At 37.4% G+C, this 144,179-nt stretch overlaps 1 protein-coding gene across 2 annotated transcripts; it reads left to right on the forward strand.

Moving 5' to 3' along the window:
- The first annotated feature begins 27,723 nt into the window (after positions 1–27,723).
- Positions 27,724–84,810, forward strand: GNAT3 (G protein subunit alpha transducin 3). Of its 2 annotated transcripts, XM_004007811.6 has the most exons (8): positions 27,724–28,039; positions 49,672–49,714; positions 53,448–53,589; positions 60,641–60,798; positions 66,751–66,879; positions 77,985–78,114; positions 78,306–78,459; positions 80,705–84,810. In XM_004007811.6, exons 1-8 carry the CDS (start codon positions 27,922–27,924, stop codon positions 80,893–80,895), a joined length of 1,065 nt encoding a protein of 354 aa, XP_004007860.1. In that variant the 5' UTR covers positions 27,724–27,921; the 3' UTR covers positions 80,896–84,810. The 2 variants fall into 2 exon arrangements, with proteins under 2 accessions (XP_004007860.1, XP_060270623.1); XM_060414640.1 differs by lacking the exons at positions 27,724–28,039; positions 49,672–49,714 and adding an exon at positions 52,859–52,921.
- The last annotated feature ends 59,369 nt before the right edge of the window (positions 84,811–144,179 follow it).

Genomic DNA, 144,179 nt, shown 5'->3' on the forward strand with positions numbered 1-144,179 from the left:
TTTCTGCTTTATTGACTATGCCAAAGCCTTTGACTGTGTGGATCACAATAAACTGTGGAAAATTCTTCAAGAGATGGGCATACCAGACCACCTGACCTGCCTCTTGAAAAACCTGAATGCAGGTCAGGAAGCAACAGTTAGAACTGTACATGGAACAACAGACTGGTTCCAAATAGGAAAAGGAGTACGTCAAGACTGGATATTGTCACCCTGCTTATTTAACTTCTATGCAGAGTCCATCATGAGAAACGCTGGGCTGGAGGAATCACAAGCTGTAATCAAGATTGCCAGAAAAAATATCAATCACCTCAGATATGCAGATGACACCACCCTTATGGCAGAAAGTGAAGAAGAATTAAGAGCCTCTTGATGAAAGTGAAAGAGGAGAGTGAAAAAGTTGGCTTAAAGCTCCTCATTCAGAACACTAAGATCATGGCATCCAGTCCCATCACTTCATGGCAAATAGATGGAGAAACAGTGGAGACAGTGACTTACTTTATTTTTATGGGCTCCAAAATCACTGCAGGTGGTGAATGCAGCCATGAAATTAAAGGACACTTACTCCTTGGAAGGAAAGTTATGACCAACCTAGAGAGCATATTAAAAAGCAGAGACATTACTTTGTCAACAAAGGTCCATCTAGTTAAGGCTATGGTTTTCCAGTAGTCATGTATAGATGTTGGACTATAAAGAAAGCTGAGTGCCAAAGAATTGATGCTTTTGAAATGTGGTGTTGGAGAAGACTCTTGAGAGTCCCTTGGATTTTCAGGAGATCCAACCAGTCCATCCTAAATGAGATCAGTCCTGGGTGTTCATTGGTAGGACTGATGTTGAAGCTGAAACTCCAATACTTTGGCTACCTGATGCAAAGAGCTGACTTATTTGAAAAGACTCTGATGCTGGGAAAGATTGAGGGCAGGAGGAGAAGGGAACGACAGAGGATGAGATGGTTGGATGGCATCACCAACTCAATGGACATGGGTTTGGCTGGACTCCGGGAGTTGGTGATAGACAGGGAGGCCTGGCATGCTGCGGTTCATGGGGTCACAAACAGTCGGACACAACTGAGTGATTGAACCGAATTCCACAGTACTCTGTCCTTAGAATTCTGGTTTCCTCATTCCATGAATAGCATCCCCATATAATTTTTCTCACTGTAGTATAAACACTATATGAAATTATTGTTATTCCAAGTTTCTGAGATCTTGGCATTGTTTGTTCATGCAACATATCTTGTTTTAGTTTGATTAATGCTGAGACAATACTATATCAATATCTTTAAGAGAAAAAAATTTCCCACCAAATATCCATAGCTTAGAACTATGCCTAACCACATTCAGAACAATTCGATTCTATCAAGTTAGACAAAAGAATGGTCATTCTAAGACAGAAATCACTCATTCTGTCAACAAAATTTGAATGCCTACCACCAATCAGGTAGTATGTCAAGATCTGAGACTAGAACAGTTAAGTAATACTTATCATCTCCCCTAGTTATTCTGGAACTGCATTTGAGGAATTAAAAATGGAATGATTAAGTTTCATGTGTTGTTGAATACTTTGAGCTAGATAAGCCAAGAGTGGCAGGAAGAATACTTGGCCTCGTGCACTAGAATAGAAAGTATTTGGTTTTCACTTTTAAGAGGATAAGATATTAAATTTAACACTTGAAGGATTAGAGGAGCTATCCAAATTGGAGAAGTTTAAAGCAGTAAGAAAATTCAAGATAGAGGAAGAAATTTGTGCAAAATCTCTGAAGTCCAGAGAAAGAAGGTCACATCTGTGGAGGTTAAGATGCTTAGTATGACTAGGGGTGTGGTGTGATAACAAGAAAAGTGCCTGGGAGGTCAAGGAGAGTCCTGTATACTGCGGAAGACTGGCTGCTGCATGTGTAGCTGAGTAGCCAAGTCAAGCAGGCTGTTTATCTGGCAGCCTAAGTGAAAGAGCAAGTGAATGAGTGAGTGAGTGTGTTCCTCTTCCCTACAGTAATATATGTTATACCTGTTACAGTTAATTTATTTCCCACCTATGATTTTCTTAGAATAATTGTTATTCCAGGCAAAATCATGTATTTATTGTTCTCAAAAAATACTCAGAATGTTACAGGTGAAGGAAGATGATAAAAAGAGTGATAATAAGGTCAATTATGTTTAGGAACAGATGAACTTAGGAAGTCCACTTCTCACTAAACTGGAAATTGACTGTTGTCATTTGGGCTTCGAGTTTATTTATTCTGTCCAATTTCTCCCTTTTGCTGTCATCATTTCCAGACCCATCCTATACATCCAAGTCCTCATGACCTTCTACCCTAATTTGTAGCAAGATCTGGTTTAAGAAACAATCTTCAGCTCATTTCCCTGCAAAGCAGAAAGAGTAATACCAACTTAAATAACTTTGGTTTTATGGTAATATAATCATCCTTCAAAAAATCTAGCTAAAGTCATTTAAAATTTTTATATTTCTGGATAATTTTATTTTGTGAAAGACCCTTTGAACAACAATCTAAGAATCTTCTGTCTTCAAAATTATTATAAGTCACAAGTGTGTCCTTGTGGGACCTAGGAAAATTTATGGAATATTAAATTCATGGAATATTAAAACTCTGTACATGGATCTATACTAATACATTTAAAATGCACTGAAGAAGAATCATGAGAAAAATATGGCACCAATTACTGTGCTATTACAGTAAGTCACAGAATAGATAAGAAACAAAAGCAGAGGAAATATGAATGAAAAGGAGTCACAAGTTTGTGAGATATTTCAGTTAAAAATGCAAATTCAACTTTCAATTTCTTGTTCGAATGTAGGGAGCTTGGAAGTCACCACTGAATCCTAACAAGTAAAAAGCTGAACAAACTGTAAAATCAACAACTCTTTTTAGAACCCTAAGAGAAGGAAGGTCACAGAGAACATTGCTATCTCATCACCAAATTGTAGAGACGTAAAGATAAATACAAAGAATCACAACTTACCAGAGCAAAAACCTCTGTGGGAACCAGAGCCAGGGTAGAAATCCTGAACTGTAAGTGACAAATTGCCAGAGGCTCAATGTGGACAAGTCTGAGTGTTTAAAATTCCAAGGGGACTTGATCAGAGGTGGGCTCCATACTTCAACAACATTTATCTCCTGGAGTTCAAGCAGGTTATCACAGTGAAGATCAGCAAAAAATTTGCTTAGAGGAATTATTTTGAAACATGCCAGAGTTCTCTATCCTTCATAACAGGGTCTGCCCTCAGCAGAAAACTCTTTTTTTTTTTTTTTTTGCTAGGCTGCACAACTTATGGGGGTCCCCTGACCAGTGATGGAGCCCTTGGCCCTGCAGTGAAAGCCCAGAATCTTAACCAGAGGACTGCCAGGAAAGTCCTTACCAGAAACCATTTAGCCACAGCCTAATCTGCTGGGAATATATCAGAGCCTAACTAAAGCGGGAGAAGAGAAAATACCCAACTCCAGCCCGCTAGAGACATCCTGCTCCAACCTGGTGGAGGAGAGAGGACTGAGAAGCACTTGTGAAGTCCAGTCCAGAAGCACAGACTCACTAAACTGGGACCTACCTGCAAGAATGCAGAATGCTTCTCTTTCCCCACAACACCTTATCATCACATTAGTAAAAGCCCATTACAGCAGTTCCTTTTATTTGGTAAAATTACAAGGCATACTTAGAGGCAAAAAGCCCAGTTTGAAGAGATAGAGCAAGCACCGGAAACCAGACTCAAGTATAGCTAGAATGTTATCATACTGGGAACTGAAAGCAGCCGTGATTAAGATCCTGAGGTAATGAAGTAGAAAGCATGCAAAAACAGATGGGTAACACATACAGAGATATATAAATTCCAAGAAAGAATCAAAAAGAAGTGCCAGAGGACAAAAATACTGTAACAGAAATGAGGAGTGTCTTTGATGACTTAGTAGACTATACAGAGCTGAGGAAAACATTTCTGAGCTTGAAGATATCGAAACAGAAATTTTAAAAAACTGAAAAAGGAGAAAAACAATGAATAAAAGCAGAACAGAATATTCCAGAACTGTGGGACAAGTGCAAAAGGCATAATATGTGTGTGGTGGAGTGCCAGAAGGAGAAGAAAAGAACAGAAGCAATATTTGAGAAAATAATGACTGAGAATTTCCCCCAGTCAATGTCTGATGCCAAGCCATAGATCCAGAAAGCTTGGAGAGTACCACGCAGGATAAATACAAATAGAACAAAACAAATCAAACCAAAACAAACCCTAAAAATACTGTATTCAAAGTCCAGAAAATCAGAGATAAAGGGTAGATCCTGAAAAAAAGCCAGAAGCGAATAAAACTCTTTACCTACTAAGAGAGAGAGAAAAAAAAAAAAAATCCACCAACCTAGAATTCTGTTCTCAGAGGAATTATCATGCAAAATTGAAAGGAAAATAATAATAAAGAGACATTACATGATAATAAAGACATCAGCTCTCCCAAAAGACAATAATCCCTAAGTGGTATTTACCCAACAGTGAAATGGCGGGGATAGGGCACTGATAAAACTGTAAGAACAAATAGATGAATCCACTATCATAGTTGCAGATTTCAACACCCCTCTATAAAAAATAGATCGAGCAGGCAGAAAATCAATAAGGACATAGCTGAACCAATGATACCACCCATCAACTGGCTATAATAGTATCTATAGGCTACTTTATCCAACAATTGCAGAATGCACAATCTTCTCATGTTGACATGGAATATTTGCCAAAATAGGCCACATTCTGTAACTCTATTTCTGTTTTGTAAATAAGTTCATTTGTACCATTTAAAAAAATTCCACTTATAAGCAATGTCTTACAGTATTTGTCCTTCTCTATCTGACTTACCTCACTCATTATTACAATCTCTAGGTCCATCCATTTTGCTGTAATGGCACTATTTTGTTCTTTTTTGCATCTTAGTAATATCCCATTGTATATGTATGCATCTTCTTTATCCATTCCTCTGTTGATGGGTATTTAGGTTGCTTCCTAAATATTGGAATGTTTGCCAAAATAGGCCATAAAACATACCTTCATGAATATAAAAGAGTAGAAATCACACAGTATCTTCTCTCAGACCCCAGTGGAATTAAAAGACATCAATAACAAAATGATAGTGGAAATTAGGCCAAATATTTGTATATTAAACAGCATACTTGTAAATAACTTGTAAAAGAAGAAATCTCAAGAGAAATTTAAAAAAATATTTTAACTAAATAAATATGAAGCTTATCAAAATGTGTGGAGTGCAGTAAAAGTAGTGCTCAGAGGATAATTTGTAGCATTGAATGCATGTGTTAGAAAAAAAGATCAAAAATCAGTCATCTAAACTTCCACCCTGGGAAACCAGAAAAAGAAGGGAAAAATAAATACAAATGAGCAGTAGGAAATAAATTATAAAAATCATAGCAGAAATCAATACTATTGAAAATAAGAACTCAAATAGAGAAAAATCAAAAGAACTGTAAGCTGGTTCTTTCTTTTAAAAGATCAGTAAAATCAATAGGCCTCTAGATAGGCTAACTAAGAAAAAAGTATACACAAATTACTAATATTAGAAATAAAAAAAGAACATCATTACAGTTCCCCCACTGATATTAGAAGGAACAGCTCTGTGACCACAAATGTGATAACTTAGATAAAACTGAGAATCTAGACCTAATTCAAAATGATACATGCATCCTAATGTTCCTTGGAGCACTATTTATAATGCCAAGACATGGAAGCAACCTAAACGCCCATTAACAGAGGAATGGATAAAGAAGATGCATACATATACAATGGGATATTACTAAGACATAAAAAAGAACAAAATAGTGCCATTTACAGCAAAATGGATGGACCTAGAGATTGTAACAATGATTGAGGTAAGTCAGATAGAGAAGGACAAATGCTGTAAGACATTGCTTATAAGCAGAATTTTTTAAAGTGCTACAAATGAACTTATTTACAAAACAGAAATAGAGTTATAAATACAGACTTCAATCCTATGATTACTGGGGCAGGGAGAAGGGGTAAACTAGGAGACTGATATTGACGTATGCACACTACCATATATAAAACAGACAACTAATAAGAACCTACTATATAACACAGGGATCTCTACTCAATACTACGTAATGACCTATATGGGAAAAAAATCTAAAGAAGAGTGGATATACTTATAGACATGTAACTGATTTACTGTGCTATACAGAAGAAAGTAACACAACATTGTAAATCAACTATATTCCAGTTTACGAAAGGATATACAGATGGCTTCCCTTGTGGCTCAGATGGTAAAGAATCTGCCCTCAATGCAGGGGACCTGGGTTCGATCCCTGGGTTGGGAAGATCCCCTGGAGAAGGGTAAGGCTACCTACTCCAGTATTCTGACCTGGAGAATTTCCTGTATAGTACCATGTATAGTCCATGGGATCACAAAGAGTTGTACACAACTGAGCAACTTTCACTTTCTTTCTCTACAGATGGCAAACAAGTCTATGAAAAGATGCTCCGCATAATATGTCATCTGGCAAAAGCAAATTAAAACAATGAGATTCCATTACACACTTATGAGAACAGTCACAAAATCTGGAACTGACAAAACGAGATGCTAGCAAGGATATGGAGCAACAGGAACTCTCATCCATTGGTGGTGGGAATGAAAAATGGTACAGCCATTTTGGAAGATATTTTGCCGATTTCTACAAAACTAAACATACTCATACCATATAAACCAGCAATCATGCTCCTTGGTATTTATTCAAAGGAGTTCCCAATATATATCCACATAAAAACCAGGCATGTTTATTGCAGCTTTATTTATAATTGCCACAATTTGAAAGCAACCAAGATGTCCTTCAGTGAGTGTCAGAAAAGGAAACTGTGGTATATCCAGACAATGAAATATTTCTCAGTGCTAAAAAGCAATGGCAACCCACTCCAGTACTCTTGCCTGGAGAATCCCATGGAAGGAGGAGCCTGGTAGGCTACAGTCCATGGGGTCACAAAGAGTTGGACACGACTGAGCGACTTCACACTCACACACATCAGGCCATAAAAGACATGGAAGAAGCTTAAATATATACTGCTAAGTAAAACAAGCCAGTCTGCAAAGGCTACATACTGTATGATTTCAACTATATGATATTCTGGAAAAAGCAAAACCGTGGAGATAGTAAAAACTCAGTGGTTGCCAAGGGTTAGTGGGGAGGAAGGGATGTATAGGTGGAACACAGGATTTTCAGGGCAGTGAAACTACTCTAATATCATACAAAGTATGATGGGATACATGTCCTTATACAGTTGTCCAACACCAACAATGAACCCTAATGTGAACAATGGACTTTGGGTAACAGTGGTGTGTCAATCTAGGTTCACCAAATTATAACAAATGCTCTACTCTGGTGGGGAATGCTGATGATAATGAGTTTGGGGAGGAGGGGATAGGGAAAACATCTGTACCTTCTGTTCAATTTTGCAGTAAGCCTGAAACTTCTCTATAAAAATAAAGTATATTTTAAAAAATGAAGTGTCTGTGTTTCCTTGGATGTAGGAATAAAGTGAAATGAGTGATAGCAATGCCTTCCTTGATGAAACTGAAATGGTGCTATTCTGCACACGAACTGCAGTGTGAATGACAGACCTGCTGGAAGGTGGGGTGGTGGTGGTAGCCTGTTTTGTCTTGGAAAATACTACTTGGTGCGCTTCCCTGGGAGCTAACTCTGAAACAGACTGTGGTAAAGGAAGCTCATTAGGGAGTGCTCCCAAGATCCACATTGGTGAGGGAAGTGAAAATAGCAGAATAGGCAGAGAGAGAAGTAAGACTGCAGTGAAGTGATAATGTCTCAGATAACCCTATAGGGATCCCTGGAAAGGACAAGGTCCTTTGGATTTGTGCTGATTTGAGGCACCAGTCACTGAATTCAGATCAGTTCTCTTGGAGGCATGTGAACTTACCTATTGTTGTTATTCAGTCGCTCAGTTGTGTCCAGCTCCTTGTGGCCTCATGGACTGAAGCACCCTGGGCTTCCCTGTCCATCACCATCTCCAAGAGCTTGGTCACACTCGTGTCCATTGAGTCAGTGATGCCTTCCCACCATTTCGTGCTCTGTCGTCCTCTTCTCCTCTTGCCCATCAGGGTCTTTTCCAATGAGTCAGCTCTTTGCATCAGGTGGCCAAAATATTGGAGCTTCAGCTTTTTCAGTATCAATCCTTCCAGTGAATATTCAGGACTGATTTCCTTTAGGATTGACTGGTTTGATCTAGCAGTCTCGAGTCTTCTCCAATACCGCAGTTCAAAAGCATCAATTCTTCAGCACTCAGTCTTCTTTATGGTCCTACTCTCATATCCATATACGACTACTGCAAAAGCCATAGCTTTGACTATATGAACCTTTGTCAGCAAAATGATGCCTCTGTTTTTTAATACACTGTCTAGGTTTGTTATAACTTTACATCCAAGGAGCAAGTGTTTTTTAATTTCATGGCTGCAGTCACCATCTGCAGTGATTTTTAGAGCCCAAGAAAATAAAGTCTGTCACTGTTTGCATTGTTTCCCCATCTATTTGTCATGAAGTGATGAGACCAGATGCCATGATCTTAGTTTTGTGAATGGTAAGTTTTAAGCCAGCTTTTTCACTCACCTCTTTCTCTTTTATCAAGAGACTCTTTAGTTCCTCTTCACTTTCTGCCATCAAGGTGGTGTCATCTGCATATCTGAGGTTATCGATATTTCTCCCTGCAATCCTGATTCCAGCTTGTGCTTCATCTAGCCAAGCATTTCTCATGGTGTACTCTGCATATAAGTTAAATAAGAAGGGTGACAATATATAGCCTTGATGTATTCCTTTCCCAATTTGGAACCAGTCCGCTGTTCCATGTCCTGTTCTAACTGTTGCTTCTTGACCTGAATATAGGTTTCGCAGGAGGCAGGTAATGTGGTGTGTTGCTCCCATCTCTTGAAGACTCTTCCACAGTTTGTTGTGAGCCACACAGTCAAAGGCTTTCATGTAGTCAATATAGCAGAAGTAGATATTTTTCTGGAATCCTCTTGCTTTTTCTATGATCCAGTGGATGTTGGCAATTTGATCTCTGATTCCTCTGCCTTTTCTAAATCCAGTTTGAACATCTGGAAGTTCTCGGTTCATATACTGTTGAAGCCTAGCTTGGAGAATTTCAAGCATTACTTTGTTAGTGTGTGAAATGAATGCAATTGTGTGGTATCTTGAACATTGTTTGGCATTGCCTTTCTTACCTGAGGTAGGTATATTCAGCTAAGGGAAATTTTTGGAGAACTGAGAGCACTCAGTTATCAGGCATCAATGTTCTAGTAAGTGGGGATCAGTCCTGAAGGAGGGTGTAGGTGGCACCCGCAGAGAATCCATAGGAGTATCTGTTTACAGTCCTAACAGGATCAAAAATTATGCTAGAGGTATTATCATTACTGGTTACTTAGGTGAATGCTGTGGGCTTATCAGAACACCTCTTTTTGGCTCAGGGCCAAGAAAAATATAATACTTTAACTGTCATATGCAAGGCACTGTTGTAATATTCTCTCATGTGTTAGTTCATTCACTTGTGACAACAGATTTTAATGTCTTCCTTTTTAGATAAGAAGATTTAAGCTCATTGAGTTGCTCAACTCTCTGTTTCCCTGCACTGCTTACTAAGATAGCTTTCACAACTTGCTCTTCAGAGGGTAGAATAGGCCTGAATTATGACACTTTGTTTAGTGGGTGGCTTTGAAGGAAATGTGACATTCAAAAAATGGGAAGTGCTAGGCAGCCTCTGAGCTTTAAAGGAAGAATGTACCAAAAGACCGAAGAGAGAACTCTCAGAGGGGAGGTAGTTAGTGTTAGTCGCTCAGTCGTACCCGACTCTTTGCGACCCCATGGACTGCAGCCCTCTGTGCATGAGATTTTCCAGACAAGGATACTGGAGTGGGTTGCCATTTCCTTCTTCAGGGGATCTTCCCAACCCAGGAATCGAACCCAGGTCTCCTGCACTGCAGGCAGATTCTTTACCAACTGAGGTGGGAGGTAGGAAGGTGCAAATAATGTTTTCACTCACTTCAAACTAAGGCAACGCTCTTTAAAAGGACTGGCCTCAGATCAAATAAAAATAAGTTAATGACTATTCAGTAATGTCCATTATTCAGCTGCCCATTCTAGACTAATACTATAATGAGTTTAAAAAGCCTTTTTTATAATATGTCGATTATCCGTTTCTGCCCTTAATGGGAAATGTTTGGATTTGCACTATTTTTAAAGCTAAGAAAGAGGAAGGACAGCCTGATTCTCACTTGGTTTTCATCTGACCCAAACTGTTTGAGTCAGCACATGCAATATAAGTCCAATACCCTAACAACTAGATCTACACGTACCTTCAAGACATTTTCTGATTTACGTAGACCGTATTTTCCATTTTTAAATGAGGACAACTTTGATTTTCTGGACATGTATGGGATTCACGATAACATTTCACATAGAGAAATCTTTAGTGCACAGAGAGATAGAGCAAACAGTTTGTTGAGAGGAAGGCTGAAAAGTCCTGGGACATTTTACCTTGAAGAACAAAGCCCTTCTGGCAATGTGGTAAGAGCTGAGACTAACTGGTTACAATGGACCCACACAGCAGAGAGTAAAAACGTCAAGTCCCCCAAATCAGGGGAGATTTTCAAAGTGGGTTTAAGAGAATATATTTAACTAAATATATTGAATATATTTAACTAAATATATTTAATATATTTAGGAGAGGCAAGAACACAAGCTAGGAAAACTATTCATGCTCATGCTCAATCACTAAGTCATGTCCAAGTCTTTTATGACCCCATGGACTTTTAGCCCACCAGGCTCCTCTGTCCATGGGATTTCCCAAGCAAAAATATAAGAGTGGGTAGCCATTTCCCTCCTCAGAGGATCTTCCTGACCCAGGGACTGAATCCCTGTCTCCTGCATTGGCAGGCAGATTCTTTACCAGTGAGCCACTGGAGAAGCCTATTCAGCTCAGTTCAGGCGCTCAGTCATGTCTGACTCTTTGTCGATCCCATGAATGGCAGCACACCAGGCCTCCCTGTCCATCACCAACTCCTGGAGTTCACTCAGACTCACGTCCATCGAGTCCGTGATGCCAACCAGCCATCTCATCCTCAGTCGTCCCCTTCTCCCCCTGCCCTCAATCCCTCCCAGCATCGGAGTCTTTTCCAATGAGTCAACTCTTCTCATGAAGTGGCCAAAGTACTGGAGTTTCAGCTTTAGCATCATTCCTTCCAAAGAAATCCCAGGGCTGATCTTCAGAATGGAATTGTTGGATCACCTTGCAGTCCAAGGGACTCTCAAGAGTCTTCTCCAACACCACAGTTCAAAAGCATCAATTCTTTGGCGCTCAGCCTTCTTCACAGTCCAGCTCTCATATCCATACATGACCACAGGAAAAATGATAGCCTTAACTAGACGGACCTTAGTCGGCAAAGTAATGTCTCTGCTTTTGAATATGCTATCTAGGTTGGCCATAACTTTTCTTCGAAGAGTAAGCGTCTTTTAATTTCATGGCTGCAATCACCATCTGCAGTGATTTTGGAGCCCCCAAAAATAAAGTCTGACACTGTTTCCACTGTTTCCTCATCTATTTTCCATGAAGTGATGGGACCGGATGCCATGATCTTCATTTTCTGAATGTTGAGCTTTTAGCCAACTTTTTCACTTTCCTCTTTCACTTTCATCAAGAGGCTTTTGAGTTCCTCTTCACTTTCTGCCATAAGGGTGGTGTCATCTGCATTTCTGAGGTGATTGATATTTCTCCCAGCAATCTTGATTCCAGCTTGTGTTTCTTCCAGTCCAGCATTTGTCATGATGTGCTCTGCATAGAAGTTAAATAAGCAGGTTGATAATATACAGCCTTGACGTACTCCTTTTCCTATTTGGAACCAGTCTGTTGTTCCATGTCCAGTTCTAACTGTTGCTTCCTGACCTGCATACAGATTTCTCAAGAGGCAGGTCAGGTGGTCTGGTATTCCCTTCTCTTTCAGAATTTTCCACAGTTTATTATGATCCACACAGTCAAAGGCTTTGGCATAGTCAATAAAGCAGAAATAGATGTTTTTTCTGGAACTCTCTTGCTTTTTCCATGATCCAGCAGATGTTGGCAATTTGATCTCTGGTTCCTCTGCCTTTTCTAAAACCAGCTTGAACATCAGGAAGTTCAAGGTTCACATATTGCTGAAGCCTGTTACCGCAGTCTAAACAAGATTTCATCATGATCTGAACTCAGGAATGGAGAACTGTATGTTCAAAAACCTCACAAGATGGTGTCATACCAGGCCTAGGTTTCTTTTCCATATTTCTAAAATACCCTCCATTTTCAAAATAAAGTAAGACTCTCTCTTGAGTACTAATCATGAACTTTCAAATGCCTATTATATGTTCTCTAAAGGAAACCTGATTTTGGAGCAAATTAGACAAATACAACGTTAGTCTTCTTATTTTCTACTGAAAATATGTTGTCCTTTTTTGTAAATATGTTGTTCTTATTTTCTATGTCAAATCCTGTTTATACATTCTATCATAATCGCAATTCATAGTTTAAAATGCTTTAGTCTCCCATCACACTAAAACTGCACAGCAAAATCACTGGTATCATTATTCTTATTTTACAGATGGACTAACTGAGGCTCAGGAATATTGGGTATGATTAAATTGACAAAAAGAGTGAAGGCAGGATTTTGAGCCTGACTCTGACTCCAAAATGCTGTTCCTTTCACTGCATCAAATTTTCGTTTTTTGTTCCTCGTTTCATCAAGCACCTATTACTTTTTTCTAGGTCCTAGTTCTTGTGTTTGTACATTACTTTAAAATGACTTTTCTACATTTAATACCCTAATTCTCATCCTTATTTTCTAATATTTTAAGTATTATAATAGAATGTTTTGATAATTTATTTCTATTCCTTTTCTTCCAAGCCAGCTGACATCATCCTAGTGGGTTTCTGTCCTTAAGATGTCACCTCTACTTGGCTACTCCCTTACTCAAAAATATTGGCCCCTTCCTATTTATATAGTAAGCTCTCTACCTTGAAATACAATGCCCTTCACAATCTTGTTTCAATCTATTTTTCCAAATATATCTCCCATTGTTCCTAAATATACACAATCCTTGAGCCAAACTGATCTGTTGGTGTTAACTCACCACACTGTATCTTAAACTTTCCTATGTCTACAGAGATTCCTGCTTTTGGCTCTCAGGATATGCAGTTTCTTTCATCTGGAAAAGCCATAAACCTAGTTTGTATTGAATTTCTGTGATCTTCCAGGAACGATGCTAGGAGTTTTACAGGTAGTATTTCTAAACTTAAAAAAAAAAAAATTGAAAATAAACAAAAGAGAGAGAGAGAGAGAGAGAGAGAGAGAAACAACCCAAATGAAAAATAGGCCAAAGATCTAAACAGACATATCTCCAAAGAAGAAATATAGATGGCCAATAGGCATATGAAAAATGCTCAACATTGCTAATAACTAGAGAAAGGCAAATAAAAATCTCCATGAGGTACAGAATGGCCATCATCAAAGAATCTACAAATAACTAATGCTAGAGAGGGTGTGGAGAAAGGGGAACCTTCCTACAACTCTTGGTGGGAAGGTAAGTTGATGCAGCCATTGCGGGAGACAGTGTTGCTCATAAAACTGTGGGAGTTTCCTCATAAAACTAAAAGACCAATTGCTATACGATCCAGAAATCCTACTCCAGAGCATATGTCCAGACAAAACTACAATTTGAAAAGATGAGTGCACCTGCAATCCTATGTTCACAGCAGCACTAGTCACAATAGCCAAAACATGAAAATGACTTAAGTGTCCATCAACAGATGAATGGATAAAGAAGCAGTACATATGCACAACGGGATACTAGCGAAAGTCACTCAGTCATGTCCGACTCTTTGTGATCCCATGGACTGTGACCTGCCAGGCTCCTCTGTCATGGAATTCACCAGGCAATAACACTGGAGTGGGTTGCCATGCCCTCCTCCAGGAGATCTTCTCAGCCCAGGGATGGAACCCAGGTCTCCCACATTGCAGGCAGATTCTTTACTGTCTGAGCCACTAGGGAAGCCCAAGAATACTGGAGTGGATAGCATAGCCCTTCTCCAGGGGATCTCCCTGACCCAGGAATTGAACCAGGGTATCCTACATTGCAGGTGGATTCTTTACCAGCTGAGCTACCAGGGGTACCAATCAAACACTACTCCATCATAAAAAAAAGAATGAAATAATGCCATTTACAGCAATGTGAATGCAACTAGGTGTTATCATACTAAGTTACGTCAGAAAGAAAGACAAATACCACGTGGAATCTAAAATATGACACAAATGAACCTGCCTATGAAACAGTCTCACGAACACCAGGGGGAGGGAGTTGGAAGAGGGATATGAGTGGGAGGTTGGGGTTAGCAGATCTAAGCTTTTACATAGGAAATGAATTAACAAGGCCCTACTGTATAGCACAGGGAACTCTATTCAATATCCTATGATAGACCATAATAGGAAGAATATTAAAGAATGTATATATATGTATAACTGAATCTTTTACAGAAGAAATTAATACGACATTGTAAATCAACTATATGTCAATTAAAAATATTAAAACTGAAAAAAGAAAGTTGTAAATCCCTCAGTCCTTAAATATTAAGAAGTTTGTACAAGATGACACAGCTCCCAAGAGAATGGCATGACTGCCTACAAATGACATGTTCTTTCATTTCTCTATACTGTGTTCTGAATGCGTTTTATTTAAAATCCTATCTATAATTGAATGGACAACTAAAATGATAACTTTTTCATATCACATTTCTTATATATAAAAGCATGTAAAAGCCATAGCTCTCTCCGCTGAGCTCCTTAAATCCTGTGTGTGGCTGTGTGTGTGTGTGCGCACGTGCAATTCTTTTGACATTAACCATAAACCTTGTGTACCACAGTGCTTTATTTGTATACTTGTAGTATTTCTCTAACTATATTTTACATTCTTCAAGAGTATCATTTTCCAGTTCAGAACTTTGCTAGAAATTTAAGTAGGGTTAAATAGGCAGAGAAATCATTTAACAACTTGGCAGGGAAAGGATAATTCAGGGAAGATGTGAAATGATTCTTTAGCTAGCACAATGAAAGGTGAGAAGAATGCACAGTTATCGAAACGGATTCATTTCTCTTCCTGTTCCCCTCAAGCAGTCAGTCATGTCCCTCTAACCCATATGTATGTAGAAACCAGAAACTACAACAAACAAGAGTGACAATAAAGGAACAGGGGTTAATGTTGGGAAAGTAATGACTCTGTGACTGTTTTCAGCTTTCACGTGCTTTGGGTGGTACAGGGGAAGGAAGAAATAGTCAGATTAAGATTCATGTTGCATGAGTCATAGAAAGGGGGCCAAAGTTGATACACACAGTGAAGTTCTACAATGGTTCGGTGAGGACTGAATCTTGAAGCAGCATTTATGCAAGGGTTTGTGTGGGTTGAGATGAATGGATTTGGAAGAAGGAGGTGACCCAGGAAATCTTAGTGTTCATAAATGGACCAAATGTGTAATATCAAAAAGCCACTTGTGGTAATTTAGATAAAAGTGATTAAAATTTAAAGTGTAGTTCTTCAGTTGTATTAATACTAGCCACATTTCAAGTGCTCGCTGGCCATATGCAGCTAGGAGATGCTGAATAGGGCTGTGCAGATCCGGAACATTTCCATTCACTACAGAAGAGTTCTGACTAAAATACCAAAAACATATAGTATTCTTCCAGCTTTGTTTCCAAAGCCTATAGAGTGTCAGTTAATAGCTATAGTAAGCTGGATATATAATTTAAATTAATTATAATAAGTTCAATTAGTATTTTAAATGTGGCCAGAGTAAAATTTTCTATTTTTCAGAGAATATTACTTTCAAGTTAGGATGGAGTTGAAAGTACTCAATATAGTGATATTTGAATTGGGCATTAATAAGATTTCTAAGTTGAAAAGGACACTGTGGCAAGAAGAGCCCAAGGTTAGAGATGAAAGACATGAAGTCTCACAAAATATGTGGGAAATAGTAAATCATTTTGATTAGGATTTAGAATAAATATAGGAGAGAAATGCAAAATTTAGGAGAAATGTAAAATTTAGAAATTGAGATAAACTAATGTAGGCTTAAAAGTTTGTCTTAAACAATGGATCTTACAAGAGATGTTGCCATTTGCTCCTTGGGAAGATAAATCTTCAGCTCCATGATGCCATATTGAATAAAAATGTAATTAAAGAAAAAAGGAAGTAAGATTCTTTAAGAGATTGCCCTAATAATCAGGAAGAGAGAGGGAACTATGTGCTTGGATAAGGGAGCTGGCAAAGGAAGCCGAAAGGGAGGAAAGGGTTTGAAAACACTTTTGCATGCTATCAAATATATAAATACAGGGAGAAAGGAAGAGTCAGAAAAGGCTCAGACTTCAAGTGAGGGATAAATACAATTATGCTGTTGCTCAAAGATAGTCGAGGGTTCATGAGGAGCTATCTTGAGTTCAGTTTCAAACACTTTCACTTTGAAGTGCTGTGGGGCTTGCCACAGGCTCAGTGGTAAAGAATCCACCTGCCAGTGTAGGAGATGCGGGTTCGATCCCTGGGTAATCCCCTGGAGAAGGAAATGGCAACCCACTCCAGTATTCTTGCCTGGGAAATCCCACTACAGAGGCGCTGGTGGGGCTACAGTCCATAGAGTTGCAAAGAGTTTGACGCAAGTTAGTGACTGAACAACAACAAGACTCGCCACAAATTGAAGAGGATGGGGTGGTTCAGGTGGATGTAAACGTTTGGGTTTGCAGGGTTCATCTCCTGATCACTGAACCCTAGAAAGAAAACGAGATTGCCTGGAGCAGGAGCAGGGAATTTAAAAGACAGAAACATGAAACAATCTGGCTTCAAAAAAGAGTAACAGAGAAAGAATTTAGTGAAAACAAGATGTGAAGTCAGAAAAGGATAATAGTCAGTGTGAAAGTCACAGTGAGAGAGGCTTCAGAGGAATGAGTGGTTAGCAATCTCCAAATCTGCAAAGAATTTAAGGACAACTCCTAAAAGCTTTCTGGTGATCTGGAGTACATGAATGGCTATTGAGGCATCTTTAATAGAGGTGGAGGGTGGCATTGCATGACTGATATAAGGGGTTATTTAGATAAGAGCTGTTAAGTAGGTCACTATTTTATTCTTTTTCTTTTTTTCTTGTATCTCCAACACATGTTCCACTCTTGATTGCTACTTCTCTGAGAAATAGAAGCAACCAGAAGACACATTTAAACTCTATCACCATCACACCTATCCTCGATCTGCTTCTGTATTTACTTGCTTTTCCTTCTCTCTTGTTCCTGTAAATGAACTGTCTGTTTAATAGAAAGCAGCCATCCACTTATGCACTACATCCCATTTCTCTCTACCTACTCAAGGACATCATTTCAACAGTACTGTCCCTTCTCTGCTATGCACTATCAAATTTTACCACTGTTCTCCACTGTATCTTTCTCATCAGTACATACAAAAGCATCCTCTTTTGATCAACTTCCCCTACCAATTATGATGCTAGTCCTCTCCTCTCCTTTATGAATAAGCACCAGACAGATTATACGGCGGCATTAAAGGATTTCCTAAAAACACTGCTTATTTATACTAAACAAAATGTTGAAGGCAGTGCTTTCACTCACTGTTAAATATATATTAAACAATATAGTTTAGTATATATTTTTGAGCAGCAGGAGGACATCAGAGCAGAAACTGAGCTTCTGGTGAAAAGATTTTCAAAAAGTCAGTAGAATATTATTTCAAAGTCTTGTATTTATAGTTGAACTACACCAATACAAGCTATTAATTGTATATTATACCAAATAAATGGAGAAGGAAATGGCAACCCACTCCAGTATTCTTGCCTGGAAAATCCCACGGTTGGAGGAGCCTGATGGGTTACAGTCCATGGGGTCACAAAGAGTCGTACATGACTAAGTGACTTCACTTTCACCTTCATACCAAATAAAAGTTGTTTTTAGGGGGGGGAAAAAAGAAAGTAATGTCTAGTACAGTTTCTAATTTCTCTTCCCAACCCCACATTCCCCCCACCCCCGCCACTCTTAACACTGCCTTGAAATCAATATTATCAAGATCAATATTTCTAAATCTTGTACCACCTTCAGTTTCAGCAAACAGGGGACTCTTCCCTGGACCCCATGACTTAGAAATTCTTGCCCTGGCCCTTCATACGCTGAGCTTCTCCCCAGTGGAACAAGGAGTTGAGAGGCCCAGGGGAAATATCCACTCGGCGTCTATGCTCTTCATCCAGCCCATACTCCAGGGAACCAGAACTGTGCAACTTCCTTTTAGTATCACTTAAACCCACTTCAAGATCTGCACGGGCCTCTTCTGTGAGTCTGATGACTCAAGAGTAGATCACACCACTGAATTTACTTATCCCTAGGTCAGAGAGATTGCCAAAAGTCAGCTGTTTGTCAGGTGTTAACAGAGCTTGCTTGTGCAAGAGTTCTCACAGAGCAAAGCACTGAGTGGATAGTGGGAAGAGAAGGGGGCTAGGATTCTTACACTTCCTCATTTCCATACTGAAAAGAAAGCAAATTGTGCTAAATTTGGACATGTCTTTTTGTATCACTATGAAGTTACTTTTTTTTTTTTTTTTACATAAGAGGGAAGAATTTTTCTTTTAAGTTCCAAGCTTGATTTATAACATAAATATTTAGATGTGTAGCATGTATGCTTGGAATGATACTCTGGCCATGGAAATGTTAGATGTAGGTCTGACTGGATTCAGTGGTTAATTCTCAGTACATTTTTTTAACTTCACCAGTCAGTAGTATGTGACAGAGTGAATCATTCCATTCTCTTAAGACCCTTTCTTTTCTTGGCTTCTAGGAAGATGGTGTATTCTCCAGATTCTCCTCCTTCCGTGTTAGCAGCAACTTCTCAGATTTCTTTAAATGAGCTTAGACAGTCCCTGAACCTCTTTTCTCTCTTTCCATATTCCCCTCATTATTTCATCTACTTTTATAACTTTAAATGTCATTATCTGCTGACAACTCTCAAATTATATTCTAGCCCTCGTGTGATATGTGGAATCTGAAAAAAAAAAAAAGATACAAATGAACTCATTTACAAAACAGAAAAACATTCACAGATAGAAAACAAAACTTCTGGTTAATAAAGGGAATAGCAGTGGAGGGGCAGGGAGGGAGATAAATTAGGAGTTTGGGACTAACATAAGCACACTGTATATGTAAAATAAGAAAACAGCAGGGACCTATTGTATAGCACAGGAAACTAAACTCAGCATCTTGTAATCACCTATAATGGGAAAGAATCTGAACAAGAGTATCTATGTATGTATAACTGAATCACATTGCTATATACTTGAAACTAATACATTATATATTAACTATACTTCAGTTTAAAGAAAAGAAAGAAACAACATTCTAGCCAGAATTCTGACATTGAAACTCATATTGGTAGCCTGCTTGAACACTTGATTTGACTAATAATTTTTTGAGTATATGATATTCAATTGAGCTCCTGATCTTTCTCCCCTAAGTCTCCTTATTCCACAGTATTTCTCAACATGTAGAAACTCCATTTCTACAACTAACCAATTTCTTTCTCTTAAGTACTGCATCTCAATCCCTGTCAGTTCTAACTGTAAGATGTATCCAAAAATCTGTCCACATGTTACCATGGCAACAATCCAGCCTAAATCATGTTGCCTTTCACCTGGATTATTGCAAAATTTTCCTAATTTCTTGAAAATGTTATCCAGAATTCTCATGTTAACATGTTGGTTCCATCTATTTATTCCACTGCTTAAATCCCTGTATTGTTTTCCAGTCTCTCACAGGGCTGAGTCCCGAGCTGATTTAGGAGTCCCTCATTCATCTGAAGGAGCACCCCCATGCTCACCCATCTGAGCTCCTCCACTCCTTTCCCTGTACTTACTCTACTCCAGCCACCCTGGTTCCCTGTGATTCTTCAGTCACGCTAGGCGAGTGCCTGCCTCAAAGCCTTCGCAATTACTATTCCTTTTGCTCAGATTTATCCTTCTCTAGATGTCTGTGTTTTTCTTTCCTCATTTCTTTGATGTCTTTGCTCAAATGTTAGTGAACATTCTGCTGTACCATTAAGAGCTCCTTTCATGCCTGATTCACTCATTCTTTCAGCTCCTGGCAGTGTTGGCAGATGAGTGCCTCTGCAGGGCAGGGTCCTTGACCAAAAGGACCTGCCTTGTCCAAGGTTCTAACTCCCACCTGAAGGCAGCCCTCATGCAATGACTGGGCAACTTGGGAATATAAAGGCTAATCTCCCTTCTCAAGAACAACTTTGAAGAATCAGTCCAGTTATAGACCTCCAAAGGATCATCTGTGACCCCTATTACAACAGCATTGTGGTTCACCCTTTCCTATGGCCAAATTCTGCCTCCCTCCTTCCATCTAGATTTATCTGCCAAAGGTGTTCCTCACTCCTTTTTAAGCAGATCTGCCTCAGATTCTGTTTCCAGGGAAACTTAATCTGAGAGAATTGATATCAAGAGTGGTCCCAAGAAGCAGACTCTAAATGGGGTATTGGAACTAGATTACCAATCCCCAACCTTCAACCTTCAGCCAGCTAAGCAATTAGGGCCCAATTATTGCTGTTAGTTTTATGACCTGTTGCATTTGGCTTGCAAAAGCAGGTAAGTTTTTAAAATTTTCACTGGTAGTAATCTGAAATTGGATATCAGTGAAAAATAATATGCATGTAAGAAAAATCTTAGTGTTCAGAAGAGTTAAAGCAAGAAAAAATTATAAGGACTACAGCAATATGGCTGTTGCTGGGAGCTATCAATTCACTGAAGAAAAGACAATGGAAGGCCAAGGGTGATTAATCACAAATTTAATGCAAAGCACAAAAGTAGAGGATAGCCTATATAGATGAAGGTGGGAAAAGTGATGATCAGGAAGAGGACTTAATTATAAGGCAGAAGAGTTCAACAGAAGATTGAATATTCAACCATGGCAAGACTGTTACACCAAAGTCAAGGTCTTCATGGAAAGAAATGGGACCTAGAGAATTAAAACAGTAATGCCAGGGTTGATGCATCAAAAAATCTTGAATCCTTAGACTCTACTTGGATCCTCTGGGCTGGCAAAAGTGTTACATTCTTTTTTAAAAAGTAGCACCCTCTCTTGCAAGAAGACAATGCAGAATCCTTTGTCTTGTAAGATAGCTTTCAGTCTAATGCGAATCTATACCTACTGCTTCAGGAAACAGTAATTATAAGCTACTTATGACATAACCTGACCAAGGATGTTCTGGACCTGTGAGCAGAAGAAAGAGCCCACATAACAAAAGAGCTCCAGAAGCTAACCAACATGTACTTGCAGGAGCTATAAGTGTGTGCGTGTACACACACACATGTATTTAGATTTTAAGGGTGCTAGATCAAAGGAAAGTGGAACATAAAATTGGATAAAGGAGAGGTATCATACAAAAGCCCTCTCCTATGATATAGGATGCCAATACCCTAGGAGACAGTATCAATATGTTTCATAGGATGGCTCTTGGAAGCCTGGATAAAGTTCTGTCCCATGGCAAATGGTAGAGGAAGGCAACAAAAGGCTCAGAGAATTTGGCAACCTATAAAGGAAAACTAATCAGACTTTAGGAAATGATCAAATAGATTTCCATGTATTGAAATAGTAAGGAATGCACTAGTGGAGGGAACGATTTCAGCATTATTGAGACAGTTCTTTACAGGCAGGAGTTGATGACAGAAAATACAATTATAGACCTGGGCTTCCTCAAATCAATGGGTATTATAAGACCCCAAAATAAAAGAGACCAGGTGCGAGCATTTAATTATGAAAGTCAACACAGCTGTAATATTATAAAGGGAGTAAAGGTCAGAGTAGCAGCTGGGGGAGCCAGATACGTGTAGACCTATGGAAATAGTTAATAGATCAGCGCATCCTTAAAGCCAAAGTAAATGAACAGGCCTTCTGAGTATTGCTGAATTTAAACAACCCAAGAATCAAGGATAATCATTAGAAGGATCATGTCATGATTCCTTATCCTATTTCTAGAACTGAGCTGTTTCTCAGAGCCTGATTCCAATTACTGAGAGACCCTCATGGAGGAGTCTGCAACATGATGACAAGCATGTAGAATGAAGAGTCACTAAACAGATTCTAGTTGTGTGGGCTGTTCTCTAGTTGTGGAGAGCAGAGGCTACTTTTTAGTTGTAGTGTGCCGGAGTCTCATTGAGGGAGCTTTTCTTATTGTCGAGCATGGGCTCTAGGGAGCACGGGCTCAGCAGTTGTGGCTCCTTGTGGGTTGTAAAACACAGGCTCACAAGTTGTGGCATACAGTCTCAGTTGCTTTGCAGCATGTGCAACCGGGCTAGAATGCATGTCCTCTGTATCGCTAGGTGGATCCCTACCCACTATACCACCAGCAAAGTCCTTTTTTCTTTTTTTAACACTTGTCACCATCTATAATTCTGTATACTCAAAATATTTAGTGTGTTTATTGTCTGTGTGAATCCCTCTGCAGCCTCAGACACTAGAATTTAAGCTCTGTGAGAAAGGCATCTAATTTGATTTACTGCTGAATCGCTCATGCCTGGTACACACATAACAATTGTTAAATATATCAATTGCTGAATAAATGAATTCCTGCAATCCTAGAGGTAATATTTCACATTTGCAGTCATTTGGGAAAAGGAGAATCATGCATGTCCAAGATGGAACAGGACCCTTCAAACACTGTGTATCTACTGGTCACTCACTATTCTCTAGTGTTTTCAATAAACAAGGTTTTTTTCCTATGTATTCTGTTGAGAGCCTGCAAACAGAAGAGAAGAACCAGAGGGCATGGTCACTGCAAAATATCCCCACCTAGTTAAAGAGGATGTACAAACTGATTGGCTGCAGACTCCTCATAGGAATTTCAAAAGTAATGAAGCATCTAACAGGAGGTAGTAGATGTGAATCATAACAGAGAGTGTACAGAAGAGGTTCACTCTTAAAGGATGAAAATTATGAGGAAAAGTTAGGTATGGAAGAGCAAGATATTCCTAGTGAGGGAAAAAAGCCTGAGTGAAAGCTAAGTTGCGATACTAGCAAAAAATTTTGTGAAATTTGAACAAAATCTGTACTTTAATAATCCTGAGATACATTTGTTTTTTAAAGACAGACTTTGGGACAGGGAGAGGCCCCTTAGAAAATAATTATCTCCGTTGTCATTTAGGCTTGTAATATTTTTGTTTCCAATAATCATCGCTTATAATTATATCCTAATCCATAGAAAAATAAAAGAAATTAGAAAAATAAAGATAGAAATTAACTTCAATGAATAAAAATACATATTTGCATTACCTCTAAAGACATAAGAGCTGCTTAATGCTGGTACTGTAAACTTATTGCACCATCTGAATGTGCTAACTTGAAACAGCAACTTTTGCCCTACTCCCTCAAGATGGAAAGACTGCTCTCAAGGAGTCCCCAAAGACATGAACTCTCAAAAGGCAATACCATGCACAGGGCTCCCAGAAGTACATATTTGAGTACCATTAGTAAAGAAGGGATAGTTTGTCTCAAATTTCATGGGAATATACAGAGAAAGGTCATTGCTAAGGGAGCTAAGACTCAAAACACTTAGGGATCCAAAGCCTAAAGTCAACACCTCCTATAAGATATGGAAACAAATTAAAGAATAATACAGATGGCAGCCTGTTTTGACAATTTCCAGAAGGGGCTGAGCCACTGAAGTCACTTATGGAAGTCAGCCACAGGTCACAGTGTCAGCGGATATCCAGTGTGCTGCAAGCTAAGCTGCTTCAGTCGTATCCGACTCTTTATGACCCCATGCACTGTAGCCCACCAGGCTCCTTTGTCCATGGGATTCTCCAGGCAAGAATACTGGAGTGGACTGCCATTTCCCCTTCCAGGGGATCGTCCCGACCCAGGGACTGAACACCCATCTTTTATGTCCCCTGCATTGGCAGGAAAGTTCTTTACCTCTAGCACCACCTGTCAAGACCCCACTGTATAAGACTCAGTAATACTGGCAAAAGAGACCTCTCCAGAAATGTAGGTTGGACTCTCAATATTAAAAGCAAATGGGAAACAATCTCAGGATATCTCAAGCTAGGTGTTAAAACATAAATGTAAAACAGCAATTATTCAAATGTTTTAAAGACTAATATGCCAGTCTGAAGATTCAACAGAGAACCTGACCAAAAACAGCAAGAAGAAAAATCACCACATCACTCAAACTTGTGGTTTGTCAGTGACTTTTATTTATTTTATTTTTTTTAATTTTTTTATTTTTTTTTTAGTTTTTTATTTTCTTAATTTTAAAATCTTTAATTCTTACATGTGTTCCCAAACATGAACCCCCCTCCCACCTCCCTCCCCATAACATCTCTGTGGGTCATCCCCATGCACCAGCCCCAAGCATGCTGTATCCTGCGTCAGACATAGACTGGCGATTCAATTCTTACATGATAGTATACATGTTAGAATGCCATTCTCCCAAATCATCCCACCCTCTCCCTCTCCCTCTGAGTCCAGAAGTCCGTTATACACAGCTGTGTCAGTGACTTTTAAAGCTGAGGACTCATTCTCTGTATTTTACCTCCTCAGTTTTCTTTATTGCACAGCCTGTTCCCACAGAAGATATTCCTGATCAGGTTGATACTGTGATTTTTTTAAAAAGGCAACAATGTTCTTAGAAGCTATTTTGCAATGATTATTTGAAAAGACCATGATTCTCCAATACAATGTCTCTTTCTTTCTCTGTGTGTGTGGGTTGTGCACACAATGTACGTATATCTCTCTGTGTGTGTATGTATATGTACAGCAATCTACCTTTTTTAGTTGGTCACTATATAAAACTCTAATATGATAGGATACTTTGGCCACCTGATGCGAAGAGCTGACTCATTTGAAAAGACCCTGATGCTGGCATGCTGTGGTTCATGGGGTTGCAAAGAGTCAGACACGACTGAGCGACTGAACTGAACTGAACTGGACAGCTTTATGTTTCTTATTTTAAAGAAGGAACAAAATGTATAGCCACATAGCTCCTTAAACAAAAACATCTAATTTAGTTACCTTTTCCTGTTGTCATTTTTATCAATTTTCCCTCACTACAGAGCAAGGTTTAATAATAGAAAGGGAGTATGCTGGTGTTATTTTTAAGGCTGATAAAAAAAAAAAAAGATGTACTTATTGGGCTAACAGTTGTAATCATAGATATGAACACTATTTCAGACTAAAATTGGGCTTCACAGGTGGCACTAGTGGTAAAGGACCCACCTGCCAATGCAGGTAGACATAAGAGACGTGGGTTCGATCCTGGGGTTGGGATGATCCCCTGGAGGAGGACATGGTGACCCATTCCAATGTTCTTGCCTGGAGAATCCCACAGACAGAGGAGCCTGACAGGCTGGGGTCCATAGGGGTTGCACAGAGTCGGACATGGCTGACGCGACATAGTGCACATACACAGACTAAAATTGGTCTTTTTGTTGATTTTTTGAGTCACTTTAAAATTTCAAGGGTGTTGAGACAGACCCATCATGACCCTGAACCTTGGAAATATTCAACTGTGTTATCACCTCAACAGAGCACACACACAAAAGGTCCCAGGTCTCTATCAATGTACTAACAAAAAATAATTTTTGAATATTTCCAATAGTTAGCACTATGCCAAATACAATGGAGGATACCTAAGCTAATAACATACTGTATTCATTCTAACAGAATTTACTATTTTATTTCCATAATTTTCTTAGGTCCAGAAAAGCATAGTGAGTGATAAGTAAAGCAACATGGATTAATAGCTATATTAACAACCACAGCTCATTAGTGAAGCTGAGTTCCAGGCACCCAAGGGAGAGGAATGAGAAGCCTTTCTCTTCTCTCTGGCTCTCCCCAGCTTCCCTCCCCTAAATATAGATACACCTTGAATTTAATGTCAAGATTATTTTAGCAGCTAATGAAAAAAAAATCACATAACAATCTCATAAATTTGAAGATAAAACATTCTGAGTCACACAGCAAAGTAGAATTTTGTAACTGTATACAGTACAGAAAATATACAATTATACTCCTGGAAGAGTTGGTCGGTTTTCATCAGAAGCCCACGTAGAAGTCTTAGTAAATTGCATACCCTTACAAAGCCACAGTATGTCCCCAGCAAAAAAATAGGGAGTATATCTACTTGAATGCAGGTATAGAAAGTACCTTATCTATTCATAATTGCTATGGAATACACAAGAGTCTTCTATATTCAAGGTACTTTATAGTCAATTTTGACGTAAAAACAAAAAGGAAAAGATTTTAATGTTTGTGTTCTTTTGCATTGCTGTTAGTGTGGATGGACTCGGTGTCCATGAGCAAGTATAAATAAACCAGTCAGTGCAAATCTTGTTCCTTTGGGGCAAGCCTTTTGCATTTTAAAAGCAACATCACATGCTTTGCATACCTACCTTTCCACATCTTTATACTATCATAACATGGCTTGGGCAGATGAAATCCAGAAAGTTTTGACTATGCTTATGTATTGACAGTCTAATATTTTATGTGAAAAGTAAACAAAGCAGGACTATGTATTAAATTTGGCAGCCTATTTCCTTGTTCTATGAATATGCAAAAATACACCTGTTCAGAGTTTGTCCACGATCCCACAAGAACAGCACTAACATGCTGATCGACTGCCTGTATTCTAATATTTCTCTGTTAGGCATGTCCACAAATCCCAAAATGTGCACTGAGAGATTTGCCTGCTGCCACAGGTAGCCAACTCTGCTTAAGAGGAAAACATCACTTGACTATCTAAGTGCTTTATGCTTCATATAAACAAACAAGCAAAAAAATTGTATAACAGAATCTGTCTCCAGACTTGCAGATTGTCGAGAAGGACATGATGTCTGTTGGGGTAGTCGAAAGGCATGGAACGTATTTAGGTATATTTACTGTTCTTACCTTTCAGGAAAAACCAAATCACCTACTGTTACAAAGAATATTGCTTTTTATTCCCTCAGTACCAAATCAATAAAAGTCCTTCCAGCACAACAGCTGTTCCTTAATGGCCCCAGTTAATGCACTGCCTGAATCAAACACATTCCAGTGTCTATACCAAGCAGACCCTCAATTAATGGTGATGGATTGACTTTCTCACAAGCAGTAGAAGCTCAATTTATAGAAATTGATCCTATGAGACAAAAATAAATAATTTAAGAGCACTGTGTGTTAAATTCTATGTTTGGCAACACAGCAATGTGTATAGATCTAAGAACTATGTGTTTTTTTTTAATGAAAAGGTTTTCTAGTTAGCTGACAGATACTGAATGTCTCAATCATTTTGAGTTATAATCCAAGCATAGCAAAACTATAAATCTGGGTGATTCATATGAATATTCTGATAGTGATATCATAATGATTATGAAGAATCTGAAGACTCGTATACCTAAAGATAAGACACGTTTGTTCGTTAGTAATTATAACTTTAAATCTTGCAATAAAGATTGCCTATTAGTGATAAACACTATTTGAATTGTCCATTTCAGATCTTTAGTGTACAGATTTTCATAACTTTCTACATTATTGTATACTATTCTTTAAGGAAGATGAGTAGGTTTGAAGGAGGGCCAGAAGTAACCACTTAATTTGAAAGTATAATGAATTTTCTCTTTCGCTGCCATAGAACTGTGTGGTTTTACCCTTTGTCAGGTGATAGCATCTCCTTAGTCAAAGCAGAGTCTTAGAAAATGAGGGAATGGGCTGTTGGGTACTTCAGCAGAGCATTGCTCTTACATCCTATGTCTAAACCAGAGCACTAGCTGCGCTCTACATTCCAAAAAGTTTGAGCAAATAAACTGACAAGCATCTACCACTACAAGATGGGAATTGGAATTAGTTCAGAGAGCAAGGAGTCAGCCAAAAGATCAAAAGAATTGGAGAAAAAGCTTCAGGAAGATGCTGAGCGAGATGCAAGAACTGTAAAGTTGCTGTTGTTAGGTAATATCCTTTTTTCCTTTTGCCTTTAAAACCCTGCTATTTTTCCAACAGTGATGTATTTACTTTTCTCAAACTTTAATTTCAAGGGTATTACCATATGGGAGATTTATTACGAAAATGTGTTTCGAAATTGATTTTATGTGTACTCTGTAAATATTTACTTTTTTGCTTAGGATTTTATTGCATGTCTTTTATTAAGCAGAGAGACAACTATTTATTAGATGACTCAATTTCTCTATGTCAGTAATCTTTTATTATTAAAAAAACTCATGGACATTTATTATTTTATTATATTCTAGTTATTTTCTGAATATCAACTTTTTAATATGGAAGAAATCATTTAATTACATCTTACAAAGACTTATGTCATTTTGTTTGGAAATATTTTGTTTGGTATCAGCACTAATATGTTATTTAATTACTTATACTGTTAAAACCAATTAGTCAAGTTATTTAGAGAGTAATGATAAAGTACTTTAAAGATACTAATAATATTATTCAGGTTTCTGAATACTATCTGTATAATTGAAAAATACTCCATTTAAATCCTTTTAGGATATTTAAATATTTATTTAGGTCAGGAATTATGTCTCTTCTATTTTTTATTCCCTCAAAATTCAGTACACTATTTAACCACAGCTATGAATTTAATAAATGTTCAATGAACTGAAAGAATGAATATAATTTATATATCATGCATTTTCTAAACATGTCACAGTGCCTAGAAAATAAATGATTTTGAGATAAAATAAAGACCTATGAAAGAATATAAAACAAGAACTTCAATTTAATCATAGTTATATGTTCCTCCTGCTCTTCATTATACACAAAAGCACTCCATTTTATTTCAGAATTGTGAATCTTTCACACAACAAAATATTCTTATTTGTATCTATGTGTTCTTTTACCATGTCTGATTTGCTCCCAGTGGCAAGAGTATCTCAGAAACCAACTATAAGATTCCCACTATTTGCTCTTCCAAGGAAAGGAAATGTTTTCTCTCTTTATGCCCAATTCCTGGGGCTTCACACCCACAGCACTTACAAGTAACTACCAAGAGAGGCTGGTAAGTTAGAAAGATGTAGGGGTCAGCTCTTATGAAACCACCAAATGCAACTTCCCTAACGCTCTGGAGTATCTGAGACTTTGTCAAGAGTGAAAGTAATAAGTGGACATAGAGAAAACAAATAAAAGATGAGAGGGAACACCAAACATTCCGGCAAGTATGTTCTATGTCCCTGTTGTACTGAGAACCATGGCACAGGACTAGTAACACAATACACAGAGAACCCCTATGTTTGAATAAAATTTCAAAAGAAGAGATATTTTCAATATACGAATTATTTTTAAATTAAAGTGATGGGCTACATAAAGAGGAAAGGGTAACATTATAGAAGAAGATATATAAAGTACTTTAGTGATATTATTACATCTTTTAATATCCTAAGACAATCACAATTGCATAAATTCATCTCCAGTGTTACCCATACATCTGGATTCATTTGGTTCCAACAATATGTCACTGAACTTCTCTATCACATCTTATTTACACAGATGAATCAAATTCTCTGTAGCTTTCCCTATTCAGTGATAGTTCAAACCCTTGACTAAGTTTTCCCTTCTGGACTCTAAAGTTCTATGTGGTAATTAAGTCACTAAGTCATGTCCGACTCTTGTGACCCCATGGACTGTAGCCCACCAAGTTCCCCTGTCCATCGGATTTTCTAGGCAATAATACTGGAGTGGAATCTTGCTGAAACAGGGATTGAACCCGGGTCTCCTGTACTGCAGGCAGATTCTTTACCAGCTGAGCCACCAAGAAAGTCATATGGGTTCTATATCTAATGATTAAGTTGTCAAAGTTCAAAACAATAAAATCTTGTAATAACTCTGCTTCAATTCTCATGTTTTGAACTGAAAGCAAATTATCTAACCTATTATCTTTATATTCAATTTGGCCTCATTAATATATAAAAGCATTCAGTAGAACCAAAGTAAACCTTCCCACCCTCAAATCCCCTCACTAATGAAATCTAATTTCTCCCATCATTGAAACAATGACAATACTGGCGCTCTACTCCTTAATTCTAAAACCATTTATTCCTGATTTTTCTATGTGCTATCTTGTAAACATCACAGTATCATTTTTAATGTATATGTATATATACATTAATTTTACATAATTATCAAGTAATACAATGTACATATACATATGTATATCCTTTTATGTATATCAAGAGGAAAGAGGACATAAGACTCCTACTATATCAAAGTTCTTACTTGTATTCTGTTTAAATAAGTCTTTTTATTTTAAAAAGCACTTCTATATATGCGTGGGAAAGGACGCAGAAACCTGGAGGTGTTCCTCAGTCACCGGCTGGAGTATAAATTCATCAAGCATAGAAGCTCTATTTTATGTTTCTATTACACCAGAAGAGTCAATGCTTGTCTGTGGATGTGATCACTTTTACAGGTCCCCTGGAATAATTATGTTACAATTAAAACTTGCAAAGCATAATTAGAAAAAAAAACTTATTTCAGATAATCAGTGGTACGAATCTTGTGAACGCCATGCAGAAGCGATTCCTGAGTACTGTTTCCAAATTTTTTTAATTAAAATCATTCTTTGTTATATTATTTTGTTTAAAAATATTTTACAATATTTTATTTTTATAAAGATATCAATCATTGGGGTGTACAAATATTTTTACTATTTATACAAATGTTTAAAATTGTTTTTCAGTAAAGTGGAAAGAAACAGTCTACTTGGAGAGTCAAATTGTCTCCAAAGCAACTATTTGCACCATAGCAATCTGAAACCTTCAGAGGAAAAGTCAAATATTTACAGTTATATTTTTTATAACTAATGGCATCTGGCAGCATCAAATAGCTCTCTACAGTGTCCCTTTTCTCTAATGGGCAAAAAGCACTTAGACAAACATTTTGCATTTATTTGTTTGTTTTAGATTAATATATCTAATAATCAAGACACATTAACAGACTCATAAGTCCCTCACATGAAAGATGTAAACCATTCATTAAGGCATTCCATATTTAGCCAACTTATGGTATTTGTTAATGAGATTAAATACCCTGTCTTGCTGAGAATAACTCTCATTAACTGTAATGTAACAGAACATCTCATGTTATATCACAGAGCGTTTTTACATTCATTTGCTATATTCAAACCTTAATTATTGATTTAGGAGCAATACTGTACTTTTAAAAATATTCAGATAAGCAACATGAGTTAACACAATTTATTTATCCTTCCATTAATTAAAAAGGAAAGAGGGTAGTGAAACATTTGATGGTATAAAGTCTCTGTGATAAATTTTACATAAAATATACTTCCAGTTAAGATTTATACTCAAATTCAGAATCCATCTCCTTATTTAACTTTCCTACAAATGTATCAGTGTAGAATTCGCCTCTAAGGAAGTGGGATTCAAGCTGAAACTGAAGGTAAAACTCATCAAGATATAAAAATATTGATTTTGTGTATTAGACTCTGCTCCTAATAAACTAAAGTCAGTTCAGTCGCTTAGTCATGTCTGACTGTTTGCGACCCCATGGACTACTGCACACCAGGCTTCCCTGACCATTACTGAATTGTGGAGCTTATTCAAACTCATGTCCACCAAGTCAGAGATGCCATCCAACCACCTCATCCTCTGTTGTCCCCTTCTCCTCCTGCATTCAATCTTTCCCAGCATCAGGGTCTTTTCCAGTAAGTCATTTCTTCACATCAGGTGGCCAAAGTATTGGAGTTTCAGCTTCAGCATCAGTCCTTCCAATGAATATTCAGGACTGATTTCCTTTAGGATGGACTGGTTGGATCTCCTGGCAATCCAAGGGACTCTAAGAGTCTTCTCCAACACCACAGTTCAAAAAATCAATTCTTCAGCACTCAGATATTTTTACAGTCAACTCTCACATCCATACATGACTACTGGAAAAACCACAGCCTTGACTAGACAGACCTTTGTTTGCAAAGTAATATCTCTGCTTTTTAGTATGCTATCTAGGTTGGTCATAGCTTTTCTTCCAAGGAGCAAGCGTCTTTTAATTCCATGGCTGCACTCACCATCTGCGGTGATTTTGGAGCTCAAGAAAAGAAAGTCTATCACTATGTCCATTGTTTTCCCCTCTATTTGCCATGAAGTGATGGGACCAGATGCCATGATCTTATTTTTTTGAATGTTGAATTCTAAGCCAGATTTTTCACTCTCTTCTTTCACTTTCATTAAGAGGTTCTTTAGTTCTTTGCTTTCTGCCATAAAGGTGGTGTCATCTTGCATATCTGATGTTATTGATATTTTTCCCGGAAATCTTATTCCAGCTTGTGCTTCATCCAGCCTGGCATTTTGCATGACATACTCTGCACATAAGTTAATTAAGCAGGGTGACAATATACAGCCTTGATGTACTCATTTTCCTATTTGGATCCAGTCTGTTGTTCCATGTCCAGTTCTTACTGTTGCTTTCTGACCTGCATACAGATTTCTCAGGAGGCAGGTCAGATGCTCTGTGGACAGAATTGTCCACAGTTTGATGTGATCCACTCAGTCAAAGACTTTGACATAGACAATAGAGCAAAAGTAGATGTTTTTCTGGAACTCTCTTGCTTTTTTGATGATGTTGGCAACTTGATCTCTGGTTCCTCTACCTTTTCTACATCCAGCTTGAACATTTGGAATATTTCACAGTTCACATACTATAGAAGCCTGGTATGGGGAATTTTGAGCCTTGCTTTGCTAAGTGTGTGAGGAGAGTGCAATTGTGCAGTAGTTTGAACATTCTTTGACATTGCCTTTCTTTGGGATTGGAATGAAAACTGACCTTTCCCAGTCCTGTGGCCACTGCTGAGTTTTCCCAATTTGCTGGCATACTGAGTGCGGCACTTTCACAGCATCATCTTTTAGGATTTGAAATATTTCAACTGGAATTCCATCACCTCAACTAGCTTTCCTCATAGTGATGCTTCTTAAGGCTCACTTGATTTCGCATTCTGGGATGTCAGGCTCTAGGTGAGTGATCACACCTTCATGGTCATCTGGGTCATGAAGATCTTTTTTGTATAGTTCTTCTGTGTGTTCTTGCCAACGCTTCTTAATATCTTCTGCTTCTGTTAGATCCACATGATTTCTGTTCTTTATTGTGCCCATCTTTGCATAAAATGTTCCCTTGGTATAGAGATTTTCTTGAGGAGATCTCTTATCTTTCCCATTCTATTGTTTTCCTCTATTTCTTTGCACTGATCACTGAGGAAGGCTTTCTTATCTCTCCTTGCTATTCTTTTGGAACTCTGCATTCAAATGGGTATATCTTTCCTTTTCTCCTTTGCCTTTAGCTTCTCTTCTTTTCACAGCTATTTGAAAGGGCTCCTCAGACAACCATTTTGCCTTTTTGCATTTCTTTCTTGGGAATGGTCTTGATCACTGCCTCCTGTACAATGTCACTAACCTTTGTCAGTAGTTCTTTATGCACTGTGCCTATCAGATCTAATCTTTTGAATATATTTGTCATTTCCTCAGTATAATCATAAGGGATTTGATTTAGGTCACACCTGAATGGTCTAGTGGTTTTCCCTTTCTTTCTTCAAGTTAAGTCTGAATTTGGCAATAAGGAGTTCATGATCTGAGCCACAGTCAGCTCCTGGTCTTGTGTTTGCTGACTGTATAGAGCTTCTCCATCTTTGGCTGCAAAGAATATAATCTATGAGCCATTCCATGTAGTACCACCCAAGACGGATGGGTCATGGTGGAGAGTTCTAACAAAACGTATTACACTGAAGAAGGAAATTTCAAACCACTTCAGGATTCTTGCCTTAAAAACCCCATGAACAACAACAACAACAAAACCCCATGAACAGTATAAAAAGGCAAAATTATATGACACTGAAAGATGAACTCCCCAGGTTAGTAGGTGCCCAATATGCTACTAGAGAACAGCGGAGAGATAACTCCAGAAAGAATGAAGAGATGGAGCCAAAGCAAAAACACCACCCAGTTGTGGATGTGACTGCTGATAGAAATAAAGTCTGATGGTGTAAAGAGCCACGTTGCATAGGAACCTGGACTGTTAGGCTCATGAATCAAGGTAAATTGGAAGTGGTCAAACAGGAGACAGCAAGAGTGAACATCGGCATTTTAGGTATCAGTGAACTAAAATGGACTGGAATGGGTGAATTTAACACAGATGACCATGATATCTACTACTGTGGGCAAGAAGCCCTTAGGAGAAATGGAGTAGCCCTCATAGTCAACAAAAAGTCCAAAGTTCAGTACTTGGATGCAATCTCAAAAACAACAGAATGATCTCTGTTAGTTTCCAAGGCAAACCATTCAATATCACAGTAATCCAAGTCTTTGCCCCAACCAGTAATGCTGAAGAAGCTGAAGTTGTACGGTTTTATGAAGACCCACAAGACTTTCTAGAACAACACCCCAAAGATATGTTCTTGTCTTTATAGAGGACTGGAATGCAAAAGTAGAAAGTCAAGAGATACCTGGAGTAACAGGCTAATTTGGCCTTGGAATTCAAAATGAAGCAGGCAAAGGTTAACAGAGTTTTGCCAAAAGAACACACTGGTCATAGAAAACACACTCTTCCAACAACAAAAGAGAAGACTCTACACATGGACATCACCAGATGGTCAATAAATTAGAACTCAAAGGTTTAATTCCTGCCTCAATATTATATATTCAAATATAATTTGCTACTTAAAATTGTTTTTAAGATATCTAGAAATTTCACTTCCTGACCAGCATATGATTCTTTACCATTTCATACTTGTTCACACCTACTGAATTCTATCTTTGATTTCATATTGCTTCCTTTCAAAGTTGACCATTTCACCTGTGTCCCTTCTAAAAGTCTAAAATATTATTTACCCTAATCCTCTGTCTTAATTGACATTCACAACCTCAAACCTGGATAACTCCTCAAAGTTCCCACTTATTATTGTTCTAATAACACTACTCCCAACTGATTTCTTCCAAAGTAACATTATTTAGTATCTTTTCAGCCTTTAGTGCTGATCCTGGTCCCAGATAAACACCTAATTTCCTCCGTTCCCAGGTACTGTAGAATAAAATGATGTATCATTCTCAGTTTCCTGGTTGACAATTTCCTGTTTTTAACTTTCAGTTCAGTTCGGTCACTTAGTCGTGTCTGACTCTTTGTGACCCCATGGACTGCAGCACACCAGGCCTCCCTGTCCATCAACAACTCCTGGAGTTTACTCAAACTTATGTCTATTGAGTTGGTGATGCCATCCAACCACCTCATCCTCTGTTGTCCCCTTCTCCTCCTGCTTTCAATCTTTGCCAGCATCAGGGTCTTTTCAAATGAGTCAGGTTTCTCATCAGCTGGCCAAAGTATTGGAGTTTCAGCTTCAGCATCAGTCCTTCCAATGAATATTCAGGACTGATTTCCTTTAGGATGGACTGGATGGATCTCCTTGCAGTCCAAGTGACTCTCCAACACCACAGTTCAAAAGCATAAATTCTTCAGGGCTCAGTTTTCTTTATAGTCCAAATTTTTCACCCATACATGATTACTGGAAAAACCATAGCTTTGACTAGATGGACCGTTGTTGGCAAAGTAATGTCTCTGCTTTTTAATATGCTGTCTAGGTTGGTCTTAACTTTTCTTCCAAGGAGCAAGTGTCTTTTAACTTCATGGCTGAACTCACCATCTGCAGTGACTTTGGAGCCCCCCAAAATAAAGTCTGTCACTGTTTCCACTGTTTCCCCATCTATTTGCCATGAAGTGATGGGACCAGATGCCATGATCTTATTTTTTTGCATGTTGAACTTTAAGCCAACTTTTTCACTCTCCTCTTTCACTTTCATCAAGAGGCTCTTTAGTTCTTCATTTTCTGCCATAAGGGTATTGTCATCTGCATATCTGATGTTATTGATATTTCTTCCAGAAATCTTGATTCCAGCTTGTGCTTCATCCTGCCTGGCAGTTTTGCATGATGTACTCTGCATAGAAGTTAAATAAGCAGGGTGACAATATACCGCCTTGATATACTCCTTTCCCGATTTGGAACCAGTCTGTTGTTCCAGGTCCAGTTCTGACTGTTGTTTCTTGACCTGCCTACAGAGTCTCAGGAGGCAGGTCAGGTGCTCTGGTATTTTCATCTCTTGAAGTATTTTCCACAGTTGTGATACACACAGTCAAAGGCTTTGGCATAGTCAATAGAGCAGAAGTAGATGATTTTCTAGAACTCATTTGCTTTTTCAATGATCCAACGGATGTTGGCAATTTGATCTCTGGTTCTTCTGCCTTTTCTAAATCCAGCTTAAACATCTGGAATTTCATGGTTCACAAACTGTTGAAGCCTGGCTTAGAGAATTTTGAGCCTTCTTTGCTAGCCTGTGAGATGAGTGCAATTGTTCGTTACCTTGAGCATTTTTTGGCATTACCTTTCTTTGGGATTGGAATGAAAACTGACCTCTTCCAGTCCTGTGGGCACTGCTGAGTTTTCCAAATTAGCTGGCATATTGAGTAACAGCCTCATCTTTTATGAATTGAAAGAGCTCAAGTGGAATTCCATCACCTCCACTAGCTTCGTTCATAGTGCTGCTTCCTAAAGCCCGCTTGACCTCGGATGTCTGGCTCTAGGTGAGTGATCACACCACACTGTGTTCTTGCCACCTCTTTTTAATACCTTCTGCTTCTGTTTGGTCCATGTAATTTCTGCCCTTTATTGTGCCCATATTCATATGAAATGTTCCCTTGTTGTTTCTCATTTTCTTGAAGAAATCTCTAGTGTTTCTCATTCTATTGTTTTCCTGTATTTCTTTGCACGGACCACTGAGGAAGGCTGGCTTATCTTTCCTTGCAATTCTTTGGAACTCTGCATTCAAATGGGAGTTTTTAACCTTAGCCAGGCTAATAATTATTTTACTTATTTGTAGTTTATTACTAAAATATTCCAAAAGGCAGCTATTTGTACATTTCCAACATCACTTTCAACTACAATCGTCTCTCCTTCCACCTCACCCTAGATGACCACTGCTCGTAAGACAGTCATCAAACATCATCTCCAAAGCTTTCTCCAAAGCGTCTCTTCACTAAGCTTTCCTTCATTTTCTTCCATTTTAACTAGTTTTAAGGAATTTGTGGTATTCCATTCTCATTTAAGGCTAACTTCAGCCTTTGTGCTATAAACTGTATCCCCTTCTATATTTTAAGAATTTTGCTTTATGAATTATCCCGTTTGTCACTTTCAAACTTCTCTGCTAGCTCCTTCCTCTTGGCAGATAATGATATTTCTTCCCAGTCACCTAGAGATCTTTCTTTGATTCCATAAATAAAGCTCATTTGATTCACCTTATATGGTTATCTTTTAAAATGTGTTTATACTAAAATACTTCTCAAACTAGTCTATGGTCACTTCTTCTATGGCTACACTGCTTCCATTCTCTTCAGTTAATTGAGATCTAACTTGTATATTCATTCTCATCTTTACCAAAAATGATCTCTCACAGATCCCTGTTAATCTGCAATTCACAAAGCTGAGACCTCAATAACTGAATTTTTCTTAACTCCTGTTACACTGCAATACTTTCTAATTTTTTATATCCCTCTCCTCCTCACTTCATTCAAGCTTGCTTCTTTTTCCTCCATTTATAAGTAGTTTCACTCACCAAACTTTGTCCTTGAGCCTTTGTGTTTTTCAGTCTGTACTGTATCAGGGACCTCATATCAGGACGTAGCTATCACTTCTAGAAGAATGACTCTAACATCCTTTCTTTTGCCCAATTTCTGGATCTGTAATTGTGTCAACTAAAAATTAGCAGTTGCCATGGTTACTTGCCATCTACCTCTGCAAGGATTAAATCATGTACTGCTACAGCTGCTGATCTTCAACACCCCCTTAAAGAAGTTCAGGGTAGAAAACAGAAACGAGGCACTCTGTCCTTTAGGAAAAACTGGCAGAACAGGTCTTCAGATAGATGGTTTTGGGAGCCAATTTTATAAGCTCAATTCTTGTATTTCCTTATATCTAGAAAAGCACTCACAGCACTAACATCTACTCCTTATGACTAGGTGTAACCTTCGTGACACTAGAAGAAACTTTTTACAAAACATGTGTGCTCGATTGCCTGCACTCCCCCTTCTCCAAAATTACATATATAATGACTCTCCCCCTACCTCTTTGGCGCAGTTTCTCAACGCTATTAGAAATGTTATCTTCTGGGCTATAGTCTTCATTTTTCCCCCAAATAAAACTTAACTCAAACTCTCACATTTTATGTTTTTTTTTAAGTCAACAATTGTTATTTATCAATAACTTTGGGGCACCTAGCAATCATTCTCCAAGTTTATCTTGCTGTCCATTCATCCTCAAACTTCATCTTTTTAATGAGGCCCTTCATTATATTCTTTTCCATTATATTCACTCTAGTATTTCAATCTTCTTTAATTCCTTTCTTTGTAATCATTCTCTATTCATTGTCGAAAGATTGATCTTTGTTACAAAGCTTGGTTCTAGCCTTATCTCTGATAGAATGGGTCTCATGTTTCTCTTTTATTCCACTACTCTGTTACGGTTTTCAATCTACATGGAAATGCTATGAAATAGTATTTTCATTAAATAGAGAAGAAAATGAGAATTTACTGAGGTAATTCAATTTTTAAGATCACACATTAGTTCACAGGAGAACAAAGGCTTTAATTTTTTTCTCTGTCATTTTTAAATTAGTATCCACATTCTAAGTTCTATAATAACAGTGGATATGTCTGCTTTTGTCCTTCACTGATATCCTGGCACAGAAAAGCATGCATGCATAATGCATGGAAGAATAACAGAGTTGGGAACATAAAACATTTCTGTAGGTTGCTTATGGTGACCAAAGCATAGATATGCATTTGGCATTTGCAAAGAACTGGGAAAAAATATGTATGTCATATAATAAGGCATTTTTTTAAGTCAATGAAGCTTTTGATAGATTTTTAGAAATGTAAATGAGAATAATTATACTTGGATTTTTTTGTCGAAGACTATCCAAGCTATGCTATAAGATAAAGACTTTATGCAGGTGCTTGAGGTAGGTAGGCCAATTAGGAAATTGCCACTACTCTGCAAACACTTGATGAGATTGTAAATTAAGGCAGAAATTACAAGTTTGAAAGTGAGATTTGAGGGATCTTATGAGACAAAATAATAAAGCCTGGTGACTTGACCGCCTGTGGCTGTTAAGTCAGAGGAATGATTAAAGGCAGAATAAGGAATAGTGATCATTTTATTCATCAGTATGTGAAATACAGAACAAAGTTCAGGTTGGGGACAAAACAAAAAGAGTAATCATTTGAGACATTCAAATTTGTGTCGTTTGGAGAACAACCAAGTGGAGATATCTATTAAACAGATGAACATATGGGTCCAGAAATCAGGACGGGTAACTCAAGTGAGAGCTGTTACTTTGATGTATTCAATTCCTGTTCTCTTTTTCCCAGATATACAGTATATAAAGGCCAACTGTATAATTAACCAAGGTCTTAGTTTGAAGAATTCATACAAAATGTATAACTGTTCCCCAATTAAGGAACACTTAGATAAATTCTATCAGTCCATCCTTCTATCATCTACATTTCTATCTAAAGCAAATGTGTGGGAAATATCACATAATTATATATTTCATTGCCCCCCCCTTTTTAGCCTAAGAAGTACATTGAAAAGATGAGAAAAGAAAGAAAGAAAGTGAAGTCACTCAGTCGTGTCCGACTCTTTGCAAGCTCATGGACTGTAGCCTACCAGGTTCCTCTGTCCATGGGATTTTCCAGGCAAGAATACTGGAATGGGTTGCCATTTCCTTCTCCAGGAGATCTTCCCTACCCAGGGATTGAACCCCAGGTTCCCGCATTGTAGGCAGACGCTTTACTGTCTGAGCCACCAGAAGGACACCATCTGAGCCACCAAAAGGATTTTGAAGTTAAAATACTTCAAAATCCTAGAAGGCATATATATATATGGTGTTTTAAATATTATCAACTATTTTAAAACAAGCATAAAACTGGAAGTATTTAAATAAATTTTCATTAGGAAGGAAAGAGTACATAGCCACATCATTCTCACAAATGAAATATGTGTGTTTGGCTGATGACTTTTTACAGTTTCAGAATGCTCATCATTACTACATCATAGAAATAGGTACTTGATGTAACACTAGTAATTGAAATATATCTGACACCATATGACTACTAACATAATTCACTACAAAAAACCCCACAAAATTACTTATATTTATGCCAAGATATTTACACCAGACTGGATTTAATCACCACACAAATACGGAATATTGGACATTATATAATAAACTGTCCTAGACTTTAAAAAATGACAGTTATGAAAACAAAATAACAACAGCAGTATAACATGGGAAACAGTATAAATTAAGAATGTAAATAGCGTAATATACAAAGGAAATGTGTAAGACTTGATTGGATCCTGGATCTAAGAAATATAAAAGGCCTGAAAAACAATTTGGAACAATCAAATAAATATGAATATGGAGTATATTTTATATAACATTTTGGATTTGTATAGATATTCTTAAGCATGAAAATAGTGTTGTGATTTTCTGGGACAATGACATATTCTTAGAAGATGCATTCTGAAATATTTACAGGTGAAGTGTGTGATTGCTTTCAAGAGGTTCAGCAAAACAAAGCATAAATATAATGACAGATATACATGTATACATGTATATATGTGTGTGTATGAATTTATATATATGAAAAAATACAAAGGGCAAAGTGCTAATAATTGGTAAGGTAAAGGAATAAAATATAGGTATCTAATGTACTATTTTCTCAAAATTCCATAGTTTATAAGATTATTAAAATTAAATGTTTGGGAAAAATAAGTGTACCTTGGGATATTATTTTTCTGATAAAAGAAAATAGACGAATATATCTGCAAATTCATCCATATTATTTTGCAAATGGATTCTTTCAGATACTTCATGAGCAGATCACTTTAAAATCATAAAAACTTTTAAAGGAAATCCTTCTCAAAAGATTATTTGATAAACTTAACAATAGAATTTGACAAAAACAGGCCAACTCCTTCATGAATGCAGATCCAAACACCAAACCAAAATATCACCAAACAGACTCCAACAATGTAAAAATGTATATTAAAAGAAAAAAGCCAGAGGTAAGAGAGAACACAAGAATGACCTGTTGAAATACTACTGGAACATTAATATTATTCACATTATCAGAGGAGAAAGAACATCATGATTATGGCAGGAGATGTGCACACATGTGCGTGAACACACACATACACGCTAAACAAACTTCTTTTATACATTCTTGATAAAAACTTTTATCACACTACAAATAGAAGGCAATTCCCGTAACAAAATAAAGAGTATGTACAAAAGCCTGTAGTAATGGTCATACTTAATGAGGAATATTTAGCATCATTAACTACAGGTATTGAACAAGGACTTATGGTGATGAATGGACTGACAGTTTCCTCTCTTTGACCTTCTCCTCTTCAATGTTCTCATTAGGGATTTGAGTGAAAGTGGATAAGGCAAAATTTCCCACTTGAGTAAAATTCAGCATTTGGAAGGATACAGTTTAAGGTAAAGTCAGTATTCCAAGTGATCTAAACTAGCAGAAATGCTTGGCCCAAATGAACAGAATTTAGCAGATATCTTTAATTGAAGTTCAAAATCAGCTATACACATGTAGTATACCCATATAGTATGTGGGAAAATCAGTTTGCTAAGTGATGATGCAAAAAAGTAGAAACAAATTAACTGCTAAAAGTTCAATATAGGTTAAAAAAAAATACAGCTACCAAAAAAAAAAAAAAAAGAAGAAAAAGAAGAAAAGAGGTAAACTAATAATAGTATCTATTAAAAAAAAGTGTTCTGTTTAGAAATAAGTACTAGGATTCAGGCAGACCTATTTTGTACCCCTATCTTACTAAACCAGAATATCAGTACCCTTAATAAAATCACCTATATCTATGGCAAAATTTTAAGTCAGACAGTGTTTCAGAAGGACATTGGCTCTCACATGGAGTGTGATTCAGAGGGTAAGAAATCTAAAAATCATGTTCCAGAAGAAAGGATGAAAGGAGTCGAACATCTTATAATTGAAACATCTCTTGGAAAAGTGGAGAATCCTTCAAATAATACAGAATGTTGAGAACTCATTGTAAGTTAGACTTTGTACCAACTATTTCAATCTACCCAAACCCTAGGAGATAGATATCAGTAAGTCAATTTTATAAAGGAGGAAACTCTCAGAGATTAACTTCCATCAAGACACCCAGATTCAGCAATGAGTACAACCTCACATTTATCCAAAACATGAGTTTGCTTATTACATTTCACTACCCACTATCTAGGCTATATGATGGGTTGTAACGTGGAAGAGACAGAGAAGTTTGTTGTTGCTCAATGAGAAAGAGGAATAATGAGTGAAATAGAATTGCTTCTAAACAAGAAACAAAGTTAAAAATCTTTTATGTTAATAGTCTACCAAAAGATTACAACCATAAACTGTATACCCATATGTCTATGAAAGTTCATATCTTCCATATTAATTTTTAAAAAGTGATTTTAAATTTGTCTTGACATCATATTGACATTACCAGTTAATAATTTAAAAGAAGGCATCATTATAAGATTAGTATTAGGCTGTATATTGTCACCCTGCTTATTTAACTTATATGCAGGGTACATCTTGTGAAATGCTGGGCTGGATGAAGCACAAGCTGGAATCAAGATTGCCAGGAGAAATATCAATAACCTCAGATATACAAATAACACCACCCTTATGGCAGAAAGTCAAGAGGAACTAAAGAGCCTCTTGACGAAAGTGAAAGAGGAGAGTGAAAAAGTTGGCTTAAAGCTCAACATTCAGAAAACTAAGATCATGGCATCTGGTCCCATCACTTCATGGGAAATAGATGGGGAAACAATGCAATGACAGACTTTATTTTTTGGGCTCCAAAATCACTGCAGATGGTGACTGCAGCCATGAAATTAAAAGACACTTGCTCCTTGGAAGGAAAGTTATGACCAACCTAGACAACATATTAAAAAGCAGAGATATTATTTTGCCAAGCAAGGTCCATCTAGGCAAAGCTATGGTTTTTCCAATAGTCATGTGTGGATGTGAGAGTTAGACTATAAAGAAAGTTGAGTGCTGAGGAATTGATGCTTTTGAACTGTGGTGTTGGAGAAGACTCTTGAGAGTCCCTTGGACTGCAAGGAGATCCAACCAGTCCATTCTAAAGGAGACCATCCCTGGGTGTTCATTGTAAGGACTGATGCTGAAGCTGAAACTCCAATACTCTGGCCACTTGATGCAAAAAACTGACTTATTGGAAAAGACCCTTATGCTGAGAAAGATTGAAAGCAGGAGAAGGGGACAATAGAGGATGAGATGGTTGGATGGCATTACCAACTCAATGGACATGAGTTTGAGCAAGTTCTGGGAGTTGTTGATGGACAGGGCGGCCTGGTGTGCTGCAGTCCACAGGGTCGCAAAGAGTTAGACACAACTGAGTGACTAAACTAAACTGAACTGATAGTATTAGTACGGGAGTGAAATGGCACCCCACTCCAGTGCTCTTGCCTGGAGAATCCCAGGGACGGGGTAGCCTGGTGGGCTGCCGTCTATGGGGTCGCACAGAGTCAGACAGGACTGAAGCGACTTAGCAGCAGCAGTAGCAGCAGGAGCTTAATTTCGTTGTTTTAAGTTAGGTCTAGGACTGTAGATGAGTATCATAATTTCTACTAGATTCGGTATTCTCATGTATAGAAAGAAGATGCATGCACAGCTGGTGGGCTTCTAAGGTTTCAGCCTTCTGCACAGTTATGTGTATTTAAGAGTACCTCCAAAAAGCTTCTGCAGGATTCTAAATCAGGGTTTGTTTTCATTTTGCCTATTTTAACAAGTTATGGAATGAGTGAGCAGGATTTGAGTGTGTTTAGGTGAAATTTAGTTACTGGTATAGATCTATAATGGCTTCTCTGCTGGCTCAGACAGTAAAGAATCACCTGCAAAACAGGAGACCTGGGTTCAATCCCTGGGTGGGGAAGATCCCCTGGAGAAGGGAATGGCAACCAACTCCAGCATTCTTTCTGGAGAATTCCTTGGACAGGAGCCTGGTGAGTTATGGGGTCCTGGTGACTCACGGGGTCTCAAAGAGTAGGACGCGTCTGTGTCACTAACACTTTCACTTCACACTTCACTTCATTGGCATCATGTACCCTTAAAAATTTTTGAATATATTTGCAAAGAAAAATGTGGAATAAAACCTCTAATTTATACTTATTAAGAATAAAACAATTTATGAGTATTAAAGTATGAATTAAGTATAAACTTAAATATTTATTTGAAACATTTTCTACTTCGAAGAAATAAATAGCTTATTAATATTCCCTCATTACACTTTGACCCAGATAATAATATTAGTCACCATCACAATTAGGAAGGAATAGATTATTTCAGGATGCCCTTGGCTTGCGTAAACACGCTATTTTGCTGTCTATATTTGGCTGTGTAGCTTGATCTAATCTTACAAGAATGGAATGATTATTGTGAACTAAGACCTAGAAACATTGTGAGAATGGGACTCAATAATTTATTCCTAAAAAAACTTTGCAGCAGGGCAAATAATAAATTAGATTTTAGACAGATGGGCTTTTCTTCAGGAATTTTCATCTTATTCCTATAGTTGCCTAGACTGGGCCTTCATGTATAAGCCTGAAGTCACCACATGGAGCAGGAAATAGCCGGTAGCTATTTTAAAATCTTTCAAAGGAAAATACTGTTTTCATACAGATTTTCATTAAAGAGTAATGCTGTTTTTCCAAAAGTGATTATTCTGCCTATTTGACACACATTTGAATGATCAGTTATCAACAATCTCTGTATAATAACATACCCATTAGCACCAGAAATAGTTCTGGGACCTTGCCAGATCTTAATGAAATGTAGTTGTGATTATTTAAAAAATTTTTATGTGTTCAACAGTGGTTCAAATGTATATCTGTCCATGATACATACGCTGGTACAATTCTGGAAAATTCTTTACACAGATTATTCTTCTCAAGATAGATAACTGAAATTATATTAAAATTATCTAAATTATTTTCACTTCATTGTAGAAATTATAGATATTATACCATTATGTAACTGATAGTTAAAAATGAGACATTCTCAACCTCTCAGATTTTCTCGAAAATTTTTTCATTCAGTGCTTCCACTCTAGTTGAAGAAAATGCAACATTAAATATTTCTGAATGGATAAGTCCTGGGGTTTCTATTGGGCCAATTGGTTTTCCTTCCATATCCCCAGAACTCTGCAATTTTCCATCTAGCAAAACTGAAAACATACTTAGAGAAGTAAGATATACTAGAAATCTTTTAGTTGTGTAGGATGATGCTGCGATTTCTAATATCTACTTCTAGTTTTATAGAAGTAAAACTACTATATATACTGTATCTACTTCTATATATATCTAGTTTTTTTTTAAAAACTACCAAGAACAGTTTTGTAATCTTATTGAATAAGTTTTCTTTCAAAGCAATGCAGTCTGGAGCAAAATAGCAAATTACATAAAGCCAGTAAACCAAGATACTGTGCAAAGCTCATTGATTTACTCTTGCCATCCTCACAAACATAACCGTTAGCCATGGAAAATAATATAGCCAGTTGTCTTCTGAAAACAAGTGAGGTGATATTTTAACGTGATTTTCACTTTAATCTCAAATTTCTCAGTCTTAGACATGGCAGCCTCTATTAAATGGTTGTGCCCCATCTGTGAGTTTTGTTTGATTAGATTTAAAATCTACAAAGAAAGGTTAGCAAATTTGCTGAGGCTGATTTTGTATTTATCAACTTTGTTGTATCATTTCACACTGAGTGGTGTGGAAAAGACTAGCATTAAACCACAAAGCAAACTATGCTGGAGGTTTATCCAAGAGGAAGAATCTATAAATTATCACCAGCAATAAAATTATTTTATTTATCATAGCTTCACTACTTTGATTCCTCAGTATCCTATAGGGTGGGCAGTTCTTTCAGATAGCTACAGATACATAATTTTCTTAGAAAAACATAAGAAAATTTTTCTCTGAGTAAGAAAAAACCAATGTTCTGTGAAGTAGAATTAAACTGAGGTGTAGTTGTATTTCCTCATCAGAGTTTAAGAAAACATTAAGTCAGGGAGAAATCATTCAATGTGAAGAAACTGACATAAAACACAAGGACAAAATGTTACTTTTGAAGTACTGTCTGAGTTTAAATAATGCATTTGTTTCACTGAGATTCTACTATTAAGCACTGTTCTACGTGCTTTCAATATGTGAGTGAACAAAACAGACTAATTCCCTTGCCCTTGTGGAATTTACTTTGCAGTGCTTGCAGACAGGAAAATTTAAAAACTATATGTGAATAATGTGTTACTTTGTAGAGTGAGGTAACTGCTAGGGAAAAAAGTGAGGCAAGGAAAGGACCATAGTGGGTGACAGTGGGTTTAGAAATTTAGATAGTGTAGTCAAGATCCTCTGATTCAATACAGATTTTCATATAATTTGAATACAATTCTTAGATTCAGGGCTGCTAGAAGTCATGACTTTTGTTCCATAAAATTATACTAGTTTTAGTAAAACAAGGCAGTTGATTACCATGCTGGTAAGGGATATGTTTACATCTATTTATCAGGTTTCCTAACTTTGGGTTTTTCCTGGAAATTTAAATTGTCTTAGTAGTGCTGCTTTGAAATTTGCCCAGAGTTAACAGGCACAGAGACTTTAAACATGTCCTATGACTCAATTTACAATAACATATCAAAGCCTTTGCTTCTCTTAAGGATACAGAAATTAGTGTAAGGTTAAATATTCACTCATTGATCTTTTTTTTATATGCCTTTTATCAATATTATATTTCAATATCACATTTTTATTGATAAATGTTAATTATAACCTGAGGAACATTGAGTGATCCTCAATTTATTAAAGTTTCAGTTCAGTTCAGTTCAGTTGCTCAGTCATGTCCGACTCTTTGTGACCCCATGAATCGCAGCACACCAGGCCTCCCTGTCCATCACCATCTCCCGGAGTTCACTCAGACTCACGTTCATCGAGCCCATGATGCCATCCAGCCATCTCATCCTCTGTCGCCCCCTTCTCCTCCTGCCCCCAATCCTTCCCAGCATCAGAGTCTTTTCCAATGAGTTAACTGTTCGCATGAGGTGGCCAAAGTACTGGAGTTTCAGCTTTAGCATCAGTCCTTCCAAAGAAATCCCAGGGCTGATCTCCTTCAGAATGGACTGGTTGGATCTCCTTGCAGTCCAAGGGACTCTCAAGAGTCTTCTCCAACACCACAATTCAAACGCATCAATTCTTCGGTGCTCAGCCTTCTTCACAATTCAACTCTCACATCCATACATGACCACTGGAAAAACCATAGCCTTGACTAGACGGACCTTAGTCAGCAAAGTAATGTCTCTGCTTTTGAATATACTATCTAGGTTGGTCATAGCTTTTCTTCCAAGGAGTAAGCGTCTTTTAATTTCATGGCTGCAGTCACCATCTGTAGTGATTTTGGAGCCCCCCAAAAATAAATTCTAACACTGTTTCCACTGATTCCCCATCTATTTCCCATGAAGTGATGGGACCAGATGCCATGATATTCATTTTCTGAATGTTGAAGTTTAGTGATTCTATATAAAAACTTTATGAACAGATTTGTATTATTCAGGTTTTATCAACTCTTGATGACCCCCTGCTTTTCTCCCATTTATAAACCCAGAATTCCCAAATTTCAAGAAGTTGCCTGATATCACTAAAATGTCTGCAAGTTACAAATGCTGGAGAGGACATGTGGAGAAAAGGGAACCCTCCTACATTGTTGGTGGTGACATAAGTTGGTGCAAGCACTATGGAAAATAGTACAGAAGTTCCTCAGAAAGCTAAAAACAGAATTGCCATATGATCTAGCAATCCCATTCTTGGGCATATATCCAGACAAAACTATAATTTGAAAAGATACATGCACCCTAATGTTCATAGCAGCACTACTCACAATAGCCAAGACATAGAAACAACCTAAGTGTCCATCAGCAGGTGAGAGGATAAAGATGTGGGGCATATACACAATGGAATACTCCTCAGCCATTCAAAAATGAAATAATGCCATTTGCAGCAACAGAGAAGCAACTGGAGATTATCATAAGTGAAGTCAGTCAGAAAGAGAAAGACAAACACCACATGATATCACTTAGATGTGGAATCTAAAATATGACGCAAATGCACCTGTCTATGAAACAGAGAGATCAGGGACATAGAAAATAGATTGGTGGTTGCCAGGGTAGGAGGGGTAGGAGAAGGGTGAATTGGGAGTTTTGGATAAGCAGATATAAACTGGTATATATAGAAGGGTAAACGACAAAGTTCTTCTGTATAGCACAGGAAGTTATATTTTTTTCATTAAAAGTTTATGTTAAAAAATTTTAAATCATGTGAATTTTGTATCTTTTTACATGTTTTCCAACAATACTAAAATATAGTTGTATATTGCATATCATCAACTAAATAGATGCCCCCAGATAAATGCAGTTGGTTCTCTATGGTATTACTGCCACTCCCTTCCCTTCTCTCAGGAATGTGTAACCCACTGTGAGACATTCATTCCTTTGTTATTGTTATCCCAGCAGCTCTTTAGGTTTGCTTAGTGTTATAGGCAGCTTTCTGTGTTTAAACATAAAATTCCTATGTAACAAGATAAACATGATGATGAAAACAAAAGCTCATCCTCAATCAGAATAGGCTTTGAATAGTTCTGGAAATAAATTATTGTCTTTTTTTTTTCCCTTGCTATTTAATCACATAGGATATAGGAAGACACATTCTGGAGTGATCTAGAGACTAGTAGCTCAGACAATAAAGCGTATGCCTGCAATGCCGGAGACCCAAGTTCGATCCCTGGGTCAGGAAGACCCCCTGGAGAAGGAAAATGGCAACCCACTCCAGTGTCCTTGCCTGGAAAATCCCATGGACAGAAGAGCCTGGCGGGCTGTACAGTCCATGTGGTCACAAAGAGATGGACACAACTGAGTGACTAAGACACACACGGAGACTATAAAGTTGGAACCATTCGAGGGGAAAGTTGAAAACTCAGGAGAGAAAAGCTTTTGTAAAGTTATATTCAAATGCAATAATATATAGATATGTCATCGCCAACTCAATGGACATGAGTTTGACTAAACTCTGGGAGCTGGTGATGGACAGGGAGGCCTAGTGTGCTGCAGTCCATGGGGTTGCAAACAGTTGGACATGACTGAGTGACTGAACTGAACTGATGTTTTCCTGATGGTATAAACTTCTTGATTTACAAAACACATTCTACCTTGGAGCCAGAAATATATCTGACTCTAGTATCAAGATAGAGGGGTTGCTACTATCTTAGAAAGTAGACAGCCAATAACACGTTTCAAGTCCTGATTCATTACTCTCCTTCTTTACATAAGAGGGTGGTATGTAAAAGATTAACCCACAAGAGAGAGAGTCACAGGTTTTAATGTCTATAAGAACTTGGTTTATCAGTTGATAACACTCCCATATTTCTATTGCAGGAGCAGGAGAATCTGGAAAAAGTACCATTGTGAAACAAATGAAGTAGGTGCCCACTATTTTAAATATTTACTGTTTGATGTCTGTCCACATGGGCTTCCCTGTGGCTTAGCTGGTAAAGAATCCACCTGCAACACGGGAGACCATGTATTTGACTATGACTTAAATAAGTACTTTTGGAAAAACTAATCGATAGTCTCTAAACCACAGATAGTGGCAGAGCTGTCACATTTCCTGCGCAAATATTCCTCCAATCCTTTATCTGTAAGCACAACAGATGAGTAATATTATAATTTCCATTTTTCTTTCAAATTTTGCCTCTCAACAAGATGACTACTAAAAGCAATTATGTTTTAAATATATTAATGCAGGTATGATTCAGGGTCTTAATATCATGAGCATAAGCCATAAACATTTCAAAATATGTCAGTGATCCATTTGAAATTAGGAAGAAACAATATTTTTAACTTAATTGGCATTTCGCATGCATGGAAATGAAACCCATATTTAAAGTTATTATCATCATAGATTTCAATTTGTTTTTATATTTTTTCTCTATTTTTTTTCTCTTTACAATAAAATAAATAGACCTGAATTCTGAGTAAGGATATTATGAGCACAAAAATGCTCTAATTTAAGAATGCAATATCTAAATGAGTAAATGAAATACTAAGGGGAGTTGAATACGTGAAATCTCATGACTATGTCACTGCTGGAGAATTTCAAAGGACCATCATTGCTAAAGGAGAAGAAGATAATCATTTTTTTGAACTTATTTTTTACTATGCTTGAGGATCTTTTTCTTTGGAATGTATCCTGGTGACGTAATGATCCCAACTAATGATGAAATTGTTTATTTGAAGTCTGATGTTGTTTGGTCACTATATCCAACTCTTGTGACCCCATGGACTGTAGCCCACCAGGCTCGTCTGTCCATGGGATTTTCCAGGCAAGAATACTGGAGTGGGTTGCCATGCCCTTCTCCAGGGGATATTCCCAAGCCAGGGATCAAACCTGGGTTCCCCACATTGGCAGGTGGATTCTTTACCTCTGAGCCACCAGGGAAGCCCACACTTTGAGCTAGGGAAGCATGTAATATCTGCCTCTATATTTTACGGATAGGTCTAAATCAGAATAAACAACTTATCTTCCCATGTGTCCTTTAGTCCCCTGCAATGATTATAGCCACAGCAGCCTCTACAGAAATAAATCTATGTGTAGTTACAGTGACCCCTGACTCTTTCAACCAAGTTATGCAACATCTGCACAAGTTATGTCTCCAAACATGTCGCTTAACCCCACTGTCACTGCTCCAGTTCAGAACCTCAGCATTGCTTTCCTGGATTACAGTGGCATCATGCTATCTCGTTTCTGCTTCTCCTCTTCTTTCCACTGTGTTAGCCACACTGCCACCAGCTATCTCTGCAGGAACTATTTTATCTCTTTCATGAATTGAACTCTTCACCTAACAAGATCAAACTCCCAGAACTCTTAAACATTTCAGAGTCCAGCTCTTGCCTATCTCTTCATCCTAATATCCCATAATCCCCCCTCCTTTCTGCCTCAGACATGCTGAACTTACACAGTGCTATGGACAAACATACCATGGGTGGCAATATAGCTTAGTGGCTAAGATCGCAGGCTCTGAAATCAGGCTGTGTGTGTTGACCAGCTGTACCACCCATTAATGGGATAAGTCACGGACAACATCTTTATGTATTTATGCCTTTGCTTCTACCTTGAAATGTAGGTGGTACCTTTTATTGATACCTACTTTAAGTCCGGACTTATTACAAGAAACAAAATGACGCATAAGCACTTAAAACAACGTTTGGCACATACTGAAAGCTTGATGATTGTAAGCATCTATTTGGCCACACTGATTCTTCTGCTCAAAGTGTTCTTTTTCCTTTTGACTCTCTGGAAATAACCATTTATCCCTGAAAAATTAACTGATCATCCCTGCTGATGATCCTCCCTGATCCCTTACCACCTCTCCCAGTTGGGTTGATCACTTTTTCTAGTTCATTCCACCTGCCAGTATTTTTGCTATACATTATCATACTGTACAAAAATAGGATTTCATGCCCTACCTTCCTGTAATCTAGTACTCTCCAATAGCACATTCTGTGATGACAGGAATATTAGTACATCTGTGTTCTCCATATGTGGCTAATGTGACTGAGGAGCTAACTTTTAAATTTTATTTAATTTTAATTAACATGTGTGGCTACCGTATGGGACAATAGAGCACTGGTCTATGGTTTTAGGGAGGAAGGACTTTTATACTTCATTCATTCTCTTCAGTGTTTGAAATATGTTGCCGACAATGCCTAGTAAATGCTTATTAATTTGAGCAGATCTAGGAATGAACTTGCAGATGGAGAGTTCTGTCTCACAGTAATTGCAGCCCCTAGAAAAGCAGTGTTGCTCAAGTCCCACTATGGCTGGATTTTGTTAACTTTGCTGTTAATTTGCTTGGTGACAGGTATTTCTTATTCCATGAAAAAAGGACAGAGATAAGAACTTGTTCCAGGAAGAAAACCTAAATGCCCCCAGGTTTATTTATAATTGCCATTTAAATTTAATAATTAAAGTAATATTCTAATTTTAATTTTTGACAGAGAACTGGGATTTCTTTCCTGAACTTATTCTTAAGGTATCCATAAAAACATTTTACTGTTTTTTCTCTGTAGTCTTTAATTGACTATCTTAATCACCTAAGTTAATTGTTTAATACAGTAGGACAAATATGGCCATGCTTGAAGTATTGAATATAAATACAGCCAGTATTGCCAATCAAATACTAAAAACAATAAATAATAGTTATAGGTACTACCTTTACTCTTTCCACTAAGAGTATTTGCATTTGAAGGTTTTAATGTCTTTGGAGGCATTTGTATTCTTTTTACTCCCTATACTAAAGCTTCTGTGTGTATGGATGCAACACAAATCCCTAGTAATCTCTCATCTAAATGATGCCTAATGAACATGCAGTTCATTTTAAAAGCAATTTAAAAACAAAAAACAACAACAAGAATATATTATGCAATAGAAATGTAATAAAGTGATCAGCATACACAGAGACCCTTTTCATAGGTGTGTATTCCAACGCTAGTAATAAAATTGAGTTCTGATTGAATGAGTGGAAGGGAAAGAAGAGTTCAGCCAAGTTAAATGTCTAGGCATTTCAACGTTGAGAACTCAGTGGCACGTACACACATGGAACAGTGACAAGGGACTGAACAGAAGGTAATTACCACCATTTAAAAGGATGCTTTTGTTACTGTTATAAATAGAAGCAGGCACTCCTATTTTTCCTGTGAGTCTTAAGTGATAGGAAAAGATGTGGATGCTATAGTAAATTACTTCATTTCCTCTACACATCATGTTATAAACACTAAAAAACGTTTCAGAACTCTGTGTACATCTTTGTCCTGGGAATCTGGACAATCTTTCTCTCAGAAAGAAATAATCTTGCTCAGTAAAAAGCTCATGATTTAGCCATTTTAAATTGTAGTTAACCTAGAGGAAATCATTAAGTCCTCTTTGTATTTAGCTTAGGAGCTCAGGAAGAAAATGCTACATTAAATCCCAATGAAAATAAAAACTCAAAGCCACAAAATTGTTCCCATTTATTATATGCATGGGTAACATTCTTCTGTTTTTAACAAAAATGTATACTATAATTTTATGCAAGCAAATTATTATTGATGTGTTTAATATTAGAAAAAATCAACTATCCAACTAACAAAAGCTTTTCATGTTTAAATTATAGGATCATCCATAAGAATGGTTACAGTGAGCAAGAATGCATGGAGTTCAAAGCAGTAATTTACAGTAACACACTGCAATCCATCCTAGCTATTGTGAAAGCCATGGCAACCCTGGAGATTGATTATGTAAATCCTAGAAGTGCAGTAAGTATGCAAATAATGACAGCTGTAGTGGAGTCTGAACCATAAAACAGTGGGACCTTATAGATCTGTAGTATTAATCTACACCAAAAATTAAGAATATAAAACATGAATTTGAAAGTATTAATTCTGTTTAGTGTAAGATTTCCTATTTTCCTTTAAATGGAGCTTTCCTTTTGACTGTGTGCTCTCATCTTACTCAACAATAACTGTTTTCCTAGAACTCAATCAGCCACCAGGAAAGCCCAGTTTCAAATAATACACTATATCGAATATAAATACTTATATTTGCTAAATATAAGAACCTAGTCCATAAAACCAAACTGTAATGTCTCTATATTAATTTTAATTAGGAGCCATTTCATGGGGATTTTATGTTTAATAACAATACTACAACTATCAATAATGTTCAATGATAATTACAACTGTGGCACAAAGAAATGATTATTTTATAAAGTTAATTTTTTTAAAAAAATTGAAAATTGTATGAGAGAATGTTTGCATAATAAATATACTCAGTCATTATTTGTTTACAAGGTAGCCAATAGTTTCATTTGTCTTCTTTTTCATATTTTATAATATATAAGATTTTATGTTAAAATGCATAAAAATTTTGCCTACTTGAAAACAATTTATGTGCCAACACATAAAACTATTTTAGTTAGCAAATGAAACCTATAGTATTATGCAAAAAACGGTAGTTAATCATATCCTGAAACAGACTGTATACAATCTATAGGAAGAACTCACCCATTTCCCTTTATTCTCTCTGGGAGCAGCTGATTGCCTCTGGATGATGCCAACTAAACTATTCCCAGTGTAATTTTTAGGTACCTTGTTATACTAACAAGTGGCTCAGCTAGTAAAGAATCCGCCTGTATTGTGGGAGACCTGGGTTCGATCCCTCGGTTGGGAAAATCCCCAGGAGAAGGGAAAGGCTACTCAGCTCAGTATTCTCGCCTGGAGAATTCCATGAATTGTATAGTCCACGGGGTAGCAAAGAGTCAGATACAACTGAACAAATTTCACTTTCACATACTAACAATGAACACAGAGAGGAGTGATATAGTAGGTATAGAGAAGACAGTGATACTTGTGCTCTCCCCTCCTCTGGAGAAGTTTAAGGTTAAACCATGTAAATGACTCTTGGCAGTCACTAGGATGAAAAGGAAAATACCTCTTTCATGTCCCTAAATCCCCTTTGGTCCAGCAGAGAGCAGAGAAATGCTCCACATGTCCTTGGGACAGACTGTAAAGCAGAGTCAGGATTTCTGCTGGGTGTTCCTTCCATTTTTAGCTTCCCCACAACTTGGCTCCACTAAGATAAAGATAATATTTCTCTAGGTTACAGTTTTCCTCACATGTGTAGGGCGAACTTGAAGGAGCTGAGTGATAATATCCTTTTGGTCTTTATTATTCTGTGATGTAGTGTTCATTTATAGTTCAGTTACTACTCAGACCCTGGCTTTTCTAAGAACATAGGATTTTAAACTGACCATTAAGAGACAAGTTGAAATAATCCCTTATTTTTTAAAAAAATAATAATAAGGGCCAAAGAGGATTAGCAATTTGGCCTGCATTAAATAACTAGAGTTTAGGGCAAAACTCAGTTCTGCTGGCTTCTGTTATATAGTACTTTTCCCTATATAAGGAGTTTTGTAAAAATATTTTTAAAAATTAGGACTACTTCTTTTCTTTTATTTCTTTTAAACAATAACAGTTCTTAGAACAGGTATTCCTTCTACATTCCTCTGAGAACGATTTAGCAAGTTTGCATGTGTAATATTCCATATATTTGTGTCACAACCTTGCCTACTGTTACTTAGTTAATTATATTTTTTTGCTTCATGAAGCCCAATGTTTGCAAATTAGATAGCAGTCATCACTAAAGACCTGGAATGTGTTGGTTAAAATTCTTAATGATCTGGCATGAAGGTGGGATGAAAACAGACTCTGTACATTGCTGCCATTATGCTAACTACAAAATAAAAAGAAATGTCATTTATTCAAACTGTACATTAAATGGTGTAAATAGAGTAACTTAAGCAGCACTAAACAACTGATATAACTTCTCAGAAGTACCTATGTCCTCAAGTATCAAGCATCACAGTTGTCAGGTACTACATAGCTCATACTTTTATTTCAATTAATGTAGATTATAGCAATTTCAATCACATTGTTCTTCAGTATTTGATTTTGAGATTAATATACTCTCTACCTGACTCAGACTATTTGTTTGACAGATTAATTGCTAAGCACTTAAGTGTGGCTTTCACAGTTCTGGTGTCCTGTGACTCTCAGTTTAGCTTCCAACTTATATATACAGTATATAAATTTTTACATAACAATTTTTACCTCACCACACAGATTGCCATTCAAAAAGAGAAAGATTTCTAACAGAGAATATACATAAGCTTTACTGGTCACTGGTTCTGCAACTTTGGACAAGATACTTGTTTCAGGTTTTTTATCCACAAAGTGTTAGCTTTCATCATCAAATGACAATGACTATTACAAGAGGAAGCAAGAATAATAAATCCACACAAACTCTAATTATGAAAGAATATAAGCTCCCAGTATTAGATATTATTACTTTCTAATACTCATAGAGAATATAGGCTCATTAACATTTATGTATTGAAGTATACAACTAATATCATTTGAAAAGTTGTTTTTCACTAAACTATTATCTATTTGGCAGACAACTAACTGGACACTAGGAATATACTGAAGAATCAGCCATAAATTAGATGGAAATAGTTATTTGCCTGCTAGAGAAGAAAAAGTGGTGTTGACCAAGTAGTTATAAAGCATCAGCTCTTTCAAAAGCTTTTAAAGATGGTAAAGTTGAAGAAACAAAACGGAAATAATAAAGGCATTTACTTATTCTCTCTCAATACTACTATATTCTATTTTAGAAATCTAAAACAGTCACTAGACTGACTGAAAGAATGCTGAAAATTACAACACACATCGTGGGTGTGGTGACCATCTTTGACAAAGCACCCTATGCAGTGAATCCTCTAATCTGAAGTAAAGAACACTGATTACTCAAGATGGTCTATGATAAAAGCTCTATAATCAAATAAGTTCAGGATACATATGCACTGTAACAAGTTTTAGGAAATTCACAAACAATATTTGTAAGCAAAGCTTCTGAAAATCCTGTAATTAAAACTTGGCATTTTAAACCTAACATTTCTGCAAATTATTAGGCTATGATATCTTTTCCTTCCCTGATGTATTTTTTCTGTAATCTTTCAAAATATGATTCTAGGGTTCAGAATGAGTTACACAAGGTTCTAGGTTCATCTGAGGTTCCAAATATTGATGAAGAAAGTCTGGAAAACTTATTGAGGAAACATATTTCGCTTTCTATGCAACATAGTTCTAGAGCTACCCAACATAAAGAAAATGAGTTATTCTAGAACCACCATAATTCCCAAACATTTCCAAATACATGATAGGGAAATAAAATTTATTTAGGATGCCACTCAAACCTGCAGTGAATTATTAATATTTGGACAATGATTAAACATCCCTTAAATTTATCTAGATCAAATCTGAGCTAATTAGTATATTCATTTAATTGATTCATTCATTCAACAATATTTCAAGGATATATACTATGTGTTAGGTTCTGTTCTTGGTTTTAAGGATGTAAAAACAAAAAAATAAAATTTCTGCCTATATATACTTATAATCTAACATAAAATATGTAAAGAATTGTGTACTATACATGTAGTAATAAGTATACTATGAAGAAAAATCAAGACAGTTAAGGGGGAGAAAGTATAAGAATGAAAGGGGTGTTAAGGAAGCCATCCTTGAGGTGGTGGTATATTCGAAGAGATCTAAATGAAGTAGGTAGTGAGTCACAGGAAAGGCATGAAGAGATCAGCCATTCTCAAAAGCTTTGAAATGGGGGCTTGGTGAGTTCAAGGAATAGTAAGGAGTCCACTGGGTCTTGAGGGAAGAGGGACAAAGGCACAGGGTTGTAGTGGGGTGAGGGGGAGAGAGGAAATAAAATTAGAAAGGAGGACATGGCTAAAAACAGAACCACAGCAAGGAATTTGGAATTTTGTATTGAGTTTGTTGGGATTAAGATAATCGGTAGGAGTTAAGTGTTCAATCCATTTGACTCTGATATAAAGATAATTTCTCATATAGCTGCTAATTTTTGTGTGATGTATTTCAAAAATTCAAATTTCATTGGTGGGCCCAATCCCCTAAACATGATAATTAAAGAGACCAAATTTATATGTATGTTAAGTCACTTCAGTTATGTCCAACCCTTTGCAACCCTGTGGACTATAGTCCCCCAGGCTCCTCTGTCCATGGGATTCTCCAGGCAAGAATACTGGAGTGGATTGCCATACCCTCCTCCAGGGGATCTTCACAACTCAGGGAATGAGTGTCTGCTGCACTGGCAGGCAGGTTCTTTACCACTAGCACCATCTAGAAAGCTCCTTAATTATCATAACTGTAGAAAAACTTCAAGAATTGAATTGCAGTATGTCTAATAAGATATTATTTATGGCTTAAAAAAATATGTTGCAAGGAATTCTCAACTCAGGCTGCACATTTGAATGACCTGGGAGATTTTTAAACCTACCTTTGCAGACTCTGATATCCAGAAATTCAGATTCATTTTATTTGAGTTGGGGGTCCTGGTATCAATTTTTTTTTTAAAGTGTCCCATGTGGAAACAATGTGTAGTCTGGTATGAAAATCACCACCAACAACTTTACCTCTACATGCAGCTTTAGTCATGTCCGACTCTTTGCAACCCCGTCGACGGTAGCCTGCCAGGCTTCTCTATCCATGGGATTCTTCAGGAAAGAATACTGGAGTGGGTTGCCATACCCTCCTCCAGGGGATCTTCACGACTCAGGAATCGAACCTTCCTCTCTTGCGTCTGCCTCACTGACGGGCAGGTTCTTTACCAGTTGCTCCACCTGGGAAGACCCGCACTAAAATATAAAAGATCTCCGAAAACGAAAACCAAATTGATTGGGTGTTTTGCCCGTAGCTCATAGTAAATGATGACCAAGAGGACTTTCCGAAATTTAAATGTTCAAGTTGAGACTATATTCATGACACCTCTACAAATAAAGAATATTTAAATTAACAAATGGTATATATTTAAAAGAATGAAAGAGTACATAACAGCTTGGTTTGTAAAGCTTGTAAGGGATGTGATTTTTTTTTCCCTCTAAGGACAATATTGTTTAAGCAACTATTTCATTGCATCATTTGTCCTAAATGGCACTTTAATGTGGAAAAAGGCAAACAGAATGATGACAGCAAAAGTGACTGGTCATATTTCACTAACTGCAGTTTCCTGTCATATCCAACTAATCTGGAGGAAGGATTTTAAAGTTCATCTTGTGTTGACAAAATAAAACGACAGGTCAAAGCCTTTGATTTGGGCCAGTTAAAATCTGTGGCCTAACGGTCATCTGACCAGTTTGGCTTAGCAGTAAAATTGGATTGTGAAGAAAGATAAAATGAAGTTTTTAGTCTTAACGAGCCTTTCTTTAACACTGTTACAGACACCCTTCGTTTTTTATACAAAGAGCAGATTTTTAGTAAAATGGTGACACAAGCTGATCGTCAATTTCAAGTAATAAATTGAGTTGTGTCAGAAAGGCATCAGGGTCTTGTGGGACATACTTCACTAGTAGCCACCTAATTTTTGCAGAAAATATGTTTAGGCTTGCCTCTTTTTCTGATGCTTACATCTTCATTGATTTGGCAAATTTACCTCCAAGTTTTGGTTTCCTCATTTGTAAGATAGAGAAAATATAGTGTCTATGCTACTCTTGTTGTAAAGACTATGTGAGATATTTCACGTGCTAAGTGACATGTGAGTTGTTATGAAAATATGCACCAAAGAGAGTCAGGAAAAAGAATATGGCCTTCGGAATCTGACAACCAAGATTTGAGCCTAAATTTCTCCATTTGTCTGGTCTGGCATCATGGCCAATAATTGAATTATTCTGAAACTCACATTCTTAATGAAATTTTTTCAGTCATAGACCACTTTAGATCATTAGTTTAAGTAAACTGTGGACTATGTTATTTACTCAAACTTCCTTTTGCCCTTGTCACCTCTAAATATCCCATCAGGAAGGACACAATACTTGGTTTTCTTTTCTCCTTTTCCTCTTTTGTTCTTTCCTTTACTTTCTTCCCTTCTTTTCTCTTCCTAATGAAATCTCACCTCTACCCTATTAATTTGCCCTAAAATCATGCTCATGACAACACCTACAGTGATGTTCAAAAACTTTATGTGGATCAAAATGTTTACCATTGGAATTTTTATGATTACAAAGAGGTATGTGATGGTAAATAGTGACAATATATTTCTAAACTATAATTTTAGAGTACTGAGTTTTGATTTCCATTTTTACTCCAATTCTTACTTGGTATTTTTATTTCCTGGAAAATACATGGCCATGATCAAAGGAATACAATGTGTTCGATTCGATTAGACTTGTTGCTCTTTGATACTAGCATTCTGGTTCTCTAGAAGCTCAGTGGACTTACATCAAAATACTGTTATCCTTTTCTCCATCATATTTAGAAGTCAGTGATAAATACCTAAATATCTTAATTTCATCATGTAATATTTCACAGTTTTCGCTTTGTGGACATAAGCCAGAAGTTTCATTATAAGATACTTGTGTTCTATTAACCTAAAGATACAATGGGCTTCCCTTGTGACTCAGCTGGTAAAGAATCTGCTTGCAATGCGAGAGACCTGGGTTTGATTCCTGGGTTGGGAAGATCCCCTGGAGAAGGAAAAGGCTATCCAACACAGTATTCTGTCCTGGAGAATTCCATGGACTGTACCAGTCAATGGGGGTGGCAAAGAATCCAACATGACTGAGCTACTTTCACTTCACTTCACTTCATAGTGAATAGATTTTCAGTGAAATTGCTGCTAAAGTAAAAATCACCAAATTAAAATGACCTTTTGGAAAACAAAAGAATTTGTGAGTTTAAGTAACAACACATTTTTATCCTTCTGACAAAAACAATGCTGCAGGAAGACCAACGACAGCTTTGTGTGATGGCAAATACCCTGGAAGATGGCAGCATGACCCCTGAATTGGCGGAGGTAATAAAACGACTGTGGAGAGATCCAGGAATTCAGGCCTGCTTTGAAAGGGCATCTGAATATCAGCTCAACGACTCAGCAGCATAGTAAGTAAAAGCATTTTAAAAGGAACTGTAGTTGAAACATTTACATTTAAAAATTGTAACTCTGTATACTCTGCATTTGTAACCACAAATAACAAAAGGAGATAGTTTTACATTTTTATCATGCTAAAATAACAAGTAAATGAAAGGAAAGAAAAAAGAGCAAGATTATATAAATAAGATGTAAAAAACATAACCATGGAAGCATTTTAAATAACTAATTTTGAAACTATTAATATATGTCTGAAAAGATATATATGTTGTAAATATTTTCTCCCAATTAGAAAAATGTAATCATTATGTGGGCTTCTCAGGTGGCTCAGTGGTAAAGAATCTGCCTGCCAAGCAAGAAATGCAGATTTGATATCTGGGTCAGGAATGTCCCCTGGAGGAGAAAATGTCAACCCCCTCCAGGATTCTTGCCTGGAAAATCCCATGGACAGGAGCCTGGCTAAAGTCCATGAGGCTGCAAAGGGTCAGACATGACTTAGTAACTGAGCGCCCATGTGCACCCATGCACAAACACACACATACTCATTATGCACCAAGCTCAGTTCAGTTTAATTCAGTCCAGTCACTCAGTTGTGTCTGACTCTTTGCGACCCCATGAACAGCAGCACACCAGGCTTCCCTGTCCATCAACAACTCCCAGAGTTTACTCAAACTCATGTCCATTGATTGGGTGATGCCATCCAACCACCTCATCCTCTGTCATCCCCTTCTCTCACCTTCAGTCTTTCCCAGCATCAGAGTTTTCCAAATGAATCAACTCTTCACATGAGGTGGCCAAAGTATTGGAGTTTCAGCTTCAGCATCAGTCCTTCCAATGAATATTCAGGACTGATTTCCTTTAGGATGGACTGGTTAGATCACTTTGCACTTTAAGGGACCCTCAAGAGTCTTCTCCAACACCACAGTTCAAAAGCATCAATTCTTTGGCTCTCAGCTTTCTTTATATTCCAACTCTCAAATCCATACATGACTACTGGAAAACAATAGCCTTGACTAGACGGACCTTTGTTGACAAAGTAATGTCTCTGCTTTTGAACATGCTATCTAGGTTGGCCATAATTTTTCTTCCAAGCAGCAACTGTCTTTAAATTTCATGGCTGCAGTCACCATCTGCAGTGATTTTGGAGCCCCCTAAAATAAAGTCAACCACTTTTTCCCCATCTATTTCCCATGAAGTGATGGGACCAGATGCCATGATCTTAGTTTTCTGAATGTTGAGCTTTAAGCCAACTTTTTCACTCTCCTCTTTCACTTTCGTCAAGAGGCTTTTGAGTTCCTCTTCACTTCTGCCATGAGGGTGGTGTCATCTGCATATCTGAGGTTATTGATATTTCTCCCAGCAATCTTGATTCCAGCTTGTGTTTCTTCCAGTCCAGCGTTTCTCATAATGTACTCTGCGTATAAGTTAAATAAGCAGGGTGACAATATACAGCCTTGATATACTCCTTTTCCTATTTGGAAGCAGTCTGTTGTTCCATGTCCAGTTCTAACTGTTGCTTCCTGACCTGCATACAGATTCTCAAGAGGCAGATCAGGTGGTCGGGTATTCCCAAAAGGCTTTGGCATAGTCAATAAAGTAGAAGTAGATGGGTTTTTTTTGGGAACTCTCTTGTTTTTTGATGATCCAATAAATGTTGGCAATTTGATCTCTGGTTCCTCTGCCTTTTCTAAAACCAGCTTGAACATCTGGAAGTTCATGGTTGACATATTGTTGAAGTCTGTCTTGGAGAATTTGGAGCATTACTTCACTAGCGTGTGAGATGAGTGCAATTGTGCGGTAGTTTGAGCATTCTTTGGCATTGCTTTTCTTTGGGATTGGAATGAAAACTGACTTTTTCCAGTCCTGTGGCCACTGCTGAGTTTTCCAAATTTGCTGGCATATTGAGTGCAGTACTTTCACAGCATCATCTTTCAGGATTCGAAATAGCTCAACTGGAATTCCATCACCTCCTCTAGCTTTGTTCATAGTGATGCTTCCTAAGGCCCACGTGACTTCACATTCCAGGATGTCTGGCTCTAGGTGAGTGATCACACCATCGTGATTATCTGGGTCATGAAGATCTTTTTGGTATAGTTCTTCTGAGTATTCTTGCCACCAAACTCTAGATGAACACAAACTGGTGACATGCATGTTGAGGTGTGGACTATTCACTTCATTTCTAACCAAGTTACCAAAATCATCTTCTAAAATAACCGTATTAATGACATGTGCTTCGTCTCCCCTGGTTTGATAGGCATGATATAGAATTTCAGAAGAAAGTAATGTATTGATTTGAGGAATGTTTGTATATAGTGGGATTCTTTTGGAATCTCAAGCAGGATTATCTAATTTTCACAATAATATCAACCAGTTAGAAATCTTTAGCCATAAGCAATAGGAGGTTGTAACAGTATTTATAACTTCATTATTAAAATGATTTTAACTATCCATTTTAGTAAATGGTTCCTGACCTGTCCCACAGTTACATGCCTGTAAGCATGTGTGCACATGCATACAAATATGATGTAAGTACGTATTCTATATTTCTGTCCCTGCAAATGAATGTGTGAATGGGTATATATGCAGTTCTTCTGATGGACTCCCAACAGAACATACTAGATGTACTTAAAAAATAAAACAGTTAAGGTTAAACAAATGAAAAATTTTTGAGGACAGAATAAAAAAAAAACTTTCATGATACTTTAGATTTTAAGCATAATAAGAAGGATTATGGACAGAAAACAAACCATATAAATTCTAGGAAAACATAACAGAAACAAAAGTCCTCTGTGATTGCTCATTCATGTTCATTTAAAATTCCAAAATCCAATGAACATATTACCCTTGGAGGAAAGTCCTATTCTTATCTCTCTGATGACATGGAGAATGGGTATCGCCCTTTGATTACATAAACAATGGTTTAATATTACTCTATAGTATAGAAAACATTGCTTTTGATATGACTCATTGAAAAAGGCAGTCACAATTAAACAGAAACTGAATTGTGGAATATTCCTATAAAATGTTGCTTAGCAAAGTTCTGGAAAAGGATGAAGAGAAAGATAGGTCGATACTTGTAATTTTAATATATTTCATTTTAGATACACATTATTGGTTAGACATTTTCCCTTAAAATAATGTCAGAAATAAGTTTGCAATTATATTACATTATGTTTACCAAATTCTTTGGTCTTTGATATCAAAAATAATTACATACTGCATACCCTAAATGGGCAAAAAAAAATGAAATTTTACTGTTTTTCTTAGACGTCCCTTAATGTTAGCTTTTTTCTTTGACAAAATAAATTTTACAGTGAGGCTATCACATTTCAGATTCATATTAAAAACATTTGTCAGTTCTTCAAGTTAAACAATATATAAATCTCTGTACCAATTTTGTGAATGTTGCCACTAATGCAGTGATTTTTAACTACCCAGATCAATTTGCAAAGAACAGTAGAAAATAAGAAGAAAGTTGACTTCCTCCCTCTGTGTCTAAGAAAGTTTTCTTACAACGTTTTTTAAAAACAATGTAAATGTTAACTTTTTGCCTTTATGGATTCTTAAAGTGAAAATTAAGTGAAAGCTTACTAAATTAGCTGAACCTCCATTGCTTTCTTCCAAAAATTAACAGGTTTTTTAAAAAATACTTAATTACATTAACATTTTAAACTAAAATTAACGTCAGATTGATACCACATCCAGCTTACCTCATATACATTCTGTAATGGAATTGTATCTCTTTTCCTTCCTCTCTCTTTCTCTTTCTTCCCCCTCCCTCTTCCTTTCCTTCCTTCATGCCATCTATCCATTCATGTACCTGTCTATTAATCTATTCATCCAATTTTTCTGGAAATGAGATATTTGATTTTCTGTCAAACGTAAAGACTCTTTTAGTTGAGGTCAATAAAGGGATGAGTCCTGATCAGGGAATGTTGGTGACATAACACCTCGCCCTCCACAATCAGCACTAGCAAACTTACAGAAAAGCATCGTGAGAGCAGGAAAGATTTTTAGTAATACTTTACAGTTTGCTGATTGGGGCTGTCTAGTGTGCGACAAACTCTACATGCTTTAAGATTCAACATGGACTTCACTGAAAAAGATGCTATTTGTACATGATTAGGAAAAGAATGATATTTTTTAAGTGATTTGAACTATAGGTATTTCAGGCCTCTGGCTGATTTTAAGTTTTAGACCACAGGCTTGAGCACCCAAATTCTATATGTTTATTAAAATGAGTATTTTAGATGCAAATCTGTCACTCTGCCAATGCTTCTGCTTTGTTTGGCATCATTTATGTATGCAAATAGAAGTACATTAGAGCGTGTCTTTACCAAAGCATTCTAGGTATGTTTCTGTTCGGATTGCTTTTGTTTTTGCTCCTGCATGAACCAACTGACCAACAGTATACTACCACATATGCAGTCTGAGTAAACAAGAAATTCACCAAAGAACTTGCTTCAGAAACAGAGAAAATAGATAAAACAAAATATCTTCTAACATTTTCTTCTGATTTATTTATACCTTGATTTGTCTTTTTATAATAAAATTAAACTATTAGAAAAAACATGGTGATCAATTTTCACATTATACATATACGTGTTTCTGAAGTCTGACTGTCTATTTGTCCCTGACCAAAATCCTTTTGGGACACTTGACACTTCTTAGTTTATTTCAGCTTAAAATCAGAAATATCCTTCAAGAATAATTATCTACATTGTTACTAAATTTTCAAAAACAAACAGCATTAACTTTTAAGGCATTGTGCTAGGCTTTAAGGTATAACCGAAAAATTGAACTGTTGAACAATAACTAATACTCAGTTATATTCTACCTCTCAAATTCTGTCTAGATGAATGTATGTCCATTATGATCTTTTTATTTAGGTTATAAGTATAAACTTGGTTCAATATAAAAGCCAATTTGATCATAAAAACTTTACTAGGCTATCAGTATCCCTATTTAATATTTTTATAGAAATAGCCATATTGCTAAGCTCCTAAAACCTTAGTATCAAAAGTATAGAACAGGTGGATTTCAACTGTTTTTAAAGCAATAAAGCTTTACTCCAGCAGCATGATCTGGCTTGAAGGGTGAAGCTAAAAGCAGTTTATTTCCTCTAATCTAATAGACTCCTCTAGAGCACATAGCTTAATCATGCTCATTCCAGGCTCTCACCACCCCTAGATCCTGTGGGCAGAAAGAGGGCAGTATTTTGGCTGGTGATAGTAGGGTTTTTAAATGTGGCCTCTGGAGAAGAGCAGAGGACATGCTGAGGCACTCTTGGAAGAGAAGAGGAAGTAGGAAAGTATACAGCGTATAAATTCAGCTTTCTGTCCTCAGGAGCACTGACTCAGGAGTGGGTCAGCAACGTAACTAAGTAGTTCCAGCACGAACCAGAAAGAAAGTGAAAAGGTTCTTCTACTACTGACCTAACTGGATAAAATCATGGCACTTAATAAAAACAATTCCAATTCCTAAACTAGACAATCCAGGAGAAATAACACAAAACCAACAGACCACAACACTAAAACAAGCCACTCTCTTAAAATTCCAACTGCCTAAATACAAACTACAGCATTTTGAGACTAGTCTAGTGACCATCATTACAAGAAAGCATTTTTGGCAGAGGGATGATCTAAGTCCTGTAAGGAGAGCCTTCCTCTCAAATGCCTATTCAGACACCAGTGAATCCATCATATCAGCCTTGTAAAATAAAGCTACGGCAGCACTCACCCAGCTGCCTTTTCAAAAGGACCCATAGGCCAGCTGTGTCACACCCAGTGCTTGCAACATCCCAGCCCCTGAGCTCTTATAATTTTGAGAAGCAGAGTTTGAAAAGCATCAGTCTGGAGGTTAATCAGTTCAATGGACTCTAAATGAAAAATTCATTTGTACTGAATCCTGGTACCTTCTAACATAAAGTTAAAACTATATATGCTATTTTTTTTTTTTTTTAGCTACCTTAATGATTTGGACAGAATAGCAGCTCCTGGCTATGTCCCGAATGAACAAGATGTTCTACATTCTCGAGTGAAAACAACTGGAATCATTGAAACTCAGTTCTCCTTTAAAGACTTGCATTTCAGGTATGAGCAAATGTCTTTTTTTTAACTCTCAACAGAAATATGCATCAAGCACATATTCTTTATGGAGAAGAGCTCTAACCCACGATCAAGTGCAGTGAGGCCTTGGGCATGTTCACAAGGCCTCGTGTACTTCAGTTCCATGGTCTTTCACTGTCCTCCTGTAGCTCTCCATGCCAATCCTGATCCTGAGCCTCATCCTCCTCTTCAAGAAAAAAATACCTCTTCTTGAGCAGGTGGGAGCTAGATTTTAGTTTCCTCATACTTGAAACTGATATCCTACTTTGAAAATACAAAAGGAAATACATTTAAATAACACTGATGCAACAGGTGCCAAGGATCTTGTTTCTGTACCTTCCTACTCTCCCATTTGCTTGAAATGTTATTTTGTTTACTTCACTTAAAAATGCAAATAATTTCGAAGAGAATTATTTGAATGTGATGCTATCTACTGGAATAACAAGACCTATTTCATAAGCATGATTTGGGTATGAGTCCATTATTTTCATTGCTGTCACATTATCAAGACCCTCCTAGCAATTCTGTTGTAAAATTATCCATTTACTATACCAAGAAATAGAAATCCATACTATAGTGTTAGAAAATGTCCCTTGACACTTAAGTACCTCTCCCTATGATTGTGGATGAGATAGAATGCTGCTGCTGCTGCTGCTAAGTCATGTCAGTGTCCAACTCTGTGTGACCCCATAGACGGCAGCCCACCAGGCTCCCCCGTGCCTGGGATTCTCCAGGCAACAAGACTGGAGTGGGTTGCCATTTCCTTCTCCAATGCATGAAACTAAAAAGTGAAAGTGAAGTTGCTCAGTCATGTCCAACTCTTTGTGACCCGGTGGACTGCAGCCTACCAGGCTCCTCCACCCTTGGGTTTTTCCAGGCAAGAGTACTGGAGTGGGCCGCCATTGCCTTCTCCCTGAGATAGAATATTAGACATTAAAACCATGTTCTAGATGTACCCTTAAAACATAATTAAGGGTACATAAGTCCATGGGGTCTCTGAGGGTTGGACACGACTAATGTGACTTAGCAGCAGCAACATAAACATAATTATTTAATTAATAAAAACATAATTAAGTCATTCATGCATTCAATAATGGGAATATATTTTAAAAGTAGAAAAAAAATGGGAAAAGGTGACATGAATTATTTGTATCCATTGAGGAAAGATTGTTTCAGTGGGATCAAAGTTTAATTGCTTTAAAACTATTGCAATTACTGACATACAGTATTTAATTAGAATATTATTACACAGATGGCCAGGATACTTTCAAGTTAATATGGAAGAAAGCCCTGAAAACTACCCATTAATGTCAAACACACAAATAATTAATTTTCTGAAAGATGAATGAAAGACCAAACAGGATAAAGGAATTGCAAAAATTGGGATCAACATCTCTTGGCAAACATAAGCAGCTTGTCTTCAGGCCTGTCATCACTCTGGTACAGTTCCTCTTTGGCAACTACTTTCTGCAGACTCCTGATCATTGATCCAGTTTTCAGGGCTGTACTTGGAGAGCCCAAATCCAATTGCTCCTCTGTTCTACCCCTCCTAAGCCTCTCAAAGCAATTTTGGCACACTCACATTTCTTTGACTCTTTCTCCTCTCCAAATTTCTCCCTGAAACAGGCTAGAAGCTGACTGCAGGCCTTGGGGCTAATCCTACCAAGGTTCCAATCACAGAGTCCCCATTAATTAGCAGCAATTGTTGAGAAATAAAATTATCTCTTCTTTGCTTGTCTAATGTGGCTGTTGTAAAAAATTAGTTGAAGTCCCAGGAGAGAATTATAACTTGGTGCTAGCTTATCTTATGTATAGCTAATGGAATTTTCCGGATCCTAAATTGTCTTATTATTAAAACTGTCTCAGTTTTGAGAATTAACGTCACATCTTGAACATCTAGAAACTCCCAACCCTAGTTTTTCTTTACCACATCAAACAATCTAGTATCTTGTCGGAAACGCTCACTAGCATAAATTATCTTTTTTATATCTCTGTTCTTTGAACATCCAAAGTCTTAGAGTCTTTGCACTTACTGTTCTTAACTAAAATACTCTGACACTAGATCTCTGCAAGAACTGGCCCCTTCTTATTAAGTTTCCCAGTCAAACACTGTCCCCTCATGGAGTCTTGACCACCTTATCTATTAACCATCCCTAAATGTCCCTGTTATAACTATATCCTGCAGAGTGTGGGTAAATATGTAACCACAAGCCCCCAGGGATGGAGGGGGTTCAGACTGATTTTTGGCCCTTGAGGATTTCTTGGGTGTAAACACCCTAACAATAGCCATGTTCAGCTTACAAACACGATGCCACTAAATGTAGAACTGGGAAGATACACAAACAGTTCTTTCCAGCCACACCAATGTGAGCCAGTATCATTATGCAACTGATATGATACCATTTTCTCTTTTTGAACTTACCACTACATGAAGCTGCCTTGTTTATCAGTTTGCTCTTTTTGTTTCACGTGATCTGAGGTCCAGAAGGCCAGGGGCCATGTTTGCTTACAGCTGTATCTCCTGTGATTACATAGTGACTAACTCAGAGCAGGCACTCAGTCAGCCTTAATCCTGTCTGGAGGAATAAATGTACTGTGCCAAGCAGCAATGAGCATGGTCTTTACACCCTTACTGTAATATGATGAATGGGTATTGCTATCCTTACGTGAGACAAAGAGTCAAAAATGGAGGCTGAAAACAGGTAGAAGGTTTCTCCAAGATCACACACAGAAATGCGAGAAATGTGATTAAAATGGCTATCTTTCTAACTTCAAAAACCATACTTCTTACACTGCTCAACCCTGACGGGTTATGAGGTAAATTGGGCTGGAAACCACTCTTGTCCTGTAGAGTAAGTGCTTCTTCCAATGTTGCTGGTCATCCATCATTCCCTTCAGAGAGAAGAGGGAAGAGGGATAAAAAGACAGCCCACTGGGGAGATCAAGTCCTGTTGCCAGGGCTCTTTGGCACCTCACAAGTCTGTGCTCCTAAAAGGAGGGTGTGTGTGAAACTGCCAATGAACACACAAAAGCTCAGGAAATCATCATTTCCTGAAACATCAAGTTCACTCAGTACCAAGTAATATCATTATCTATACATTTTAAAAAACCAAGTAGAATACAGCATTTGCATTAGGACACTAGACTTCCACTGGTACATCATTTTCCTTTCCTTTTCTAATTCTGTGGTTAATTCTGTAAAGCATTTTAAGTTGTATAAGTAATACTTTCTTATATTGTTGGCTCATATGAAGGAATGAGAAAGGTCTTGCTAATTCTTCAAACAGTAGCAATGCTAAAATGTAAGATATTTGTGAATTGGACTGAAGCTCAATTAAGACTCATTTTGAGTCTTAATATTTTCTATAGTATGCAACCACTACCTCTTTCCCACCCACTAAAACAGGTTTTGAGCTCTTTTGTTTTCTTACTAGCTTTTGCTTTCTCTCTGGCTCAAGAGGATGTGTAATTAAGGACATCATTTATGAGGAAAAGACTGTAGGGAATTTCTCTAGAAATAATATTTAAGCAATGAAATTTTAAAAAAATTCAAATTTTACTATAAAGCGTAAAAAACACAGTTATAGATACTTTTAAGGAACTATTTTAAATCATTAAAAATATTTCAAATCATTTAAATAGTCACAGCAATTGAGATAATTAATCCCTTAAATTCTCACAGCTAAATCACTTTTTTTTTGAAGTACTAAATAGGATTATCCAAAAGTACACAGGCATTCACAGTGTAAAATATCATAGTATTTTAAAATAGAAAGTATAAAAATAAAGTACCTTCCAACTTCATTTCGGTAAGTGCCTAGGTACTTACATTAGCACTGATTTGTATTCACATAGCATAAATCATCCTAAAACTTTTAAAGATAAAGTTAATTTACATATTAAATTCAAGACTGTAGAATTTTAAACAGGAACATCAAAATGAAAAAATTCTCTGTCAATGCACTGTATCATCATGTATCACCTAATTTAATGCAAATTACCTTGGAGTGTTTTTTTATCATACCAGAATCTTCAACTGTCAAACTGGTAAAATTATTTCTCTTTACAGAAGTTACTATGTAAATAGAAAATGCAATGCAAATGTGAACCCTTTTACACTTGAGTTATCAGTTATAGAGAAGTCCTTTCTTCCTATTGCTCTGTGATTAAAATAATTGAAAGGAGATAAAACTATATGGAAGCTAGGGAAAAGAGGTCAGCAACTATCACAATGTAGAGATTTAGATTTTGTAATTGTAACTATTTTCAACAATATCATAGATTTACCCAATCTATGATAAAAAAATAAATTATAATTGTTTTGAATTTGAAGTTAAATCATGCCCAGTACATTCATTTCTGTTGGAACATGAGACAGCTTAAGAGTGTCTCTGGTTGTCTATCAAGCAATTGTAGCCCAGCTTAGGTTTGTTATCCTCTATTAGATCTCACAAAGCAATAAATCATGTATAACTATACTTTTGTTACAGGTATGTTCATGGCTAATGTTATCAAAATTATGTTATATAACATGATGTCTAATTTATTCTCATGATAGAATTTACTTTAATGACTTTAAGCATTATATTATTCAATAATCAGAGAACTCTTCTGTAGGCATTTTAAGTTACACACAAATTTAGTAGGAAATATATAATGATATTAACAATTACGGGAGTTTAGCGACCCCAGGCTACCTTATGGTGGTTAATCCTTTTGATTCTGTTTTTTAATAACCAGCAGTTAAGGGATTTAGAATGACCTCGGTGCATATTCTTTCTGTCTGCAGCATCTGCCCTAATTAATTTTCAGAACTGGGCACCAGGGAAAGACTTAGTGAAGCTCCTTTACTAAGACGTGCAGTGGGAACACAGATACACCTGGTGGCCCCGACTCAGGTAGCCACCTCAGGACCTTATACCTAGATTTTTTGTGGGGATCAATTTACAACGTATATAAATGTCAAATCACTAGGTTGTAACATGAAATAGTATAATTTTGTATGTCAACTATACATCAATAGAAAGATAAAATTTAAAAAGTTATACCAATTCTGATATAGTCAAATATGTTGAATACATCCCATTCAACACAAGAGCTTAAAATAAATTTCTACTCAGATTAGATCTTATTTTTCTGTGGTCAAATACATAAAGGATGTCAGAAATTGTTATTTTTCCAAGAGAGTCACATGCTTATAGGATGAGCAAAGACATCTTATAAGAAATTAGCTGCACTAGCATTATAGCTATCCTAGACTATGCAATGACTTTGAAAGTATATAAAGGGCCTATTATTTCATAATAACCTATTCTAATATGAAGTATGAATAATCTCATGTAGTTAAATATTTGTGTGTTCAAGTCCCTTCAGTCATGTCCAACTCTTTGCAATTCTATGGACTGTAGCCCACCTCTATCTATGGGATTCTCCACGCAAGAACACGGGAGTGGGTTGCCATGCCCTCCTCCATATTTAGCCAATTGTTTAACATAAATTAGTAAAGTTCAATAGTTTTCCAACTGTCTAAAATGGACTATAAAACTCAACTGCTTAGTCAACTGTTTAACATAAAGCCATAAAAGTCTGATGGCTTGCCCTATATTAATACCATGGGCAGTCTAACAAATAATTGATGTTCAATTGTTGCTTAAAACCCTGACCTGTGAATTTTTAGTTACATAATACATGTCAGGCATTTAAACACATTTTAATATTTAAGAATCCTTTCTTAATCAGACTTAAGGAAACATGTATTAAGTCAATCAAGCAACAAAAAAAACTTTTCAAAATGAGAACTGAAAGTTCCATCTAATGTCATCAAAGCTCTAGTTATCTTGACTATTCAGGCAATTAAGGATATTCAAGCCACATCACATATCCATTCACCTCATTAATTGTCCCAGTATATTTAACCAATCCAGATATTCAGTCAGCAAATATACATGTTGTCCTCTGATTTCTATTATTGTTTTTCTCAGAAAAGTGATGATGAAGTGTGTATTTATATTTCTTACATGCTCCACTTTGGGAATCTCCACATTTTTTTCAATGATAATAATGCTTTAGCGTTATCTGCTCATCATATCTGACTCTTTGCAACCCCATGTAGTATAGCCCACCAGGCTCCTCCATCCATGAAATTCTCCAGGCAAGAACACTGGAATGAATAGCCATTCCCTTCTCTAATGTAAGCCCCAATTAAAATTTAGAGGATATAAACATGAAAAGACATGTAAAAAATAAATTACCACAACAACAGCAAAATAAAATGTAATATCCAAGAGAATCAATATTAAAGCAAAACTCCAGCCACTGATCTGCTTTGCCAATGAGCTTTTCAGTTCAGTGACAGCAGATGACATTAGAAAAAAGGTCAATGCTCCCTGGACCTGTGTCTCTAACATCACTCTGCATTAGGAAAAAAAAAAAAAGTTTTATCAAGTGAGTCATAAAATGAGAAGATTATTAGCATGCAATCTAAGATTTTTCAGAAGCCATTTTATCAACATGAATAAAACCTAAAGACTAATCTTTGTCCTTCCTTCCTTGGGAGGCTGTAAGATATGCTGAGAGAGAGAACCGTGGGCTAAGGATCACTTACATAACTTATACCTCTTATCAACTAAATATTTGACTAAAAAGGAGAATAGCTACTTTTCACACATATGTGTTAATATCAATAGCAGAGTTCAGAGAAGATAAATGATCAAAGTCAGGAGATAACCAGATGTCCATTAAAAGAATGCAACATAACCCTTGGGAAGGGGTAAGTTTTAAAGTTTTGCACTGTTATCTGTTTGGCAACACAAAAAGGTATTTTCTGACCTGGGGAAAGGCGGCTCCACAACAAATATGCTTCTACTCTACTTGGTGAGGATTTGACAGCTAACAGTAGGTAGATGTACTTGTTAGGACCTGTAGTCTAAGGAAGTAGACCTAATGAACTTCACAACAAAGCTTAACATTCACAACATAGCTGTCATACATAAAGAACCTAACATGGCACCTGCAGCCTCAAATATCAACTGGATTAATGAGCCTTGGGCAAGCTGTTCAAAGAGATAATTGTACCTATCTTATAACTTTACGGTGAAGTTTAAATAATTGTCGACTAAAAGTTTTAAAGTCTGAATGCATATTTATCATCCTTGCTTCCATAAGGATGTTTACTAAATTTTAAAAATTAAATTTGTTGGCTAATTTTTACATATTATAACCTTTAAGTCAAAACTGTCCTCTTCCTCCATTTATATTGCAAGTCTCAAACTGTAGAGGGTTTGGTAATTAGCAGCACTTACAATAGTCTTTACCCACTCCAGTGTTCTTGCCTAGAGAATCCCAGGGACGGGGGAGCCTGGTGGGCGGCCGTCTATGGGGTCGCACAGAGTTGGACACGACGGAAGCGACTTAGCAGCAGCAGCAGCAATAATCTTTGAAAGTGAAACTGAAAGTCCCTCAGTCGTGTCCAACTCTTTGCGACCCCATGGACTATACAGTCCATGGAATTCTCCGGGCCACAATACTAGAGTGGATAGCCGTTCCGTTCTCCAGGGCATCTTCCCAACCCAGAGATCGAACCAGATCTCCCACATTGCAGGTGGATTCTTTATCAGCTGAGCCACAAGGGAAGCCCAAGAACACAGGAGTGGGTAGCCTAACCCTTCTCCAGTGAGTCTTCCTAACCCAGGAACCGAATCTGGGTCTCCTGCATTGCAGGTGGATTCTTTACCAGCTGAGCTACCAGGGAACCCCATAATAGTCTTTATTGAGACCAAATTTAAATTTCTAAACCATGTAACTATCGAACTCCTAAACATCGTCTTCAATAATATGAGCAACTTCTCTTTCAATATACTACTAAATGGAGTGATTTTGCATTGGTACACACATATTTGAGGAATTTTAGTTCTATACGACTGTTCTTTACTGGATTAATTAATATGTCAAATATTAAGCAAAAGAGAAGTACAATGTGTGGTACTTCTGATTATCTCCAATAAGTCAGCTGACTGATGTTTAATACCCCAATATAGTTATTACCTTTGAAATATCTGTACAGGTTGGGTGTTCCTTGGTGTTGAATATTTAATATCTTGGGATCAAGCTATTATGAAAGCCCTGTAATTTTTCCTTTGCCTCTAGTCTCTTCCTCATCAAATCTGTCTTCAGATTTGAACTCAGATCAAAGTGACCTAACAGTAAGCACACAAGCAAATGTTAATTCCCTAGTTCAAAATCACCTATGGATTGCCATTGACCACAATATAAAAACTGATCTTCTCATGTAATAGAAAAGACAGCAAATCTATTTCTGGTCTAACACCTCAGGCTTACTCTTGGGTGCTCAAATCCTTTGCTCTTGCTTTTGCTCTTATTGCCTCTATCTGGAACATTCTTTTTACACACTATCTTCTCTGCAGTTTCTGATCACTCCATTTCACATACATGCATACACACACAGACCACACACACAACTACCACCACTACAACCAGATCAGAAGATTCGCAAGACTGAAAATCTAACACTTAGAATGTAATAAATGCTCAATATATATTTGCTGACTCAGGCCATAAATTTCAATATTTTACCATAATGTTCACATTCTCCAAAATATAATTGCTTGTCTCAAGCATGCCATGTTCTCTCATTCCTTGATGACTTAGACATTCACTTTGGGTAAAAATCCTCCCTCCATTTCATTAACATGGAAACTATTCATTTATTTGCAAGTATTTATTGCATGTTTGGAGAAGGCAATGGCACCCCACTCCAGTACTCTTGCCTGGAAAATCCCATGGACGGAGGAGCCTGGAAGGCTGTAGTCCATGAGGTCGCTAAGAGTCGGACACGACTGAGTGACTTCACTTTCACTTTTCACTTTCATGCATTGGAGAAGGAAATGGCCACCCACTCCAGTGTTCTTGCCTGGAGAATCCCAGGGGCGGGGGAGCCTGGTAGGAGGCCGTCTATGGGGTCGCACAGAGTCGGACACGACTGAAGTGACTTAGCAGCAGCAGTGTAGATAAGGTCCCTGTCCTCATGAGACCACTATTCTATCAGGGAGATGATAACTAGTAAGCATATGAAAAAATAAATCACAGTCATTGATTGTGACAATTACTATAAAAGAAATGGAGTGATACAACAGAAAGTAAATGGGCAGTGGAAAGAGTTAACAATTTACAAAGGATGCTCTAGGTGGCTATCTGCAAAATCTCGATATTGATATTAAGACCCGGACACTGAGGAAAAAAACAGTCTTATGGAAGGAAGAACTGAACCATGTTGCCTGGAAGGGAGATGGACTATGCAAAAGTCCTAAGATAGCAAAAAGTTAGATTTATATTAAAGGAGCTGAATGAAAAGCATTGTGATTGGATTGCATTGAAAAGAAGAATGGTAGGAACTAAGCTTGCAAAGGTAGGGACGAACAAAAACAGGTAGAACCTTAGAGGTCATCAAAAAATAGTTTGTGTTTGATGCTAAGGGCTTCCCTGGTGGCTCAGTAGTAAATAATTCACCTGCAGTGCAGGAAATCCAGGAGACGTGGATTCAATCCCTGGGTCAGAAGATTCCCTGGAGGAGGACATGGCAACCCACTTTAGTATTCTCATCATGAAAGTCCTAGAGACAGAAGTGTCTGGTGGGTTACAGTCCATAGGGTCACAAAGAGTCAGACACAACTGAAGTCACTGAGCATACACTAAGGGGAAAAGAAGCCTTTGAAAAATTGTAAGCAGGAAAGTGGTATAATAAGATTTTCATTAGGATAAAATTCTGAGTGCTGTGAGAATTTGTTTTTAGAGCTTTTAGAAACAGGGAGACCAATTAGAACATTTCTATAGTATCCCTGGTGAGAAACCGTGGTGGCTTGTGCAAGAGAGGAGTTTCAAAGGAGTGGGTGAATTAGAAACTGCATTTCACATGTGCACTATATGGAAGATAAGGGAAAGAGGGGGATTACAAAGGATTCCTAGCTTCTTTATCGAGTTTCTCTGTCCGCATTGGTGCTTTTTACCAAAACACAAAACCAGAGGGAGGACCAAATTTTCTAACATTTCCTTTAAGTTTCATGATCACTCAAGGTGACTTAAATCATCCTCTGGGCTCATATTTAACCTTTTATGTTAGTGTGTACATATATATATATATATATATATATATGGACATGAATCTGAGCAAACTCCGAGAGACAGTGAAGGACTGGGGAGCCTGGAATGCTGCAGTCTATGGAGTCACAAAGAGTCAGACATGACTTAGTGACTGAACAACAACAACAAATTAGAATATTTATTAAAAAATATAATAATTTATTTTTCTCTTTGCAAGACAGCAAGCTCATTGAAGACAGTGACTGTAGCTTTTTATCTTTGTGTCAGTAGGCTTAGCACAGTGTCGAGTACATAGCAGGCAGATGGAAATTGTTCAGATGAACTAATGAAATGAATGTAGGAGGAGCTCAGTGAACAAGCAAGACTTGTAGCATCAGAACTATGACAACTTTCAACCTTCTCTGGGCTCTAGTAATTTAAGAATATAGATGGTCTTTGATCAAAATCTCTAAGGCCAACGATATCTTACTAAACTTCAAACTGCTGTAAATTTCCCAGTTGCTCAAAGTCAGTATGTGAATTATTTTACTCCACCCTGTGTAAATACATGCTAAGTCGCCTCAGTCTGACTCTCTGCGACCCTATGGACTCTAGCCCTTCAGGCTCCTCTGTCCGAGGGGATTCTCCAGGCAAGAATGCTGGAATGGGTTGTCATTCCCTCCTCCAGGGGATCTTTCTAACTCAGGGGTCAAACCCACGCCTCTTACATCTCCAGCATTGTCAGGCGGGTTCTTTACCACTAGCACCACCTGGGATGCCTGCATGAAAACCAAAAAATAAATAAAAGTCCTCTTTTTCTGTAGTCCTTGAGCTGCAAGTTACCCGAATAAGACTTACTTCATAATCGATAAAAATTAAAAGACTACCTTTAAGCATATGAGAGCATTCATTTATAATTCCAAATGTTCATCTTCATGTAAATTTTGGAGGATATTTGCAAGATTCATTTTTCTGTTATCCTTACTGTTTTAAAGAATGTTTGATGTAGGTGGACAGAGATCTGAAAGAAAGAAATGGATTCACTGCTTTGAAGGAGTTACATGCATTATATTCTGTGCTGCACTCAGTGCCTACGACATGGTTCTGGTGGAAGATGAAGAAGTGGTAAGTCTAAAAGGAAGACAAGATCGAGATAAAAAATAAGCATTTGTGATTTCCAATAGGACTACCCCATTCCCCGACTCAGTTAAGAACTTCCAAAGACAGATGCTATTTCTAGATCCTTGTTCATAATCCCCACCACTAATATCTTGCAAACAACAATCCCACACATTTTCATCTTTTATATCTAACAGAACAGAATGCATGAAAGCCTTCACCTGTTCAACAGTATCTGTAATCACAAGTACTTTGCAACCACCTCCATTGTCCTGTTTCTCAATAAAAAAGATCTCTTTCAAGAAAAAGTTACCAAAGTGCATCTTAGTATCTGCTTTCCAGAGTATACTGGTAAGATTCTTTTCCTTTAATTCCAAAGTAGTAAATTCTTGTATAGAGATACACGTTTCTATCTGGACCTTGATGTATAATATTTAGGAGTTTTGAGGCTTATGATACTTTTTCAGTCATGATCCACATTGGAATGAATTTTACAAATAAAAGAGGAAACCCTCTCTACACTGCCTGCATTAAAGCAAAGCTCTAATGAACAAAGGGGAAGTGGTTAGGCCAAACAGGGCTGAGACTCCATATAATGTATCAAATGGCATTGCAAACTATATTATCTTAAAATTATGATGAGTATAAATTTTATTTCAAATTGGCATCTTTTAGATATTTCCCAATGAAACTTTGTAATGCTGTACTAGATCTCAGTGACTCTTCAAAGTCAGAATTAAGTTTCCAGAGGAAGATCTTGAGTCAATTTGAGAATAGTGACAGCTTTTTTTTTTTTTTCCAGTTTTCCTACCTCCTAGAGTTTTAGTACTGACCCTGTTTGCTATTGACTATAAATGTCAGGTTCTCTAGAAGGGTTGTATTTTTTTTTTTGGAGACTGGTTTTTTTTTTTTTTTTTTTTTTTTGTAAATAGTTATATGCTCTGTTGTTAATGAAACTGTGTTAAATGGAGATATTTATGGTTTAAACACAAATATGGGCTTCCCTGGTGGCTCAGTTGGTAAAGAATCCGCCTGCAATGCAGGAGACCTGAGTTCAATCCCTGGGTTGGGAAGATCCTGTGGAGGAGGACATGGCAACCCATTCAGTATTCTTGCCTGGAGCATCCCCAAGGACAGAGGAACCTGATGGGTTACAGTCCATGGGGTCGCAAAGAATTGGACACGACTGAGCGCCTTAGTTCAAGCATAAGTTATAAATCTAGTTTACCACTTAGATATGTGGGTAGCCCAGATGTACTAGGGTTGTGGCACTTTGTCAAAATAGCTACTTAGGCTAATCTATAATGACTGCTTATAGCTTTTTTATTTATAAATATTAATTATATGCTTATATATTTGTCATGTAATTAAGTATAATTACATGAATGTTGTATTGATTGTTGCAAATCAAATATAGAATCATAATTAAGCACTTTATGTGTTCCAATAAGTTATAATCTTAATTTCTTAGAGCAATTTTAGTTGATAGAAAAAGTGAACAGAAAATAGAGAGTTTTCATATATTTCCTCTCTGGTCAGCTCCCATCATTTGCCTTATTAAAACACCTTGACATGGTGTCATACATTTATTTTGTTACAACTGATGAGCAGATATTGATACGTTATTAACCAAAGTCCATGATGATATTTTACATCAGAATAAACTCTGTGTTACACAGTCTGATGGGTAATACCAAACGCATGTCAGATACCCAGCATTCTCGTGTTACCCAGAATAGTGTCACTACATTAAAACTCCCTGGGATCTACCTATTCATGTCCTTTTCCTTACCTCCAACCCTTACAACCACTGTCCTTTTTACTATTACTATACTTTTGCCCTCCCCAGAATGTTATATAGCTGGAATCTTACAGTACAGGCCTATCACTTTTTCAGTTTCCTTCACACAATTTTTTTTTTCTCTCTCCTACCTACCTTCAAAGTCCAGCTCAAAAACTACCTCATTATGTATTCCACTCATCTTCAATTTCCATTCTTTCCTTTTAGTTCATATTAACACACACGCACACACGCATGCACATGTTTACAAGCATAGTCTTTGACTTACGTCTAGGCTTTCTTACTCACTTTGTTGTATAAATACGTTAGTTGTTGCTGTTGTTTAGTCATTATGTTATGCCTGACACTTTTGCGACCACAGGAACTGTAGCCTGCCGATCTCCTCTGTCCTTGGGAATTCCCAGGCAAGAATTCTGGAATGGGTTGCCATTTCCTTCTCTAGGGGATCTTCTAGGACTCAGGGATCGAACCCACGTCTTCTGTATTGGTGGGTGGGTTCTTTTTCACTGAGCCACCAGGGGAGGCCCCAAATATGTTAGTAGTTCCACTATATTTTGATGTTTTCATGCAGAGGTTACATTTTAACCACTTGAAACCCTCAATAGGGTAGGCATAGTTTCCAACACAAAGTAGATTTTCTATAAATCCCTGATAATTAGCCATTGCCATTTTGATTTTTTAATCCTGAGCACATCAAACAGCACACTCAGTAAAATTCTAAAGATTATTTATAATTGTACGCTTTTTAAATGCAATTACGGTTTACTTCTTTAACTTTTTTTTTTTTTTAACAAGGTCCAAATACATTTGAAGATGCAGGGAATTACATCAAGAACCAGTTTCTAGACCTGAATTTAAAAAAAGAAGATAAGGAAATTTATTCCCACATGACCTGTGCCACAGATACTCAAAATGTCAAGTTCGTGTTTGATGCAGTTACAGATATAATAATCAAAGAGAATCTGAAAGACTGTGGGCTTTTCTAATTAATGCTTTTTTTCTTCCACTCCCGCTCCTGTACACTTTTCAAGATATAAAAGGTGCTGTGTGATATGTTTAGTTTTAATAGATACTAACTTGAATAACTAGTGTTGTAAGGCAAAAATTTTCACACAAACATTTTAATGTATTGTCACCTTTCTTTGGTAAGCTTTATTTGAGGCAGCAAGGATTGGGGGTGTCTGATGCCTTCAGTTCTGAAAACTGATACATTGTGGTAGCACTCTTACTGTACATATCAGTGACACTGAATTTTCTTGGAAGTAAATTCTGCATTGTGGCCTATTTTAAAATCATAGAACAATGGGGGGAAAAAAACAATGTCTTCTATATTATTTCCATTGGCCAGAATTTGAGAGGTATTCATTTTTGCTGATAATATATCTGTGCCTATACCATAGAAACATTCAAAGATGATATATGTGGTGTTTTATTGGTCAGTTACTCCTTTTCAACCAGTGCAAATGAAATGTTCACTATACATGTACCTCTTGATGGAGATTACACATGCCAAAGAAATGCATACAATTTTATCTGCTACTTTTCCATAGGAAGAAAAAAAGTATTAATGCTGAATTTACCTTTAGAATTGAGGATTTCAATAACGTATTTTTGTACCAATCCAACTGTACCAATCCACATACCATGTGTGGTCAAGACACTGTAAGACTGCTCAGGCTGAAGAGTCATCCTAAGTGGAGTACTCCTCTCCCCCATTTTATTTCGGAGCAGCGTGGAACATTATTACAATTAATGGTTTGAGGACAATACATCGTGACCACAAGAGAAAAAAAAATAATTAAATATCTTAGCACTAGTGTGTTTTAACTTTGTGAATAAGAAGTAGGAAGTAAGAGTAAATAATTAGGAGATTATTTTAGAAGAGAAACTGAGCTTCTTGTTTGTAGCATATGCTCCTTTCTAATGTTATATGGTATGCTAGTGGTCAAAGAGTACTCTTTAAAAGATTATTTGGTGCATTACGAACACAATCATTATTTATGAACAGAAAAGATGACTTTATTTTTTTCCTTTTTTAAAGTGCGCATCACTTACAACATATATTTTTAAAACATGTCTGATATTTAACTTATCCACTTTTGAAGGTGATATATATAGGTCAGGATAGGAGAGCAGTGCATAAGATCTATAATTACTCCGAAAAGAGAGCTAATTAGATTAGGTAATTGGATGAGATGAAAGGAATATAAGTTAAGCAATTTGCCAATAGGTAGCTCTGGTGGATTTAGGTAGCCCTGTCTCAGGGTCACTGCTTCACTGTTCTATAATACATTTCCAACCTAAGCACATAAGAGTGATCCCCATTCAGTGAGTAACCCAAGAGCATTTCTGGCTTTATTTCCAAAAACACAAGGAGTTATCAACAAATATGATCAAATAAAAATGTTATATTAAGAACAATTAATTTGAAATTTCTTTGCAAAATACAAGTTATTAAGGAGCCTAAGATAACAAGGACAAACAATGCACAAGAAATCATTTAGTTCAGGCACTCAATAAATTTTTCTGGCTGAAAACCATTATCTATTAAACAAGTCCACATTTTACTAGGAGCTATATAATGCTTTGAGATTTTAAATTAAGATTACAAATACTATCATTTTATCCACTACTTTGTCTTTTTGTTCTCCTGTTCTACTTTAATCTATTTTTCTCTATCAGTGTGAAGATAATGTTCCAGAAAGTAATTTTTTGAAATAGTATTACTATTATAATTTATATTTTGACTCTGACTTATGCTTAGAGTTCCTATTTCAGATAACATAGGTAGAAAGGGTAAGGTCAAAAATGGCCTTTTAAAAATATATAACTCATTTTGATCTTAGCAAAAAATTAATAGACATCATTTATTTATGAAATCTTGTTCTGAGAACTTTAAAAATACTACTACTTTAATACTTTAAGTAGTTTAATACTTTAAACTACTACTACTACTAAGTCGCTTCAGTCGTGTCCGACTCTGTGCGACCCCATAGACGGCAGCCCACCAGGCTCCCCCGTCCCTGGGATTCTCCAGGCAAGAACACTGGAGTGGGTTGCCATTTCCTTCTCCAATGCAGGAAAGTGAAAAGTGAAAGTGAAGTAGCTCAGTCGTCTCCGACTCATAGTGACCCCATGGACTGTGCCCACCAGGCTCCTCTGTCCATGGGATTTTCCAGGCAAGAGTACTGGAGTGGGGTGCCATTGGAGGTCAGTTGGGTTTATCTTTTTAAAAACTGTTCTGTTCCTTCCAATTCTATAATTAAATTTAAAAAAATTTTTCTTCACAAAAGTGGATACAAAGAATTTGAGGTTAAACAAAGTAACAGAATGGGAAACAGGAAGTTACACTTCAGCTAGAAGAAACTCACCTTAAGACTAGAAATGTTACAATTGATTAGACTCAAAACTTCTATTGCAACTGAAAATCCAATATTTTAACTGTATAGTTAGTGTTTTTGCTTTCATACTATCTCAAGGAAGTAGTATTTGTCATTCAAAAATTCAAATGTGATTATAATGATATTTTCCTTTTCTGTTATTTGTGTCTTTTCTTCCTGATTGACAATGTTTTATAACCCTGCTTGTCTTAGATTTTTAATACCCCCAACTCATAACTCTCTAACATATGTCCAATTGTAGACACACTGCACTGCCTCAGAAATCTGGTGTGGGCTTACATCTAATAGGGTCACTAATAACTAGTTCTTGCAGAGTTCTTCCAGAAGCATGAACTGATCAACAAATAAACTTTTGCCTCTTAGAACTAGTGACTGGAGAGTTAAATGAAGAAGAATATTAATTGGGTAATATCTTTGTGTCAAAATATTAGAGTTGGCAACTCTATGAAGAAGGTCTATGGAAAGGGGGTTTCAAATTCTGTGAAATCTACAACATAACTTATAGATATCCAATATCCTACTGATTAACAACATTTATAAACAATTAACAGTTTTTGTGTATATCACAAAAATAGGCTCACTACTTTTATAGGCCGTGAGTCTGTCCTAATACACATTTTCTTACTCAATCCAATATCCTATTTTAAACACAAAAGGTATTTTTAAATACTCGACAGAGAATTACTCAGGCTTAACATAATCAAACACTATGTATACAAGCGAAAAAAATAATCTTTTCTGTTGACTTAATGTGTTTTCACAGTGCTATGCCACATGTAGAAAGGTTGATAAATGTGTATCTACTAAAAACAAAATATTTATAAAAACTATAGGAGAATTATGCATTCTCTAACTTGGAATAACTTTAAAAATAGGAGAAATAACAATCTGCCTAAGGGGAGGGTTATAACCATCACTCCTCTGCCTAAGGTAGAGCCAGGATTTACTGGAGAATATAACCAGCTAAGGCCCTCATTCAAAACATTTAGGAATTTTTCTACATTTTTACAATGGCCTATAGCCACTTGGGGGCACACTTATATTATGTGTTTTTCTTCCCAAATGTTGCAAACATAATGAATTTGGATTATTGGTAACGTTAATGACACAGATTATAAAATCCTATTAGTAATCACGGATCATTTTGTGTTTCCAGCTCAGTAGTACATGATAATTTTCTGATAATCATAATATGCACGATCTTAATCAAATTTTTGAGTAATGGCTATTAAAACAGCTTGAAATTTGTTTGATATTATACAGATATTTAGTTTCTTTGCATGCTTTTATTTTCTGTCATTTTCAAACTATTATTAAATCTGAGTAACCATTAATTTTGCAAAGTGTATTTTTCCATTAATTTGAATTGTTTCTAAAATCTTGATTAGCTTATAGTGAAAGAATAATTTGAAGCCCAACAATTATGTTTTGTGAATAGTTATTAGATGCTTATTAGTGTGTTATCTTTTCAATAAATCAAAGTAAAATTCCACTCTTCTATAATATTAGCTATTCCATTATTCTTTTTATTACAACTTATTCTGTAACCACCACTGCAGTAAATCAAGAGGGAAATGAGCGCTCTGTGACATTTTTCTGTTAACAGCACTGCCACTACCAGCACATTTTCCACTAGTAATAGTACAACTGTTATTTTAAGCCACATTTGTCACACTAGTTAAGAAATAAATAGAGTCACAAGAAAGAAAAAAGAAATAAAAAGACTCTAATTGACTTCACAAGGACAGTAATAATCCTCTAATTATTATACCTTTCAGATAAAGAATAATATATGTGACACACAAATATAGTGATTGTTTGAAAGACATTCACAGATTAAAACAGACAGCACATAAATAGAATGGCAAATCTTTTTTTCAATGTATATTGCTGTGACTTTTCTGGAAAAAAAAAACGTCAAATATGAAATGCCAGTGTAATATCAAAACCAATGAAAACTGTCTTTTAACATATTAAAAGACTTACATTGGAGAAAATACTAGATGACTGTACATATAGTTAGCATATGAAATTTCAACACAAAAAGCACCCCATGTAAAACACCAAAGAAAAAGATGATCTATGCTGTGATGATCTTACTCAGTTAAAATCTGAATATTTAATGACATTTTTGAAATACTGATGGACAAGTGTACATTTGGGGCTTTCCTGGTAGCTCAGCTGGTAAAGAATCTGCCTGCAATGTGGGAGACCGGGGTTCGACCTCTGGGTTGGGAACAGTCCCCTGGAGAAGGGAAAGGTACCCACTCCTGTATTCTGGCCTGGAGAATTCCATGAACTATATAGTCCACGAGGTCGCAGAGAGTCTGACGCAACTGAGCGACTTTCACTTTCTTTCAAATGTACATTTATATATTGCATAAACTAAGGAAGACAATTCACCAACAAATGAAGTGATTTTATTTCCCTTGGAGTTAGTCAAGTTTTTCATCAGTGAGTCCACTAGTGTTTATTTTCTAGCATATCTGAGAAAGTTACTCTTTGTGTTGTTACTCACACATATGATGTGCTCCCCTATAATACCTTCATAATTATCTGTGCCTTTTGAACCAAAAGGTAGAAAATTTTATTAAAAAAGACACACAAACCACATGTATTACATCTAAAACAGAAAAAAGTACTTTCTCATTTTGATAATTCTGTTTTTTGGTAAATATAAAAAGAAGCATTGCTTCCTAATCTAAAGCAGCAGCCACACTGTTTTGCTCTAAAGCAGGAGAGGAAGTATCTGGGCAGTTATATTCTAGACCACTACACATGAAGACTTCATTAAACTCAGATTTCAAGAGCAAATTACTCATCAGGCATTTTATCCTGAATCTGAGGCAAAAAGTCCTCTTGAACTACATTTTTCCTTCAAGGGTAGGTGATATGGTCACTGTAGGAAACCCTTGCCTGTGCTTGAGAATTGGCATTTAAATCTCAGTTTTGTCACCAATCATCCCCCTATGAGACATTGAACACAATTTTTTTCCACGTGGCTGCTTTTCTTATCTACAGATGAACAGAGTACATTAAACAATCACCACAAACCAATACACTCTGAGCTTCTGAATCAGCAACATCTTTGAACACTGGTACCAGAGTACGTTTGTCTTAATTGTGTATTGAAAGAAAACAATAACAGAAAGAGGAATGATATGTAAAGAGTCTTTAATTAGCACTTAACATGTGACTTATAAAATATGTGACTTTCTTCTGTTTTCACTGCTCAACTGAGCACTTGACTTATTATTTCTTCCTGGAAAGAATAGTCTAGCACCTGGCATTGTCCCTAGTTAAGACTTCACCAGGAGGACAACTCATCGTTCAGCCAGGTATAACAGAGCATCCATTACCATCCAAAGAAGCAAAACTGCATTGATTCATGTTTAAAAAAAAAAAAAAAGTTAAATACCAATGTAACAACTTATAAAGTTACCAAACACTCAATTACATGCTTAAAATGAATGAACATATAAATTATCCCTCAAAACAATAACTTTTAAAAAGAATAATATGGCACCCATTCCCCCTCATAGTATCTCACATAGGTAATGGCATTAATAAGTTTTTAACAAATTAATAAACAATAAGGTCATATCCGTATAATGACCTCTCTGACTGAAACAGATGAGTACTAATCTCCAATCTCTGTCTACCCTAGGATATCGGTCTGCCCTCCCCACATAGTGGGTTGCCCAAGAGTAATAAATCAGTTCTACTTTTTTAAAACTCCTGAAAGCTTAGATCACTCTCATTCTAAAATACAGTTTCAGGTTAAATCTAGCAGTTAGGGCACAGGCCCTGGTCCTTCACACAGTGGGTCCTTAGCTCTTGCTATTTTATTATCGGGACTGCTCGCTCGCACTCCAGGCCTTATGGGCTCCTGCTTATTTTTCAGATTTTAAATCAGTGTTGACATCTTGAGACAGGGGTTCCCAGATCTCAGAGATACAAGTTCACCTGCTTCATACTTGTATAGCTTTTTATAATAAATCTACTCTTTATACCTTGCTGACATTTATAATGAAATATTTATGTGTAGGTTTGATATTTGTACACAGTATTTGTGCACAGATATTGATGTGTATTTGTTTCTCCACTTTACTGTTAGTTTCCTGAGGGTGGAGCCAATATGTGGGTTTTCCACTGTTGTGTTTGATGCAAATAGTAGTTGTTCAGTCGTGTCCAATTCTTCGCGACCCTGTGGATTGTAGCCTGCCAGTCTCCTCTGTCATGAAATTCTTATCTAGAAATCAGAAGTACTTTTACACCTTTATTTTTCTTTACCTAAGATCAGTTTCCTGATCCCTGGATGTATGCTTTAACTGCCTTTGGGGACATAATCAGACAAGGAAAACTCAACATTTAAACAATTAAACTCAGGATTTAGTAATTTTAATTAATCTCAAAAATCTATCCCTCCTCCTGTGATCTCTCGGTAGTTTATTCCAGACCTCAGGCTCTACCCTACTTTCTCTCATGTGTTACCTATCTATCTTAAATTATTCAACAAATTCTATTATTGCTCTACATCTGAAATATTTCTTTATTTGCTTTTTTTCTATCATCACCACCCCTGTCTAGTTCAAGTCTCTCTCTTGCAGAGATTCCTGGCTCCTTAAACTCTCTGCCCAACATCCATTCTTGCCCCTCCCTGTCTATTCTCCACCCGACTGACAGGATGGACTTTCTGAAATGCAGAACAATTACATTACAGGGCTTCAAACACTTCCGTGGCTCTCCAGTGTCATAAAGTCCAGCTGCCATAACATCGACATGGTCTCCCTGACCTGGTACCTTTTTTCCTCTCTAGCCCATCTTTGCCATTCTTTAGTCTAAATCCACTTGCAAATATGTTCCCTCCTAAAACACTGCCCTTCTCATCCATTGATTAACTCAACCTTTAGGTTTCGACTTTTTTTCAGTTCTCTCCTCACCTGCCAGATCTTGGCTAACTACCGCTCTATGTGCTTGTTCACCCTGTATCTCCTTCTCTGTAAGCCTTATCATGATAAGGAAGGCAAGTAAATTCATGCTGTATTACTCTGTGCGCGTATTTTACCATTTTTAACTCTATCTTAATGTTCCTGGTGGGGTGGGGTGGGGTGCTGCTGCTGCTGCTACTAAGTCGCTTCAGTCGTGTCCGACTCTGTGCGACCCCATAGACAGCAGCCCACTAGGCTTCCCCATCCCTGGGATTCTCCAGGCAAGCATACCAGAGTGGCTTGCCATTTCCTTCGCCAATGCATGAAAGTGAAAAGTGAAAGTGAATTCGCTCAGTCGTGTCCGACTCTTAGCGACCTCATGGACTGCAGCCTACCAGGCTCCTCCATCCATGGGGTTTTCCAGGCAAGAGTACTGGAGTGGGGCGTCATTGCCTTCTCCTGGTGGGGTAGGAAGAAATAAAAATTTCTAAAGAAAATGATGTATCATAGTAAAAGAACATCATTTGTTTCTCCTCAATTCAGACTTGCAAAAAGTCTTGAATGCATTTGGCAAAATTTCTGATTGGTAAATCAACATACCAATTTAATATTCTAAACAAATCTACATAAATATGTCAGCAATCTGTTTCCCAAAGCCATTTACCATATCCTATTGGTATCAGTAGGAACAGACATGTTTCTAGAGAAGTCAAACACATTACTATTGAGAGAAGCTATAGCTAATCCTATCCTAAAGACATCTGAAAGAAAACAACACCAGTGTTGCCTTTCCTGCCAGCCTGACACCTCTATAAACAGAGACACATCTAAACGTCCTTGACACATTGAAATGAGATTTTTGATCCAGAGAAGCCATATAAGACATGTAGTTTTTTTTTTCTTTTTGAAGTTTGGGATAATGAATAACTGAACATTACAAAATCCTATAATAATTAGTCTATTTGTATAAAAACATAAGCTTTAAAGTGTGAGCATTGCCTTAATTGTTCACAAAGGGAGAATTACATCACATAAAGCACTATCTTAGAACAGCAAAATCTGTGTTAGTTGTTCAGTCATGTCCAACTCTTTGCAACCCCTTGGACTGTAGCCCACCAGGTTCCTCTGTCCATGGAATTCTCCAGGCAAGAATACTGGAGTGGGTTGCCATTTCCTTCTCCAGGGGATCTTCCCAACCCAGGGATTGAACCTGGGTCTCCTGCATTGCAGGCAGATTCTTTACCAACTGAGTCACCAGGGAAGTCCGTAAAAACAGCAAAACCCAACAATAAAAGAATTAATGTTTAGAATCTTTGAACATTTCTTTCATAACTTTTAATGATATTTTTAAAAATAATTAGAAGATTTAAATTTACTGCTAATATTTTTCTATTCTTTTTGTTTTTGTTGTTAAATCTCCTCAAGTCTTTCAAAAGCAACATTTATCTCCTTAGCAGGACAGACTCTGAATTTTCTCTGTACACAACCACCTTACAAACAAATCATATTTTCATCAAAGTATCAGTCCCTTTTAAAGTTAGTTCTCTCTATACTATAAATAACCCTTACCTGGAACATTCCAGAAGATTATCAAACATACTTGATCAAAGTTCTATTACAGCTTTTCAGAAAATGCTTACACTTCAAAACTTGCAATGTAACTTGGAGAATTTATAAACAGATCAATGACCCTTTAATATCTACAAATATAAGTAGATAATCTCTGTTAGTCATTCAGTCATGTCTGACTCTTTGCAACACCTTGGAATGTAGCCTACCAGGCTCCTCTGTCCATGGGATTCTCCAGGCAAGAATACTGGAGTGGATTGCCGTTCCCTTCTTCCGGGGATCTTCCTGACCCAGGGATTGAACCTAGGGTCTCCTGCTCTGATTCTTTACCAACTGAGCCACCAGGGAAACCCATAAATAGATAATAGTGGAACTCTTATGTTTTCCATAACTTGAATCTATTATTTTCCTTAAAATTTCTCACATTTAAAAATATTACATAAAAGATACTTCCTTCACTGAGATGCATAAGAATATTGGTGATAGATTTCAGTGGGAAGTCAATAAAGACTAATCTTGATGAGGTTAGTAACTGTGATCTTTGATACAGATTTAGGTGTTTGGTAATTTCCATTAATCATATGAGTGTGTATGTATATTTAACAGGAAGAAAGATCATAACATTTTTAGATTTCTTCTAATGTCCTTTCTTAAATTTTTAAATCTATCAAATCCAGTAAATCTTAATTTTTTTTGCTGTAAATTAATTGAGCCATGTTCCTAAATACAGTTGCCTTCATCACCTCATGCTTCGTGAAGACCTAACATACCTTTGCTAAATATTGTTTTTAAAATGTTTTTTAAACTATTGAAACCTACCTGTCTTTCTTGAACTCACAAATTTAAGCCAACCAGTTAGGAATTTTAAATTTTTCTGATATAATTCATGAGACTTTAAATGATTACATAGAAAAAAAGCTTAAAGATTCGATACATTTCTACTGTCTATGGACTGTCTGTGCTGCCTCTCAGTTGTATTTCAATTCTAAAAATGTAAGCTTCGAATTTTAAAGAGATTTGAAGAAGCAAATTCTCCTTCATGCATGATCAGACAAAATGACAAGCAGCTTGCCATCTATTAAACTCACAGGCAATTTGACTGTGAGGCAGGCAATTTGACTTTCTGACGATCAGGTAAAAAAAGTGTTGTGATATTTACCTTCTGAAAGTAATATTTTCACTTTGAAAGTCTTTTTTTTCCCCCTAAGTTAAATCAAGTATTACTCCATGAGAGGCCTATCTTCAAACCCCATCTCAGCAGAGGCCCATCAGATTATTTATATTACATTTGTGAGCTCTGGCCACAAAAAGCCCAGCTGAGCCCACAGCATTTTACAAGTGTTCTAAACCCAGGAGGCAGGCACATCAAACATCCACATACTAATTGTGACATTAATCTCTAGCCATCAGCTGACTAAGGATATTAGAGCTATAATAAAAACATGCTACAGTTTTAATCACTTCACCAAGTAACCCACGTGGTGCCATATCTTATTTCCATACCAACAAGGAGTGGCAACAAGCAGGAACAGTATAGCTGAGCACAAATTTTGAAAGAGAATCTAATGTTTAGATGTGTAAGCTGTGTAAGCAGGGTGTGAAAAATTGCCAATTTAGAGCTCAAACAGCATTTATTTTTGATCACCTGTCTGTACAAGAAACTTTTACTAAACACAATATTTTCAGATCAGTAGAGGATTTGCTCCTTTCAAATTCTGGCATCTTAAACCATAATGAATAATTTAACTTCATTATAAATTATTCTGTCTTCTGAGATTGAATATATTCAACATATTTTACCCTTTCCTTAAAGTCCCATAGTTAATATGATACATAATTACTTTATTGTACTGTGATAATACTCAGTCACAATTTTGGCATGTGGGTTTCTTTTTATTCATTGTCACAGGGACTCATATGTGTGAGAAGATGCTATGAGTCACCAAGAGAAAAGGCGCTTGCTTTTAAGGGCAAACACCCAAGTGAAACCTGCTCTCTCATGTGGACAGAACACAAATAGAGAACAATGGTGCCTGAAGGTTCTTTGTCATCTGGGCTGATAACTTAGTTCTGTCCCTGATGAGTTGCATAGTCTGGAATAAGGTTCTTAACTACTCAGTATCCACATTCACACAATGAGGGAAATAATAACAGTTATAGGTAAGAACGCAGGAATAAATGAGATAATACGTGTGACATGCTTAGAAGAGATGATTGTTCATTAGTAGAGGGGGTAGAAAGCTTAACGTGGAGTTGTGAAGCTGCATAGAGATATATAAAGAGGATTCATGGTATAACAGAGTCCTTGGCTGAGAGGGAGGTGGAAGTTTAGGAAATATTTAGAAGTATATCCTGTGAAATGAAAATATCTCCTGCCATATCAATAACCAAGAAATGTCATAGTCATCAGCAGTTTCTGCCCCCCAAATGTGAACAAGGGCTCCCAAAGTTGTAGTACAGCAGATGCTGCCACTCCCAAAAGGTGACTGCTGAAGAGCTAGGGGAGTAAGAAGCAACCATCTGCCACTCCTTAAGGTCAACAAGGAAACAGGATTTGGCCCAGATAGCTGAGTGAAGGGAAAGTCACTCAGTCCTGTCTGACTCTTTGCAACCCCATGGATTATACAGTCTGTGGAATTCTCCAGGCCAGAATACTGGAATGGGTAACCTTTCCCTTCTCCAGGGGATCCTAACCCGGGAATTGAACTCAAGTCTCTGACATTGCAGGCTGATTCTTTACCACCTGAGCCACAAGGGAAGCCCAGGAATAATGGAGTGGGTAGCCTATTCCTTCTCCAGGGGATCTTCCTGACCCAGGATCACACTAGCGTCTCCTGCATTGCAGGTGCATTCTTTACCAACTGAGCTATGAGGGAGATAGCTCAGAGAGCTGAGATGCACATGAAAAGAATGAATTCAGTGAGGCCAGAGGCCTGCATCTTCCTATACGCTGCTGCTGCTAGCACTGTATATATCTTCCTGTATGTGCAATGCTGAATGCCTTAATTTGATCCTGATCTTTGCTGTTCAGACTTCCTGCTCCCTTTGCTGCAAACTTGTATATGGCCTGACTCCCCCTCCTGCTTCCCTGGAGCAGTTTTCTCAGAGCTACAGAGATGCTGTCCCCTGGGCTCTGAGTCCTAAATATTCTGTCAACTACAAACTGGCACTTGCCAAGAGCACTGCCAAAGACTGAACGAAAAGGACATTTGCCATCTGCCTCTGAGGAGACTGAACCCTGTGCTGCTTGCAGCTGCTGACAGTCAACACCCCTCGAGGGAGTTCAGGGTGGAGTGAGGCACTCTGTGCTCCAGGCAATCTGGTGAGGCAGTTCTTTAGATAGATGTTTTTAGGAACTGATTTTATGATCTCAACCCCCTGTATCTCCTCATATCTAGAAAAGCCCTAGATCCCTTCATGGTGACATCAGATCCTCAGAACTAGCAGAAAATCTTTTGTGAAATGAGTGCTTAATGGTATTGAACTTCCTCGTTTCAGCAAAGTCTTATATATCGACCTTCCCCTACTTCCTCCTTGGCGCAGTCTCTCAGAGCTATCTGGGGCGCTGCCTCCTGGGCTGCAGTCCTCATTTTGCCCCAAATAAAACTTAACTCACAATTGTCAAGTTGTATATCTTTTTCTAGTTGACATCACCAAATAAAATAACTATTTTCAGGTTGTGACTATTTGTTAGTCGACAGGATTAAAAAGATGACGTTAAAGAATGTTTCTTTATCTTTTGCAAAATATAGTAACTTCCCTGGTGGCTCAGAGGTAAAGCATCTGCCTGCAATGCAGGAGACCCGGGTTCCAACGCTGGGTCGGGAAGATTCCCTGGAGAAGGAAATGGCAACCCACTCCAGTATTCTTGCTTGGAGAATCCCCGGGACAGCAGAGCCTGGTGGGCTGCCGTCTGTGGGGTCGCACAGAGTCGGACACGACTAAAGCGACTTACTTAGCAGCAGCAGTGTATATACATTAATCCCAATCTCCCAATTCATAACCTACTGTTTAGCACAGGAAGCTCTACTCAATGGTCTGTGGTAAAAATGAGGGGTTTTATATACATGTGTAACTGATTCACTTTGATGTACAGCAGAAACTAGCTCAGCTGATAGAGAATCCACCTGCAATGCAGTAGACACCAGTTCGATTCCTGGGTTAGGAAGCTCCCCTGGAGAAGGGATAGGCTACCCACTCCAGTATTCTTGGGCTTCCCTGGTGGCTCAGATGATAAAGAATCTGCCTGCAATGTGGGAGACCTGGGTTCGATCCCTGGGTTGGGAAGATCCCCTGGAAGAGGGTATGGCAACCCACTCTAGTATTCTTGGCTGGAGAATCCCCTGGGACAGAGGAGCCTGGTAGGCTACAGTCCATGCAGTCGCAAAGCATCCAATACAACTGAGTGACTAAGCACAGCCTAAATTAATGACATTGTAAAGCAACTAAACTCCAATTTTCAAAAAGAAAACCAGGATAAAAGGGCCCTCCAGATAGCTAAACGGATGTCTCCAGAAGTATTTCAATGAACCCAGATTCATACATCTTCCCATACCTCACAGAAAAACACTAAAATCATTAAGTTGAGATCTCTGGTCTTTGTGCTTGGCAGTAATATATTTAACCAAGAGGTATGCTTGACTACATGTATTTCCTAGCTAAAAATTTAACTAGGTATTGGTTCCTCTTATCTCTTCAGAGCAGTTCCTCAGAGCTGTCTGAGAGGCTGTTTCTCCAGCTATGGTCCTTAGTAAGATCCCTGAAAAAAACGGAAACTCGAAACACGACTCTGACATTGTGTATTTTACTTTCAGTTGACAAATTAAGTAAAAAGTTTCTTTAACACTGTGTACCTTTGAGAAGGAGACAGAGTGTAAGAACTCTTTTTTTTGGATCCATTATTTTTGCAGCTAATATTTTGGGAAATACGGTGTATGTGTTAATCACTTGGTCATGTCCAATTCTTTATGACCCCATGGACTGCAGTCCATCAGCCTCCTCTGTTCATGGAATTCTCCATGCAAGAATAGTAGCATGTGTTGCCATCTCCTTTTCCAGGGAATCTTCCAGACCCAGGGATCAAACCTGGGTCTCCTGCATTGCAGGTGGATGATTTACCGTCTGAGCTTCTAGAGAAGCCCCTTGGGAAATATTAGGTAATAAATATAGCAATAGCATTATTGTGAAGACTTTGTGATAGGTCCTTGGGACTAAAGGCTTTTCTACTTACTTTCTGGTTTTCAATTCTGTTCAGCATATCCTGATGTGTTTACACAGTTTCAATGAAATAAGGGTGCTATTTGTATTCCTTTAGATCATGGACACAGGAAACATACTCCAGCATCATAAAGGGCAGGTTTAATGACTGACAGTGTGAAGATTACAGGAGAGAGAGCAATGAACCGAGCCTGCTGAGGCCATATTGTGGATGATGGTTTCATGCCAGGAGCCAGCGCTGTTGCTTTTTTCTGAATGATACTACTTGGTACAGCAGTTTTCTTTATATTTTTTTTTAAAAAAAAGGCCTGAATAAACAGAAGTCCTGGGAGTTCTCCAGATATCTGGCTTTCATCCTGAGTATCTGGAGTGAATTGAACACCATTTTTAAGTTATGAAATTGTAATGCTGAAACACAAATCTTACCCCGACAGAAATCTTAATTGTTCCAAAACTGGAACCATCAGAATGTCATTTATCTGATTTATCATCATTGTAAAATGCTGAACCAAAGGCAAGATTCTCTGTTTCTCTAGGAAATCATTTGTTCCTTTGCATAAAATCAATATGAGGTCACTCATCTGCATACAAGTCTTCCTTGACACTAATTTCTCATGGAAATATTGTTGAAATAATCTCAATGCGGCTTTCTCAGCCTAGCTATTTTCCAGATGATTTAACCTGCAGAGTTGAACCTAGAAAAATGTTATTGCTTAGGTTGAGACTTCCCAAAAAATAGGCAATAAAATGTATGAGACATCGTTAGGATATAATACACATCATTAGGTACAAACACATATTCAGCATCTAATTTTAACTAGTGAATCACTGACCTAGAGTCACAAGTAACAATTTCTTTATCACACAGGACAAAGGTGTTTCTGCCCTTAGTAAAAATTGGTAAGATGAAATCCAAAATGTACTTATGAATTAGGGGACAAGAAAGGCAAGATTTGTAAGCCTATTGTAAATATACTTGACTCTGATTTTGGACTATATCAATATTGACATATGGATGAAGAAAGAAGGAAAGTAGGAAGACTGTAAGAAAGATATATATTTTTCCTTAGACATGTGTGCATGATGTCATTGGTTTTTCCTTATCACTGTATCTATTGTAAATATAGACATATCACTGCAGATGGTGATTGAAGCCATGAAATTAAAAGACACTTACTCCTTGGAAGGAAAGTTATGACCAACCTGGATAGCATATTCAAAAGCAGAGATATTACTTTGCTGACTAAGGTCCGTCTAGTCAAGGCTATGGTTTTTCCAGTGGTCATGTATGGATGTGAGAGTTGGATTGTGAAGAAAGTTGAGCGCCGAAGAATTGATGCTTTTGAACTGTGGTGTTGGAGAAGACTTCTGAGAGTCCCTTGGACTGCAAGGAGATCCAACCAGTCCATCTTAAAGGAGACCAGTCCTAAGTGTTCATTGGAAGGACTGATGCTGAGGCTGAAACTCCAATACTTTGGCCACCTCATGCGAAGAGTTGACTGATTGGAAAAGACCCTGATGCTGGGAGGGATTGGGGGCAGGAGGAGAAGGGGACGACAGAGGATTAGATGGCTGGATAGCTTCACCAACTCGATGCACATGAGTTTGGGTGAACTCTGGGTGCTGATGATGGACAGGGAGGCCTGGCGTGCTGCGATTCATGGGGTCACAAAGAGTCAGACGTGACTGAGCAACTGAACTGAACTGCATTAGATTGATGTTTCTAAACTTTTCTTGCTAACACCAATGGCAATTGTTTAAAAATATAGATTAAAGGATTCCTATTTCAATTCTGTTGGTTTGAAGAACACCCAAGAATTTCTGATATCTATGAGTAGGCAGTAGGAGAAACTTGGCTTAAAACACCAAAAATAAAACACTGATTTGAATTAAATTTTATTTTCACTTGTATTTTTTTAGCTTCAGTGTTAATGAAGCTTACTTACTATGCATTAGTTATTATATTCCAACTTAGTTGAAGGAATTGTGAATGGGTAAGATTAGCGTCCACTTTCAAAACAGACTATTCTAGTAAGGTAGATAAGCTATGTATATATAGCTTATCAGAAGAATTATATAATAAAGATAGGATTGCCAATCTTAAATTTATTAAGCCATTTACTTATTAATTTACTCAGTAAATGTATATATATTATCCACCTATTAATGAATGACATTCTATCAAATTAGAGAGCTCCAATGATGAGCAAAAGCAAGCACAAATCCTGCCTTCCTGGAACTTCTAGTTTAGGAGGGAGAAATTCGCTACAGAAATTAATAACATTGTAAATATAAAATGCAGCAGGTGTTATGAAAACAGTGAATAAGACACAATTAGCTAATAGCATGCAAATAGTGATCTAGTCAGAGGGGCTAAGAAGTTTTTTCTTAGTAAATAAACTTGAACTGAGGATGAGGAAGCAGTAACAAGAAAAAGGGAGGAAAGGAAAGCTTCTAGGCCACAGTAAGTGCGTGAACAAAGGCCCTGAGATAAAAGAAATTCTGTGTATGTAAAAGGCTCTGGTGGTGAGAGCTCTAAGAGGAAGAGGGTGAAAGGCTAAAAAGATCAGATCGCATAGGGTCTTTTAAGATACATCAGTGATTTCTGTTTATATTTTAAAAACAAGTGTTCAAAAATAGAATGGTATGATAAGATTTGCAATTTGAAAAGATCACCTTGGGTGTGGTATGGAAAAATGACTATAGAGGAAGGAAGGCTAGATTAGTACAATAGGTGGGCAGCTACTCAAAACGTTCCAGAAGATAACAACCTAAACTAGGACAACAGAGATGGAGAATAAAAGGGCAGACAGACTTCTAACGTATTCTGGAGGCCAAACCAAAGAACTTGGTGATGAATTCACTGCTGTCAGATACGGTGGGGGCCTAGTGGGCAGTCAGGGGGAGGAGATTTCAGGGGTGATGGAGACATACCGAGGTAGGAGATGCTATAAGAACAGATCTGAGGAAGGAAGAGGGAATAGATGAAAATGATTTTAAAACAAAATGAATTTGAGATGTTTTGGATATATCCCCTTAGAACTGAGTAGGTAATTAGAAATTCTTACCCAGAGGTTACAGAAGTATCATCTGCAGACAGACATTTGTGAAGCATCAGGAAAAATAGAAAATATGGGTTCAAGCCAGGTTAAGGACATACAGTAGACAGGAAAAAGAGCTTGGGATACAGCCTATAAGAACAGTAGGAAGTTTCTTTTTTCTTTTTTTTTTTTTTTTTTTTTTTTGACCAAGAAGAGAAGATTGCAAAGTACACTGAAAAGGAAAGGAAAATAAAAGAAGTAGGATTCAGACAAGGGAGTGTGTAAGAACAAGACAACATGGGAGACGTTTTCAAAAATGGAGAAAAAGTATCAATACTTTTACATATTGTTGTTTAGTCACTAAGTCACAGCCAACTCTTTTGTGACCTCATGGAGAAGCCTAGGCTCCTCTGTCCGTGGGATTTTCCAGGCAAGGATACTGGATCAGGTTGCCATGCCTTCCTCTGGGGGATCTTCCCAAACCAGGGATCAAACTTGTATTTCCTTCATTGGCAGGTGGGTTCTTTACCACTGAGTCACTAGAGAAGTCTCAGTTTTACATATACAAAAAAAGTAATCTGGGAAGGAATGTCTGAAACATGAAAAGAATGATTAAATAAATGATAAACATGGAAAAATCTAAATTATTTTAAAAATTAGTTTTATGTATATATCCATTGGATTTAGGGACACTGGTGTCACTGACAACATTTTAACAAAGTGACATTTGACAAAGTCAGATAGTCATGACTCAAGAAATGAAAGGAAAATGGTGACAGTAAGTAATGAATTGGTTTTTTTTTAGAAGTCTGACTATAAAGAGGACAGGTAAGGTAGCATTGATTTCAGTTTTTCCTAATAAGAACATCATCTTTATTTTATTACTCACTCTTTTAATATCCTTTCATGTTTCTCTTCTATGAAATATTCCATGTGCCTCTCAATCACCAAAGCATATAAGTCTGTTTTAACACACACCATCTGACAAGCCTTCAGTGGTCCCGTCTCATTCTTCTGTAAATTTAAAAGATCTCTAGTACCCCAAACTCTTTCCCCTCTACTCAAATGAACATGTGGCTTAATTTCATGAGCAGATCCACCCTAGTTCTATTATTTAGCTAACTTAAGCTTCAGTAAATGATATAACATTTTTAGAACTTAGTTTGCTTGACTAAAAGGGAAGAATCATCTGTATGTCATGGTGTCCACGAAAGTAGAGTGAGACAGTGAGTCCAAATGGCTTATTACATTCTGTGGTCCCTGTAGATCTCAGTGATTACCAGTTGAATTTGAGTTTGATTCATCTGTGCATGATGTCTTTTATTCAGTATTAAAAAGAAGAGAACAATCTCAAAATGGAGTCACTTCTGTTAAAGTCCCATTTCACCAAACTGAGACAACTTAGTTACAGTTTTGGCTTTCTCAGAAATGGAAACTGAAACCAGTCAAATAGTAATCACCTGGTAAGCAGTGAGGTCATTTGCCTGATAGACCCACAGCATCCTCTAAAGGAAAGAAACCTTGCTTTGGGCAACCTGCTTTTTTGCCTAGTATAACCTACTTGTTCCTGCTCCTTTCTTCCTGTAAAGGTCCTTCATTTTGCAAAGCTCCTCAGAGAACCCCTTCTCTCTCCTAGAATGAATACTGCCTGATTCATGAATCACTGAATAAAGCCAATATGATCTTTAAAATTTACTCAGTTGAATTTTGTTTGTAACATGATTTTCACTCATGTTTCCCATGAGTTTTCACACGAGTTTCCAGTAACTACATGTAAAAATGAACAAGAATCATATAAAATGTTGAGAAAATTAACATTTAAATAGCAATTCAGATTAGGTTGAATCATGAAGACACACTCCTCTAAACTTTATAATTATTATCATATTACTTTAAAATAGTTACTTTATGTGCTATGCTACTTGGATCCAAGTATTTAAAAAAAATACAAAGTGAAGGTAGGTTAGTTCAAGTCATGAGCAAGAACACTCATATCATTCCTCCTCACTCTCTCAGGCTGCAGCCTTTGAAGGGACTGATGCCATGTGACTGTAGTCTAATGCTTAGGACTACAAGAGCTCAAGTTCAAGTGTAAGATTCAGACTCTGAGTTCAAACCCCAGCTTTGCTATGTGAGTTCAACTATGATCTTCAGATTCTCTGTCCTTAATGTCTATTCAGGTTGCTATAAGAGAATACCACAGATCAAGTGGCTTACAAGAAACAGAATTTTATTTCTCATGGTTGTGGAGGCTAGGACATCCAGGATCAAGGTGCCAGCAAATCTGATGTATCATGAGAACAAATTCCTAGTTCATAGAAGCTTGTCTCCCCACAAGTTCTCACACAGTAGAAGGAAGAAAGGGAGAAGGAAGAAATCTGATTCTTGAGCGCTCCACCCTCATGATATAATCACCCGCCAAACACTTCACCACCTAATACCATCACACTGAAGGTTAATATTTCAACACGTGGATTTACGGGGACACAGCATTCAGTCTGTAACAGTGGTGATGATAATGGTTTCCTAATTCAATGAGTTAATGTAAGAAGTAAGTAATGTATATAAAGCACACAGCATAGTGCATGGGGAATATTAAACAGATAATGGCTAGCTGTTATTATTGTGATTGTAGCTTTCTAAGAAATACAGAAGTGACGAGATATAAATCTCACTTTGTTAAAACACAATATCTAAGTTTTATCAGAGGCCATGAGGACCTGTATCTACTTCAGCTAATTCACAAATAAAATATAAAGTCATCGCATATCAATACACAAGCACAATGGACGTGGCCTAGAGGATTTATACATAAAACTACATTGATCAGTCTCTGAAATAGCACAAGGAAGCCAGAAGGGACTCAGTATACATGCAGCATAATGAGAAATGACAGGAATTGATATGGGTAATAAGCTGCAGTCAATGGGATGCTACTAGAGAAAAAACAAAAGAATGTGCCAGTTGGGGTGTAACAAAGAACAGTGGTGGGGGAGTCGTGGGGATAGTAGATGAGAAGATGAATATCATGAGCAAGTCATCTGGGCAAGAGTCAGGAAGTCAGGGAGGCAAGGTGGAGAGGCCTGGGGTTGACATTATGAGGAATTCTTTTTCCTCATTTTGCTAAAGATTTTACAATGTTGTTATTGCTCTTATAGTTTAAGTTGTATTTTAAAGTGATTATCTGGATTAGCATGTCTATAATCAATATGATTTTCAGTGAATAAAAATAGGTAGTTCTTTGGAAATTTTTATTCAACATCTTAAGACATTTCAAATTCATGTGAGAAATAAGGCAATTATCCTTAACATTCATGTAACAGGTAGAAATGCTTATGTGCTTATTTTTAAATTGTTTGTCCTCTACTTCATTTTAAACACTGATGTACTGACCCAACTATTATACCTACGGAATACATTATTTTATGTCTCAAAGTTAGCTCAGTGTAGTAGGTGGAAATATAAGATGACCCCAAGATTCCTCTCTCTGGTGTACACATCTTATAAAATGTGGGCATTTGAGTGTGGGCAGGGCTATGAATATGATGGGATAACACTCCTGTGATTAGACAGAGGTAATCAAAAGAGGCAGTTCATGTGTGGGCCTCTCCTAGTCAGGTGAGCCCTTCGAAAGGTGACTGTCAGAGAGATGCTCTCCAGCGTTGTAAGAGGACCTATGCGTGGGTCAGGGACCTATGGCCTCTAGGAGCTGACAGCCAGCAAGAAATCAGGGGTCTCAGTCACACAACCATTAGCCTTACAGGAAATTGGACTCCTGAGCCAGAGAAATTATAAGATAATAAATTTGTATTGTTTCAAGTCACTAAGTTTGTCATTATACATAGGAATAAAGAACTTATACAATGAGAAAAGTAATATAAAGAATTCTGTAATATTGAAAGATGTGAAATGTAAATACACAAGGTATAATATGTCAAGATGGATGAATGGATAGAAAAAGATGTGGTGCAATTATGCAACGGGATCTTAGCCATAAAGAAGAATAAAATAATGCCATTTTCAGTGACATGAATGAACACAGATATTGTCATACTGAGTGAAGTCAGAGACAGACAAATATCATATAATATCACTTATATGTAGATTCTAAAAAAATGGTATATGGTATATATACACAATGGAGTATTACTCAGCAGTTAAAAAGAATTCATTTGAATCAGTTCTGATGAGATGGATGAAACTGGAGCCGATTATACAGAGTGAAGTAAGCCAGAAAGAAAAACATCAATACAGTATACTAACACATATATATGGAATTTAGGAAGATAGCAATGACGACCCTGTATGCAAGACAGGGAAAGAGACACAGATGTGTATAACGGACTTTTGGACTCAGAGGGAGAGGGAGAGGGTGGGATGATTTGGGAGAATGACATTCTAACATGTATACTATCATGTGAATTGAATCGCCAGTCTATGTCTGACGCAGGATGCAGCATGCTTGGGGCTGGTGCATGGGGATGACCCAGAAAGATGTTATGGGGAGGGAGGTGGGAGGGGGGTTCATGTTTGGGAATGCATGTAAGAATTAAAGATTTTAAAATTTAAAAAATAAAAAACTAAAATTAAAAAAAATAAAAATAAAAAAATAAAAAAAAATTAAAAAATGGTATAAATGAACTTATTTACAAGACATAAGTAGTCATAGGGTTAAAAAACAAACTTTTTGTTACCAAGGGGGACAGGAGAGGGAAGGGATAAATTGGGAGATCAGGATTGGCATACACACACTACTATACGCAGAGTAGATAGTAAGTTTAGCGCAGGGAACACTGCTCAGTGCTCCACAATGACCTATATGGGGAAAGAACCTAAAAACGAGTGAATATATGTGTGTATATATAACTGATTCACTTTGCTGTATGGCAGAAACTACACAACATAGTAAATCAACTATACTCCCATAAAAATTAATTAAAAAGCAAAAATAAGAATTCTCATCAGCTGTTAATTCAACAACAATTAAAAATAACTTCTCATGCTGATATGAGCATAGCAAAATGTGCTAGTATAAAGGCCGGAAGGCTGTATTCACCCATTTAGGAGATCTGGTAAGCTGCTTCAATTTCTGCACCAGGTAAAATCTCACTAAGGTCATTACAATATCAGTTATTTAATAAATAAAATGTTAAGGAATCAGTATTTTTGGAACCATCTGACATTTGATTCACATTTTGGGAAAAAGCAGGAAAATGGCATACTGAATCTGGTGGCTTTGTGTTGGTTGAGATTTGACTAATTAAATGTATAAAGTTCCTACAAACTAGCTTATATTATAATCACTTACCAGCAATTCTACCTTCTAGCATTTACATTTTAGATGAACAGCTGTTAAATCCCACGATCTGCTAACACTGCTAATACTGACATTTGTATCAGTGGCTGTGTATCACCTCTCCTCACATGTCCTGGCCTCCTCTCTTACTTCAGCCAGTGTTTCAACATCACCACACAAGTAAATTTCTGCAGTGCCTTGTCTGGTTCATGCAGCATCCTTTCCCTGACCGGAGGCTCCTCCAATCCTATGGTGTAGGGATACTCTCAGAAACCCACTGGGCATTCAGAGTACAACCAGTAAGTAGGGGTAGTTAACACACCCATAGGGCTAAGTATCAAAGGAGATCAGAAGCTTATCGATAACGCTTTCTGCTTTTGTCCTCTCTGGATAGATGAAACAGATTTAAAGTGTTTAGTTTGCAGTACATCTGATTTGATCACAGATATTTTAAAACTTAATTATGTTTTGAATTCTAAGTCACAATTTTGTGACAGGGTATGTTTGAACAAAAGTAATTAAGTATAAATCAGAGGAAATGTGTATAATGTTAAAAAGAATGCAGGATATAATTAAATTCCTATCAATTGGAAAGTTTGCAGTGCTATTTTCCTTCTATTTTTAGTAAAAATTTCACAGGTATTAACATATTTCAGCTTGTGACAGGTAAAGGCTGATCGAGTCTTTATAAATCATTTGTCTTCTCTAAGTCTAGATGAAGATTCTGATCCTCTTATCTAGGAGTCTTTCCCCTACCACATGTTGGTATAGCGATCCTAGTAGAAGATGCCTTTCAATTAATATGATGGGGTCTTCCTTTGCAAGAGAAGAGAGTGAGAACGATTACAAAACTGGAGAAAAGAAAAATGTAGATACTGGCATGTAGGATGCATGCAAATGTGACCAATCAGTATGAAGGAAAGTGATCCTGGCCAGGGCCGTGTCTAGAGATATGGGATTCACTGAATATGCACCACTCTATCAGCTTGCGAAAGAAGCATATGCTTTGTCAATTGGAACAAAGCAAGAAGAAATTTAACAGAAAAAGAAGTGAAAGGGTAAAGAAAACACTAAGCTTTTTTTAATGGCTCTAACTAAAAACCTGAAAGAGGAGCAGAGAACTGATCTTAAGAAGAACAAATAAATGTCCATTGCACATGAGCCAATTGGAAGCCTCTAGACAAACAGACCATACCAAAATCCACGTGAAGAATAAGAATTTTTTTTATAATAACATGGAAAGCAGCCACTTGATTCAGTATGAATAATATAAAGAGAATTTATGGCTGAACATAATGTATGAGGTTATCAAACGAGAAGAGCTTTATGAAGGGACAACAAACTATAAAGTAAATCAGGCTATGGGTAAGTAAGAGTCTTAGAAGGAATAAAGTGGTTTTGCTAATCTTTTATGGCCCCATGGACTGTAGCCCACCAGGCTCTTCTGCCCATGGAACTCTCCAGGCAAGAATACTGGAGTGGGTTGGCATTTCATCCTCTGAGAGTCATCCAACCCAGGGATTGAACCGGGTCTCTCGTGTCTCCTGCACTGGTCAGCAGATTCTGTACCACTAGCTCCACTTGGGAAGCCCTTTGATGAGGAAGTAAAATCTTAAAAGGGATACAGCGGTTTAGCTAATCTCTTACATAGCTCATATTTCGTTTTAACCCATGATGTGCTTCTTCAAAGTGGAACAAATCTGAAGTAACACTACTTAAATAAAATGCACCCTTGCTCTCAGGACTTTGCTGGGTCTTTACCTGAGCCTTGAAAATTCAAGTAGATCTAAATGCTACAGAGGCTTTCCTTATATGTCTCTCATTTCCATTAAACCTATGTCTTTTTATAGGTTGGGGAGGGGAGGACTTTAAAATATGTTTACACTGTTAATATCTGGAGCTAACCTGCCTGAGAAAATCTGAGGCTATGTCGTCTGACTAAAACTATGCCATGTTGCATGCATGCTAAGTCTTCAGTCATATCTGACTCTTTGGGACCCTATGGATTGCAGCCTACCAGGATCCTCTGTCCATGGGATTCTCCAGGCAAGGATACTGGGGTGGGTTGCCATGCCCTCCTCCGAGGGATCTTCCCAACGCAGGGATCAAAGCCACCTTTCTTATGTCTCCTGCATTGGCAGGAGAGTTCTTTACCAATTGCACCACAAGCAAGTTCAATGCTATCACGCTTGAAATTCCCTGAAAGAAGGGACACAGGGAAAGGGGTTGCAAACAATCTAAATTAGGGGAGCTATCTCAGGTAGATATTTTGGGGGTGGGGAAAGTCTTCAAATGATTAAATTAAAGCCCGATCTCCCTTCTCTCTTTTTCTCTCTTTTACTGAGAATCCCACAGTGGCTCTAAACATGTGATCCCATGTAAATGCCATGTTGCTGCATGTATCAATAGCTCATTCTTTTTGGCTGAGTGATATTCCATATTTTGTTTATCTACTCACATACTGAGGGCTATTGGAGTGGTTTTTCAAGTTTGAGGTTGTTACAAATAAAACTGATCTGAGCATCTGTGTACAAATCCTGGTATCAGTTCTCCTGGGTAAATACATAGAGGTAGAATGGCTGGATCATATAGTTCAAATTGTAAGAAGCCAAGCTGCTTTTCCAATGTGGTTGTACCATCTTACATCCCTGGGCCAAATAGTTGTAGTTTCTTACTCGAATTGGTCAGCCTTCTTCATGAGCTAAATAAATATGTATCAATAGCTCAGTGAAGTTTTCATTTACTTTTATCATACTTTTACTGATCATTCATATAATATCTACAACAGCATGATTCCATTCATATAAATTTAAGATTTCCATAAACAAATATCTATTAACAAAAAGTAGATTAATGGTTGCTGGGGACAGGAATGGAGTAACAAATGGATTGCAAGGGAATAAAAATCAACTCCTGTTTTCTGTCCACCACTATTACTATTCTTAATATTTCACTTCTGACACCAGATATGTTTTTGCCACATCAAGCAATTCTCTGGTTCGCTGGATACCAACTGAGTGTCGTATAACTTAATTCAATTCTGACAATACTTTCCTAGAAAAAGCATCGGAGAGATGCCACAGGTTAAGGGCTCAGTCCCTTAAGACTTCCCTTGCTTCAGATGTCAGCTGAAACTCAGGCTGTGACCTGGGCTTCTGACCAACCCAGCATAAATCAGAGATTCCTGATCCTCTTTCTCCAGCTCCATCAATTGTTAGAATGCCTCATGTAGTTCAGGAAAACACTTATTAGATTATCAGCTTATTATAAAAGGATACAACTCAAGAATAGCCATATGGAAGAGATGCCTAGGGTGAGAGGTGTGGGAAGGGGTGCAGTTTCTATGCCCTCTCCAGACACACTACAGCCCCGATAGCTCTCCCCATACATGTTCACAACCCCAGAATCTCTCTTGCTGTCATCCTTTTGGCTTTTTATAAAGGCTTTATTCCATAGGAATAATTGACTGAATCATTGATCATTGGTGATTCATTCAACCTCTAGTCCCTCTCCTCAATCTGAAGGTAGGGACAGGGCTGAAAGTTTCAACCCTCTAATTACATGGTCGGTTTCCTTGATAACCAGCTTCTATCCTGTAGTTATCTAGAGGCATTTTGAAAAATAATTTTATTTATTTAGTTTTGTCTGTGCTGAGTCTTTGCAGCCATGTAGGGGCTACTCTCTAACGGTGGTGCACAGGCATCTCTTTTTGGTGGCTTCTCTTATTGTGGAGCTCGGGCTCTAGGATGTGTGGGCTTCAGTAACTGTGACTCCCAGGCTCTAGAGCACAGGTTTAATAGTTGTGGAGCATGGGCTTAGTTGTTCCTTGGCATGTGGAACCTTTCCAGATCACATATCGAACCCTTGTCTCCTGCATTGGCAGGCAGATTCTTTTCCACTGAGCCATCAGGGAAGCCCCATCTAGAGGCTTTTGAGAAAAATCACTCAGTGACAAAATCAAGTGACTGGAATGTTTTTTATAAAAAAACAAAAGACATCTTTATCACTCTAATTATTTAGTAGATTCCAAGGATTTTAGAAAGGGAAAGATATACCCAAATGAATGCAGAGTTTCAGAGAATAGCAAGGAGAGATAACAAGGCCTTCTTCAATGAACAATGCAAAGAAATAGAGGAAACAATAGAATGGGAAATGCTAGAGATCTCGTCAAGAAAATTGGAGATATCAAGGGAACATTTCATGAAAGGATGGGCACGATAAAGGACAGAAATGGCAGAAGAGATTAAGAAGAGGTGGCAAAAACACACAGAAGAATTATACTATAAAGGTCTTAATGACCTGGATAATCACAATGGTGTGGTTACTCACCTACAGCCAGACATCCTGGAGTGTGAAGTCAAGTGGGCCTTAGGAAGCATTACTATGGACAAAGCTAGTGGAGGTGATGGAATTTCAGCTGAGCTATTTCAAATCCTAAAAGATGATGCTATTAAAGTGTACACTCAGTATGTTAGCAAATTTGGAAAACTCAGTGGCCGCACGACTGGAAAAGGTCAGTTTTCATACTAATCACAAAGAAGGGAATGCCAAAGAATATTCAAACTACAGACAAATGCTGCTACTGCTGCTGCTAAGTTACTTCAGTTGTTTCCGACTCTGTGCGACCCCATAGACAGCAGCCCACCAGGCTCCAACATCCCTGGGATTCTCCAGGCAAGAACACTGGAGTGGGTTGCCATTTCCTTCTCCAATGCATGAAAGTAAAAAGTGAAAGTGAAGTCACTCAGTCCTGTCTGACTCTTAGCAACCCCATGGACTGCAGCCTACCAGGCTCCTCCGCCCATGGGATTTTCCAGGCAAGAGTACTGGAGTGGGGTGCCATTGCCTTCTATTAAGGTTATCTTCAAGATCCTTCAAGCTAGGCTTCAGCAGTACATGAACCAAGAACTTCCAGATGTACAAACTGGGTTTAGAAAAGAAGAACCAGAGATCAAATTGCCAACATTCATCAGATCATAGCCAAAGCAAGGGAATTCCAGAGGAACATCTACTTCTGCTTCATTGACTACGAGAAAGCCTTTGACTGTGTGGCTCATAACAAACTGGAAAATTCTTACAGAGACAGGAATACCAAACCACATAACCTGCCTCCAGAGAAACCTGTATGCGGGTCAAGACGTAACAGAAACTGTTGACTGGTTCAAAGTGAAAGTGAAATCGTTCAGTCGTGTCCGACTCTTTGCGACCCGTGGACTGTAGCCAACCAAGCTCCTCCATCCATGGGATTCTCCAGGCAAGAATACTGGAGTGGGTTGCCATTTCCTTCTCCAGGGGATCTTCCCAACCCAGGGATCAAACCCAGGTCTCCCACATTGCAGGCAGACGCTTTAACCTGTGCACCATCAGGTTGAATCAAAATTGAAACAAATGACTGATTCAAAATTGGGAAAGGAGTACAACAAGACTGTATATTGTCACCCTGCTTATGTAACTTATATGCAGAGTACATCATGTTAAATGCCGAGCTGGATGAGGCACAAGCTGGAATCAAGATTGCTGGGAGAAATATTAACAACCTCAGATATGCAGATGATACCACTCTAATGGCAGAAAGTGAAGAAGAACTAAAGAGCCTATTGATGAAAGAGGAGAGAGGAAAAGTTGACTTAAAACTCAACATTCAAAAAACTAAGATCATGGCATCCAGTCCCTTCATTTCATGGTAAATAGATAGGGAAAATGTGGTAACGGTAACAGATTTTATTTTCTTGGGGTCCAAAATCACTGCCGATGGTGACTGCAGCCATGAAATTAGAAGACAGTTGCTCCTTGGAAGGGAAGCTATGACAAACCTAGGCAGCATATTAAAAAGGCAGAGACATCACTTTGCTGAGAAAGGTCAGTACAGTCAAAGCTATGGTTTTACCAGTAGTCATGTATGGAAGTGAGTGTTGGACCATAAGGAAGGCTGAGCAGCAAAGAATCGATGCTTTTGATCTGTGGTGTTGGAGAAGACTCTTGAGAGTCCCTTGGGCTGCAAGGAGATCAAATTAATCAATCTTAAAGGAAATCAACCTGGAATATTGATTAGAAGGACTGATGTTGAAGCTGAAGCTCCAATATTTTGGCTGTCTGATGGGAAGGACCAACTCACTGGAAAAGACCCTGATGCTTGGAAAGATTGAGGCAAAAGGAGAAGAGGGCAGCAGAGGATGAGATGTTTAGATAACACCACTGAATCACTGGACAGGAACTTGAGCAAGCTGCAGGAGATAGTGGAGGACAGGGAAGCCTGGAATTCTGCAGTCCTTGGGGTGGCAAATAGTTGGACACAATTGAGCAACTGAACAACAAGGATTTTAAGAATTCTGTTACAGAAATAGGACAAAAGCTAAGTATTTATTACTTACTATAAATCACCAAGTGGCATAAGGAAACTAGATTTATGGAAGTATTTGTTATACCCACTAAAGTGATGGTGTTAGGGGTATATATAAATGTCAAAACTAACCAAACTGTATATGTTAAATATGTACAGCTCACTGTATGCAATTAAGCCTCAATTAAGTTGTTAAGAAAAAGAAATGCAAAAACTCTATTACAAAGTATAGCCATTATTAAATATACTTCACAGATTGGTTCTTAGCTTGCATTGCAGAACCTTGTATTTTGATGGTATATAGGAAAGTTATGACCAACCTAGATAGCATATTCTAAAGCAGAGACATTACTTTGCCAACAAAGTTCCGTCTAGTCAGGCTATGGTTTTTCCAGTGGTCATGTATCGATGTGAGAGTTGGACTGTGAAGAAAGATGAGCACCAAAGAATTGATGCTTTTGAACTGTGGTGTTGGAGAAGACTCTTGAAAGTCCCTTGGACTGCAAGGAGATCCAACCAGTCCATTTTAAGGGAGATTAGTCTTGGGTGTTCTTTGGAAGGAATGATGCTAAAGCTGAAACTCCAGTACTTTGGCCACCTCATGCAAAGAGTTGACTCACTGGAAAAGACTGATGCTGGGAGGGATTGGGGGCAGGAGGAGAAGGGGATGACAGAGGATGAGATGGCTGGATGGCATCACTGACTCGATGGACGTGAGTCTGAGTGAACTCTGGGAGTTGGTGATGGACAGGGAGTCCTGGTGTGCTGCAATTCATGGGGTCACAAAGAGTCAGACATGACTGAGCAACTGAACTGAACTGAGGTGGTCTAAAAGGTTCAGTTCAGTTCAGTCGTTCAGTCATGTCCGACTCTTTGTGACCCCATGAATCGCAGCACGCCAGGCCTCCCTGTCCATCAACAACTCCCGGAGTTCACTCAGACTGACGGCCATCGAGTCAGTGATGCCATCCAGCCATCTCATCCTCTGTCGTCCCCTTCTCCTCCTGCCCCCAATCCCTCCCAGCATCAGAGTCTTTTCCAGTGAGTCAACTCTTTGCATGAGGTGGCCAAAGTACTGGAGTTTCAGCTTTAGCATCATTCCTTCCAAAGAAATCCCAGGGATGATCTCCTTCAGAATGGACTGGTTGGATCTCCTTGCAGTCCAAGGGACTCTCAAGAGTCTTCTCTAACACCACAGTTCAAAAGCATCAATTCTTTGGCACTCGGCCTTCTTCACAGTCCAACTCTCACATCCATACATGACTACTGGAAAAACCATAGCCTTGGCTAGACGGACCTTAGTTGGCAAAGTAATGTCTCTGCTTTTGAATATGCTATCTGGGTTGGTCATAACTTTTCTTCCAAGGAGTAAGCATAAGGAATGGACTATGGTAAAGAGAAGGAAGCCGAGCCCAGCATGTCAAAGAGAGTGTGATCCAGAAAAGGAGAATGGAGGGAAACTGCCCAGAGCAGCAGCAGCAGCAGCAGCAGGAAAAGGAGAGACACAGGAATTAAAAGAGGAGGCTGTCCCTTCAGGACAGGGCCACTGTAGCATCTTTCTGAATGATAGATACTGTCTGTATGTAGAGCTCCTCCTACTCCAGCCTTGTGTGTAGATTTGGGGAATGTCTTCTAAAGTAAGGGCTTCCCAGGTGGTTCAGTGGTAAAGAATCTGCGCAGCAGATGCAGATTTGATCCCTGAGGTGGGAAGATTCCCTGCAGGAGGGCAGAGCAACCTGCTCCAGTATTCTTGCTGGAGTCACAAAGATTTACTCCATGGGGTCACAAAGAATAGACGTGATTTAGCATCCACGACACTTACACTTCTGAACTAGACTCATACAAGAGTAGAAAAGAAAGCTGGGAAGGCAATCTACTTTGTTACCATTTGTTCTGAGCCATCTTGGTATCAATTCTTTTTTATGATTCGTAACTCATGAGAAATCATTCTTTATGGTAGAGTCAAATACTTTTATTTGTGGAATCAGGGGAATGGGGCGTTGTGGTTTGGGGAAAGATCATGAGATCTAGGGTTAGGCCTAGATAGGCCTGTGTTTGAAGTCTAGCTTTACCAGTTATGTGATACTTGATAAAGTGCATAATCTATTAAAGGCTCTTTTGCCTTCAACTGTAAAATGATACTAATTAAATGATATAACACACACAAAGTTCCTGCTAAATTGTTTAGAGAAATTTAGCTTATTTCCTGTTAGTAGCTCTGAACACTCAAAAGCTAGAATTAATGTGTTCTAGATTTTTATGTTTGTGTTTATTAAGGTAAATATAAAAGATGGCCTTGAAACATAATATTTCTTTTTCTTTAACCATAAAGCTTATTTACTAGGCGGTTTGAATTAAGCTTCTATTTCTAAAATTCCTATCTGTGTCCTTAACAAACAATGATTTTTCTTCTTTACATTTAATAATTATACTAAACCCATAAAACAACTTTTTAAAACAAAGCATCTCATGAATAGCAGTGATTTGAACCCAATTAATAGCAAACAAAGGATATGTCATAGACAGAAACCCAACTATTTAAGTGGCCTTTTAAATATAGAAATTAATTTCATCTTGTAGCATCATGCTCTCTTTTATATAGGCAATAACTGATATTACTTTCTTATTCATACCCCAAAATTTTAGGTGCTGGAAAACCTAAAATTCATCAATTTCCAAGCACTGATTTTGTAAAAATTCCTATGATTCTGAGTTTTAAGGATTCATTTATGTTTGATATTAAATTAAACTTTTTGATCTAGAAATTAATTTATAATCTGTTCAGTTTCTAAGGAGCTTCCTTATGACTCTCAAACAGAATTGACAATACAGCTCTTAACCAATGAATATATAACATAATAAGAAGCAAAACTAATCTATGTACTTCCCAAACTGCTTTCTGAAGGTAGGACCCTATTGGAACAGGTCCAGCTTTCCACTACCTTTATGCAATGGACTCTCCAGAATTCTTTCTCGTCTTCCTTGTTCTGTTTTCAGGGACCGTGGGTGGTAGGGTGCACTGGTGTGTGCTGCTCCCTACTGGACAAGTGTAAAGCTATGTATTCAAGCTTTACCCTTGAACGATGCAAGAGCTGGGCCATAGAGAAGGCAGAGCAACGAAGAATTGATGCTTTCAAACCGTGGTGCTGGAGAAGACTCTTGAGAGTCCCTTAGACAGCAAGGAGATCAAATCAGCCAATCCTAAAGGAAATCAACCCTGAATATTCATTGGAAGGACTGATACTGAAAGTGAAACTCCAATACTTTGGCCACCTGATGTGAAGAGCCCACTGACTGGAAAATACCCTGATGCTGGGAAAGATTGATGGTTAGAGGGGGCAGGGGTGACAGAGGATGAGATGGTTGGATAGCTTCACCGACTGGACAGACATCAATTTGAGCAAACTCTGGGAGACAGTGAAGGACAGGGAAGCCTGGCGTGCTGCAGTCCATGGGGTCGCAAAGAGTTAGACACAACTTAGCAACTGAACAACAATAAATATATTTAAGAGTGGGGCACTGCCTCAAGAAGCCTACATATCATTTTTTTTCCTGAGCTCTGATAAAGATAGTGAAAGCAGATTTTTTGCCCCTTTCCTTTTTGGTCATTTTTATTCCCCTCTAACCATAAAAGAACCTAATTGTAGGAATGAGGTAACTAAGTAATTGAAACTAACTCTTGACTTACGTTCCCTTGAAAGCATACACTTTGCCTGTTGTGTTACTTCTTTTCCTGGGTAAAAAATATAATGAACAATTATCAATTAAAAGATGTGTATCTCTCTACTACCAAGAGCCCCCTTAGCAATCCTGTAGGCAGATCACCTAGTCAATTTAATGTCTAAAGACAGAGTCAGCTTGTCTGCACTCAGTAGAGAATGATGCAGACAGACCCCAACTTCCTGCCTTGATGATTCACTTGCATTTCTACACTTTTTTTTCCCTTTAAAAATTGTCATAGTTGAGAAGAATCTTTGGAGTTGGTCCTTGGACATGCGTCTACCTAATCCCAGGTTACTGATTTTCCTGATCAAAGCACCTTTTTTTTTTTTTTTTCTACTGACACTTCTCTCTCTAATTATTGGCTTGTGAGCAATAAATAGTCAATCCTGAGTTCAGTAAAAATAGACATTTAGGAATCAAATGCTTAGCTTAAGCTTTCATATTTTATGTCCACTCTAGATTTACATTCCTAGTCATTAAAACAGGTCACACATCTAGTCAAACATAGATCACACTCCAAACATCAACAATTGACAGCCTCTTCTAATTTATGTAAATGATTATAGTTAACATAATAGAAAAACTGATACTTGTTAAAAGCAAAGTTATACAAGCCTGGGTCTAAATCATACTTTCATTGTTCTGCCTGATCCTACATGTTAAGCCTCAGTTTTATCATCTGTTAATTGTGATTAATAATGTTACCCCAACAACTCCTTGAAATTTTGCCCTTGTATCTGAGTATAAGTTTCTGATCTATAGGTCTAATTATCATTATAATAATTATGAATTTAAATACTTAATGTATAATTGTTATAGAAATTCATTGTAGTAAAATATTCCTTTAAGGACATTGTAATATATCAAAGATACTGTAGTGTGAGGACTTTAATAGTGTGAGGACTTAATAGTTACCCCATAAAATCTCTGTGAGAGTTAAATTCCATATGCAAAGCACCTAACAGTTTCTGAAAAAAAAATACATGCTTAATAAATGTTAAAAATGATAATCATTTAATGAGCTATGCATTTTTTTGCAATTAAAATAAATATTTATTCCAAAGCAGCTTCCTTCCCTACCTCAACTTCCATTAGAAAAGTGTTTCCTTCTCACAGAGGTTCCAACCTATGCTTGTATTCTGTGTCCTATGCTCTATCACCTGACTTGCTACTTTTCTCCATTAACGATTCCCTCACACTTAGGGTTTCTTTCCTTGGTACTGACTTTTCTTCTCCAATTATAAACACACTTTCCTACTTTGACCTAGAGCCTTACCACAGTCTTCCCTTTCAAAATCAAAACTGGTAAACATGATTTTACGTTGGCCACCTCCCTGTCTCTTACTCCTTAAACCTTTTTGTACAGTACCACTTTTCTCAATGTACCAAAACTCCTTTCTGCAAGGTCACCAATGTTTGATCTGCTTTTCTCCAGTTAGTATCCAAGTATCCATGCCCCTATTCTTGCTCTGCATGAACTATTTATAGCATTGACATAGTTTCTTCTGCAGTTCCAGAACACAGCTCTCTTTTACTCCCTTCCTCAATTTCACCTTCCCATCAACTGCTTAAATGTGGACATGCCCTTGAATTCACGTTTTGTCTCCTTCATCGCACGTACCATGTAACTCTGTGATTCCACCCCTATTTGTATGCCCAAGAGAAAACATGCTTCCACACAAATATTGGAACATAAATGGTCACAGCAGCATTATTCGTAATAGCCAAAAAGCATAAGCAACCCAAATATCCAACAACTGATGAATGGATAAAATATGGTACATTCATAAAATGGAGTATTACTTCACAATAGAAAGAACTGATGTTATTGACACATGCAGCAACATAGACAAACATTGAAAACATGCTAAGTGCAAGAAGCCAGTCACACAAACCACATGTTATATGATTCCTTATATATGACAGATTTAGACTTAGAAAATCTATGGAGACAGAATGCAGATTAACTATTGATCAGAGCTGAAGAATTAGAGAGTTGATTAACTGCTAATGAGTCCATAGTTTCCTTTAGGAGAGAAGAAAATATGCCAAAATTAGACTGTGATAATGATTGCATAATCATATGAATATACTAAAATATTGTACTGTACTCTTTACATGGGTGACTTGTTTCACATGTGAATTATGCCTCAATAATGCTACTGAATTTAAACACACACACAAATCACTAATAAGCATCCAAGTGATCTATTAGAAAATTATTTATCCTTAAAATAAGACATTTTCATGTTGAACGTGTTTCTGAATTAACCCCATTTTCACATCTTCCTATGTTTTATATAAGTATTTCTTATCTAATCAGGCAGTCTTTGAACCTAGATAGAAGCATATCCTTTATTTACTTTTTTCTAAAAAAAAACACAACTAAGGAAACTAATACAATACTGGATTCATTCTACTTAACCTGGAAACTGCACATACTTTTTTCCAATTTGCAGTGACAACTAAAAGCCTATAACCTTGAGATTTCTGCATTGCTAATTTTTAACCCTTCTGATTTGCAAATGGAAAATATGAAGTTTTGGATGTCTATGACTATATACTTGTGACAGAGTATCCATATGTCTTCCAGCAAGGTGATGTATCTAGTAGTTGAGGAAATGATGATATCAAGGGTTGATTTATTTTTAGCTGTGGATGCCAATTATTCTGCAGAAAACTTGTCCTCTAGGGAAGCAATGTCAGGTTTGGGTGTGTGTTTGTGTTTTTCAATTTTATGCCATATAATGACCTTTGTTTCACCAACATTCTAACTCTTCCAATAAAATGAAGGTAAGTGACAGGAAAATGGGACCTCTTTTTTTCAGAGTGAATTATCTGTCAAACACACAGTGAAGCTGCTCAACATCAAAATTAACTTGCTCTTAATATCTTACTATGCTGCTGCTAAGTCACTTCAGTTGTGTCCAACTCTGTGCGACCCCATAGACAGCAGCCCACCAGGCTCTGCCGTCCCTGGGATTCTCCAGGCAAGAACACTGGAGTGGGTTGCCATTTCCTTCTCCAATGCATGAAAGTGAAAAGTGAAAGTGAAGTCACTCAGTCGTGCTTGACATAGTGACCCCGTGGACTACAGCCTGCCAGGCTCCTCCATCCATGGGATTTTCCAGGCAAGAGTACTGGAGTGGGGTATATCTTACTATAACCACTGCTAAAATTAATTCAGCATCATTCAAGATATAGAGAACAGCCTTGGGGATTTTTGGCTTTTTTAATGCGCATATTATTTTTCATTGGAAAATCCAGAGTATTGTTTTCTGTCAATAGGTCCTACTGAACCTGATGAAGAGCCACTGATCTTGACTAATCTTATCTGATCAGATCTAACAATGTTGGCTCTATTTTCTGAAATATACACTGAAAAACTTAAAAGCAGAGAAATTTGAAAGCAGAAAGATAAGCTTAGTAGACAGAGAATAACTGAATACTGCCATAAATAAAGATAAGAGCCATATCACTGGAGACATGTGATATCTCAGAATAGTAATGTGCTCTTTGTTCCCAAATATGGTTGTTGATGGGAACGGTTTCAATTTTCACTCCTTTTCAAATGACCGAATAACTTAAAAAAAAAAATCTTTGTATATTACTAATTCTCAAAGCTCCATGTCTAGATATTCTCTTTATTTCTTATCCAGAAAAATGTTTTCTTAACGTCTTTAATGCAAAGTTAGTTATGATATACTGTATATATGAAAAGTATGGTTTCTGAAAGTTTTCTTATATTTTATCTGTTTACACCCTACAAAATTTCCATAGGCAAATATTACTATACATAATTTACAAATGAAGGGATTGAGGTTTAGAAAGTTTGAGTAAGCAGAATGCTTGCCCAAGGTGTGTGCTTAAAAACTAACAGAATCAGGAAAAAAGTATCAAAAGTATCGTTTTGATCCTAAAGGACAGCTTTCCTCCTAAAAACTAATAAAATTAAAATAAATAAATAAATAAGAGTATCTTTTTCTTTTTTCACATCAGAATGATAATACAGAAACATCAGAAAACAGTTATATAATGTACATATTTATATAGTGAAAAGTGGGAAGCCCTGAACTTTAAATTTCAGTGCTAGCTACTGTTAAGTATTTTCTGCCTCTTCCATTTTCTTCCCTTATACACATATTAGGATTTTTAACAAAGTAGGTTTATATAACTAATTTAGCTCAGGGTGCCATGACAAAATACCATCAACTAGGTGGCTTAAACAATAGAAATTTACTTCTCATATGTTTGGTGGATGGAGTCTAAGATTAAGATGCCTGAAAGTCAGGTTTGTTCTGAGGTCTCCTGTCTTGGTTTATAGGCAGCCACCATCTCCCTATGAGCTCCTCATGACGTCTTGTTCCAACACCCATGGGGGGAGAGAGCAAGCTCTCTCATGCCTCCTCTTATTAGGGCACTAATTCCACCATAAGGACCCCACCTTCATAAATTCTAACCTTGATTACCTCCCAAAGGCCCCATCTTCAAGAAGTACCAGATTGGGGGTTAGGTCTTCAACATGTGAATTTTGGGGAGACACAAACATTCAGTCCTTAACAACAACATATACTTTTATGCAAACTATTTTCACAAACTATATTTGTAAAATACTCCTTGTTAGTATAAGCACACTATTACATTAACAGAATAGCTCTATATTAATCTATGAAATAGATTCAGTAAGTCATTGAGTCAATGACATTGAATTATTACTAAATTTATTACTAAAATGAATATTCTTATATAGGTCATTTGTGCTTGAGTTGGCAGTTGCTATTGCTATAGAAAACCATATTGTCAAGTATGAACATTTATCAATTTAAGTATTATTGCTATTAATATTTGTCTCATGAAAGAAATCCTATTAAGAAATGACAACAATGGCGTTAAAAAAGTTAATAGCATAAAGAAACTTTATATCTACTGTGCTACTTGAGTTTTTCAAAGACCGAATAAAATCAACAGAGTAAACATATTTAATTCTATTTTTATACACTTGGAAATCAAGGCACAGAGAGTTAGAAATTACTCATCCAAATTCACATTTGACTAAGGACCAGAATTAGAATCCAGGCCCAGGTCTGTAGGAGTCAGTGATTAATCTTCAGTGATTCCTTGGATGCATTCACAGAAACAGGAATGGGCCATGTGGGAAATGTGTACTATTTACCCTGGGCCTAGAGCTTTCTGCTGCTGAGACTCTCCTCACGCTGCTTCCATCATCTTTGCCCAGTCTCACTTTTCCTCTACAGGATTCTCTTTCCTAGTTGCATTTCACTCTGAAAATGGCAACTTTCCAATTTTTTGTCCCTTTCCTTGCACTAGACACTCTAGATGGTGCCTTTAGAGACACAAGAGAAACTTGGAGAACAAGAAATATCAGTGAAAAATATACAAAGCTCCATATCACAGCTGTGCTACCTACGCACAATTTCTTTATAACTTAATGGGAGATGTTCAAGTTTACAGAAAAGTCGATGGATAAATACATGGATTAGATACCTGTATGCCATAACCTTTAGTTAAAGAAAGATACATAAGCAAACCTCTTTCTGACTACACTGACAGCTCTGTTAATTTTTTGTCATTGCTTTATCCACAGAGGTCACTTTGCCTCTGTTTATAGCTATCTTTTCAACAAAACAGTACGTGTTCTACCAAAAATAAAAGTTCACTATTTTAATGAACAGAAATTCAATTATCATGGTCTGGAAAGAAACTGGAGCATGACAAGAATTATGCTTATAAATGTGTGCTGCCAACAAACACAGAAATTTCATCAAGGAAATAACCAAGATAAATCTTGTGCCTAAAACACTACATGAATTAATATGTGCAAAAGTGAAAACAATCACAGAAAACGTGATCAGGCACTAATTAGCAAATACCAGTGTTTCAGAACAGTCATACACTTTATGCCCAAATTCCAAATTACATCGTGAGGCTTATAGAAGTCATTAAGTATGCTCCTCCTGCCCCAAAGCTTCTCACAGTCCCATTTCCTTCCTCTTTCCCTTTCTCATAGTGACTGAATTATCATCAACTGAATATTTATTAAGGTTAAAGTGTCTTATTTTAAAATGTAAATTCTGCTCAAAGGATTTAGAAGTGGGTGTGGGGTTATCAGCTATTCATACTTTGGGTAACAATTAGTATAATCTAATTGCTTTCTTTTCAGATTCAGCTGCCATCAGATTCAATGTAAGACTGCCAACCTGAATGGAGCTAAAAGGTTCAGTACAGGGTGCTTTAAAGGGAGCTAAGAAGGTGGTTATACCTGGGTTCCTGGTGCACCAGGAGGTGTTGGATAGTACACGGATGCTGAGCCAAGAGCAGAGAGAGAGTATGCCCCCAGCTAGCCTGAGACAAGGGAGAACAGACAGGGAGGACCCCAAAGCCAAACTCTGTCTTCACAGATGTCTAAGGGGCTTGTCTTTGAGGGGACACATAAGGTGTAAAATATGTATCTTAGTCTACAACCTTTTTACTTCTATAGGACAATATCAAAGTTTCCCAATGACAGTACCCAGATCTACGTATCTCATCTTTCAGGCATCTTCTCATCCGTTGCCCTTCATAAGAGCCCAGAGCTGCTTCCCATGTGCCTCAACCCACTATTCCCCTTCCTGTCTCTCCTCTGGTTTCTACTCTATTTTGTATGGACAATCTCATGTAGGCATCACTAGGACTCACAGCCTCATTATACGACCGCCTCAGGGCGGTTTGCCACATCATCCTTCACAGGTGAACTACAAACAAAAGGAAGGCTAAATACGGGATTCAAAAATTACCAAGTAAAAAATAAAACAAAACAAAACATTACCAAGCAAGTCTATTTACTCTTCATGCAGAAGAGTATCACATCAGTATCAACACCAAACAGACTTTAAAAGGCCGTCTCTTAAAATCACTCATCTGTCTGACTCAGAGTTCATTTTGTTTCTTAAATATTATCCTTGGATTCCAAAGCAGATTCACAAAGAAACATGCCCAACCTAACAGCTATCTTGACATGAATAATCATACATATGTACTTCAGTTTTTATAATAAAATGGAAATGTTTTCCTTCCACCTAGTAGAAAAGTTCATAAAGTGTCTTCTGCATAGTTCAAAATGCTCATTTCTAAAATATAGACTTGTAAGTGTATTGTGATAGGTGTAGACTAGTTTCTTTTAGCATAGGCTTTTTAATTTCTGCTATGAATAACTTTTTGACTGCCATATTAAACTCATGCCATTCATATCAGAACACTGGCAAAACTTCATGCTTTGCTGGAATTTAGGTTAATATCTTGATATCCTTTTAGTCATTGTCTTGATTTATGATTTTTTGTACAACTTTTAAATTTTATTATCTTATTGTCTAATCATCGTTAGGGCTTCTCTCGTGGCTCAGTTGATAAAGAATCTGCCTGCAATGCAAGGGACCCTGGTTTGATCCCTGGGTCACGAAAATCCCCTGGAGAAAGGATAGGCTACCTATTCTGGTACTCTTGGGCTCCCCTTGTGGCTCAGCTGGTAAAGAATCTGCCTGCAGTACAGGAGATCTAGGTTCAATCCCTGGGTTGGAAAGATGCCCTGGAGAAGGGAAAGGCTACCCACTCCAGTATTCTGGCCCAGAGAATTCCATGGACTTAAAGACCATGTTTTTCTTGACTGTGTTCATTGTCCTAATTTCTGTATTGTAAACTACACTCAATATCTTTAGGTCTTTTTACTCTCATTCTACAATCCAAAATATTTGTATGTTTATAACATTTTATGAGATGTTTCATGTATGTTCTTATACACAATTAATGTTTTTTAATCTCCCAACATTATTTATACTGCATTAATGTTTCTTTATCTTTACAAATTAATTTTTCTGATTTCATTTCTTCTATTTTTAAAGCACATATTACTTCTTTGTGTGTTAGTTGCTCAGTCATGTCTGACTCTTTGCAACCCCATGGACTGCATCCGGCAAGACTCCTCTGTCCATGGAATTCTCCAGGCAAGAATACTGGAGTGGATTGCCATTCCCTTTTCAGGAGATCTTTCCAACCCAGGGATCAAACCCAGGTCTCCCACACTGCAGGCAGAGTCTTTTCTATCTGAACCATCAGGGAAGCCCTATTGCTTCTTTAAGTACTTTTATTATTTGTACCTATTTCTGTTTTAGTCACTTTGTACTATCTGCTTTCCATTTGTTAATTTAGTTTGATTTTCCATATTTAATTTTTCTTCAAGTTTTTTGAATAAATTGTTTTATGATAGTGACAGTGATTACGGCCACAGGTTAGGTAAATGGATAAAATGCACACTGCAAGTAAGGAAATTGGGAGCCTCCTCTGACGCAAATGTCCACACAGCTACTGCTCTAAATCTCTAAATGGGTTTCCTATCCTCTCAAAGAATGCTTTCCACAAGTCCTTATAATAACCAGCCCTTAACAATCACAGGTTATTTCTCACAGGAAAAATCTTTCCCTTGATACAGATGTTTTATTATCAAACGTCATACACCTATTTTGTTACATGACAAGGTTTTATTTGTTTAATGCCTGTTCTGTGACACACATAAATATTTTGAGAAATGTGGTAACAGCCTGTTTTGCTGAAGAAACTGATATCTGGCTACAGAAAGTCTAGGTGGTATTGGTTCTCCCAGTAGACATTAGACATTTATGGCAAGAAGCACAGGAGAGTGTTACCATTTCAACCTTTGCTTCTTGCTAATATATTATTAACAAGTTGACCCTCCTTCCTTTCTCTCAGGTCATGGGGAAATTTTCTAAGCACATGAGTCATTTCCATCCTTTCATTTTGATGGTCTAGGGAAAGCTGGATAGATAGGAAGTTATGCCAATAAACATTTGTATACATCATTAGTGTACCTTTTGGTGGCTTCCATCAGTTTTCAGAAACTTTCTTTGGGCCTGGATCAATGGAGAAAGATAGAAGCTAAGGTTAAAAAATATTTGATTCATTCTGTATATTTCTTGAAGTAGGGAGAAGAAGATGGATCTCTCCCTGTTTTTTGTTGTTTGGGGATGGGGCGGGTGCTGTTTTTTTTTTTTTTCTTCTTCTTCTTCATATGTAGGGATAAGAATAAGGTACTTCCAAAATTGAAATTATGGTTACTGTCAGGAATACATTAGATGAATTCAATATGTAAAAAATGTTTAGCCTTTTCCAAGAGATGACATAAGAGCTCAATCAAAGTAATTCTGAGTAAGATCAAGGATACAAGACTGAAAAGTGATTATAAACGGAAAAGTTCTTATCTTGGTAAACTTTTTTCTCTGAAGAAGTGTGTTGATGAAAGAAAGTTTTTCTTAAAAAAATCTACAAAAAGAGAAAGAAAAGTGGCATGATACAGCCAGCATTTTTCAGGGGTGCCTTGTCCCATAGACACATATTCCATATGGCAAGTGTGTGTGTGGTGAAAGTGCAGCATTGGTACCATGGTTTAATGAAGCATTAACACCAAACAATGAAACCCCTGTGTTCTCATTATTTACATGCCTGTGGTCAATTTCATCATCTGTGAAATGGGAAAAGTAACAGTATCTACCCTATACTGTGAACTTTAAATGATGTAATATAATTACATCTCTTATAACATAATAAATGCTCAATAAATAGAAGATCTCTTTCCCTGGTGGCTCAGATGGTAAAGCGTCTGTCCACAGTGTGAGAGACCTGGGTTTGATCCCTGGGTTGGGAAATTCCCTGGAGAAGGAAATGGCAACCCACTCCAGTATTCTTGCCTTGAAAATCCCATGGACAGAGGAGCTTGGGGCCGGCTACTATCCATGGGGTCACAAAGAGTCGGGCACGACTGAGCAACTTCACTTCACTTAGTATTATTATATATAGTCAAAATTAAGGATTTGTAACCACTGTTACAAGTACTTCAAGATTCCTGTAGGCAAACATATAGTAAGTGTAATATTCTACAGCCTTTATTAAATATAGCCATGACATTATAGAAGAATTTTTGGTTCTATAATTCCAAGAAAAAGTTTTGATTTTCGTCTGAGACTATCGTCCAATTAACCATAATCCATAAGTAATCAGTTTCTTTTAAAATGTGTGGTGCAGTTTGTTCAACGTGCCAGCAGACCTCCTTTCAGCACATTAATTATAAACTGTTGTGTTAGTCAGCTTAGGCTACCTAAACAAAACACAGATTGTGTAGCTAAAACAGACACTTATTTTCTCACAGAGAGGCTGGAAAGCCCAAGATCAAGGTGTTCAGTTTCTGATGAGAGAGGTCTTTCTGGTTTGCAGAGAGCCACCTTCTAAGGCCACAGTCCCATTGGATAAGGGCTCCACTCTTACAACCTCAGCCTGGGTGCTCAGTTGCTTCAGTCATGCCTGACTCTTTGCAGCCTTATGGACTGTAGCCAGCCAGGCTCCTCTGTCAATGGGATTCTCCAGACCAGAATACTGGGGTGGGTTACCACGCCCTCCTCCAGGGGATCTTCCCCACCCAGGGATCAAACCTCGTCTCCAGCATTGCAGGTGGATCCTTTACTGCTGAGCCACTGGGGAAGTCCCTCTTATGCGCTCATTTAACCTTAATTATGTCCTAAAGACCGAGTCTATAATATAGTCATATTCAGTGTCAGGGCTTTAACATAAGAATTTTTCAGGTACAGTTCATAGCAACTGTCCAGTCCAATTAAAAAGATTTATCATATTTTGAAAAATATACATCACACTTTCAGAATGCTCAAGAGAGCAGAAGTCTAGGAATAATACATATGGAAACTTTTTTATTTATGAAAATAGTATCCTTAAATTAACACAAGAAAACATCCAATTTCATAGACCAAGATCTTTGTTTTCAAACTATGAAAGGAACAGATTGGAGGAGGAGGGCTATCTGTTATGCTCAGATGTTTACTATTAGGGATCTACTTAAAAGATTTATAAGGAACGTTTATTCATTTTTAATAATTGTAGTAAGTACAATCTGCTTACAAACAGTAGGTTGGCCAAAACATTCATTTGGGTTTTTCCATAAGATGTCACAGAAAAACCTGAATGAACTGTTTGGCAAACCCAACACTATTCCCAAGGACAGGCAACCAGGAAGGGGAGTAAAATGTATTTCATCATGGAAGGATGATGCTAATCCATTTATAAAGTAACCTTATCTCCATTTTACCCGGGATCTTTATGTCTAAGATGAGATATGTTAATTGAATTTAAGTTCTCATTTGGTCACTGAATGTGTAAAAACCCATGTTAAATTCCTTATTCCGTTGCTGATCAATGTTGATCACCAAAGTAATTACTTATACAGTATTCCTCTCCTATCAACACAGAAGCCAATATAAACAGTTGCTTCACCTGTAATGTAGTCATTACACATTCATGGGGTAATCTATCAAGTTGTAAATCTAATACATAGTCAATATGAGATACTGTGTAAGAAAATGTACATAACATATATAAAACACGCATGAACTCTGTGGACAAAAAGCAAGCAGAAATCCTTGTGGGAAATCCAGGCCTTTCTAATATTATTGTCTATGGAAGGGAAGATTTTGTATTAGTATACATTAGGAAGGATTTAATAATAATACAAAATTTAGATAGAATTAGCGAGCTATCCTGATCACATTATCTGTAAATTCTGTTTCTAAGAAAAAGGTTAATGTTCCAAATAGTGAGGATCAGTATTTCGCTGGATGAAAAATGTGCTGTTACTGCAAGTAAGGAATGACACTTCAGATCAGTGTAATGTATTATCGAAATGAAGCACTAATCACGTAGCAAATACCTTTTCCTTCAGGTCTGAGAAACAGTGCTGGGTTTTGACCTTTTATCTGAGTGTCTCTAGGGTGTTATTAAACATTAACTTAAAGGCCAATTGATTTTATTAGTGTCACATATAACAGATGTTTAAAAATAAAGCTTATTAAACAACAGTCATTTTTTTTCTGGGACCATTGCTTATTGTTATATTGCATTACTTATGTTTTTCTTTTACATATTCTTAATTCAATCATACTGTATAATACTTTGCCCTTATTTTTTTAAGCACTTGGAAAATAGTTCATAAAAGAATTGCTCTTAAACAACTTATTTAAATAATGACCAAAGTTATAATCATTTGTGGAATTTTATAGATTGGTCTGCATCTTATCTCCATTCTATGTAAAGGATGACTGACCATGAAGATGAAATAGTAACTTTGCACTGGGTGTCATTTTTGGTTACAATGAAACAGTCATTTAAAAAATCTTAATAACTCAACTCTTTCAGAATACAATGCTAAACATTTTTTATAAGTGAAAAATAAGCAAATCTGACACCAAAACTTGGATCTCTTGATTTAGAAGCAATTTTAGAGATGCAAAAAATAATTTGCCTAGTTACAAATGTCTAGCACAATTGAATCTTTCTATATTAAAAAGTGAATAAACTATACATCCCACAAGTTTTCCTGGAAGTGAGTAGAACATACCAGAATCAGTCATAAGGCACAGCTTGAACTAATAATGGACACTTAGGATTATCTGACTAAGCAGCTCATTTGGGACTAAGACAAGCAGTTCCTATTTCTATTCTCCTGGGCCATCATTCAAATACATTATTATTCAAATAGCTAATGAGACAGGAAGAGCTGGAACCATAATTGACTTGCATCCTCTTGGGAAGTCAGCTCTGAGAGCAGATTTAAATAAATTACCCAAGTGTGTTATAGACAGAAAATATTGTAATTAATTTACTAGTCAGGCCCAAAGCATTGTGACTGAAAGGATTACCCAGTTCTTCCTTTACCAACTCCTAGATTCCAACATCTCTAAAAAGAAAAAAAAAGTAAAACCTACTTTCACATATTCTGAAATACAATGTGATTCGAAACATGAAATGTGATATAATGTACATATGTCTCTACTTTTCCAAAGAATATGGTGCAAAGAAAAATAAAAGCACTCATGTATAGTACAGAACAGTTCTGGATGTCACAGAAGTTCTGTTATATCAAGTATAGCACACTTACATTACTATCAGTTCAGTTTAGTCGCTCAGTCATGTCCGATCTTCGCAACCCCATGAACCACAGTACGCCAGGCCTCCCTATCCATCACCAGCTCCCAGAGTTCACCCAAACCCATGTCCATTGAGTCGGTGATGCCATCCAACCATCTCATCCTCTGTCATCCCCTTCTCCTCCTGCCCTCAATCTTTCTCAGCATCAGGGTCTTTCCAAATGAATCAGTTCTTCGCATCAGGTGGCCAACATATTGGAGTTTCAGCTTCAATGTCAGTCCTTCCAATGAACACCCACGACTGATCTCCTTCAGAATGGACTGGTTGGATCTCCTTGCAGTCCAAGGGACTCAAGAGTCTTTGACAACACAGTTCAAAAGCATCAATTCTTCAGCGCTCAGCTTTCTTTATAGTCCAACTCTCACATCCATACATGACCACTGGAAAAACCATAGCCTTGACTAGACAGACCTTTGTTGACAAAGTAATGTCTCTGCTTTTCAATATGCTATCTAGGTTGGTCATAACTTTCCTTCCAAGGAGTAAGCGTCTTTTAATTTCATGGCTACAATCATGATCTGCAGTGATTTTGTAGCCCAGAAAAATAAACAATCATTATTACTGTTACATAATATATGTTCTAAAAATAATTTATTTTCTTTAAATTTTATGGTTTTAAACATAACCCCTTTATGGACCACAGCCTTGTCATGGCAAAGGGACTTGTGTAACTCAATGAAGCTATGAGCCATGCCGGGTCACCCAAGATGGATGGGTCATAGTGAAGAGTTCTGGCAAAACGTGGTCCACTGGAGGAGGGAATGGAAAAGCACTTCAGTATTCTTGCTGCAAGAACCTCATGAACAGTATAAAAAGGCAAAAAGATATGATGCTGGAAGATGAGCCCCTCAGGCCTGAAAATGTCCAATATGCTACTTGGAAAGAGAGAAGGGCAATTACTAATAGCCCCAGAAAGAATGAAGCAGCTGGGCCAAAGCAGAAATGACACTTAGTTGTGGATGTGTCTGTTGGTTAAAGTCCAATGCTGTAAAGAATGATATTGCATAGAAGCGTGGAATGTTAGGTCCATAAATTAAGATAAATTGAACGTGGTCAAGCAGGAGATGACAAGAGTGAACACTGACATCTTAGGAATCAGTGAACAAAAATGGATGGGAATGGAAAAGTTCAGTTTTCATTTCAATCCTAAAGAAGGGAATGCCAAAAAAATGTACAAACTACTGTACAATTCTGCTCATTTTGCATGCTAGTAAGGTTATGCTCAAAATCCTTCAAGCTAGGATTCAACAGTATGTGAACCAAAAACTTCCAGATGTATAAGCTGGGTTCAGAAAAGGCAAAGGAACCAGAGGCCAAGTTGCCAGTATCCATTGGATCATAGAGAAAGCCAGGGAATTCCAGAAAAACATCTGCTTCATTGACTACACTAAAGGCTTTGACTGGATCACACAAACTGTGGAAAATTTTTCAAGAGATGGGAATACCATACCACCTTGCCTGTCTCCTGAGAAATCTGTATGCGAGTCAAGAAGCAACAGTTAGAACATTACATGGAACAACTAACTGGTTCAAAATTGGGAAAGGAGTAAGACAAGGCTGTACACTGTCATCTGGTTGATTTAACTTACATGCAGAGTACATCCTGCAAAATGCTGGGCTGGATGAAACACAGGATGGAATCAAGATTGCCAGAAGAAATATCAATAACCTTACGATATGCAGGTGACACCACCCTAATGGCACTAAGCAAAAAGAAACTAAAGAACCTCTTGATGAGGGTAAAAGAGGAGAGTGAAAAAGCTGGCTTAAAATCAGCATTCAAAAACCTAAGATTATAGCATCTGGTCTCATCACTTAATGGCAAATAGGAGGGGAAAAATGGGAGCAGTGACATATTTTATTTTCTTGGGCTCCCAAATCACTGCTGATGGTGACTGCAGCCATAAAATTAGAAGGCTCTTGCTCCTTGGAAGGAAAGCTATGACAAACCTACACAATGTATTATAAAAGCAGAGACATCACTTTGTTGACAAAGGTCCATCTAGTCAAAGCTATGTTTTTCCAGTAGTCATGCATGGATATGAGAGGTGTGTGTGTGTGTGTGTGTGTGATGCATGGATGTGAGAGGTGTGTGTGTGTGTGTGTGTGTGTGTGTGTGTGTGTATAAACACAGCAATCACAAAAAGAAAGGCTGAGTGTGAAAGAATTTATGCTTTTGAATTGTGGTGCTGGAGAAGACTCTTGAGAGTCCCTTGGACTGCAAGGAGATCAGACCAGTCAATCCTAAAGGAAATCAACCCTGAATATTCATTGGAAGGACTGATGCTGAAGCTCCAATACCTTGGCCACCTGACGCAAAGAGCTGACATTAGAAAAGATCCTGATACTGGGAAAGATTGAAGGCAAGAGGACAAGATGGTTAGATTGCATCACTGACTCAATGGACCCAAGTTTAAGCAAACTCAGGGAGATAGTGAAGTACACTGAAGGACAGGGAAGCCTGGTGTGCTGCAGTCCATGTGGTCGCAAAGAGTTGGACATAACTTAGCAACTGAACAACAGCAACAAAACATGGCTAAAATGATTTCTTCCAAAACTCTAGTAAAATAAGTGTAAAAATATAAAATGTGTGTGTGTGTGTAAACACAGCAATCACAAAGAGGAAAGAAAAGGAAGCAGAGATGAGAAATTTCAAACCATTTTGGAAGACTGAAAGCATGAACTTGAGTCAGAAACTGACATTTTAGAGTAGAGAAAGAGAAAACCAGGCACTTTTAGAGAAATGTCCTGGTGAAAAGCATTTTTTTTCACAGAGCTTAGGAGTGCAAAATATTGAAAAAAGGTAATGTGAGATATGGAGTAGATACAAAGGGATTTATTGAAAGTTCATATTAATGTAGTTAGTCTCCAGATCTGGTCCTCAAATGACTATCTGCCTTCAGTGACCCTAAAAGAGCTTAAAGTTTCATTGTTCAGAGACAGTGAATCAGACATTTTCTATACTAATGTAGGAGAAATAGGAGAGTAGCAGGAGGTAAGAGCTTAAAATTAGAACTAATTGAATGGTGAAACTCTTAGGGCTCCAGCAAAGTAGATACTTCCTGAACCTCTTCTACAGGCAGGGGATCACAGCTTCTTCTCTAGGAAAATGAGATGGCCTCAGAAAACATAATATATGAATATTAGGATTAGACAGTACCTGAATAGCAACATTATCTAATAAGTCCAGAAGTCAGCAAACATTAATAATGCAAATGTAGCTTCAGATTCACTAAATATAAACAGATGGCTAAGGATCACCAGGAATTTGAAGACTACTTTCAACACACACGAAAAAGAGGATCAAACTGATGCTTAAGCTGAAACTCCAGTACTTTGGCCACCTCATGTGAAGAGTTGACTCATTGGAAAAGACTCTGATGCTGGGATGGATTGGGGGCAGGAGGAGAAGGGGACGACAGAGGATGAGATGGCTGGATGGCATCACTGACTCGATGGACGTGAATCTGAGTGAACTCCGGGAGTTGGTGATGGACAGGGAGACCTGGCATGCCACAGTTCATGGGGTTGCAAAGAGTCGGACATGACTGAGCAACTGAACTGAACTGAAACAAGTGAAGAAAAGGGACTGAAGGACCCAGAGAAAATTTTAAAGCTCCATAATTAGTATTCTCAGAGTAGGAACGTAAAATAGTATATGAATGAAAAAAAAAAGAAAAATACGGGATATAGTAAATAGGCAGCAGAGAACAGGAATAAAAGGTTTTTGCAAATTAATGACAGAATAGCAGATACTTTTAAAATTCAACAAAAGTTTGGAAAGTGTAAGGAAAAGATTCCCCCTACACACACACATACACACACACACACACACAGAGGAAAGAACAGCCACCACCAAAAAGAAAAGACAAAGCAATGTATTATGGGGGAAAAAAAATGGTAAGAAAATTAGAACGTCATTTTAGGTGGGGCAACATCCAGCCAAAATTAGTTTCAGAAGGAGAGAAGAAAGGCAAGGAGCTTTTATTCTCCAGAAGTGAAAGGCTTGTGTTTTGGTTACTATTGCCAACAAGATACCCTAGAATTTAGTTACTTAAAATTATCATTTAATCATGTTTATGGCTTTAAGGATTACAAATTTGGACAGGAAACTGTGAGAATGTCTTATCTCTGTTCCACAGTTTCTAGACCCTCACCTGGGAACACTTGACAGCTTGTGGTGATTGAATGATGGGGTCCTGGAATCATTTGGAGCCATCTTCATGGGTATATCCGGTGACTGGTGTGGCTTACAGTGGGGACCTCAGCTGGGCAGACCTCTCCATGTGGTCTGGCCTCCCACACAGAACAGAAGTTACACGGCACTGGGATTTCCTATGAAGTGGCTCAAGCCAACCAGTCTGAGAGCTTCAGCATGCAGCACAGAAGATGCCCCACCTTTTGCAACACAGCCTTGGAAGGTCACACGGCATCATTTCCAATCCATCTACTGGTTATAAACAAGGGGCTAAATCTAGTTCAGATTCAACGAGAGGAGACACAGACCCCACCTGTCTCTTGGATGAGTGTCAAAGATTTGCAGAGAAAACTACCACATGCTTGAATGTCAGAATAAAGGTCTAGCATAACGAGTATAAAATTTCTTGCACCAGAGCACTGATGGTAAAATTTCAAAACATTTAATGTTAATATAGATTTTAGAAGTTTCTGGAAGGTGAAAGATAACTAAATATTAAAGAATATAAAAGTGGTGTGGGATTTCTAAAGCTTTACACTAGAGTCTAGAACCTTTTATCAATACCTCCAAAATTACTATAGACTCAATTTCTGACAAAGAGGACAAAAAAATCAAATGAGAAAAAATAATCTTTTTAACAAGTGGTATGAGGACAATGATATAGCCAAAAGAATAAAGTGGTAAGCAAATTAATTAAATAGCTATTGCTTTAAATTAATTAAATAGCTATTGCTTTAAAGAAGATCTAGAAATAGCCAATAAGCATGTACAAAGAAAGATGTTCATTGTCATTATAGATACATGAAGCAAAATTATAAGATTCCACTTTAAATCCACCAATATGACCAAAATCAAAACAGAAAATGCCATGCATTAGCAATGATGTGGAGAAAGAACGACTCATGTACGCTGCTGACAGGAATGCAAAATGGTACAGTCATTGTGAAATGCACTTTGGTGATTCTTTAAAAAGTTAAACATGGATTTCCCTATGACCCAGTTATTCCATTCTCAAGAGAACTGAAAATATTTTCCCACACAGAAACTTGAACATAACTATTCATAGCAGCATTATTCATAATAGCCAAAAAGTAGAAATAACCCAAATTCCATCAACTGTTGAACAAGTAAACAAAGTATGGTATATTCATACTGTGGGATGCTATATGGCTCCAAAAGAGAGTGAAGTATTGATACAGGTTACAACATGGATGAACCTTGAAAACATTCTAAGCTAAAGAAGCCAGACACAAAAGGTTACACACTGCATGCTTCCATGTATATGAAAGGTCTAGAACAGGTAAATTGAAAGTATATTAGCAGCTGCCAGGGGCTGGTGGGAGAGGGAGATAACTGCTTAACGGGTTTGGGATTCAGCGGCTGGGTGATGAAAATGTCCTGGAATTAGATAATTGTGATGGTTTCATTTTGTGATAGACGAGAATAAACTAAAACTCTTATACAGTTTAAATTAGTGAATTCTATGGTATGTGAATTATATTTTAAGAATGTGTATATGTGTCTTAAGACTAAACTTTTTATTTTGGCTTCACCTGTATCATCTCATTAGCTGCCCTAGGAAAATGATACTGAATGGTGGGGACCGTGGCAGGGCTATTATTCATGATAAGTTTTCGTGAAGCATGAATTTTAAAATTACATGCATACTTGTTATTTTAACATTCACTGAACTTTCTCATAATTGTTTTTCATAATAATTATTATGATTTTAAAACTATATGATTTTTATATATAAACCTTTTACATGGAGTCCAAAACATTACTTAGTTTGCAAAGTACATCATTTAATATGAGCAATTAGATAATTATTTCTACTCTGTTTTAATTATATCATTTCAATGAGTTTGAAATATAGTTATGAAGTACATTCTACTTCAAGTTTTGTTATTTTATAATTCCAATCATAAATTCAAGTACGTACTCATTTACCATGGATCAAATCATTTGCTGTTGGCACTCAGAATGCCTTAATGTGCCATCTACTGTGCCTTTAAACCAGTAATGATCAGATTTTTTCCTGAGGCCGTATATGAGCACCACCCTAATCCAATAATTTCTCATAGGCACTTAAAAGTATGTCCTTTAAAATGTTGAATAAACCTAGTTCTGCTTACTGTGCTTCATTCCTCCTGATCTAATAAAATTATCAAGAAAAACACTTGTGGCTTATACATCCAAAGAATTGTTGGTGTACCAAAGAAGCAAGTAAATCAGCTAATCACAGAAACCCAACTGTGAAACCCAAAGAAACTGCTTTCCAAGGGACAGACATGATCTGTAAGATTATACTGTAGACTAAAATCAGTAATTTTATATTTGGTTTCAAACCATTTACTGCTTGTTTGGTTTTGTCATTGTTATCACTGCTTCTTTCTTCAGAACAGACAAAATTTGATTTCAGGCTAAGATGACATGCATTTTCCCTTTTTCTTATTTCTGCTCCCTCCTCACTGAACTCTCTCACAAAGAACCTCATAGAATCCATCTGTTTAGCTACAGAGGCTAGACATTGACTCTAGTACCTAATGTGAGACCAAGTGCATATATTTACATCGAAAACTTGTAAACAATACATAGTAGTACAATAGAAAAGGAATAAACATGGTATGCAAACATAGCAATATGAATGATAGGAAAGGTGGATTCAGCAGATGAGCTTACAAACAAAGATAGAGAGGATAGAAAACAGAGGAAAAGGTGTTAGCCGTTGAAGGAGAGGAGGAAACACTTTATATGGGAGCTGCACCTAAAACACTTTATATGGGAGCTGCAATTGGAGAGTGAAATTTGGAACCCAAAGAGCAGAAAATGAAACAAAACAAAACAGTGTGAGGGCTAGAGCATCACAAATTTAACTAATTAGAGTCTGTGAGGAAGCCCCTTTCCTCCAGTAATGGGGCTTCCCTAGTGGCTCAGATAGTAAAAAAACTGCCTGCACAATGGAGGAGACCTGAGTTCAATCCCTGGATCGGGAAGATCCCCTGGAGAAGGGAATGCCTACCTGCCGGGGTCCAGCCCCGGTGGATCCAGGGAATTTGAAGGGTGGATGGAGTTGGTGAGGAAAAAACTTATTTGTTTATTAATATAAGATTAGATTAGGTAGAAATAGTGTAGTAGGAAAATTAGGTGGAGAAAGAAGGCTGAATAACTTGGTTTACGTGGGAAGCCAATAAAGTTCCAGACAAGGAGCTTGCACCATCTACATTAGGCCACCGGCATCCTCTTGAATATTGGGGGGTGCCCCGCCTTGGGCTCCCCCTCACGTGGATCTTAAAAGCTGGGACAAGTAAGTAGACATGGTGAGCCTCCACACTCCAGATGGAAATTCAGCCAGAAATTAGAGAGGAGACACGGGGGAAACCAGTCCAGTGACTGGCCCCATCCTCTATTGTTCAGAAGTCCTTTTATACTTTTGATAAAACATGGAGATCAATGGGTAACACAAAGTTATGTAGCGTTAGCAGCCCAGACTCTTATCAAAACCAGGCTTTTGTCTCTGCATACCTAGTTGTATATGCAAGTCTTAGGTAATTTACATCATCTTCCAGCCAAAAGGGCCAATTAACATTTTACAGCCTTTTTTCTGATAAGGGTTTGTCAACCAGAAGACTTATTTGTGTGTTCCCAAAGTCTGGTGCCCCTCTCAGAAAGCACTAAATAAAGTTACATTCTTACATAGAAAGGACACAAGAGGAGTGCAGTGATATATAACAAAGAGAAAAGTAATTAACTCAAAAGTCTAGTGTTGCTAACATCAAAACTACTATATATCTTTTCCATATCCCGTTTACATTGATTAAATCCTCCCAGGTGCCTAAAAGATAAAGAATATGGAGGTCTGGCAGCAGTCAGTGAGTCAACAGTGAAAACCCTCTACCAGTATGATTTTTAACTCTTTGGAAAAGGCTCTGTATCTTTAAGATGCTTTAAGCTTTGTGCCTCTCGTGGTTGGGGGGCTGTAAGCAATTCACAAGCTGTAAGAGGTCGGGGGAACCTGTTAGGCAAGCTAGAGAGTTATCAGAGGGGGTTTAAGCTGAAACATCCCTTTCAAATGCAGAAGACTAAAGCCCTGATTTGACTTTTCCCAGAGAATATTAGAAGGGTGGAAAAGCAGGCAGATTCTTATTTTTTGGGGGGGGGTGGATGTTCAGGAAATTCCAGGGGGAAAACCTGAGGTCTGATTAGCCTTGCCATCAGAGCTCTGCCGCCTGACCTTGTCACGGGTGGAATTCCTCATGCTGGCTCCCGGCACCTACCCGTTCAGTATTCTTGCCCGGAAAATTTCATGGACAGAGGAGCCTGGTGGGCTATACAGTCCACGGGGTCACAGAGAGTTGGACACATCTAAGTGTGACTAACACTTTCACTTTTCCTCTAATAATGTGATGCATTACCTGATACATTCAAATCACCAGGAATCTCTTTTTAAAATAAGAATTGTCTGGGTAGAACGAAGGAAACTTATATAGAGGTTAGCACTACAGGGTTGAAACTCCCTCCTTTTGGCATTTAGTGATACACCATCAGAACTCCTGGCTCTGTACCATTCACTCCAAACTGAAGTTGTTAGTAATCCTCAACTACTTTCCAGAGCTCCCAATCACGCTTCTCATTGTCAAATATGGCAAATGACCAAGGGTCATATGACATTTGAAAAAGTATATACTTTTTTATCAAAGAAAAGGCAAAGAGGAAAAGGAGAAATATTTATTTTGGAGGAAACATAAACATTATTTAAAAATAATAAAAAGTTTAAATATTTCATAATATCCTCATATATGTGTGAATATATTATATTCATAAAATGCAAATAAAAATCTATAACAAATAGAATAATAGTGAGGTTTTATACCTTAAATATATATTTGTAAACTTTTTTTAAAGACAGGAGAAATAGTAAAATATTTCATCACATAGAATAAGAAGGCAAAAAGAATAGATGAAATACAAGAAGCAGCAAAAGACAAATGCAACAAGACTAGCAACAAGTTAGTGACAATTCGAAAAAGTGGGAATGGCAAATATGGAAGGAAAGAAATTTCCAAAGAAATAATTCAAGAAAAATTTTCTGCTATAGTACTGAAGAGAGTCATGGGTCTTCAATATGAAAAGGTCCACAAGTGCTGAGTGACTAAATAATGACCCACATCTAGGTATTTAAGTTAGAAATTTTGTAACAGAATGAACCAACTCCTTATACCATGTCTCTTCTTTGCTTTTTGGTAATATTTCAACTTTGACATTTTCTTAAAATCTGCTTCTGTACTATGAATCAGCTTATGAGATTATGACAGATTCTAACCAATTTCATGTCGGAACTTTGGCCTGTGGTCTGTCCCCAACTCTGCTGAGGTGAGAATCCAAGCTTATCACACATCAGGTGTGGCCCTCCATCCCACCTAACTGAATACTGACATCTGTATTCAGTCAGTACACTGCCCATTAGTGAATTTCCCCCCTTGCTCTACTGATGATTCCCAATGTCATTTTGTGATTTTGTTTCCCCAAGAAACACTTAGTTTATCCACTGTGTGGAAAGAGAAAATATTTTTGAGTTTCTAAAGAGCTGGAGCCTTTTGAGTGAATTTTGCTAAAACGGGATAGCCAGCTGAAAGTAAGACTTGGGAAGTTGGTTGATGACTGTACAGAAACTGAGAGAACTCCAGAGATACTGATTAAATTCTCGGGGTACATATTTACATTTCAAGGGAAAACGAGCCCTAGAACCTTGGAGACATCTTTAGTCATAAAATCCAGGGACACTGGATCTTATCTGGGCTTTGGAGAGATGTATTTACATTTTAAAAGACTACAGTGAGAATACAGAATCCTTTTCATCCATCTCCAAGAAGCAAAAATTTTTTTCTCTTTTTGGGAGGGTAGGAGGAGGCAGTTGCCCCTTTCTCCTATATATAAACAGAGAAAATACATTGTTTTTTTCCTCTGTTTCTCTCCTATGACTCAAATTTTATAATCTACATTTATAAGACATTATATCTAATTTTTTTCTCATTGTTCATAAATAAAAATTAGAGTGTGGAGGATCACACAATCATCATGTTTCCATCCACATAGTAAACAGCCCAAACCTGCTTAGCTTCAGAAATCAGATGAGATCAGGCACGTTCAGGGTGGTATGGCCATAGACATCATTATTTTTATGCAAATAATGATAACCTATCTTTGATCTAGAAGACTTCATGTGCATATTTAGGATTAAATTAATACAGATGCATATTTTAAAACCCAACATTTATTCTGCCTTTACTCAAGAATGAACATTAGTCCTCACAACAGTAGCATAGGTCACAAATCAAAACACTGAAATGTTAGTTTTTGAAGGAGAAAAAAGGAAAATGGATACTATTTTTCTATTTGTAATTTATGATAATGGCATAAGACATTTCATGACAATGTGAAATAATTAAGAAGTAAGGGATTTTTTTCCTCATGCAACAAAAGATAGATAATAACAAACCTACTTGGTGTAATTAATTTACAAATAGCATTGAACTGTGAGCATAAAGGAATGGCTGCGACTAGAAAGTAATATTTCCAGCTGGATTTTGGCTACATTCAAGACTGAAAAAAGTTGAATATTTTAAAGGTAATTTCATCTTACATTTCTCTTCCTCTCTAAAAGAATTATCTACTATGGAAAAAATAAAATTCAAGTACCATTTTGTATTTTGAATCAAGACTAACTTTAGCTTTTGTATTTGGGGTAGGGGGAAGTAGGATTTAGACTCTGTACCTTTTAATAAAATTTCACTTTAATTTCATTAAGCTTTGTATCCCTGTTGTGAATATCCATGTAATGGAATTTCTTTGGAATCATTACTCTACATCAACCATTTATATAGAATAGCAAAAGTTTTGAACTATTGATGCCATTTTGAGCTTGGTATTTTTCCATTCTCTTTGGTCTATGATTACAGAAAACAAATATTTAGAGTTGAAAGTCTTTGAGATCAAATCATTTGACTAAGAACTGATGTAAATTTTGACAGAGGTAAACCTATACCAGAAAACATCCTGACTTAATCTGTACTTTGAGATCCCAGTACTTGCAGTTTCATTCAAACTGCCCCAAAGACTTCTTTCTCCAGTTTAATAATAATTCCTCAGTCTTTTTGTCTTTTCACAACTATCCTGATGATCCCATCTCTGGAGAAATTGATCTCCTTTAGAATGGACTGGTTGGATCTCCTTGAAGTCCAAGGGACTCTCAAGAGTCTTCTCCAACATCACAGTTCTTCAGTGCTCAGCTTTCTTCACAGTCCAACTCTCACATCCATACATGACCACAGGGAAAACCATAGCCTTGACTAGACAGACCTTTGTTGGCAAAATAATGTCTCTACTTTTGAATAAGCCATCTAGGTTGGTCATAACTTTCCTTCCAAGGAGTAAGTGTCTTTTAATTTCATGGCTGCAATCACCATCTACAATGATTTTGGAGCCTGAAAAAGTAAAGTCTGACACTGTTTCCCCATCTATTTCCCATGAAGTGATGGGACCAGATGTCATGATCTTCGTTTTCTGTATGTTGAGCTTTAAGCCAACTTTTTCACTCTCCTCTTTCACTTTCATCAAGAGGCTTTTGAGTTCCTCTTCACTTTGTGCCATAAGGGTGGTGTCATTTGCATATCTGAGATGATTGATATTTCTGAAGGCAATCTTGCTTCCAGCTTGTGCTTCTTCCAGCCCAGCATTTTTCATAATAATAATATCATGATAATAGCTAACCTGCTGTTTAATCCTCTGTTTTTTTGTTGTTGTTGTTTTTGTTTTGTTTTTAGACTAATCAATCCTGGAAATACTTTTCACTCATGACTACCAAGGAATGATTTCCTTCTGGTATTCATGTTGCCAAATGACTTCTGGCTTCTTCTAAGTACCCTTCACTTGTTACATTTTGGCTCCATTCCATGTTTTCTTTGAATAATTGCATCAAACTCCGCTCTAATTCTACCTGCAAATCAATAGCCATCAATTCTTTATCTCCACCTCTCTTCTCTACTTGGCTCACATTTTAGTAGAGATGGAATAACTTTTGTGTAGAAATTCACCCTTGTTAGAGATTTAATTTCCCTAAGAAGTCAATTCTTCAAAAATTTTTGCAGCAACCTATGGCTGCTCTTGGAGAAGGAAATGGCAACCCACTCCAGCGTTCTTGCCTGGAGAATCCCAGGGACGGGGGAGCCTGGTGGGCTGCCGTCTCTGGGGTCACACAGTTGGACACGACTGAAGCGACTTAGCAGCAACAGGATGGCTGCTCTTACCTGGCAACTAGAGAAGCAGCTGCACCCTAAGTACTAGCCAGGGAGAGGAAAAATAAAATATACCACTATTTAATACATTTTCAAGAGCAAAACAGTATTTAAAGAGTATCCCCAAGGGATATGTGGTATTCCTATAGATGCTCAAAAAAGTATCATCGGATTATGTCAGACCATTAAGGATTCTGATAGATTCCTGAATTGCTTTATTGACCCTTTTTCCAAAGTAACTTCTAGGGAACTGTCTTTGACATAATTAGTTAGTCTACATTGAAAGTGTAAGAAACGGCTCCAAGATTATTATCACTGTGTATACTTAAAACGATATTGAGGATGAGAAGTAAACGGTTTTACGTATTGGGACAGAGTGATGTCAGCATTGTGGTGGTGTGAGTTGTTCTTTTTTTCTCACTCCTTTGATTTATAACTAACTGGCTATCCATAAGGGGGGTGGAGGGGCAGGGGAGCAACTGAGCGATACATCCATGTGCATTGAATGTGGATGAGTCGGACATTTGGGGTCACTGTGAAGGAGGAGAGTCATGGCGGGTCCAGCAGGGAGACTGCACAACTCTTCTGGCACGAGTGAAGGAGGTGAGTGGGTGTTGACCAGCTCCTAGTGCTACAGCTGGAAAGGTTTCGTGTGTGTGGAGAGAATGGCAGTGACTCAGTGACTCGGGAGGGAAAGGAAAGGGAAGACAACAGACAAAGATCTAAAAAGACATTTCCTGCTGACTGTCCCAGGATTCTGTTAAAGAACCACCCACGAACCTCTGTTGCTCCACAGTTCAAGGATTCTACCACCAGGCCATGGCACCCCCAGAACCTGAAATACTAAGCACACATCTCCTTCACCGCTCCATTGCCAGCCTTTTCTCTTTCCCCCCTCTGCCAAGTTTTCGTTTGTTTGTTTGTTTGTTTAAATGCACAAGCTCCCCAGCTTAGCAGCCTGTCCATGCTGATAAGAGAAACAAAAATCTTGTGCTATGGTGCCACCTTCTGGGACAAAAAAGGAAGGCTCCTAATTACTAATCTGTTGGATTGTTGGAATCAAAGCCTTACCTAAATATGATGTTCACTACTTCAAACATGGCAACACAACTTTACACCAAACACTATGACAGATCACTATAATACAGTATCACAAAAAGAAAATGACCATTTTTCAGCAGCAGAACCCAAAGACATGGAATAGTGCAATCTACCTGATAAATAATTCAAAATAACTGTTATGAAGAAATGTAATGTGTTATAAGAAAACCCTGAAAGGCAATATCTTAATTTCAGGAATAAAATTAACAAGCAGAAGGAGTGCTCCACCTCAGAGACTGAATTTTTTAAACAGAACCAGGTAAATTCTGGAGCTGAAGAACTCAATCAATGAGATGAAGAATGCTTTCCAAAACAGGCAGAGCAAGCAGATCACATGGAAGTGAGAATAAGTGAGCTCAAGGGTAGGAATATAGAGATGACTCAAGTGGAGAGAGAGGACTCAAGAGTAGAGAGAACTAAGATGTTTTAAAAGTGAAGAAACCCTACAAGAACCATCAGGCTCCATTAGGAAAGGCAACATTAATCAGCGTAACAGAAGGGGAAGAGAGGAGAAAGTGTATTTAAAGAAACATAGCTGAGGACTTCCCAAATCTGGGGAAGAACTAGATACACAAGTCCATGAAGCTAACAGAGCACTTTATTATCTGAACAGAAAAAGAACTTCTCCAAGACACACTATATTAAATGTGTCAGAAGTCAAAGATAAAGAGATATAAAGGCAACCAGAGAAAAAAGACAATATCCTGCAAAGAAACCCCCATCAGGTAAGAGATTTTTCAGCAGAAACTTTATAGGTCAAGAGAGTAGAAGGACATTCACAATATTGAAAGCCAAAGAGACTCTACTCATCAAAGTTATCCTTCTGATATAAAAAAGAAACAAAGGCTTTTCTAGAGAAACCAAAGCTGAGAGAGTTCACCACCGCTAGACCTGCCTCACAAGAAATATTGAAAGGAACTCTTCAGGCTGAAATGAAAAGACAAAAGTACACAAAATTTTAAGGTGATAAATAGAATTTAAAAAACTGACTCTTTTTACAATAGTATATTAAGCACTTAATTATAGCATAAAGATTAAAGGAAAAGAGCACTAAAATTATAGTTATCCCTGGTGGCTCAAATGGTAAAAAATCTGCCTGCAATACAGGAGACCTGGGTTCAACCCCTGGGTCAGGAGAAGGAATCGGCAACCCACTTCAATACACTTGCCTGGAGAATTCCATGGACAGAGAAGCCTGGCAGGCTACAGTTCATGGGATCACAAAGAGTCGGACTTCACTGAGTGACTAACTTTCACTTTTCACTACAACTTGGTAATGAAATCACAGCATAGAAAGATAATTGATGACCTTAATACAAAAGGAGAAGAGCAAAAGGATAAAACTTTTGCTTTTTATAGGTGAGTGAAGATGAGTTGCTATCAGAACAAAAAGGACTATTTTACCTATGAAATGTTTTATGTAAAACTCATGGTAACCACAAAGCAAAAAAATTAAAACACAGAGACAACAAGCATAAAGCAAGGGAAGCTGAGCAAATCACCATGGAAAAACACCAACTTATAAAGGTAGATGGAAAGAGGAGGAAAAAAGAAAAACAATGGGGAGAAAATAATAACCGGAAGGCAGAAGATAAAATAGCAGTAGTAAATCCCTACATATCAATAATCACCCTAAGTGAAAATGGACTGAACAAATTAATCAAAAGTTACAGAGTGGCAGGATGAATAAAAAAAGAACAAACCATTTGCTACCTACCAGAAACTCATCTCATCTCTAAAGAAACATACAGGTTTATGTAAAAGGATGGAAGACAATATTCCAAGCAAATAGAAACCAAAAGAAAGCAGGTACAGCCACGCTTAGATCAGACAAAAGATATTTCAAGTCAAAAAACGTGACAGGGCATACATCATACATTTTAAATTAATACATTATATACCAAATGTATTCAATAAAAGGAAAGAAGTATAAGTGCCTCAATAATTTTATATGATTACATGTTGATTTTTGATTGAATATAATTAAAAAATTTACAAACAGATTGGTACAAATTACAAAATCATCATAGATTACTCAAATTACCAACAAATATGATTTTTTTTAAAAACTACAAGTGTCTAGTCTATATTTTTTAATTTAAAATCCCATTAAACATATCTCCATTCAATGTCTCTGGTTAACATACATAAATTAATGTCTAAAGAACCATGAATATCGTTTTAAATATTCTATCATCTGAGCTTGTTAAATCACATATGTTCATATCCGAGGAAATTTGTAATTCACTTGGCATATCAGTTTACAGTAGAGATGGTTAAAACATTATACTCCATCAAAGCGATCCAAACTAGAACAGGTTCATTAGGACTCCTTTTTAATTCAATGAGTGCATTTGCATTTACATTTGTAATGTCTTCATTAGAAGACTTAAAATAAATTATTAATAAAATATTTTCAAGCAAATATGAAAAACGTAGGATTGGAGGCAATGTTAGAGAGTATAAAGAATATTGACATGGAAGTTATTAAATATGAATGGAATCTAGTCTTAATTTTGCTACTGATCAACTGGAAAAGTTGTTTCATATAAGCCTAGAGTTTTCATTTACTTATCTGTAAAAAAGACGCTTACTCCTTGGAAGAAAAGTTATGACCAACCTAGACAGCATGTTAAAAAGCAGAGGCATTACTTTGCCAGCAAAGGTCCATCTAGTCAAGGCTATGGTTTTTCCGGTGGTCATGTATGGATGTAAGAGTTGGACTATAAAGAACGCTGAGCGCCAAAGAATTGATGCTTTTGAACTGTGGTGTTGGAGAAGACTCTTGAGAGTCCCTTGGACTGCAAGGAGATCCAACAAGTCCATCCTAAAGGAGATCAGTCCTGGGTGTTCTTTGGAAGGATTGATGTTGAAGCTGAAACTCCAATACTTTGGCCACCTGATGTGAAGAGCTGACTCATTGGAAAAGACTCTGATGCTGGGAGGGATTGAGGGCAGGAGAAGGGGACGACAGAGGATGAGATGGTTAGATGGCATCACCAATCCATCTGGTGATGGACAGGGAGGCATGGCATGCTGTGGTTCATGGGGTCACAAAGAGTTGGACACAACTGAGTGACTGAACTGAAAGAAGACTTTTGAAGGTAATTTATGCCCTAGTTTTATCATTCTCAATCATTGCTTGATTATACTTCATTTAACTTTGCAGCCAAATCCAAATTTAATTGTTTTTACTAAGCCCTCTTTATTAGAAAATGATGCCAGTCTTGACAGTGCTAACAAGAGCAATGGGCATGTCTTATGTAGAAAATGTATACTGAAAGTACAAACTATGTGATTCACTAGGCAACTAAGGGACATAAAATGGTTACGTTTTTGAGCCATCAGAAAGAATGAGATGTCTCTTTTCTTCCTTTCTCTGTTACTTGACTAGTAATCATTGTTTATGCTTATTTTAAGAATAACTGATAAAAGAGAGAGAGAAACTGACATATTATTCCATTTGATAGAATCAGTACCAACTTGCCATATTTTTAATCAAAAATGATACTATGATAGTACACAAAAATTATAAAAATTTTTCAGCCAATATATGAAGCAGGAAGAAAAGCTAAGATCTTAACTGCATATCAAGAGATCGGTGGTGGTTTAGTCACTCAGTTGTGTCTGATTCTTGCTATACCACGGCCTGTAGCCCACCCGCTCTCTGTCCATGAGATTTTCCTGGCAAGAATACTGGAGTGGTTTACCATTTCCTTCTCCAGGGGATCTTCCCAGCCCAGAGATTGAACCTGGGTCTCCTGCACTGTGGGCAGATTCTTTACCAACTGAGCTTGACTTGACCGGAAGATAGTGTTGGTAGTGGGTGTGTGCTAAGTCACTACAGTCGCATCCAGCTCTTTGCGAACTATGGACTGTAGGCCCCCAGGCTCCTCTGCCCATGGGATTCTCCAGGCAAGATTACTAGAGTGGGTTGCCATGCCCTCTTCCAGGGGATCTTCCCAATCCAGGGATCAAACCCACATCTCTCATGTCTCTGCACAGGCAGGTGGGTTCTTTACCATTAGCACTACCTGGGAAGCCTGGCTAGTAGCTAAGAGTATCCCTAAAGCCAGGTTGTCTGCTAAATCCCAACTTTAAAA

Source organism: Ovis aries, chromosome 4 (assembly GCF_016772045.2).
Source record: "Ovis aries strain OAR_USU_Benz2616 breed Rambouillet chromosome 4, ARS-UI_Ramb_v3.0, whole genome shotgun sequence".
NCBI lineage: Eukaryota > Metazoa > Chordata > Mammalia > Artiodactyla > Bovidae > Ovis > Ovis aries.

Excerpts from the sequence above, each read along its gene's own strand:
- GNAT3 (XM_004007811.6), top strand. The coding sequence starts at position 27,922 with ATGGGAATTGGAATTAGTTCAGAGAGCAAGGAGTCAGCCAAAAGATCA. Across the intron at positions 49,715-53,447 it reads ACCATTGTGAAACAAATGAA|GATCATCCATAAGAATGGTT; the intron begins GTAGGTGCCCAC and ends TTTAAATTATAG. Across the intron at positions 53,590-60,640 it reads ATGTAAATCCTAGAAGTGCA|GAAGACCAACGACAGCTTTG; the intron begins GTAAGTATGCAA and ends ACAATGCTGCAG.